Source organism: Humulus lupulus, chromosome 4, assembly GCF_963169125.1.
Source record: "Humulus lupulus chromosome 4, drHumLupu1.1, whole genome shotgun sequence".
In the NCBI taxonomy this organism is placed as follows: Eukaryota; Viridiplantae; Streptophyta; class Magnoliopsida; order Rosales; family Cannabaceae; genus Humulus; species Humulus lupulus.
This window is the reverse complement of record NC_084796.1, coordinates 1,539,820-1,666,941: the sequence shown is the minus strand read 5'-3', so window position 1 is coordinate 1,666,941 and position 127,122 is coordinate 1,539,820. Positions and strand designations below refer to the sequence as shown.

Sequence of the window (127,122 nt, the reverse complement as noted above, 5' to 3'; positions counted from 1 at the left end):
CAATATTAATAAATTTACCCAAATATTCTCTTTTATTCTCTAAATCTCATATCTCTGTAAATTTTCCAAAATTGACCTAGTCAACTTTTAAAAATCCTAATTGATAATTAAATCAATTAATTGAGACATTCTAGATGATTTACTCAAAGGTGATGCGGGGACCATGGATCCATGAAATCAAGCTCCAACAAGTTACCGTGAATTTATTTACGAATAATTTCACTACCTTATTAATTCCTCGTGACTCCACTATAGACTCGGAATTGAACTCTTGAATTCATAGAACGTATTTTCAAAACCATAAATACGTTATCCATTGTTATAACCATTACAATCAGTCAATCCTCTATCGATGACTTACTAACGAGCTGGGTGCAAATTACCGTTTTACCCCTCATCAGTATTTTATCATTAACTCCCACTAAGTTCCTTATAAATGATATTTCCGTGAACTTAATCACAGAAATGAGATCTCAATCATTTAACCTTTTGAACAAAGCAATTAAGGAAATCATCTTTTCACTTCTCATACAGAAGTTATAGATTTCGTATCTATGAATAATACTCCCACTCAATTACACTAATAAATCTCCAAGATGTAAGTATAGGCTAGACCGTAGGGTAAGCTGGTAACGAACAAGTCAAAAGATTTAAATAATATAATTAGCAGAATATTATCACTCAGAATTAAGATCGGCTTAATATATGGTCAACGTTGTGACATTGATTAGATTTGATAACAACGATACTTATTTATCAATCAATAATCAATATCGGTCCTAGTCCGATGTAACTAAATACATCCGATCTTATCTACTTGGTCGATGCCTTGGACAAGACATCACACCCTGAATGTGTAAGTAGATCATATCGTAGATTGCCTAATCAGTGAAAATCCAATGCACTGATCTAATCTTAGGACTCGTTCTTTTGAACATATAATTACAACTATAATCCACTGTGACCTAGTCACTATAATTGTAACTATCCATATGTTCGGAATTTTATAAATGTTTGTGTTGACGCGGTTCTTCGGCAACAAATAATTAAGAGAAGAAGAGAAAGAGATTAGTACTTAAAAGTAGAACCGTCACAGATATGAAATCTTTGTGGAAAGAACTAGGTGACTCTAAACACGTTTTTAAGTGGTTCGAAGGTTAAAATCCTTCTACTCCACTAGTCAATATTATTGATCTTTTCTGGGTAATTGGTTTACAAAGTATATAGTTCTTACAAGACTATTTTTCCAACCCCCATCAACTCCCAGGGTATCCATATTTATAGGAGAAGGCACCTGGAAGTTGGTAGGGAGGTCATCTCGCGACCTTACCATTTGTCATATCAAGTCTGTGATATTCATGATTAATTCCTAAACCTGACACACAAGTGTGGTCTAATCAGTATGGAAGGAGATAATGGGCCGCACGGCCCAACTCATCCGTGGGTGTCTGAATACGCACGTTCCTGCTGCGTGTCCGAGAAGTCAGGGGGATATCGGACACGTGATGGCAGGATTATGCACGTTTATCTTGCGTGTTGACTTCCCATAGGGTCAGAGCTTCCTGAGAAGCTCATCACTGGAGCAATCCATAACCCGAGCTTATCCGTCCGTGGTCGCCGGATGTTATTCCCAGCTCCTGGTGCAACAAGTGCGAGCTGGAAAGGGCCCGTCCTGGAAATAGAGCCTCTGGCCTGTGGGAACCTCGGACTAAATTATGTTTAGTCCGAGGCTCGTCCTGCTAAACAGCCCGTGGGAAAACCAGGGCGTACATCTGCCCCCCAAGCTCCTGCTCGTGGTTCATGACGTCAGATATGGGAGACCACAGTAGGGGCTTTTAAACTTCTCCCACAACCCTTCGTATTCCATGCTTTTCGCAGGCGTCTGATACGTGGAACGTCGTGGGTGGCGACGGTACACTCTACGAGAACCGCATTAAATGGCCTAGCCTACTGTCCAGCCGTCGTTTCACATTTCGAGTGGAGGGTCTCCCAAGGGCCTTTTACACGTGATCCTTCCCGTGTATAAAAAGGGGTGGTCATCCTACGCACGGGCCACCTTACCATTCAAAACCTCTCAAATTTCCTTCTTTTCTCTGACCTTCCGAAGAACAAAACCCTCATTTCCATTGCTCTCATCTTCTTCGTTCACGAAGCTTAGGCGTCCGAGTTCCTTCAAAACTTTGGAGACCACTGTGCCAACGAAGCTCCTACCAGCGCAGCGACCTCGCTCACCATCTAACCATATACTGTAAGTCTTCTGCCCCTGATTATTTTTTAGAGCATGCCACTGTAGCTTAGGTAAAAAAAATTTACTGTAGCCACATGCAGAGGTTTTCTGGGTCGCGCGGATATGGAGGGTGACAGCCCTTCTTAGATTAGGGCCCCTTGCCATGGGACATCGCCTTAGAATACGGTTTTCATGGTTCTTTCTTAAGAACAATCTCTGGGTAGGATCCTTAGGAATTTTGGGTGCAAAAACCGGGTAGCTTAGGGAATACGCCTTAAAAGCGGTTTTGCCATGCCTTGCCTGTTGAAACTTTCCCCCCAAGGCAATTTTTTACTCTGAGTCCTCTGACACACGAATTCCGAGTAATCTGGGATCTGTTGAGGGCATAGGCGCGTGTTCCTTGGAACGCGTGGCACCACTCTCCACGGGCTGGGCTTACCCCAGCTCGTGTACTTAATACTTGCTTCACTCTCCTGCTTGGGTCGCCTTTTCTAAAGTGTTTTCTTTTGTTCGATAGGCGACCAGATGGCTCCAAAGAGAAATCTGCCACAGAAGAACGTGGGAAGTTCGGCCTCCCAGCAGGATAAAGGAAAGGCGGTGGTGACCAGCTCGCCAATTCCTCACTTTGGGCCGGCGGTGGAGAAGCAAGCCGAGGTGGCTCCTGACGCGTTTTTCGAGGCGGAGAGAATCGTCTCGAAGATAACCAGCCAGGCAAAGATCACCAAAATCTTCCTTAACCACAACATTCCTCTGGGGAAGACCTCCGTGATCGCCCGACCTGCTGCGGATGGGGAGCGGAGCTGCACGCCGCTCGACGAGTCGTTCGCGGCCTGGAGCGGGGAACACTTCAAGGCAGGGGCCTTCCTCCCCCTGGATCAGTATTTTGCTGATTTTCTGAACTATGTGGGGTTGGCCCCATTTCAGCTCCCCCCCAACTCATACCGTCTGCTGGCGGGACTGAGGTATTTGTTCCAAAAGCATGAGTGGGAGGTCCCCACTCCTGCTGATATTCTATATTTCTTCTGCCTCAAAGCCAGCCCGGACCAGCGGGGGCGAGGCGACGGGTTCTATTACTTAACCCGCTTCCCTAACACAGCAGCAGTGATCGAGCTGCCGAGCCATCCAAACGACTTCAAAGACCAGTTTTTTATGTCGACTAGGTTCCGAAACTGCGATCATCACTATTTCAACCGTCCTCGTAAGTGATCCTCGATTTAGCTCGCCTTTTAAAGGTTATCTTATTTTAGCTCGCCCCTTATTCCACTTCTGATTTCAACCAACCTTGCAGCCATTTACGCGAGGACCGGAAAGTCTGTGACCCTCGGGGGTCAATACGATACACTGGCGAACTTGCCCCCCAGTGAGAAAGACTACCGCGCGCTCGTAACGGACGAGACGATGGTATTTTGCAAGCTGATTTTCCCAAATCAGACTTTGAATTTGAAAAGGCCCGGGGGCTTCCCCCAGCCCGTGACAACAGACCGATCGTCGCGGAGGAGGTCGCAGACGACGAAGGCGAGGAAGAAGGTGAGGAAGTTCCTCTGGTGATGAACAGGAAGAGGACCTTGGAGGTCGCCCAGGGGATGAGCGAGGAGAGGGCCCAATCCGGAGCAGCCGCGGGTCCTTCCGGTCAAGGTAACTCTTACTTATTTAAGAACGTAGATAGGGCCACTGCAGACCCCCGGCTGGTTAGGTTCAACCCTAGGCAGCTCGTCCATCGTCACCCAAGGAATCCGCATCTGGACACGCTCCTGCTCCACTGCGTTGACCAGCTCGTGCTGGACAACCAAGAGAGTCGGCCTAAGGGTACCGTAGTAGTAGATAATACCCTAGCCTTTAGATCGGTCATTTTTTAGGAGTACGGGACCAATTTACGCACGTGGCCTGCGCTCCAGAGGGGCATCTATGCTCCGGGGATTAGGCAGTACGTAGAAGAGTCCAGCCCCGATTCAGAACCGGACCTAGAACCTTCGCCAGTTCGCGAGATAATCGTCCTAGGCTCTTCCAGCTCGGGGGTAGGGTTCCCTTAGTATTTGCTTTCTTATTGCCCTTGGACCTTTTGTCTTTATTTCTGCATGATTGCTAATAACCATGTTTTTTGTTCTTGGCAGAAGATATGTCTCAGCCCGGGAATAGTCTGCGGGGCGTTGTGTTCGGTGGGAATCCCCCAGCAGGGCCGAGGTTAAAGAGGCTTCGCGAGTCCAAGAGCTCGGCCGGGGCCTCCACCAAATCCCCGGCTAAGGAGAAGGAGAAAGCCCCGCCATCCCAGGTCGCGGGGGCGAACCTCCCTGTCGCCAGGACAGGACACATGCACCCGCCACCCCAACGATCTCCACTGGCTGCCCAGGACGGGGTAATAGAGGTCGGGAATCTGGCCGCGGCAGCCCCGGACGTGCGTATCCCGGTCGACCCCCGGGCTCTGGAGAAGATGCCCGAAGCATTCCGGGGTACGGTGTATGAGTCGGCTAGCTACGCCGTCAGCCACTATTACAATATCAGGGAGAAGGAGCTCCGGGCCATCGAAACAACGAGCCCGGTCCGAGTTATAGAGTCTGCGATGGACATGACCTTAACGGTAAAGTGCCCCCTTCTTTTAAGGCTTTAACACTCACACGCCGCCTTTTTACTTCCAGTTTGCTAATTTATCATTCTTTTCTTGCAGGGCATGGCTGCCGCCTATAGAGGCATTGTTAGGACCAAGGCCCAGCTCGAGGGTTTGGAAGCTGATCGCCAGACCGCCCTCCAGGAGTCTCAGGAGGCGAGAGACGCTCTGGCGGCCTCTAAAGCCGAGCTAGAGAAGATCCGCACTGAGAACCTAGAGCTTAAAAACTCCCTGGCCGCGTCCGAGCTAGAGAAGATCCGCTCCGAGAACCAGGAGCTTAAAAACTCCCTGGCCGCATCGCGGACAGATCTTGAGGCGGCGAAGGCCGAAGCCCAGGCCTCCCTGAAAGACGAGCGGGTCGTGTCGGAGCAGTCCTTACAAGACCTGTTCTATCACTGCTGGTCCCACAATCCGGACGCGGACTTTTCTTTCATGCCGCCGCACCTCTGGGCATTCTTGTTGCCGCGGCTTCAAGCTCGCCTGAATAAGGAGGTTCCTCCATCGGAGACTGGAGAGGCCTCTGCCGCGGCGGAGCAGGATGAGACCGCGACCTCCAAAGGGCCAACTGATGGGGCTTAGGACACTTCTTGTTTAAGTATTTTGAACTCTTTCTATTGTAATTTTCTTTTTATGTGAGGCGTTTCCGCCTCGAGACAATTTGTTCAGCCAGCTTTACATATATATTTTTATGCATTTGGTCAGAATTCATCTCTTTATTTTTATGAACTTAGTTCGAGTTAACTTTATCCGTATCCCGGGCTCTTTAAAGAAGATCCGCGTTCAACAAATTTTTGTTAACTTCTAAGTTTTATGACCTGGTTAAGACCAGGAACTTATTTTGAAAAAACTTAGTTCGCGTCAACTTTTATCCGTATCCCGGGCTCTTTAAAGAAGAACCGCGGTCAACAAATTTTTGTTAACTTCTAAGTTTTATGACCTGGTTAAGACCAGGAACTTATTTTGAAAAAACTTAGTTCGCGTCAACTTTTATCCGTATCCCGGGCTCTTTAAAGAAGAACCGCGGTCAACAAATTTTTGTTAACTTCTAAGTTTTATGACCTGGTTAAGACCAGGAACTTATTTTGAAAAAACTTAGTTCGAGTCAACTTTTATCCGTATCCCGGGCTCTTTAAAGGAGAACCGCGGTCAACAAATTTTTGTTAACTTCTAAGTTTTATGACCTGGTTAAGACCAGGAACTTATTTTGAAAAAACTTAGTTCGCGTCAACTTTTATCCGTATCCCGGGCTCTTTAAAGAAGAACCGCGGTCAACAAATTTTTGTTAACTTCTAAGTTTTATGACCTGGTTAAGACCAGGATAGGACTTAGCTTGTGATAACTCTTATCCGTAGATAAAAATTAACACCTAAGTCGTTAAGGAGACCTGGATATATCCGGGTACCATATGCCCCCCAAGTAACTGGGAAAGGGTCTTTCGTTGTTATGTCATACATCCAGGTCGGCCTGATGTCAATCATCCCAAAGGGCGCAACAATGGCCTGATGACTCCCATTGTTGAGTACCTCGTCGAGGGCAAGTTACCCGAAGGGCGCAACGACGCACGACGAGTCCTTTATCAAGCTCCGAGGTATACGCTAGTCGAGGGGGTGTTGTACCGACGTGGGCATTCCTTACCCCTCCTCCGGTGCGTTCTTCCAAGTGAAGCGAAGGCCGTCCTGCAAGAAGTTCATGACGGATTCTGCGGAGATCACACTGGGGGGCAAAGCCTGGCCTTGAAGATCCTTCGGCAGGGTTATTACTGGCCGACTCTGTCCAAAGACTCGATCTCATATGTAAAAAAGTGCGACAAGTGTCAGCGGTTCGCTGCGGTTGCACGAGCTCCTCCGACCGAGCTAAAAATGATCTCGTCTCCCTGGCCCTTCGCCATTTGGGGGATAGATCTAATAGGCGCCCTGCCCACCGGAAAGGGCGGGGTCCGTTACGCCGTGGTAGCCATTGACTACTTCACCAAGTGGGCCGAAGCAGAGCCGTTGGCGACAATAACATCGAAAAAGGTGCTAGACTTCGTGGTTAAAAGCATCATATGTCGATTTGGCCTACCTAAAAAGATCGTCTCCGACAATGGTACTCAATTTGACAGCGATCTGTTCACAGAATTTTGTGAGAAGCACGGAATTGTGAAAAGCTTCTCGTCCGTGGCCTATCCCCAGGCGAACGGCCAGGTCGAGGCTGTCAATAAAACTCTGAAGGCGAGCCTCAAGAAGAGGCTAGATGAGGCAAAGGGGATCTAGCCAGAACAGCTCCCCCAAGTTCTGTGGGCCTATAGGACCTCACATCGGACTCCCACGGGCCACACTCCTTTCTCCCTAACCTTTGGAAGTGAAGCAGTCCTCCCCGTGGAGGTGAGGGTCCTGTCGCACAGGATCCGGTCCTACGGCCAAGACGAGAATCACGAGCTCCTATGCCACTCCTTAGATTTAGTGGATGAAAGGCGAGAGGATTCACAACTCCAGCTCGCCCATTATCAACAGAAAAGCACTCGCTACTTCAACACTAAGGTCAAAAGACGTGCCTTTAGCGTCGGCGATTTGGTCTTGAGGAGAGTTTTCCTGGCCGGGAAAGATCCCAAAGATGGGGTTTTGGGACCAAGCTGGGAAGGACCATACCAGGTCATCGAAGTCATCAAAGAGGGAGCTTATAAGTTAGCTCGACTTGGTGGAGGGGCGGTCCCGCGGACTTGGAATGCTATCCACCTAAAGAAATATTATCAATGAACATTTGTAAGGCCTAGAAGGTCACCTTCCATGTATAAATAAAAATCAAATGTTTCTCGTTATTTGCAAGTGTAATTTTAAAGTAACAACGAAAGACCCTTTCCCAGTTACTTGGGGGGCATATGGTACCCGGATATATCCAGGTCTCCTTAACGACTTAGGTGTTAATTTTTATCTACGGATAAGAGTTATCACAAGCTAAGTCCTATCCTGGTCTTAACCAGGTCATAAAACTTAGAAGTTAACAAAAATTTGTTGACCGCGGTTCTTCTTTAAAGAGCCCGGGATACGGATAAAAGTTGACGCGAACTAAGTTTTTTCAAAATAAGTTCCTGGTCTTAACCAGGTCATAAAACTTAGAAGTTAACAAAAATTTGTTGACCGCGGTTCTCCTTTAAAGAGCCCGGGATACGGATAAAAGTTGACTCGAACTAAGTTTTTTCAAAATAAGTTCCTGGTCTTAACCAGGTCATAAAACTTAGAAGTTAACAAAAATTTGTTGACCGCGGTTCTTCTTTAAAGAGCCCGGGATACGGATAAAAGTTGACGCGAACTAAGTTTTTTCAAAATAAGTTCCTGGTCTTAACCAGGTCATAAAACTTAGAAGTTAACAAAAATTTGTTGACCGCGGTTCTTCTTTAAAGAGCCCGGGATACGGATAAAAGTTGACGCGAACTAAGTTTTTTCAAAATAAGTTCCTGGTCTTAACCAGGTCATAAAACTTAGAAGTTAACAAAAATTTGTTGAACGCGGATCTTCTTTAAAGAGCCCGGGATACGGATAAAGTTAACTCGAACTAAGTTCATAAAAATAAAGAGATGAATTCTGACCAAATGCATAAAAATATATATGTAAAGCTGGCTGAACAAATTGTCTCGAGGCGGAAACGCCTCACATAAAAAGAAAATTACAATAGAAAGAGTTCAAAATACTTAAACAAGAAGTGTCCTAAGCCCCATCAGTTGGCCCTTTGGAGGTCGCGGTCTCATCCTGCTCCGCCGCGGCAGAGGCCTCTCCAGTCTCCGATGGAGGAACCTCCTTATTCAGGCGAGCTTGAAGCCGCGGCAACAAGAATGCCCAGAGGTCCGGCGGCATGAAAGAAAAGTCCGCGTCCGGATTGTGGGACCAGCAGTGATAGAACAGGTCTTGTAAGGACTGCTCCGACACGACCCGCTCGTCTTTCAGGGAGGCCTGGGCTTCGGCCTTCGCCGCCTCAAGATCTGTCCGCGATGCGGCCAGGGAGTTTTTAAGCTCCTGGTTCTCGGAGCGGATCTTCTCTAGCTCGAACGCGGCCAGGGAGTTTTTAAGCTCTAGGTTCTCAGTGCGGATCTTCTCTAGCTCGGCTTTAGAGGCCGCCAGAGCGTCTCTCGCCTCCTGAGACTCCTGGAGGGCGGTCTGGCGATCAGCTTCCAAACCCTCGAGCTGGGCCTTGGTCCTAACAATGCCTCTATAGGCGGCAGCCATGCCCTGCAAGAAAAGAATGATAAATTAGCAAACTGGAAGTAAAAAGGCGGCGTGTGAGTGTTAAAGCCTTAAAAGAAGGGGGCACTTTACCGTTAAGGTCATGTCCATCGCAGACTCTATAACTCGGACCGGGCTCGTTGTTTCGATGGCCCGGAGCTCCTTCTCCCTGATATTGTAATAGTGGCTGACGGCGTAGCTAGCCGACTCATACACCGTACCCCGGAATGCTTCGGGCATCTTCTCCAGAGCCCGGGGGTCGACCGGGATACGCACGTCCGGGGCTGCCGCGGCCAGATTCCCGACCTCTATTACCCCGTCCTGGGCGGCCAGTGGAGATCGTTGGGGTGGCGGGTGCATGTGTCCTGTCCTGGCGACAGGGAGGTTCGCCCCCGCGACCTGGGATGGCGGGGCTTTCTCCTTCTCCTTAGCCGGGGATTTGGTGGAGGCCCCGGCCGAGCTCTTGGACTCGCGAAGCCTCTTTAACCTCGGCCCTGCTGGGGGATTCCCACCGAACACAACGCCCCGCAGACTATTCCCGGGCTGAGACATATCTTCTGCCAAGAACAAAAAACATGGTTATTAGCAATCATGCAGAAATAAAGACAAAAGGTCCAAGGGCAATAAGAAAGCAAATACTAAGGGAACCCTACCCCCGAGCTGGAAGAGCCTAGGACGATTATCTCGCGAACTGGCGAAGGTTCTAGGTCCGGTTCTGAATCGGGGCTGGACTCTTCTACGTACTGCCTAATCCCCGGAGCATAGATGCCCCTCTGGAGCGCAGGCCACGTGCGTAAATTGGTCCCGTACTCCTAAAAAATGACCGATCTAAAGGCTAGGGTATTATCTACTACTACGGTACCCTTAGGCCGACTCTCTTGGTTGTCCAGCACGAGCTGGTCAACGCAGTGGAGCAGGAGCGTGTCCAGATGCGGATTCCTTGGGTGACGATGGACGAGCTGCCTAGGGTTGAACCTAACCAGCCGGGGGTCTGCAGTGGCCCTATCTACGTTCTTAAATAAGTAAGAGTTACCTTGACCGGAAGGACCCGCGGCTGCTCCGGATTGGGCCCTCTCCTCGCTCATCCCCTGGGCGACCTCCAAGGTCCTCTTCCTGTTCATCACCAGAGGAACTTCCTCACCTTCTTCCTCGCCTTCGTCGTCTGCGACCTCCTCCGCGACGATCGGTCTGTTGTCACGGGCTGGGGGAAGCCCCCGGGCCTTTTCAAATTCAAAGTCTGATTTGGGAAAATCAGCTTGCAAAATACCATCGTCTCGTCCGTTACGAGCGCGCGGTAGTCTTTCTCACTGGGGGGCAAGTTCGCCAGTGTATCGTATTGACCCCCGAGGGTCACAGACTTTCCGGTCCTCGCGTAAATGGCTGCAAGGTTGGTTGAAATCAGAAGTGGAATAAGGGGCGAGCTAAAATAAGATAACCTTTAAAAGGCGAGCTAAATCGAGGATCACTTACGAGGACGGTTGAAATAGTGATGATCGCAGTTTCGGAACCCAGTCGACATAAAAAACTGGTCTTTGAAGTCGTTTGGATGGCTCGGCAGCTCGATCACTGCTGCTGTGTTAGGGAAGCGGGTTAAGTAATAGAACCCGTCGCCTCGCCCCCGCTGGTCCGGGCTGGCTTTGAGGCAGAAGAAATATAGAATATCAGCAGGAGTGGGGACCTCCCACTCATGCTTTTGGAACAAATACCTCAGTCCCGCCAGCAGACGGTATGAGTTGGGGGGGAGCTGAAATGGGGCCAACCCTGCCTTGAAGTGTTCCCCGCTCCAGGCCGCGAACGACTCGTCGAGCGGCGTGCAGCTCCGCTCCCCATCCGCAGCAGGTCGGGCGATCACGGAGGTCTTCCCCAGAGGAATGTTGTGGTTAAGGAAGATTTTGGTGATCTTTGCCTGGCTGGTTATCTTCGAGACGATTCTCTCCGCCTCGAAAAACGCGTCAGGAGCCACCTCGGCTTGCTTCTCCACCGCCGGCCCAAAGTGAGGAATTGGCGAGCTGGTCACCACCGCCTTTCCTTTATCCTGCTGGGAGGCCGAACTTCCCACGTTCTTCTGTGGCAGATTTCTCTTTGGAGCCATCTGGTCGCCTATCGAACAAAAGAAAACACTTTAGAAAAGGCGACCCAAGCAGGAGAGTGAAGCAAGTATTAAGTACACGAGCTGGGGTAAGCCCAGCCCGTGGAGAGTGGTGCCACGCGTTCCAAGGAACACGCGCCTATGCCCTCAACAGATCCCAGATTACTCGGAATTCGTGTGTCAGAGGACTCAGAGTAAAAAATTGCCTTAGGGGGAAAGTTTCAACAGGCAAGGCATGGCAAAACCGCTTTTAAGGCGTATTCCCTAAGCTACCCGGTTTTTGCACCCAAAATTCCTAAGGATCCTACCCAGAGATTGTTCTTAAGAAAGAACCATGAAAACCGTATTCTAAGGCGATGTCCCATGGCAAGGGGGCCCTAATCTAAGAAGGGCTGTCACCCTCCATATCCGCGCGACCCAGAAAACCTCTGCATGTGGCTACAGTAAATTTTTTTTACCTAAGCTACAGTGGCATGCTCTAAAAAATAATCAGGGGCAGAAGACTTACAGTATATGGTTAGATGGTGAGCGAGGTCGCTGCGCTGGTAGGAGCTTCGTTGGCACAGTGGTCTCCAAAGTTTTGAAGGAACTCGGACGCCTAAGCTTCGTGAACGAAGAAGATGAGAGCAATGGAAATGAGGGTTTTGTTCTTCGGAAGGTCAGAGAAAAGAAGGAAATTTGAGAGGTTTTGAATGGTAAGGTGGCCCGTGCGTAGGATGACCACCCCTTTTTATACACGGGAAGGATCACGTGTAAAAGGCCCTTGGGAGACCCTCCACTCGAAATGTGAAACGACGGCTGGACAGTAGGCTAGGCCATTTAATGCGGTTCTCGTAGAGTGTACCGTCGCCACCCACGACGTTCCACGTATCAGACGCCTGCGAAAAGCATGGAATACGAAGGGTTGTGGGAGAAGTTTAAAAGCCCCTACTGTGGTCTCCCATATCTGACGTCATGAACCACGAGCAGGAGCTTGGGGGGCAGATGTACGCCCTGGTTTTCCCACGGGCTGTTTAGCAGGACGAGCCTCGGACTAAACATAATTTAGTCCGAGGTTCCCACAGGCCAGAGGCTCTATTTCCAGGACGGGCCCTTTCCAGCTCGCACTTGTTGCACCAGGAGCTGGGAATAACATCCGGCGACCACGGACGGATAAGCTCGGGTTATGGATTGCTCCAGTGACGAGCTTCTCAGGAAGCTCTGACCCTATGGGAAGTCAACACGCAAGATAAACGTGCATAATCCTGCCATCACGTGTCCGATATCCCCCTGACTTCTCGGACACGCAGCAGGAACGTGCGTATTCAGACACCCACGGATGAGTTGGGCCGTGCGGCCCATTATCTCCTTCCATACTGATTAGACCACACTTGTGTGTCAGGTTTAAGAATTAATCATGAATATCACAGACTTGATATGACAAATGGTAAGGTCGCGAGATGACCTCCCTACCAACTTCCAGGTGCCTTCTCCTATAAATATGGATACCCTGGGAGTTGATGGGGGTTGGAAAAATAGTCTTGTAAGAACTATATACTTTGTAAACCAATTACCCAGAAAAGATCAATAATATTGACTAGTGGAGTAGAAGGATTTTAACCTTCGAACCACTTAAAAACGTGTTTAGAGTCACCTAGTTCTTTCCACAAAGATTTCATATCTGTGACGGTTCTACTTTTAAGTACTAATCTCTTTCTCTTCTTCTCTTAATTATTTGTTGCCGAAGAACCGCGTCAACACAAACATTTATAAAATTCCGAACATATGGATAGTTACAATTATAGTGACTAAGTCACAGTGGATTATAGTTGTAATTATATGTTCAAAAGAACGAGTCCTAAGATTAGATCAGTGCATTGGATTTTCACTGATTAGGCAATCTACGATATGATCTACTTACACATTCAGGGTGTGATGTCTTGTCCAAGGCATCGACCAAGTAGATAAGATCGGATGTATTTAGTTACATCGGACTAGGACCGATATTGATTATTGATTGATAAATAAGTATCGTTGTTATCAAATCTAATCAATGTCACAACGTTGACCATATATTAAGCCGATCTTAATTCTGAGTGATAATATTCTGCTAATTATATTATTTAAATCTTTTGACTTGTTCGTTACCAGCTTACCCTACGGTCTAGCCTATACTTACATCTTGGAGATTTATTAGTGTAATTGAGTGGGAGTATTATTCATAGATACGAAATCTATAACTTCTGTATGAGAAGTGAAAAGATGATTTCCTTAATTGCTTTGTTCAAAAGGTTAAATGATTGAGATCTCATTTCTGTGATTAAGTTCACGGAAATATCATTTATAAGGAACTTAGTGGGAGTTAAGGATAAAATACTGATGAGGGGTAAAACGGTAATTTGCACCCAGCTCGTTAGTAAGTCATCGATAGAGGATTGACTGATTGTAATGATTATAACAATGGATAACGTATTTATGGTTTTGAAAATACGTTCTATGAATTCAAGAGTTCAATTCCGAGTCTATAGTGGAGTCACGAGGAATTAATAAGGTAGTGAAATTATTCGTAAATAAATTCACGGTAACTTGTTGGAGCTTGATTTCATGGATCCATGGTCCCCGCATCACCTTTGAGTAAATCATCTAGAATGTCTCAATTAATTGATTTAATTATCAATTAGGATTTTTAAAAGTTGACTAGGTCAATTTTGGAAAATTTACAGAGATATGAGATTTAGAGAATAAAAGAGAATATTTGGGTAAATTTATTAATATTGATAAATTGGTATCAATATAAATAAATAATATTAAATCAAGTTTCAAATTATAATTAGTTAATTTGAATAAGGATTTAATTAATTAATTAAAAATTAAATAAATAAAAGGTTTTGAATTTAGGCCCAGTTGGGATTTAAATTCAAAATAAAGAGATTGGGCCCAAGTTCATTTATGGTAGCCCAAGGCTTTTAGTTTTGTTTATTATTTTTAATTAATTTAAATTTAAATAAATCCCATTAAGTTGCCTATATAAGGAATATGATATCTAGGGTTTTTAGAAGCAAGTCAGTCTCAGTTGATTTGGGTAAGTGAAAACCTAGACACTCTAATCCTTTCTTAGCCACAATCTCTTCTTATTTTCTAGATCTCTATCTCATGTGTTGAGAGCCAGCCCACACTAGTTCTAGATTAATCAAAGGCTTGGTGAGGAAGACTGTGTTGTTGATCTTGTTCAATCTCTTGATAATACTCTGCTACAGAATGGAATCACGGGTTAGAGAGATTGAAGGATGGAGTTGTTCCAGTTCCGCTGCGTAATGTAAGTTTTTACTTTACTTTGTATTTGTATCAATTTCATAGGAGCATGTTCTAGGAATTTGCATGTTTGTTTGATAATATGTAAATTGCATGAAAATAAATAAAGATCCTGCAATTAGTTTTTCCTACAATTGGCCTCAGAGCCACAGGTTGCTAGTTTATTTTCATGAATGAACATGTATGAAATTGATTGATATGTTAGGTGTTAATTGGATGGTACATGTTATTGGTGTATGTATGTATGTTTTCTTATGTAAATTTAGCAATAATTTGGTTGTGTTTTGGCTTGTTATGGATTTAAAAACTGCACAGAATTTTTTTTTGGACTGATTTTTGCAGTGTGTGTGCTGGGCACGCATGGAGCCGCGCGGCGGGATCCGGCCGTACGGCGTCGGTGCCGAAACCCGCGCGCGACATTTTTTCGCAAAAAAAAAAAAAAAAATTTTTTTTTTTAAAAATTGGATATTTTGTGCAGTTAGGTTTAATATATTTAAAATTGATTATCTGATAATTTTATAGATATTTTTTTTCTTTTTAAAATATTTTGAATTTGTTGATAATCATGATATTTTAAGATATTTTTTTTTATTTTGTTATAAATAAAATATTAAAATTAGTTATCTGATTTTTCAATATATTTTTATTGTTTAAAATATTTATAATTGGTTATCAGATAATACTAGATATTTTAAATTTGGTTAAAAGATATTTTGATATTTTAAAATTTGTTAAAATATTTAAAAATAAAATATCTTATCATTCCTAACAACTTAACATGGTTAAATTAATTATTTGAAATTGAATTTTGTTTGATAAATTCTATTTTAATTAATTTAATATTTTGTAACTTGTTTAATTAATTATATTGAATTTTGTCCGATGAATTCTATGTTAATTAATTATGGTATTTTACAAAATAGTGTATTGTTGTGGTATATTTGCATAATTTAATAATACATGCTTATAGAATAATATGTTAGGCCCATCCAATTATTAACATATCAAGCATCATTATTAAGTTATTTTTTGCATTTGGGCTTTAAATATAAGTATAATGATGGCCCATTTTTTGCGTTTAAAAAAATGTGGGAAAACTCAAATAAAACTTTCATAAAATGTTAGGTTTTATTTGGGCCCAATTGAACATGTAAAGTTTAAATTCCTCTCTTGTGGGTGGTTCCACTTGTGAAGGCCCATTTGCTTTGCATTACTAGATTGGGCCTAATCAATTGAATAACAATTAATAAAACAAAGGTTCAAATTCCTGTCTTTTTGGGCTTTGTGTGGAAGTTAGGGAGCCTTAGTAGTGGGTCCGACATACTGAACCCAGCTCTCCTCCATGCAAGCTCGAATTGTTAAGGCTCATTTACCTAAGTTGGACTTAATTGTATTAGGTTATTCTTTTTAGTTGGACCTAATAATTGATTAAAAACATATTAATTCTAATTTTTTGATTAATTTTCAATGGTAATTTTAGAATTAATGGAAAAATTATAAACTATGGTTTGTTGATTATTTTAATAATTTGGCGAACCTTAGTTGGTTTATTGATTATTTTGATAATTTGGAAAGCCTAAGTTTATATTTTTTTTCAAAAAGAATAAAATACTAAAATATTTAATAATGAGTTTTAAAATTTTTCAATTCGATCTCCACCGTTGATTTAACAAGGTTAGAGTTCAGTGGGGCCTCATGACGCTTTGATTTCGTCTCCCTACGGAAGGTGTTCACTGGACTTCTTAACATGGTTAAATTTCTTGGGATAGATGGTTATAGATGGACTTTCTATAGACTCATCCCTACGGTGACTATAGGAATTAAGTCTATAATAATCGAAACCGTGGGTCAAACTCATAAAGTAAGAAATATTTGTGACTCGCCTACCGGGACACATGAGTTTCTGTTACTTTGATCGGATGGAATAGGTAGTTAATAAAAGTCTATGACGTTTTATTAATTGAGATGTTTCTCTATTTAACTACGTGAATATTTGTGACTCTCGCCTACCGGGACACATGGGTTCATGGCTAGCTAAAGTACCTAAGAAATAGAAGATAAGTGTTTTAGTATTTTGCTTATCTCAAAACATTTTGTATGTTATGCTATTTCTAAAATATTTAATGAATAAATGTTTGTCAAGCAATGCGTTGATTTCTACTTAGTTGATAATAGAAGCTCTAGGCTTCCCACCTCATACTCTCTCTGATCTCTAAAATGTTACTCTATGGTGAGAACCTCACGAAATGTTTGTCCAACATCAACATGGTGTTGATTTTAGACAACATCGAGTTCGTGATAATCAAAGATATTTCTATTTTTCCCATGCAACGATCACCGAATCCTTCAAAGAGGATTGTTGATGGTAGTTCGAGCAAATGAAAGAATACTAATAATACTAAACAAGCTCAAGGAGAAGCTGCTTTGAGCTTCTTCTTCGAAGAGCAAGAGAGAAAGAAATTCATACAAAAAGAACAAGAAGTCAACTGGCAAGGCATCAAATGCTGCAAAGTATCTTGGAGCAAGGCCTGATTATAAGTACACAAAAATGGTAGCGTTTCCAATTGCAAGGAGACTGGGAATTGGAACAAGATTGCCCGGAACTCAAGGCATATGGAACCCAAAATAATTAAATTTGTCTTGGATGCATATGATTTTAGAGGATGATACTTCGAATTTGGATCGCTGAATCACAATCTACTAACACATGTATATACCTTTTTTTACACTTTTAGCATTGGGAAAGCCATGAAGGATAAAAAGCCACGGCTTGGTATCCATCAAGGGTTGTTCGTATCAAACAAGGCAAAATGATAAGTTTGAATGAATTTTAGAAATAAATATATTGTTTTAAGACAATGCTTATTTTATTCTGATTTTCAATGGAAATTTTAATTTAAGTTTTTCTTATTACATCAACAACAATTTGTAGTTACTTTCACAAGTAATAAAATCCTATTTCTTTAAATGGATGTGAATTGTGGGGTGGATGTATGGAAAACAGGCTATACCTATTGCAACTAGACGAACCCTATGTTAAAAATAATGAGTTGTTTAAGACAGCTAATTCTAGGACTGTTAAACGACAAAAGGTCAATAACGTTAGAAATGATGTACCTTTGGCATTTTCGCTTTGGTCATATTTGTTATGATAGGATTCAAAGACTAACAAAGGCTGGGCCTTTGAGGGAACTCACCTAGGGTGACCTACCTGTTTGTGAATCTAGTCTCGAGGGCAAAATGACAAAGCGTCCATTTTCTGTGATAGGAGAAAGGGCCAAAGAACCACTAGGGCTAGTATGTTCAAATGTCTGGGGACATATGAATGTTCAAGCGAGGGGTGGTCATGTTATATAGCTTTAATGGTAATAATGGAATTATGTTTGTAATTATATTAGTCCATATAAAATTATGCCCAATAGACCCAATATACCCCTTAGGGTAAGAAGACATACGAGACATATATATAGAACATATATGTTGTTGGGTGGAGATAGGCATGTGGTTTTGGTAAGGGTTGCTCTCCATAAGTTCTCTCTTGTATTGTGATGGACCCAAAACGGGTATGTTTAAAAATTTATATATCGCAAGCGCACGAATCGTCCATATAGAATAGTGATCGTAAGCAAGGATGTCGAACCCAAAGGAGTTGTCTAAAATCGAAAATGAAACTATTTTAAATCAAAAGTAATAAATTCTAACCTAGTTCCAAAGATTGATAAGTTTTAATATTATGAACATAAAATAAAAGATTGAAAAATAAAGCTATTTAAGATAATGAAAATAAACCAATAATGAGTTGAAAATAAGTGTTAAAAGAAAAGATTATTAAGATACTATAATCCACAAAATGTAAGTTTAATAATATTTATTAGTATATTGATTCCCAAGTTTTAGTGATAGTTAAAATAATTTAAACTATCATTTTCAAAAAATATTTATAATTTTAAGCACAATTTTCTTATAAAAAGATAGGATTTTTCTTCACTTTTCAAAATTATAATTTCAAAGCATTTAGTGTAAATCAATCTAATGAAATAACAAATAAATCAATGAACATTATTTATAAGGCAAAACATAATATTTTTGTTCTAAGCATGGATGTGTACAATTTAATGACACATCTTACACAAAGAATATTATGTTTATGCACTAATGAAGAACAAAGTGTAAATATGTTCTAACAATCTAAAATACAAGATATTTAAGATGAAAGAAATATATGTAGAAGAAAAATCCATAAACTTTGTTGTATTACAAGGGAAATCAACATACAACATAAATATTACCTAGTTACAAGTTGCTTCATCATGATCTTAATAATCTTATGAAAAAGATTAGAAGCACATAACTAGAGTAGAAATTACAAAATAAAAGACATACATACTTGCAAAATGCTCTTGAAAAACCCAAATGGAAGATAGAATGGTAGAGAGAAAAATGAGAGAAAAAGATGGTAACCAAAAACATTAAGCACACCCAAAATGGTCTTCAAAACCCTTATTTATAGCCAAAATGAGATTATTAAAATAATCAATTTAAATTAAGTAAATTGATTAAATTAATAATAATATGGTAAATAGGGGTAAATTGTAGGAGTGATGATGATTTTGGGGTAAAAAGTGTGTAGAAAATGGGTAAAAAGTTGGCCATTTTGTCATAGGGGACAAAATGTAAAATGATGGGCTCAAGAGGTGTTATATGGCAGCAAGAGGCGGCTGGGGCGTTTTGGGGCCTGCTGGGCGAGCTGGGTATCTGGGCCGGTTGACAGGCCCATGGTGGCTTGTTGGCAAAAAGAGAAGGAAGGCCCACGTTTGGACTTGGCTTCATATATGCGGCTGGGCATTGGAAGGTTGATGAGGGAGTGTGATGATGGCTGGGGGGTTAGTGCTTGGAGGAGCTTGCTGCTGGGTCACGTGGAGATGGCTGAAGGAAATGTTGAAGGAGGGAAGGCTGCAGCTTGACACGTGGCGGCAGTGGGAGAGAGGCTTCGTGGGCCTGGGCTTGGTAGACTTCCTTGGGCCTAAGAAAAATACCATTTTTCTTGCTATTTTCTTTCAAAACTACCACCTTTCTTTTGATTTCCTTGCTTCTTAAGAGGCACAAATGAAATAAATTTCCTACAAAATAAAGTATAAACTAAATTAAAATTAAATATTTTCATTAATAAAATATATCATATAACTCCCATGAAAACATTAATTAAAATTTAATTTACATAACATTTAATTTCAATAAAATCAAATTTTTAACATTCAAACTAACAATGCTAATTTTAACTAATTCAATTACAACATAACACAATACAATAACTATAAAAACATATAAAAATCTAGAAAACTACAATAAGACTAATAAATTAAAAATTACATAAAAATTTAATAAGTTAATTAAAAACTCAAGAACTAAGCAACAATTAGCCTATAAAATATGGTAAAATAACTCTATTTTGTAGAGTTATCATATTGCTATTTTCTAATCATCTTTGTGTAGATCGTGAGAAATTCAAAGATGAACATTGGAGACTGAATGTCAGGTATGTTTTAAATCTATATATTCAATTCAATGCTCTAAATAAAATGTGTTCTTGGATTGTTGTATAAGCATATAATGTTGTTTTGAATCTGATTTATGGATTTGATGCTCATAATATTGTTTACAATTTAACATATTATACTAATGAAATGTCTATGGATATTATAGTTGCGTATTCATTAGTTATTATTCCACTTTACTTAATAGCTCTACCCTTTGATTAGCATTGTAATGCACTCAAAAGTATAAATAAAAATATATTCTCTTGTTTTTCATAATTGTTGTAATGTATTTGTAAAAAGAAATGAGAGTTACAAAAATGCACAAAATCAAATCCAACCCAACTCCATTTATCCCACCATTATGCTGTCAAGCTACAGTACCTCACCAAATATGTTGGGGTACTGTAGCATCGGCAAAAATAAAAAGTTGTACTATTTTGCTTTTTATATTAGTATTTAATAATAAATATATATTTATATTATTTTATATATAAGGCAAAATAATAATATAATAAAAATATATTTTTTGGTGTAATTTTTAATATTGTGGTTGGAATAAAAAAAAATATGGTACTAAGATTCCTTAGATCTGATGTTAGTGCAACACTATACAGTATTATGGGTCGCAACACTATACTGTATTATGGGTCGTGGATGGACTAAAATAATATATGCCCATTGAGTATATATTACCATTGAGTACACGCCTACCGCTAGCATGTTGGCAGATCCACTTACAAAAGGCTTACCTATATGTGTGTTTGCAAAACACATTACCCGTATGGGATTACTAGGGGCCTAGATTACTGAGTTCAGTGGGAGCTATTTTATGTATTGAACATGCTAGTATTTTGTGTGGAATGCTTATGACTTGTATTTATGAAACATGCATAATGATATTTGAAGTCACTTCTTATTATTGTTGTCATATATATGAATATATATTGTTGTTTGACGAAGTGATAGGTACAAAAGAGACAAATGCGCATAGTCTCAAGTTGATGTACCACATGCATGCTTGGTTTAATGATTGTTATTGTATTTGAATGTCTTCAAGACCGAATCATAAATAATATATGTATCTTATCGATATGATATTATATATGATTTATTAGACTGTCTTTTGTGATGGACAATATTATGGTGGTTTGATTATATTGTCCAAGTGGGAGAATGTTATAATTTTATATGGACTAATATAATTACAAACATAATTCCATTATCACAATCATTTTATAAAGTGCCTACGAATAGTTAAAGACGATAATGAGATGATTAATATTAATCTAATTGCAATTGAGGCACATGGTAGCACCCTAAAGACTATAGGTTAACCCATTAAATCATAGTCCACCATATCTAGTAATATATGCCCAATAGGCCCAATATACCCCTTAGGGTAAGAAGACATACGAGACATATATATATATAGAACATATATGTTGTTGGGTGGAGATAGGCATGTGGTTTTGGTAAGGGTTGCTCTCCATAAGTTCTCTCTTGTATTGCTATTTTCTAATCATCTTTGTGTAGATCGTGAGAGATTCAAAGATGAACATTGGAGACTGAATGTCAGGTATGTTTTAAATCTATATATTCAATTCAATGCTTTAAATAAAATGTGTTCTTGGATTGTTGTATAAGCATATAATGTTGTTTTGAATCTGATTTATGGATTTGATGCTCATAATATTGTTTACAATTTAACATATTATACTAATGAAATGTCTATGGATATTATAGTTGTGTATTCATTAGTTATTCTTCCACTTTACTTAATAGCTCTAGCCTTTGATTAGCATTGTAATGCACTCAAAAGTATAAATAAAAATATATTCTCTTGTTTTTCATAATTGTTGTAATGTATTTGTAAAAAGAAATGAGAGTTACAAAAATGCACAAAATCAAATCCAACTCAACTCCATTTATCCCACCATTATGCTGTCAAGCTACAGTACCTCACCAAATATGGTGGGGTACTGTAGCATCGGCAAAAATAAAAAGTTGTACTATTTTGCTTTTTATATTAGTATTTAATAATAAATATATATTTATATAATTTTATATATAAGGCAAAATAATAATATAATAAAAATATATTTTTTGGTGTAATTTTTAATATTGTGGTTGGAATAAAAAAAAATATGGTACTAAGATTCCTTAGATCTGATGTTAGTGCAACACTATACAGTATTATGGGTCGCAACACTATACTGTATTATGGGTCGTGGATGGACTTAGGATATAGCTTTAATTACAACATTCATATACTACCATACTGAAAAGTCTATTGACTGACATCCATATCAAAAATTATTTCCTAAATTATGGATGAATAATGAATCACATTTATTATTTTATATCTATATATATCTACCCTAATAATTATAGAATGAATATAAATTACAATATATATATATTCAATAACATATATTAAAATAAGATAGGGAATTTACTCATTTAGTGCCTTATGTTTTTGCAAAGTATCATTTTGGTACTTTCTGTTTTCAATAATGCTCATATGGTACTTTGTATTTTAAAATTATACATATTTGATACCCTAGACTCATATTTGATAGATAAAATTTTGTCAATATGATCAAACTGTCATCAGTTATATGAATTAAGTAATTAAATTTAAATTTTGAACTTATATAATTGACAGCAGTTTGATTAAATTGGTAAAATTTTATTAATTAAATTTGAGTTTAGGGTACCAAATATGCACGATTTTAAAATACAGGGTACCATATGAGCATTATTGAAAATAGAGAGTACCAAAATAATACTTTGCAAAAACACAGGTACCAAATAGTTACCTACCCAAAAGATATTCCTTATTGGGAAAATCACATTTTTTATTAAAAAAAATCCTTATTACACAATTAAGGCAAGTTTTTTTTTTCTATTTCTATAATTTTAGTACTTTTATATAAATAATTTTTTTGGAGCAATTATAATTTCATTGATTATATATTTTATTTACATTAAATTGGTTACATTTTTTTAACAGTTATGTGTAATTTAAATTTGGAGGTCAATTTATTTAAAAATATAAAGTTTTTATTTTTTTAACTTCCCCACCATTATTACTCAATTTTAAATTCAAATAAGGGATATAATAATATTACAAAAAATAAAAAAAAATCAACAAAATCCATATTTTTCTCCCTCACTCTCCCACATCCCATCTCTTTGTATCGTTGAGTGTGTAATGAAGTTTTGTTTATGAGATAAGTATAATAGATTGGAGAATTCTCCGGTGCACCCCTTAATATTTTTGGTTCGAAAAGTATTTTCGGTGAATTTTTTTTATGACTGTATATTATAGTTATTTATAACATCTTGCAAATTTTCAGAAAATTCTAAATAATTTACAGTACCAAAAATTAGGTTCAAAACAAGTTATTGAACGCGTAACTAATTTTTTTATGTGCATAGAAGATAACATGTTTAAACTTTATTTTCGGCACTATAAATTATTCGTAATTTTTTGAAAATTTACAGAATGCTCTAAATAACTATAATGTATACGATCATAAAAAAAGATTCATCAGAAATACTTTCCGAGCCAAAAACACTCGAGGATGCGCTGGTGTGTTTATTTTAAGGGGTTCACCCGAGAATTTATCTAATAGATTTATATATTTTCATTTATTTTTTATAGTCCTTTATTAAACCAAACAATGGAATGAGAAGAACTTTAATTCCATTCCCATTCCCATTCAACCAAAACAAACATGTCATTAGCCATTTATGGCGCAAATTTCCCCACCCATAAATTAATGTTATAGCTTTTGACCATTTCTCTTGGAATTTCTCTGCCCACGTGGGTTTGATTGACTTTTATAAGCCATCTCAAGTTTAGACACTAGATGCACTATATTATTATTATTATTATTATTATTATTATATTTTGAGTATATACATTTTTAAATTCTGAATTTTGACTTATTACTTATTTGAATTTTGTGTTTTGATAAATTATTTTTTAGATTCTGTGTTTTGTAAAATAATTCAAAGAGGCCCCCCTAAATCTGATTTTGATGAACATAAAATTGAGTATAATAATACAATTCTTAGGCAAAATGACTGTATTTTTGTTATGAGTTGTCAGTTTGATGAATTATTTGTGATTTTAGTTTAAAAAACTTTGATCAAAATCGAGTTAGGGATCTATTTGAACTATTTTAGAAAATAGAGGGTCCAAAAAATAATTTGTCAAAACACAAAGTTGAAACTAGGGGTGAGCACGGTGTGGTTTGAGCGGTTTGAACACTTTTTAATACACCACACCACAAGTGCGGTTTAGTAACTAGAATACACCATGCGGTGTGATTTGGTTGCACCAAACCGACCAAACCAAACCATTTTTTGCGGTGTGGTTTGGGCGGTTTTCCACGGTTTGTGTTAAAAAATGTCATAACAAAATTTAAATTTTAAAAAAAATACTAAATCCTTAGTTCATAACAAATCCTTAATAAGTTCTAAACAACATCACAAGTTATCAATTAAGTTCAGTGAAACACAAAAAAAATATACAAGTCTCCCATATTGGGTAACTATAAAAAATGGTATATATGTAAAGTTTAATTTTTTTTAATATATTTGTAAGTATGCGGTGCGGTGCGGTGTAAACCAAAATTTCACACCGCCAAACCACGCACCGCACCGCACCGCACAGTTTAGCTCAAATACAAACCATTACACTTTTGACACCGCGATTTGCGGTGTAGTATGATGCGGTGCGGTCGGTCACCGCGGTTTGTTGGTTTAGATGCTCACCCCTAGTTGAAACAGATAACGAGTCAAAAAAATATAAACCCTTATATTTTTATGAGATCAAATATTATTTTTTATCACATAATTTCAATCAACAACAAAATAATATTTAATCCATCCACTTATTTAAAATAAAACATGTAAATTTATGATAAAAACAATTTCATTACCTCTTCCAAACTAAACACCTTACAACAATGATAAAGACATAATTTTTTTTTATTTAAAAAGTAAAAAAATAGAATTATGTAATGTTGTGTTATTGTAATGTCCGCCATGATCCATAGTCTTATTTCTAATGCAAAAACACACGTGTCTCACACACACACAACGACATCAAAACAAGAAAGAATAAACGGAAGATACTTTTACTAGCGAAAAAAATAATTTTAATTAAGTGTTACAAATTTAATAATTTATATATTTTTGTTGATGAATTAAATAAATTTTTCTAACACAAATTAAATAAATATAGGGATATTATTATTATTATTATTGGAAATTTTTATGGTAGGAGTTTCGAAAAGAGTTTTATTGGTGTGATTCTTTTGTATTTTCAAGCCGTAAAAAGTTTTCGACGCGATTATTTTATAACCGTGTATATTGTAGTTATTTAAAGCATCATAGAAATTTTGCAGAAAATTTTCGAATAATTTACAATGCCAAAAATTAGTTTAAAAATAGATTATTGCACGCGTAACTAATTTTATTTTTTTATGCGGGTAGAAAATAACATGTTTAAACCTAATTTTCGACACTATAAATTATTTGAAATTTTCTAAAAATTTGCACAATAATCTAAATAACACTACTATATTATATATTATTATAAAAAAAATTGTGTCAAAAATTATTCCCAAATTACGAATTAAGAACACAAAAGAATCCCACTTGTAGTCTCTCCTCGAAGACCCTACCATAGAATCTTCCATTTCGTATGTAAATAATAAATATCTATTTAATTTAATTTGATTTTCAATAAGAAAAAAATACAGAAAGAGAGGGAGAGAGTTTGAGGGAGAAAAGAGACCCAAATAAAAGAAGAAGGCCAGTAGAGAGGAGGAAGCTTGGTCTTCCCCGGAGTTGGGAGGAGAGGACGAACCACCAATGTGGAAGCTTAAGATCGCCGAGGGCGGAGCCAATCCATGGCTACGCTCTCTCAACAACCACGTCGGCAGGCAGTTCTGGGAGTTCGATCCCTCCCTCGGCGATTCCCAAGACCTCGAGGCCATCGAAACTGCTCGCCAAGTCTTCCACGCCGATCGCTTTCACAAGAAGCACAGCTCCGATCTACTCATGCGCATTCAGGTAAACGCCATTGATCGCTCTCACCACCACTAGCTCAACCATTTTCAGAATTCGAGTCTCACTCGCACTCGAAATGCTCTCTTGTTTTTGTAGCTTTCGAAGGAGAATCCGCGCGCGCAAGAGATGCCTCCACAGGTCAAAGTGAAAGACACCGAAGAGGTTACTGATGAGATGGTGGCTGACACCTTGGTTAGGTCTTTGAATTTCTATTCCACCATACAAGCTCACGATGGCCATTGGCCTGGTGACTATGGCGGTCCTATGTTTCTTTTGCCTGGTTTGGTACGTTATCTTCTTCGATTTCAATTTCAATTTCAACTTCAACTTCAAATTCAAATTCAAATTCAAATTCAACGTCATTATAATATATTATTGAATTTCATTTCTTGACTGTTTGTTTGACTGAGTCAGATAATTGCTTTGTCTATCACTGGTGCACTTAATGCCGTCTTATCCGAAGAGCATAAGAAAGAGATGTGCCGTTACCTGTACAATCATCAGGCAAGTTGAATCTCATTTCATAATCATATCACTTTCGTTAGGATCTGCAAGCAACCCCACTTAACTAACTCATTTTGTCTGCGATTAGTTTTCTAATGATCCAATTGACTCGATATGGTTGGCGGACAAGATTAGAGCATAAATATTTAATTTCTAACTAGCCAATTCACCATCTATTAATATATAAACAATTTTTATTATATAATTTGCAAGAAACTTGTAAAATTAGTTTTATTCTGCATACTATTTCATATGCCTACCATTTAATGTATGGATATATCAAACTATTACAAGTAAAAATACGGATTTGGATTGGATGATGGATATAAAAAAAAACATTGAATTTGAACTAATGAACACGTCAATTCTTTAGCTTTCCTGCCCTTTCCCATAGTTTTCTGTACAAAGGCCTAAAATTTTGTTAATTTACATGAAATTACAGAACAAGGATGGTGGTTGGGGTTTGCACATTGAAGGGTCAAGCACTATGTTTGGTTCCGTTTTGAGCTATGTTACTTTGAGATTGCTTGGTGAAGAACCTAATGATGGACAAGGGGCGATGGAGAGTGGGCATAAATGGATTCTGGACCATGGTGGTGCTACTGCAATTACATCATGGGGGAAAATGTGGTTATCAGTTGAGAATTGACCTCTAACCCTTTTTGACTTGAATGTGTAGCTTGATCTAAACAGTGTTCTGTTTATTTGGAAGTCAAGCGTTTTCATTTAAATCTATCACAATTCTTATGTGATGATAGGTACTTGGTGTCTTTGAATGGTCTGGCAATAATCCCCTGCCTCCAGAGATATGGCTTCTTCCGTACATCCTTCCTATTCATCCAGGTCCTATATCTTCCGATGTCAAATTCTGGCCTGAGCATTCTTAAAATTCTCCTATGGTTAAAAATATCTTCACTCTTTTCCATATAGTCTGAACTTGTTGTATAAGAACAATACCATTACTCACGGTCATACTCATCAATCTAATGAATTAATATATAACTTCAAAGTTTGGACTTATGATATTATAAAGCTTGTCTTTTCGTATCCATACTGAAATTCAATTAACCGAAATGTTAAATAAACTCGTGTAATAATTTTTGTTGCAATTAATTTTTTTTTGGGGTCTTTTCCCATGTTGCGGAATTTGGTGTTACATGGTGATGCTGACTTCAGTTCAGTTAAAATGTTGAGTGACAATTATCTTTTTCTTGTTTGTGGAATGGCTTTTTTTCCTAATCCTGCCAAAATAAAAATACTTAAAATTTTATTTTCCTAGTACAGGAAGAATGTGGTGTCACTGTCGGATGGTATACTTACCAATGTCTTTCTTATATGGGAAGAGGTTTGTTGGTCCAATCACACCAACAGTTTTGTCTCTGAGGAAGGAGCTCTTCACTGTTCCCTATCATGAAATAGATTGGAACGAGGCGCGAAATTTATGTGCAAAGGTTAGTCAGAAGGATATTGTGTTTCCAATCTAGTTGCATCTAACTAGGGATATGCCATTTATGCCCTTATTTGTATCTTAGTGCAAAGTCTTCAACATTCAGGACATATTGGTAACACATTTGATTGAGTCTTGATCATAGTAAATAGAAAAATAAAAAATATATATTTATTTATGTATATATAAATATTACTTTTGAATTTGATACATTAACCACAGCAAACGTTTTCTCTTGCATACACAGCAACAATATGAGTTAACCAGAAAAATGCATATCCGGTTCTAATGACCAAAAGGATTTCATGGTTGTTGTAAAGTACCAATTTTAGTTCCGAATTAGTTATAGAAAAACTTCTTTCCTCTCTCTTATCAAAATATGACATGTTTGTTTTCACAGGAAGATTTGTATTACCCACATCCACTAGTTCAAGATATCCTCTGGGCGACTCTTCACAAGGCTGTTGAACCAGTTCTGATGAATTGGCCAGGAAAAAAATTGAGAGAAAAGTCTCTCCGCTCAGCAATGGAGCATATACACTATGAAGATGAGAACACTCGTTATATTTGCATTGGACCTGTGAATAAGGTATTGATGTTTTCAAATAGTGATCTTTATTCAGTTGAAACTTACTTTTGTGAAGAGGGGAACACATAAAACCTCATACTTAAATCTATGAAGGATTACAGCTATGACTGTGATTTACAGGTATTAAACATGCTTTGCTGTTGGGTTGAAGATCCAAATTCAGAGGCTTTCAAGTTGCACCTTCCAAGAATCAATGATTATCTATGGATTGCTGAAGATGGCATGAAAATGCAGGTCCAAATGTTTCATTTTTTCTTAGCATTGATATTTTTGTTGTTCTTTTTCCTTTTGGTTTGGTGAATCCATATTTGTGTTGAGTATTAAACAGCTTTTAGCTGTAAAGAAGCAAGGAACATAGGAAGAGATTTAACTTTTAGATAGGAGATTGCTTCTGTAGCTATTTTAAGTCATAACATGGTACCTGCACAATGTTTGCTGTAGAACTTTACACCTTTTAAGTAAAATGATATTTGTTTGTTTTATTCTCACAACTTCTGAGAAGCCAATACTTGTGACGATAAGTTGGCCTCTTTAGGTGTTTGTAATAGGATTATTATGTAATAGAGTTAGACTCAGCATTCCTATTACAAACCGCCGAAAGAGATTGCTAAACTTACTACAGGTTTTTGTGATTTAGGATGTTTTTAATTTCACTTTCTTTCTAATAATATTTCCTCTTTGTGGTGCATTTAAAAGAAAAAAAAATTCTATGTGGAACACATTTGATAATTGCTTCAATTATGACAAATTTTGCGACTAACAGTTTTAAGTGCTATGTTAACTTCCTATACATAAATGAATTTATGGCAGGGGTATAATGGAAGTCAATTATGGGACACTAGTTTTGCTGCTCAGGCAATTATGTCAACCGATCTTGTCAAAGAATACAGCACAACTTTAAGAAAGGCACATGAGTTCATTAAAACCTCACAGGTCAATGCAGCTCTGTGGTCTTAATTCAACTAATGCTTCTATGTCCAATTTGATGCCTTCCTCACATTTCCTTGGTTGACTAGTTAGTAATATCTTTTTATAGGTTTTAGAAGACTGCCCAGGTGATCTTGATAATTGGTATCGCCACATTTCAAAGGGTGCTTGGCCTTTCTCCACTCGTGATCATGGTTGGCCCATCTCGGATTGTACAGCAGAAGGATTAAAAGTACTTGCATACAACAACGTTCAATGTTTTTCATTTATTTTATTTACTGGTTAATAATTTTTATGTCTCTTTTCTCAGGCTACTCTTCTATTATCAAAACTTCCCTCAGATATTGTTGGTGAACCATTAGAGCCAAATCGTATATATGATGCTGTCAATGTCATTCTCTCATTACAGGTTGGTTATTCAAGATTTTCACTATTATCTTGCTAGATTTTCTTATTGTTTCAATTAGTAATGAGTCTCATTTGAGATGATTGTAAAGGATGCTATAATGTACTAGGAGAATTTGTTTTTCATAGTGATGAACAGTAGTGGCACATTTAGAGATACTTTTTAATTATCTTGTAATCTGAGACTGAAGAGCAAGTAATAAATCCCGCAACAATTTCTGTATCAAATGTCTACTTTAAATGGGAGTGTGGGTACCTAATATGTCTGAATGTCAGTGGAATCATGATGCTCTAAGAATTAAGCTCTGTAAATGTATTAAAAGGGACAGATTTTAGCAGACAGTTCTGTTCTTTCTCTTACACTATCTTCATATTAATAGTTAAGATTCCTGTTTTTTATGCTTTGAAAGAAGAAATATCATATTCATGATCGGATCTTTTTTTTTTCTTTTTTGGAATTACAATGTTGCAGAATGGAGATGGTGGCTTTGCAACATATGAACTCACTAGATCCTACCATTGGTTGGAGGTACATGTGTATTATGTTGTTCAAATCCGAAGTTAAATGTTTTGTTCCTCATGACATATAAGCTCTCTATTAACTCATGTTGATCGGATATTGTTTAATATCTGCATCTGCATGATAATTCAGAATCATTCATTTGATGTTATATTGCTCTTATGTGTGGAACACATCTTTATTTTTGGACTTTTGAAATGCATATTTCCCCCCAAAAAAAAAACACATATGTACAAGAAGATGCCTTTGTGAGCTCCTTTGCCATCTTCTGTGAAACATAGATGATCTAACTTAATCTTTTTGTTGTTTCTTTTGTATTTCAGCTGATCAACCCTGCTGAAACCTTTGGTGACATTGTCATTGATTATCCGTAAGAGCCAAAAGAAAACCTTCTACTATATCAGTTTTTTTTTCATTCTCTTTGATTTTAGGTTCACAATTATAACTATGATGTCTCTTTAGATATGTGGAATGCACCTCGGCTGCTATTCAAGCTCTGACATCATTTAGAAAGTTGTACCCTGGTCACCGACAAGAAGAAATAGAGCATTGTATCAAGAAAGCGACTGCATACATTGAAAAGATTCAAGCTTCAGATGGTTCATGGTTTGTCCTATGTTTATCAGTTTATAAGCTCTGACTTTTTTTTTCCCTCCCAATAAATCAGTTTTGTGCACTACTTGAATGTAAAACTTGTTGGCTCCTCTTGCGTTAACTCCTCTTAACAGTTGGAGTATGCTTTTAATTTTTGGAGTTGCTCAACAGGTATGGTTCATGGGGTGTTTGTTTTACTTACGCTACATGGTTTGGGGTCAAAGGGCTGGTGGCTGCTGGAAAGAACTACAGTAATTGCTCTGGCGTTCGCAAAGCGTGCAACTTTTTGCTATCGAAACAGGTTGAGTCTGGTGGGTGGGGAGAGAGCTATTTGTCATGCCAAGACAAGGTTAATTTCTTTTAAGAATTACATGTTCCATGTGTTTTTGTGCGATGCTTGACATCTAGTCTAAGCTTAGCCTGATTTGGGTTCAGAAATTACAAATGGTCGAGTTATTCATATTTTGATTATTTCTCATCTTTTGTTTTTTGGCATATAGATATATTTCTCACTTCTCTTATTAAGAAATGCACAATATAATTATCTGTTTCCAAGAGGTGAGGTTTAAACTTTAAAACTATGTCAAAGCATTTGTCACCGCATAATTTCTTAAACATATAGTAGTGAAAGGGAAATGGGTCAGGATAATAAATTGAGCTTAAATAGGTTTGGTTGATTTTGTTATTTCATTCTCTCAGCGATAACCTCTTGTGGATTTTCCATACAGGTCTACTCAAATCTTGAGGGAAATAGGTCACATTTGGTCAACACTGGATGGGCTATGATGGCTCTCATTGATGCTGGGCAGGTACGTATTAGAATTTGATGAGTCAAATCAATCTGAATCGTTTCAAATCTTCTGATGTTGTTAAAAACAGTTGTGTACAGATAAAGAAAAAAAATGGTATCTAAGTGTAATGCTTGTGTGTATGCAGGCTGAGAGAGACGCTGCACCCTTGCACCGTGCAGCTAGATATTTGATAAACTCTCAAATGGAGAACGGAGATTTTCCTCAACAGGTAATTCATATAACTATTTATGTACTTTCTCTCTACATGTATGAAAATTCATGGTTGAAGAAATGATGAGCATGTTGAATGACTGGTTTTGATGGCAGGAAATAATGGGTGTGTTCAATAGGAATTGTATGATCACTTATGCGGCATACAGAAACATATTCCCTATATGGGCTTTGGGAGAATACCGCTGTCGGGTGTTGAAACAGGCTCCATCATGAGCTTGCTCTATGACCTCATTTGGTGGTTCCTTTCCTTTATTCAAATCTCACTAGTTTCTTATTTCTCCATGTTATCATGTTTCTTATTTTCTTTTTCTTGCCCAAATATCATTTTGTACCTTTGGCAAGCCTAATAAGCAGTCAATATAATAACAGATCTATGACTTAAAACACATAAAAAGAAGGGTTTACCCCTAATAATGGAGTCATTTTACACTTTGTTAATTATCAATTTATTATCTTATTATTTAATGAAGGGTTAAGTTGAATTATCAGCCTATTTACACGAAAAATGGTGGTGAAACATTTATATTTTGGTTGTGAACCATGCTTTTTTTTTGGATGTGATAAAGTCAAGAGGCTGTGGAAAGCCTTGGGAGTGGGTGGTGATTAAGAACTGTTTAAGAGGGTCTTGTGCTGATTTATTATTGCATTTATATGTCTCTTTCTCAAATATTCTCTTTGAATCAGTGTGTGAGGATATTGGAATAGTTGTCCCTGTGAGAAACTGCCTGTTATGTATTTTTTTTTGGCTGTATTTCTACGTCCGATTTCTTTGGATGGGTCGGGCAAGCGTCACAGTGTTGTTGTTGTTGCCCTCCAATATTGTTTGTGCTCGAGTTGAACACAGATACTTCCATGGTGGCGGGGAGAGATTTTGTTATTATCAAAGACTCTGCAAGTTCATGATTATCGTGGGGTGGATTTGTTATTTGAAGTCAGATTATTTGGGAATTTTGTATCTGAACTTGAAGAGTTTTCAATTTGCTGTGAAAGTTCACCTTATTATAAATGACCTGTCTATCTTTTTACTTTGGTAAATAAAAAATATCAAAATTTTCATAAATCAGCCAAAGCTTCTTAATCTTCTTGTTGTCTTTCTTGGATCAAGGGGTCTTGGATTTTTATGTACGTACGTATATGAAGGCTTGTTGAAAGAGTTTACATAAAATTTTATGGTTTCGAACCCTTTTGTGTTATGGATTTGTTATTTGAAGTCTTAAATCGACCCTTCATTTTGAATGTCTTCTATTCGACTTTCAGGAAAGAGTTTTATAGTTGATAACATTTTGGACAATCCAAATAGTATTTGTGTTTACATTTTTGAATTTGGGAAGCTTTGACATAATTTCAAAATATCATTTATTTTGAAAGGATAAAATACATTAAACAAAGAAAGCTGCAAAAGATGAGGCATATCGGCTGAAACCGTTAAAGATACACTAGAGGAAAGTCTTCTATCTAATAATGAGCTGGGACATGGGACATGGGACATGGGACATTTTCTGATCTAGAAATTAGGTAAAGTAAAAAAGAGAATACCATCCAAAATATTGTCGAGAACAGTTAAAAATATTAGACAAATAGAAGAATTTGAATTGCATGGCCAAATGGAAGAGAGTTCATTTTGTAATTGTTCATAACCGCCACCAAATAAACTCTAGTTTTTGAATGAGTGGTCATATTGATTATTGAGTAGGTGGCAAAATAAACTCTTCTATGTGGTTATGGTCCAAATAATCCAAACAATGTCTTGCTTTGCATATCATCTTTTTATATCCTTTCTATTATTTATATATATATAGTTTATACTTTTTTAGACTATGTGTTTTGCCTTATTATATGTTTTGACCTTGCGTTTTAATAAATTATTTTTTAGGTTTTATGTTTTGTAAAATGGTTCAAATAGGTTCCTAAACCTGATTTTGATGAACAAAAAATTGAATATAACAACACAGTTCTTAGACAAAATGACTATATTTTTGTTCTGAGTTGTTAGTTTGATGAATTATTTGTAATTTTAGTTCAAAAAACTTTGATCAAAATCGGATTTAGAGGTCTATTTAAACTATTTTAGAAAACGCAGAGTCCAAAAAGTAATTTTATAAAATATAGAATTCAAACAGTTAATGAGCCAAAACACAGATCTAAAAAGACATAAACCCATATATATATAACTATAATTTTTATTATTATTATTTTGATATTTAGTATATATAATTAAATAAATGATTAGGTAAACATATGAATAGGCAAAAAAATGTGGCTTGTCTTGCATTGAAATTCAAATGAGTGGAAGTATAAAAGTAGTAAGTCATAAGTACTCAAAAGAGTTTCTTTTATTGTTTTATGAGAACTCAAAAGAGTTAAACTTAAAGAGCCAAAACAAGGATGTGTAAAAGGTATTAAAAATTGAAATTGTTTGCAAAATGTCACTTTATTAAAAAAGATAAGAAAAGGGTACACTATGAATAGGAATATGAATTTAATGTAATATCACTCATTCCATGTCCATGCATATAAATCTAGAGTACAAACTCTGTCCTATTTTGAAAAATTGATTCAATAATAATAAAGATGTGTTTTTTATGGATTAGGAGTATGAAATAATGAGTGAAAAGAAGGAAAGGTTGTAACTTGTGACTTGTACAGTTCAAGACACGTGGCACCATGGCAGAGCTCCACTTAGATAAGTGGTCCCACCACCAACGCTCCTTCTCATCCTCCTAAATTCGAATCCCAGCACAAAGCGCGAAATTTGAAGCAAAAAATAAATAAATAAATTACTAAAAAAGAAAGAAAAAAAAAGCTCTCTTTTCGAACTCAGAGACCAATAGTCACTCACAAACAAGTCTTTACTATTATTATATTATTTGTTTGAATTCTGCGTTAATCTCCAAGTCTTCTTCTTCTTCTTCTTCTTTCTCTGTTACAGAGAAGGAGAGTTTCAGAGATGAAGAAAGGTGGTCATGGTGGTAGGAGAAATGCACAGCAAGTGCTTTTCGATCTCAAACACAGAGTGGTTGTTGCACTGAACAAGGTTGGTGATAGAGATACTTACCAGCTTGGAGTAGATGAGCTTGAGAAGATTGCTCACTCTCTAACCCCAGATGGGATTCTCCCATTTCTCTCTTGTATTCTCGACACTGACTCCGAACACAAGACTGCTCTTCGTAAAGAATGTGTTCGACTCATGGGGAGCTTGCTCAGATACCATCCTCCCCAACTCATTGCACCCCATCTTTCCAAAATGGTCACTACCCTTCTCAAGAGGCTCAAGGACCCTGATTCTGTCGTCAGAGATGCCTGTGTTCAGACGGTTGCTCTCATGGCCTCCAAATTTAGTGACATCGATAGTGATGGTGATGCTGCGGTTGATGTGGATGGGAGACTCTTTGTCACTCTCGTTAGGCCGCTTTTTGAAGCTCTTGGGGAGCAGAATAGACAGGTGCAATGTGGGAGTGCATTGTGCTTGGCTGCAGTCATTGACAACACTCATAATCCACCACTTTCGCTTCTGCAGAGGATGTTGCTTCGAACCACTAAGATGCTCAAGAATCCTCATTTTCTGGCTAAACCAGCCATTATTGAGTTGAATAGGAGCATTATTCTGGTGAGTTGTTGTTGTATCTTGCTTGTGAATATTGTTAATTTTGATTGGTCTCTATTTTTAACAAATATGTTGATTCTATGGTTTGGTTTGATTAGATCTGTATATGTATATATGTGCTCAGGCTGGAGGTGCCCCAACACAGAACATATTAGTAACTGCAATGGGTAGCATTCAAGAATCTCTTAAAAGCAATGATTGGTCCACAAGAAAAGCTGCCTCTTTAGCACTAGCAGAGATAGCTTCAAGTGGAGCTTCTTTCTTGGGATCCCTTAAGCCTTCGTGTGTTCGATCCTTGGAGTCATGTCGGTTTGATAAGGTTAAGCCTGTTAGGGACACTGTGTTGCATGCCCTTCAGTGCTGGAAAACTCTTCCAGGATCTCATACTTCTCAACCTTCTGAAACTGGTTCTTCTATTAAAGGTCTGTAATTGTCTTCATTACTCAATGTTTTTTTTTTTATTTCTATTTAACTCTTTCAGTCTTATAATGGGTTGTATGCTTTTTGTACAGAAAATTACTGTGGAGATGACTACAGTGATCTAACAAGTGGTGGAGAATTGGGATGGAAAGATGTTGCATCTAAGAAAGTAAACAGTTCAGGTTCAAGCTCTACCAAGGCCAGGATTCCTTTGTCTGTTAGAAAAAAATGTAATCAAACTTATGTTCAAAGCTCCCTCAAATCCAACATCAACAATGATGATGATGATGATGATTGGCGTATTGAAATTGCTGTTCCAAAGACAACAAAGCAGCAGCAGCAGCATACTAATTCTTTGGCGGATCTTAACAATGAAGAATCCGAGGGTAGCTCTGTTACTAAGACTTATGAGAGAATGAGTACTGATGTTACAAGCTTGCAGGATATTGGATATGAATATGTTCACATGGATGACAAACAGGAAGAGTGCTCCTCTTCAATCTCCAATCTTCTTACTCATGACTTTGAAACCAAAATTGTTGAAGTTTGTCATGAAGGTGGTGGCTTGCCAAAGGCCAAGCCAACAGAAAGAAATCAGCAATTTTCACCTGAAAACATTGGTTGTGATGAGGAACAGATGTATTCTACCAAGATTCGGGATCGTGCAAGTCTCGATTCGACTGTGACAGAGTCTGCTCCAGGTTCACATTGTTGTTTGCAAATGGAAAATGAAATGAAATGTATTCGAAACCAACTTGTGCAGATTGAAGACAAACAATCAAGTTTAATGGATCTCTTACAGGTATAAGTTAAATGAATTACAAATCTTTTATATGTTCATTGACTCTATTCAAATCACCTAGAAATGAACAATGTACTACATGTTTGTGTGAACCATATCATTCTATGGTTCATTAAGCCTGAAGATTCTTATTTTGAGTAGTGCCATGCCATCCATAACATTTTCATTGCATCAGCTAGGAAGAAATGAACTATGTGTGTCTTGTCATGTGACCAATGATTCCATGCTTTGTTTTCCTCTATCATAATAAACAAAAGCCTAGAATTTGGTACCTATAGAGAACACTATATTGTTTTTCTCTCATACATCCTCCTAGTAATGGTTTCTTAACCCAACTATTTAAATTTTTACTCAGGTGTTTTCAACTGGAATAATGGATAGTTTGTCCATGTTACAATCAAGAGTGGTTGGTTTGGAAAATGTAGTGGATAGGCTAGCTCAAAATATTGTACAACGGGAAAGGGAGGAACTTTCCAGTCTAGCAAACTCCAAGCTGACCAAGCAAAGCCATGTCTTGCATTCTCCGAGGCTCTCTACATGCACTCCTAGGCCATCAGTAGATATTCAAAGTAGACAGCCTTCGTTGCTGTCTGCGAAAAGTAACGAAAATTGGGGCGAAAATGTATTCGAAAGCAACCTTAGAAACACTTCAACTAAACGGGGCTCGGAGTTGTGGTCTAATAATACTAAGGTAAATGTCATTAGGAATGCTACTGGCATGGACACCCAGAAATGTGTTAGGCAGGGGACAGGGAGAATGGGATATGGTCAAGCAAGAATTGATCCTATTTTCGGTTCAGCTTCTAGTGTTACAGCCAGAAGAAATGGTTTGGAAAATAAAAATAGCCTCTGGAAACGTGTGAAAGGTTTTCTGTGTGAAGGGGACCTTGAGTCTGCATATGAGGAAGCTCTTTCTTCTCGGGACGAGCAAGTTGTAATGGAGCTTTTCGACATAACTGGTCCTGTTCTGGAATGTTTATCCTCAAAAATGGTCGACGATGTTCTCAGTACTTTGGGATCATATCTCCAAGAACAGAAGTTTACAACTACCTTAGTTCCTTGGTTGCAGCAGGCAAGTCTGTTCTACAATTACAATGAGTTTAATTGTTGAGTTTGCTTTGTATAGTCTTTTGGGGATGCTTGAAAGTCTAGTAGAGATTCTTTTCTAGCTCTCTTTAATCTTAGTCTTCATGCATTAACAGTTTAACACTTTGTTTGTAGGTTGTTGACTTGAGTACTGCTCATGGACCAAATTACCTTGTGTCAACGGTAAAAGCTAGACAAAAGTTGTTATCTGCTGTTCAGGAGGCTCTAAGAATGGAATTCTCTAATCCTTTGGAGAAAAGATCCATAAACCAGATAGCAGCTAAGCTGCACCACGTATGGGGTAAGGTTCTTGTGTTAATAATATCAGCAGTAATTATGGTTAGATTTTGGTTTTGAATGGTAGAACTGATGCAGCATATGGCTACTAGGGTTGAGCATAAAATCCGAAAAACTTAAAAAAACCGAGTACATCGACTTTTCGAACATCGAAAAAACCAAAACTAATTAAACCGAACACCAAAAAAACAGTTAATGGCGTAAACTGGCACTGTTCGGTCGGTTTGAAAAATCCATGTGGACCGATCGGTTTGAACCGAAATCGACCGAACTTATAAATATGTACAGGTTATGTTATGCATATGAACTTTTAATTATATTTTCAAACTTTTCAATTTGTGAATGTAACTATATTCTATGTATTTATGTTTTAAAAAAGCACCAAAATAGATTCCAACAATTTAAAATTTTTAGTTTTTTTTTTTAACTAAAACGTTCTAAAAATTATGGAATTTAAAAAAAAAAAAATTAAACCGACCAAACCGCTGTCCAAAACGGTCAGTTTTTGTTATTTAATTAGTTTGGTCGGTCGGTTTTTGGATTGCACCAATCCGGACCGAAAACCAAATTTTGGATTTAATAATATGAGAAAACCGCCTAAACCAACCGATGCTCGGCCCTATGGCTAGTGAGTAGTATATCTATGTATTAACTAACTCTTGGCTTCATCATTATAAGTACATTATCTTACTACTATTCATTCTGAGCTTCTCTTTATTTTGTAGGAAAATGCTCTTGAAAGATTGGAAAATCTCAAGGCTATGATGTTGAACTAGCTTTGCTTCTTCTTCCGCCGGAGTCCACCGGAGATGTTACATGTTGGGGCCAGCCAGGTGTTGTGGTCAAATCAATCTGAAGTGTGAAAAAAGTGAAGCAAGTTGATGTGCAAATCCATATTTTTCACACTTAATTCAGGGGGTTCTGCTGAGACACAAGCTGTAATGTCATGACAACCTCTTTTGTAATTTTGTGGATTAAAGAATCAGTTTCTGTGTTGATTTCATGTCATGTTGAGGTTGTTTATTGTTATGATTATTAATTTGTCTAAACAAAGATGGGGGAGAGCATTATTAAGACCTCTTTAATTTCATTCATTGTGCCTTTGTTTAAGGCATAATGAGCTTCATAAAGAGTTGTACCATTTCCTCCACTTTCAAGCAATTCTTCTTCCTTGAGATTTCAACCATTTGACTCATTTGGCATTTTAGTTTTTGAGCCACTAAAATACCAGTCATATTAATGGGTGACGGTTTGCTGATACAAGAAGGGAGTTCTGTAAAAGCAACAGGACGAATTGCTCAGATACCGCTAAGTGAGGTTTTTTTGGGTCGTGTTATAAATGCACTGGCTAAACCTATTGATGGTCGAGGTGAAATTTTAGTTTCTGAATCTCATTTAATTGAATCTCCTGCTCTGGGTATTATTTCGAGACGTTCCGTATATGAGCCTCTTCAAATAGGATTTATTGTTAAAGATCAAAACATTACACCAACTGACGTGACAGTTTTATTTAACCATTTAGTTGAAATATTACGTCAGTTGATGTAATATTTTGGTGTACATATTATTGTTCTATAATAATAAGAATATTAATAAACGAGGACATATCTTTTATACAAGGTTTTTTTTTTTTTTTTGACAAAATAAATATAAATGGATACTTTTAATTACATACAAATTGACAAGCTTTTCTTGATTTTTTTTTTTTTTTGAGTTTGCTTGGGGAGCACCCAATATTTATATAGGTGCTTGTGCCCACATGCAATTCACACAAGTAATATGAATATGATATTTTAATTAATTTTGATGATGAAAAAGGAAACAAGTAAACTTGTCATTAATTATCATTCATTTACATTATTTTGCCCTATCAATATATTATTGGATTACCGGGGCTCTAAAAAATCCTATATAATATAACTAATTAATGAATAATATATTGTATTGTGCTCTCTTCAAGCCTCTTCCCCTCTTTCCTACTCGGTATCTTCGTCAAAGTAAGTATATACTTTATTTTATGAGAATTACTAAGGAGTACTATTGGTGCCCAATAACACAAGGATGTGACATATCGTTATTGGTGCAATTTAATATCGGTTCTCACATATTTGAATTTAATAAGTATTATAGGGTATTGCTAACCAACCAACCATATAAGGTGTCACACTTTAAGGTGATATAATAACACTCTTATTTTATTGAACGATTGTTTCTCCTTGCAGATCAGTTTGGGGTTATTTATATATATTTTGTGTCGATATTTTATTGTTCAATCTAATATAATTCTTCATCTTAGTTCAGAATCTCTGGTAATTAGAGATTGTTGGGGAAGATTGAGGAGATTTTAAACAATCCCAAATCGCAGATCAGTTCACATATAAGTAAGTCACTCATAGTGAGTTCCCTCGGTGGTCCAGCCTTAGTCAGTATTTGAATCCTATCAAAACTAATATGACCAAGGAAAATATGCCAAAGGTAAATCATGTTGTTATTGACATCTTGTCATTTAGTAATGAAAAAAGCTATGAAATCCTTTAAGCAACCAAATAAAAGTAGAAAGAGTCTTTAACCAAGTAACTCCCAGCCAAATAGTAGAATGACCAAAAATAAATAAAGTGCTGGATCATCTATGGGGCTCCAAGAAGCAATTCTAAACAACATCTTAGAAAATTACCACTTTAATTTCATTTATTATGCCTTTGTTTAAGGCTTGTTCTACAAAACAACTAGCTTAAAAGAATCTTAAATTCTCATTTAGAGAAGAAAAAAAAACTTAGCAAACATACAACAACAAATGGATAGAGCAGCTGAGAAGGGATCTTATACAGTTCAACCTTCTATCCCTATATTTGGTACAATCAATCAACTCAACTCAACTCAACTCAACGTCTTGTGGAAGCTGATTTCTCATCGTCCACCATAGGAGGCTGGTTATGACGCTCGAAAAAGTCACTTGGAGGCTCACTCTTGCTCCTTCCATTTCCTGGCTTGCTCCTGGGATAGGCCTCAGCTGCCTTTACACCGTTGCTTCTGTACACGCTTTTCTTATCTTCAAAAGATGAAGGGGCAGCAGCGTTGGGAGCTTCGTAAAGAGTTATACCGCTTCCTCCACTTTGAAGCAATTCCTCTTCCTGATTCTCCTCGTTTGTCTGAAAAGTCTCTAGGATTTCAACCACTTGACTCATGAGAGGCCTGCCTTTCGGGTTCTGACTAAGGCATTGGTATGCCAAATGGGCCACCTTCATTGCAGTTTTGGCTGAGTACTGCCCTTCTATCCTGGGGTCTAAAATCCGCAGAAGCTTCTTGTTATGGTTTAAAAGTGGACGTGCCCACTCGACAAGGTTGTGTTCTCGGCTTGGTCTGCTCTTGTCCATCGCTCTCCTTCCAATAAGCATCTCAAGTAGCACCACTCCAAATCCATAAATATCGCTCCGTGCTGTTAGATGTCCTGTTTACAATCAACTCACCTACTTAGTTTTTGAGCCACTAAAATACCAAAATCATTTGAAAGGATACTACTAAATGAAAAACAAAGGAATCAAGTAGATTACTATACCCTTGTAAATATCAATGCATATATAATAATCAACTTTCTACCAAACAATAATATGTGTTCAACTCTTCAAAGAAGCAGAAGTGAAAGCTTTATCTTTTCAAGATTGGTTGAGGGATTAGTAGTCCCAACTTCCAACTCCCTGTATTTGATTTCTCTTTACTAATCTAATGAAAATTTCTGTTTATTAAAGCAAAAGAAAAAGTGTACAGACTTTAAAAAGTGATAAAGGGATTAATTTTATTTATAATAAAACATCTTTTCCATACTCCAATCAACAAAGGGGTAGAAGAAGTTGACTAAAACATATCTGATTGATAACAAATCCATTCAACTCACCTGTCATTACATACTCAGGAGCAGCATATCCATATGTACCCATCACCCGTGTCGAAACATGGGTTTGATCTCCCATAGGCCCTTCCTTTGCAAGACCAAAGTCCGAAAGTTTAGCATTGAAGCCCTGCAAGTTTTTCATCAACCGTCACTTTCAGCACATGATTCGTTCTTGTTTTGAGTTAGATAGAAACTTTAGTATAGTACTCCCAAATTGCAAAAAGAATCATGAGAAAAGTACATTTGAGTCGAATACAATGCAAATATTATAACTAACCGCGTCTAACAAGATGTTTGAGGTCTTGAAATCGCGGTATATGATAGGTCTTTCTGCACCATGAAGAAAAGCAAGTCCCTTTGCAGCATCTAAAGCAATCTTCATTCTCCTTGCCCAAGTCAGCGTGCATCCCACTCCTATGATCCAAAACAAGTACAAAATCAAATAAGACACAAATAGAAACCAGATTCCTTTAAACATGTAATGAGAACCATGATACATATCTCACTCTTCCAAATAAATATAAATATATATATATATATATTTATGAAACATCCTTGGAATTGGGTGGATGCTGAACCCTCAAGTATGGTCTCTAAATTGCATAACACACAAACTTACTGCGGAAAAGATGTTTTTCTAGGCTGCCACTTGCCATGTATTCATACACCAAAAGCCTATGCTCATCCTCACAGCAGTATCCAATAAGCTTTACAAGATTATCATGTCTGAGCTGTCCAAGGTAGTTAACCTCAGCCTGCAACTCAAGAAAAAAAGGACAACAAACAATGAAATCAAAGAAATACAAAACAGTACCTTCCCAACTCCTAAAAATTCAAAAGCATCCAGGCACAGGCACAGGCACAGAAGATAAATGAAATGAAAGAAAGAAAGAAAGAAAGAGTGAAATTGATATATACCAGCCATTCTCTGTCACCTTGGTAGCCTTCTCTATTAAGTTCCTTAATGGCAACTTGAATGGTAGTGTAATCAGAGCGCACAGACTCATCAATAAGTCCTTTATAAACCACTCCAAATCCACCCTCACCCAGAACCAAATCAGGGCGGAATCTCTTTGTGGCTAGCCTCATCTCCTCATATGTAAAGATGTCAACATTGCTGTATCCAGGATTCTGGCGCAGATCTTTCACATCCCTGGGAGCCAAGGGAGTGCTGCTTCTGCTTCTGCTTCTTTCTGACTCAGAAGGGGTACTCACAGATGCTGCAAGTCCTACTTCAATATGTATATTTTTTTGCATAAGAAAACAAAAATGGAAAAGTCATTTTTTCAAAACTCTCTAATCTATCATAGTCTTTTGTAACTGCAAGAAAGAAGCATAATACTTCAAAAGGTGAGGGCTTTAATGGAATTTTTTTTCGGTTATGGGATCAAATATTGTAAATAAATAAATAAAAGCAATAACTTTGGTGTTAAGCAATATCTCTCTAATGTTATAGTCTATTGTAAATGCAAGAGAGAAGCAGACTGGTTGAGAAGGTGGGGGCTTTAATGCTAATTTTTTCAATTATGGGATCAAAAGTGCTGTATTTAATGCTAATTAAAAGCAGTAACTTTTGCTGTTTTCTTAGTGGTTGGAAATGAAGTGATCAAGGAAACAAAATAAAGGGCAGTTATATTCGATCAAACCCAGAAAGAAAACACAAGTTTGAGTGTAAAAAATGTACAAACAAAGCTTCTTCTTCTTCTTCTTCTTCTTAAACAAAATGATGAAAATGTGATTTACCAGGAATCTTCTTAATGGAGTGGTGAGGATCATCTTCAATACTGAAACAAATCCCCATGAGATTTTCAACTCAAAAGATGTCACATTTCATAGCCTCCGATCGAGAATGGCTTTCATTCGCTGGATTTCGATCTGGGTCACTGGCAAACCACAAGATTGGAGAGAGAGAGAGAGAGGGAGACGAAGGGAGAGAAAGACAGAGACAGAGGAAGCAGAGTTGAAGATGGGGTGGGTCAGACCAAAGAAATGGTTTGGGCTTTGTTTGCTTTCAGGCCCTTTTTGTCCAAAACATCACTTTTTTTTTGTTCTATTTTTAGAATTATTTATTTTAGTGACTTGTTAGAATTTTAACAATTATGACATTTTCTTTTGACCATGTTAAACAGATAGTGATGGTTGAGTCAAAAATGTTTGTTCTCTCAATCTATTGTACATCTTCTCCAATTAATCATTTAGCCTTAAGAGAAAAAGGTCTCATAATATAATCTTTGTTGGAGAAAAAGAAGGTGATGGGTTAGTGAATGGTGCTTAGTTTTCATAAACTAATTGACTTAATTAGCTATGTATAGATTAACAAGTTTTCATCAACTAACCTAACCATAATAAGTATTAAATCTTAATGACTTAATTTGCTATAGACATTGCAAAGGTTTGTTTGGTTTGGTTTGGTTTGGTTGGTGCATGGTAATGTGGAAAGTGGAAAGTGGTGCATGGTAAGAAGCATGAGGTTCCATCTCAAAACCAATTGGTGATGAGTGGAGTAACTCATACTCTTATAAATGGTGTGATGATCCCACTTACTTTCCATGTGGGATTCTATTCTCTAACATCCCCCCTCAAGATGGTGGCTACTTTTGCTCACCAATCTTGGACGGCTCGATCGCAAGTGGCTCGTTGGCTCTTTTGGCTCTCTATCCCCGAATCACAAATGGTTTTGGATTTGGATCGGACATACTCGTTAGAGTTTTCTTTGACTCTGATACCATGTTATAATGTGGAAAGTGGTGCATGGTAAGAAGCATGAGGTTCCATCTCAAAACCAATTGGTGATGAGTGGAGTAACTCATACTCTTATAAATAGTATGATGTTCCTACTTACTTTCCATGTGGGATTCTATTCTCTAACAGGAAACATATTTTTTTATGATTACACTAACGGATCGAAAACTACACTACTTGATGATGACGATAATAATAATAAATTTAGTGTTATTAATTTATTAGTATATTATTAATTATGATTTGAAAAAACTATAGGTTAAAGTCAAGTAATAAAACATGTAAGCAATACTCCCATAAAGTTTATAGAATGAACGATATGAGAGTAATGATTTAAATTATTTGATAAGAATGACAAAGAAACTACTGAAATACCTCTCAAAATTCTATCTTCTTCAATGAGGAAATACATTTACAAATTGCTCGCCGAGGAAAGAGGCTTTCGTTCTCGTGGAGCATGGAAGCTAATACAACTCGATGACAAGTTTGGGTTGTTTCACCGCAACACCAGTTGCGCTGTTCTCGAACCTTTGTGCTGCTCCTGATGGTTGGACACAGGTGGCGATGCAGCGGGTGGGGCGTGGTAGCCTTGTGATGGGTGTGGATTTGGTTTGTGTTAGGCCAATGCGAGGCGCCATTTTTGTTGAGCAAGACATCACAAGACTACCCGAATGCAAGCTGAACATCAAAGAGGTGCATGATCTAGGGCAAAGGTGGAAAGAGTAAGATGCATGGCAAAAGGAAGCTCAAAAAAGGGCCAAAGGATTTCAATTTTAATAATTTCAAAAGATGTGTCCTTGGAATAAATTTAATTGTCTCCAACTCAAAATGAAGATGTGAAAAGTACAAGGAAAGGGCTCAAGAGCATCAAAGCACTTGATATATGTTCTTAGGCAAATTTATACAACATGGAATAATACAAAAATACAAATATGAGACCTCCTAAACTCACAAGCATTTGACTAACATAAATTAATTTCAAATATTGACAAACACAAAATAAAATAGATCAAAATTCTAACATTAACACTTATTGGAGCTTCGGTGCTAGGTTTTAGATTATGTTCGCCAAGAACTTCGAACTTCAAGTGTATTGAAAAAAACGATGTCTGAATTCCAAAATAACTTGAGTTTTGCAAATTCTTCATTCTCAATACATTTGACTCTTAACAAACTCTGTGTTTGATCTTTTTATTCTTTAAGCTTTATATTAATTTAACAAATGATGAAAAAGTCAGTTAAAAAAGATAGTTTGTAATCTAAACAGATATCATTTTAAAAAAAAAAAAACATCATTGATAATGTTTTTGTTTAATTTTTCCTCTAATTTGTTTATGTCATTATATTATACATAATATTGTTTATTTATTTAAAATTTAAATGATAATTATAAAAAATAATTAATAATTTTTCTAAATAAATTTAAGAATGCACGTTACTTGCACCGACTATAATACGTATTGTTAGTTTAAGGGAAAATATCAGTTTAGTCTCTGTATTTTGTTGAAATACTCGATCGATCTCTATGTTGTTAAATGACAATTCAGACTATTTATTTTGCAAAATGTATCTAAATAATACCCTAACCCTAATTTTGGCAAAATATTTTTTCAATATGACTAAAATAATTATATTTTTTTTATAATTTAGTTAACTAAAAACGAAAAATAAAACAAAGAAATATATTTTAATGATGAAAATAATTATAAAAATATTTTTCAATTAATTAAAAAAAAAAAACATGATATAAATTTCAAATTCTCTAATTAACTAATTAAAACGTGAGGACATTCTTAATAAAAAAAATCAAAATTTAAACTAATCCTAAATTTTAATTAAAAAACAAAACACAAACTAAAACAAAATTAAATCAATCCTAATCCCAAAAATGAAAACATGATCCAAACTATTTTTTCCCTTATCATCATCTTCTTCAGCCTCCCATCAACCCCATCCATCATCGCCCTGTCCCCAACCATCTTTACCCACTCTGCCCACTTCTTTTTTTATGTATTTATTTATTTGTCTATCAACGAGACTTTCAGTGCATATTGTACAAATCGATTGTTTAGCATTTGTGTCTGCTTTCACTAAGCGACATACATTTTACAATGACCTTGAGTTCTTGTAAGAGGATATAGCAAGTATGTTATCCATATTTTCATGAGTATCCTTAATATATGTTCGTCGTTCGGCCAATATGACTGCTCATGGATTAGTTGTGCACACTCTTAAAATTGACAGACAACTTGACGTTATACCTGATTTTTTTTTGGATATTTAGTCTTTTTAGGTTGTATAACATTATATTTTTTTTAATGAAGTTTTTCATTGCCACAAAAAAAATCTAAATATATAAACAAAATCACAAAACACAGATCAAGCCCTAAAAGCAACTCAAAGCAAATCATCAAACCATACAAAATCTAAATAGAAGCACACTATATGGATGAGCCAAAATTATTAAATCTCTACAAAAGTAGAGCATAAAAGCATTGCCTAACACTCTAGTCACTTTCTCAATAGAGCAAAGCTTGAAGACCAATGCCAGAAACCCCTTGACTCCCAAATCTAAGATCCTTATGCGCTAAGGACATCAGATCTCGCACCACAAAAAGGAGTCAAAGACAGATCCAGGTGAGATCGAGCTTCCTATCAACAAAATTTACTCGTTGAGCCTCCATCAGCTAGATTCAGCGAGCCTCTTGTCAACTATATCCTCGCCCATTAACGAATGGAAACGATGGAGGCATCGACGTCCGACCCATAAACAAGGATGATGGAGACAACTAGAGTGTTGAGCGACGATCAAGGCAACCATGACCATAGATGGGTGATGTTTATGATGAAGAAGAAGAAGAATGAATAAGAATGAAACGAAAAAGAAAATGGAAAAGTATGATTTATTTTATTAATTAAAATTTGGTTTATTATTATTTTGATTTTTGATTATAATTATGATTTTTTAATTAAAACAAGTTTAAAATTTTAATGAATTTAAATATATTTTAATAATTTCCAAACAAATATATATTTTTTAAAAATTATTTCTATTATTAAAATGTATTTTTTTTTATTTTTTAAATTAAATAATTTATAAAATTAAAAATATTTATTCATATTTAAAAATATTTTGATCAAAATTAAATTTAAATTTAAGATAACACTATTTTAAATAAATTTGTAAAATACATAATTCAAATTTTCATTGAATAAAATACAAAATCTAGTTGATTATTATTGAAAAATACAACTATAGACTAGTATTGCATGGTAAAAAAAAAACTAAATTAATGAAATATAATTTTTTTCGAAAGGGATAAATATTTTTATTAAGAGATATAAAAATTTAATTTAATTTAATATATATATATTTTTATAAATGAAATGTTAATATGTATATATATTTTCCCGGTGTCCCAATCCAATAACGTAATTTGGAAAAAGGAATAAACACAAGTTAGGGTTTTTCAGTCTCATAAGCATAGAACCAAACCCTAGGATTACAGCTATGGTTACCGCCGGATTCGAGGTGGGAGTGGTTCCCTTTAACCCAGATGGCTGGGGTCCGATGGAATCAACCTCCACAGCCGCCGTCGGCTCCAACCTCCCTCTCAACGTTCCTTTTGCCCCATTCTCTCGCTCTGACAAGCTCGGCCGAATCGCCGATTGGACCAGAAACTTCAACAATCAGTCCAGGCCCAAGAATCCCTCCGATTCCGCCTTTGATTTCTCCAACGACGATTCCTTCCCCGGATCTGCCGATGACGACTCCTCATTCAGATTGGTCGACGGCAAACCTCCACCGCGCCCCAAATTCGGACCCAAATGGAGGTACCAGCAGCAGAGACAGCTCCCTCAGCGACGCGACGAGGAGGTCGAGGCCCGGAAGCGCGAGGCCGAGAAGGAGCGCGCCCGACGTGACCGTCACTACAACAATAACCGGTCCAATGTCAACCAGTTTAGGCGTGAGGCGGCCGTGTTCAAATCCTCAGTGGATATTCAGCCGGAGTGGAATATGCTTGATCAGATCCCATTCTCAACTTTCTCCAAGCTCTCCTTCAATGTTCCCGAGCCAGAGGACCTCCTCCTCTGTGGCGGCCTCGAATTCTATGACCGGTCATTCGATCGGACCGCGCCGAAGAATGAGCGGCGGCTTGAGCGGTTCAAGAACCGCAATTTCTTCAAAGTCACTACTACTGATGACCCAATTATCCGAAGGCTTGCTAATGAGGATAAAGCCACTGTCTTTGCCACTGACACTATATTATCCTCTCTTATGTGCGCGCCCAGGTCTGTGTATTCCTGGGATATTGTGATCCAGCGAGTTGGGAACAAGCTATTTTTCGATAAAAGAGATGGGTCGCAGTTGGATTTGCTTTCGGTTCACGAGACCTCTCAGGAGCCTTTGCCCGAGGCCAAGGATGATATCAATTCTGCCTATTCTTTGAGTGTTGAGGCTGCTTATATCAACCAGAATTTCTCGCAACAAGTCTTGGTTAGGGACGGTAATAAGGTGACCTTCGATGAGCCTAATCCTTTTGCTAATGAAGGAGAGGAGGTAGCTTCGGTGGCTTATAGATACAGAAGGTGGAAGCTTGATGAGAACATGTATCTTGTTGCTCGATGCGAGGTTCAGAGTGTTGTTGAGGTCAACAAGCAGAGATCTTTCCTGACCTTGAATGCTCTCAATGAATTTGATCATAAGTACTCCGGCGATTGGAGGCAAAAGTTGGAGAGTCAGAGGGGTGCGGTTTTGGCTACTGAGCTTAAGAACAACGCTAATAAGTTGGCTAAATGGACCGCGCAAGCCCTTTTGGCTAGCGCAGATTTGATGAAGTTGGGATATGTTTCGAGGGTTCATCCTCGTGACCATTTCAATCATGTGATTTTGGCTGTTGTTGGATACAAACCAAGAGAGTTTGCAGCTCAGATCAACCTCAACACTTCAAATATGTGGGGCATTGTGAAATCTATTGTGGACTTGTGCATGAAATTGAAAGAGGGCAAGTATGTTCTGGTGAAGGATCCTTCTAAACCTCAAGTTAGAATTTATGAAGTGCCTTCTGATGCTTTTGAGAATGATTACGTTGAAGAACCACTGCCCGAGGATGAGCAAGTGCAGCCCCTGGCCGAGAATGCTGATGGTGAGGCAAATGATGCTGCAGTTGATGTGGAAGATAAGCCAATTGAAGCTGAAGCTTGATTTGGTTAGGTAGTTTTTCTATCACTACTACTGCTTACTTTATTTTTATTGACTCGTGTCACTAGTTCTGTGTTGATGTCATATTTTTGTGACAAAAGCTTATAATGATTTCTGTTTTGCTAGTTTACTTTTCATATGTGCTAAGCTTTTGTACATGTTTGATCTAGATAAACAATGTGTCAGTATTGGTTTTGGCTGTATAGATTTGTAAGGAAATAGAAGTTACTAGACTCTAGTAATCAATCAGCACACTTGTCTTTAGAAAGTTTTTTGCATATGACATAGAAATGTGATGGCAAAGATATAATATATGTTTTATACACAATCACACTTAAAGTGGTACTGCTCTGTGCTGATCCTCATTCTTGCAGGGATTAATAATTGAGCACTGCTATTTCATTGTTAACTGGATTGGATTCCTGAAGTGGGAGTTGTGCTAGTGGATTTTTCCAAATCTTTTAACTTGTTTAAAGTTGTAGCCTTCCGTTCATTGTTAACTGGATTCAACTCATCATGTTAGATTTTGTCAGGGGATTCTTCAAGTCTGTTAACTTGATTGAATAGTAGTCTTTCTTTCATTGTTAACTGTATTCTATTCCTCATTTTGAATTTTGCTAGCTGATTCTTCAATCCTTCAGCTTTGATTAATGCAGTATTCTTTCTTTCATAATCAACTGGATTTGATTAGTCATGTATGGTTTTGTTAGTGGAATCTTCAAGTCTTTAAACCTGATTAAAGTAGTAGCCCTTCTTTCATTTCTAGACAAATTGAGTTAAGAGTTTTTTTTTATCTTAATTTTGGTATCCTTGTTTTGTTTTAGCTTCAAATTGTTCAATTATAAGCTGCTGATGATAGCACACAAATGATTATTCTTTGTTTTCAGAGAACAGAGGTGCAAGGATGGAGCAGGACAGCAGCAGCAGAAGCAGCATAGCTATGTTTCTGATAACAAAACCTTCATTTTTGTTTATTTATTTTCTTTGTTTTCGAAAACCCTGTAATAGATCTCAAAGAGCACACACTTCGTAGTTGGAAGTTGTCTACTTTATTATTTCTATAGACTTGTGTTCTTCGTGTCATACTATACATACTATTGTGGTGAGTGTGGCCCAAGTTTTTGACCAGTTCTGCTGTGTTGAGTGTGGTGATTTCTCTCTTTATTTCCAGTTTACTTTTCGTATATGCTAAACTTTGACATGGTTAATATTGACAAGATAAACCATGTGTTAATATTTGTTTTGGCTTACATAGATTGTTGGTAGGGAAATAGAAGTTATTGACTTTAGTAATCATTGAAATCAGTACACCAGTCTTTAGATATTTTTTTTGATTGTTGAAATACATGACATAAAACTGTCTGTGTTAGTAAAGATACGATGTAATCCTCGTTCTTGCTTAACTAGATTGTTGGACTTTGTTAACCTTTCTTTCATTGTTAAGACTTCGATTTGTCATGTTAACAAGATATTTGAAAATCCAAGAGTGACTATTTAAGTCTTAGCTCTCGGTGTTTACAACTCGCGAACAATTTTTGGCGCAATTTTTTTTATGAATGTGTATATTGTAGCTATTTAGAGCATCTTGTAAATTTTCAAAAATTCTGAATAATTTACGGTAACGAAAATTAGGTTCAAACATGTTGCACGTGTGACTAATTATTTTTATGCGCGTGGAAAACATGTTTGAACTTAGTTTTCAGTATTCTAAACTATTCGAAATTTTCTGAAAATTTGCAGGATGCTCTAAATAGCTACAATATACACGGTCATAAAAAAAAGTCGCGTCGAAAACTGTTCACGAGTCGAGAAACACTGAGAGCCCTACCAGCAGTGCTTAAAGTGAACCCCATATAGAAGAATTGTTCTATATATATATAAGACAATTCTCGCTTCACTTGTAAGCCTTACCGGTGGGGCTCTCAGTATTCTCGTTCTTTGAACTTTTTTGGCATGATTTTTTTTATGACTATGTATATTGTAACTATTTAGAGCATTATCGCGATTTTTAGAAAATTCTGAATAGTTTACAGTACCGAAAAATAGGTGCAAATATGTTGTATGTGTGATTATTTTTTTTTATGTCCGTAGAAAACATGTTTGAATCTACTTTTTAGTACTATAAATTATTTGGAATTTTCTAAAAATTTACAAGATGTTCTAAACAACTACAATATACACGGTTATAAAAAAAATTGCGTCGAAAACTGTTCACGAGTCGAGAACAGTGAACTTAAAAGTGAAGCCCTTGTCATATCTTTTCTATATAAAAAAATGTGTAAATAACGGAAATTCTTGGTTTTAACGTTTTTTTAATTTTTTCCAGTTAACTTTAATAGAATATTATTATATTTAACAGAATATTATTATATTTAACAGTAAATTGTAAATATGACTTAAACTTAAATAAATTAAAATAAGATATTTTTGAGATATTTTACAATAATATTTATTTAAAAATAATAAAATTATATATTTTATAACTTAAATAAAATTTAATCAAACTTAATATTATATTAAACATATAATATATAATCATTTGTTGTCACTGCTAAATTAAAAAATTAGAACAAACATAAACTTAAACAAAAATAAATAAATAAATTAATTAAAATAAGATATTTTATGATAATTTAAATAGTTAAATCATATTTATTTAAAAATAATAAAAACATGCATATTATATTTTTTATCTTATAAATTTGTGTGATAGTTTGTTTTTATCAAGTGATTAGAGCTTTTTTTCTTCATCAAATTCACCAAAAGATATTGCGAGATATATTAGAATCTAAAAATAGTTGATGCATATATACTACTGTCGACACTATGACTTTTTCTATTATTATTTTATTTCTATTATCAATTTCTTTTTATATATTATTCTATCTATATATATATATATATATAAAAGAGGGCTTCAAGGATATTATGTGGCACTCTAAAATCTCTTCAAATCACTCTTTCTATTTTCTCATTTAATCTATTTTTTTTTATTCATTTTCTATTTTCTAAAATATCTTAACAATTGAAAATATCAATATATATACATATTAATTTGATTAAAAATTTATTTAGTTTAAATATCTTAACTACTTATTTATTGAAAAATACTAAAAAAATTAATTAAAAATTACGTAATAATTTTCGATTATCTATGTATCTATTTTTCTTATTATATTATAATTATGTTTTTTTATTCCAAAGTGAATAGTTTTACAAAATATTTATATCTATATATAAATGAGAAGGTGGCATCCTATATTTTTTACAATCTCTTTTTACTATTTTGTGAGAATTTTATATTGTGTCAAAAAAAAAAATATACATACATATATACGTACATCAACCCTTCAACAAATGTAACAGAATTAACCAAATTAATACACATACTTATAAATACATTGATTCTAATATAGTCATATGTATGAGTAGTTATCCAATAATAATAGCATGAAAGAAATATCAATGAGAATGATCACATATGGTTTAACTAAACAGTTATCACAATTAGATTTTATTATATTATTATATCATTTTATAATTAACATTTTACAATCTAAAGTATCTAATTTTTTATTTTATTTAATATTTTATTAATTTTTTGAGTTTTAATCCATAAAAGTATGTCGTTACAAAATAATATGTTGCTTTTGCAGGCAGTTCTCTTCCTTAGAAAGAGAACTACCTTGATATTGGTAAGAACATATAATACCTGAATATTAATGAGAATTAAAATTTATTATCGGGTGTTGAATCGCTTGATGCTATCATTTTTATTTAAAATTCTAATTATTATTATTTTCACTAAAGAAAGTAAACTCTGAGTATATCAATTTACACTGTATATATGAATTTTAAAGAACCCACGTACCAAATTTTCAATTTTTCTTTTCGCTATGTAATTCAGTAAATATTAAATCTATATATTTATATCTATATCTATATCTATATATATAAAGGAGGGTTTCGATGAGATTATGTGAGACTCTAAAATTTATTCAAAGCATTCTTTCTATTTTCTCATTTAATCTAATTTTTATTCATTTTCTATTTTCTAAAATATCTTAACAATTAAAAATATTAATATATATACATATTAATTTAATTAAAAATTTAATTTGCTTAAATATCTTAACTACTTAATCATTGAAAAATACTAAAAAAAATTAATTAAAAATTACATAATAGTTTTCAGGTTCTCTATATATCTATTTTTCTGATTATATTATAATTATGTTTTTTATTCAAAAGTGAATAGTTTTACAAAATATTATAATTATTATCATCAATCATCAATATTTATAATTGTATTTTTCTCTTATTTGATATTTTACTAAGCTTGTGAAAATAAGATATTACTAATGGCATTCTTTGGATTTGTGATTTGTTTTCACTATAATAAATAAATATTTTATAGATTGTAATTTTAGTGGACATTCCCGCAGCAACAAAAGATGCGGAGGTTGATGTGAAACACGAAAAATTATTTTTAAAAATAAGGAACACATTATGAATGAAAAATAATATTACTAAAAATAAAATAATGCACAACAACAAAAATAATAAATGTTTATTTAAATTATTTATGTTTTTTTTAATTTAAATGTAATAGTTTTACAAAAATATATATTAATAACATGTATAATTTAATTTAAATTTGATTTATTTCAACGATGTATATTTTGAATTTAAATTTGATTAGATATTTCATTACAACAACTATTTAATTAAATTATAAATATAAGTAAACAATATTTTTTTCTCATTTTTTATATTACTTTTTTAATTTATAGCTATTAATTTATTAAGAATTTTTTTTATCTATTTTGTCTGTTCTCTTTTTTCTCATTTTTATTTTAATAAAAATTATAATAGATAAAAATATCTACATATAATAATAATAATAATAAAATCTATCTATTTATATTTTAACTTTTTGACAAAATACAGGATCCAAATGTTAACTTTTAACAATAAAATATTCAAACGGGTAATCAACCAAATTATACGTGGTTCCTATTTTTTAATTTTTGACAAAACACAAGGTCCACAAGTTAATTTAAAAAAAAAATTAATGGTCAAAATTGGTAAACAACTAAAGTACAAGTTTCAAAATGGTGTGAACCCTTATAGAAAATATAAATTATATATATTTATATAATTTACTTTTTATAAATAACTTTTAACCTTTTGAATAAATATATGATCCATAGGTTAATTTTTAAAAATAAACAATCAAAATGAGTAATCGGCCAAAATATAGCGTTCAAATAATAGATTTATCTATTTCTATTTTAATATTTTGACAAAACTTGAGGTCTACAAGTTAATTTGTAAAAATAAAAGTTCTAATGGGTGATCGACTAAAATATAAGGTTCAAAATAGTGTGAACCCTTACAGAAAACAAAAATTATATAAATATATAATTTAATTTTCATAAGAAGTTTGAACATTTTAAAAAAATACATGGTCCAAAGGTTCATTTTAAAAAACATAGGGTCAAAACGGGTAATGAGCAAAAATACAGTGTTCAAATAATCAATTTATCAATTCCAATTTTTATTATTTTGACAAAACACGAGATCTAAAAGTTAATTTTTAAAAATAAAGACTTCAAACAGATAATTGACCAAAATAAATCTTACACAAAATATAAATTTTCTTATACATAATTTAGACTTTTTATAAAAAGAACTACGCAAATCGTATAATAATAATAAATAAAAGTAAATGTACAACAAGCTTTTTGAACTTTGTTTTCAGTACTTTAAAATTTGTCTGAATTTTTCAAAAATCTACCGGAGGTTTGCTATACAATAACAGTGAACACCATCATGAAATAAAAAATTATGGTCAAGATATCTTCACGTGTCTATATAAAGAACATGTTGTACGAGTATGGTCAAAATGAATCACCACCCCACAGTCTCCCAAAAAATATTTTAAAATATATATATTTTAATAATGACAAAAGACTGCGCGGAGCGCAGTTATATTTTCTAGTTTTATATATATGTCATGTAATCATGTAAATATATATCTATGTCAACGTTATATTTAGATGTCATATACGTAAATATTATTAATATAAATATTTATATATAATATAGAACTATAATTCATTCGATTATAAAAATATATATATATTTTAAAATAGATAGTGAACTAATTTTTATTAAAATTATATACAATATTTATAACTTTAAAACTAAACAAACGTACATTGCACATTGATTTTACCTAGTATATATATATATATATGTTTCTAAGAGTAATAATATAATTGCTTATTCAACATAGGAATAGTTCAATGTGTAGTGAGTTCCTCATGAAGACTCGTGTGAAGTCACCATCTTCCATTTGCATGTTTAATTTGCATGCTCAAATTAATAATAATAATCATTAATTTGATATTAACAATAATTAACTAGCTAGCTTTGGCTATAGCTATAGCTATAGAGAAATTATAAGAAATTACCTAAAATAAAGACATCAAGAAGTTAATGTCCTTATTTTTAAAATTGTAAATAAATGACCATTTTACATTATTGATTACCTAAATTATCTTTTTTTATAATTTATTTATTTAGGATTGTATGACTTTAATATAGTGGTATATGTATATTAGTTTTGTTTAATTAGTTTTTATTTTAAAGTTATATTGATTTTTTAAGTTTTTTATAGGTTGTTGGTATATTATTTTTCAAGTGTATATATTTTTTGTGGTAGGGTATATATATATATATATTTTTTTTTTGAAGATTTATAGCAAGGATATATTAGTAATTTTATTACTAAAATTGTAAAAAAAAAAAACTAATAAAAAAAAATATATATTTGAATCATAAGAGAGGAGGGTTATATTGTTAAATTGTTCGGTGAAGAAGGCGTCCGCCGCGCGAGCTGGTGGAGCACACCACGCCAGAGGAGCACTCTCTCCATTCCGTTTAGTCGCTGGAGCACACTGGGACGAGTCACGCCGGTACAATTCACGGTGCTCTATCTCTCTCCCTCACGCGAGTCATGGCGGTATCTTCCCAGCTGAAAACTTATTGCTCCCACCAATCTCGTTTTTCTTGATTCTATTTGATTAATTTTCTGGGTTTTGTTTATCTTATAGCGTTGTGGGGTTGAACTTTGATTTTGTTGTCCTAAACTTAACAAAGCACTCCTCCTCCTCCTCTGTGACAGTAATTTGGCGCCAAAGAAGAGAAGATCTTCGTTGGTTGTTTTAAAAGAAACATCTTTGTTGGTTGGGATTGGGACACTGCTGGGCTGGGCAAAGGGGCTATTTTCTTCTATATTTGTGCAATTTGTCTCTTTCTCTCTATCTCTATACATAAACAAAGCTGTGAAAGTTGCAGCTTCTCCTAATCCATGCAAAGGTCAGATTTCTCTCTTTCTCATTCTCCCCATAAATATATATATATATATATATATATATATATAGCTTTAATTACTTTTTATTACACATAAAGTAAAAAAAATAGACTTATTCATTTGTTTATGCAACACAGCTTAGTTGCTAATATAACTAAACTAGAGATATCTAAACCAAAAAGATAAGTTTTATGCTTTTTGAGATAATATGTAAAGCCTGAAGCACATGAGTAAATTCAGTATGGTGATTTTTTGTGTTTAAGACCTAGTTTTTTTGCAGAGGCTTATCTTCTCTAACTGATGATAGAGTTGACTCTGCATTTGTGATATTAGATTGACGATTTGGGAATAAAAATTATGTGTGACTGATTTTTACTTAGGGGAGTTGCCCCCTCTGTGATAGCCCTTGCTTAGTTTAATGGCATTTTCATTTGGCGAAACACACACACACACACACACAATTGTGGTGGAAAAAAATAATGCATAGCCAACGAGAGCTCTTATTCCCAAATTGGGCATTGTGCAAAACTTGGAGTAGAAATATATGATTTTGACCCCTTTCACCTAACATTTCTGCTTCAGTTTTTTTTGGAGAAATGTTTTGTTTGAGTCATGCAAGCATTTCTAATAAGAAATATGCTTCAGTGAAGTGTTGTGAGGTTATAATATATGTTCTCCCACTCTCTCTGTGTTTTCTATAAATAAATGATGATCCGTGAGTTTCACTCATTAATAGTTTTTACAATCATATATATATATATAATGAAAATGATGGAGCATATAAGTTTTTCTTAACATATTGGGACGATGAACTCCATGCAATTTCTCTTATGTGGAGAATGTTTTTTTCATGAATTTGGAATAGGACTCTTTCTTTCTTCTGCTCTCCTATGATGCTTTAGCTGTTCATGTTCTCTACCTATTTTTTCTTTTTTTTTAAAAAAAAAATCTAAGAGTTTACTGCTATAGGTACTTTATTTTTATTCTTACTGTTGTTTATGTTTGATGCTAAATAATGCAATAACCTATTTGTTCATAAGAATATGCATTGAGCTTAAGTTTTTGCACCTCACTTAAAATTTAAAGGGTCTCATGAGAGTAGTAGTGTTTGGTATTAGACCTTTCATAGATAATTTGATTCTTTTTTTTTTCCATATAGATTAGACATGCTTATTTATGCATATTATTGTTCAGCAAACACTTCGTCTGTTTCGATTTCACTATCAATGGAGCGGTGATTCACACTATATTGATACACCTGATTATAGGTGTAATTATGAATACCACAGTAAGTAGCTAGCCTTATGATTGTTGAACCATGCTAATTTTTGAACAATTTAAATTGCATTTGTTGCCAATTGCTTACGTGACCAGACTGTGGTATAGAGTTTTGTGAACCTTTCATTGAAATTGTTATTGTTTTCTATTGTTGGGGGGTTATTTCTTAGTAATTTAAGCAGTTTACTGCGTGGGCCTTTTCTATAGTGGCTCTGGTGAAAGTAAATCTGAGACTCATAAGAAAGTACTAGAACACTTAAACACTATCTTTCTAAGTTTGATGAGTAAAAGTAGTAGTATACACTCCTTTTTGTCAATGGTATTTTTTCTTAAGTTGCCGGTGTATTTATATAATGGTTTCTTTTAAGTAGCAGTACATACTCCTTAATTAGGTATATTGATATAATAATTTCGTGTCCCTTTTCATTGATAGATTTCCCAACATAATTTATTGATAGGTTCCCTAACACTTTTTTTTTTATATGAATCTTTTGTCAATCTAATTTCTTTCTTTTTGATTTTTTTCGGAATTCTGCTAGTTTTTTTATTGAGAGTTACAATGCTTGTTCATCACCTTTCCCTAGTATATATTTTTCTTTTAATTTGGATCACAAGGGATCTTAAGGAAATAGCTCTCCAAGCTAGACATGTAGAATATATTCACAAGTCATTCTGTTTTACCTGTAGCAGATCTAGTATATATTAACTATTAATGAATTTCCTTTAAAGATATATGTTATGCCTTGTTTAGCATAATACGTTGTGGTTGTGAGAAAAACTAGCAACTAATTTGGTCTATATTAACTAGTACTTATTGCAAAAGATAGATTTTCCAACATAATTTATTGATATGTTGCATAATACAGAGCAGTCCTAATTTGGGGCGCCTCGCCCGCTTCTTTGTCAATAACATAATTGAAAACAGTTCATTGTTGATTCTAATCGAATTTGTGTTCAAACAGTTCATTAGATAATTTACATTACATTTTTTTTTTTAGAAAAAAGGAAAACTGATTTGTTTTCCCTTGTGTTACTATGCACCTCAACAACGCATTATAAAGAACGATCTACCACCTCCAATCCGCCACCGTTTGTCGTCGCGCACACCCAAGAACGGCGCCGTCGACACTTCATCTGTAAGAGTATTCTTTCTCTGTCTCTACCTGTATATATATGTATCTGTATGTATATGTACATGAATCCTGTTCTTTCTTCTCCTGTATTTGGTTACTATGCTCTTTTCAAAAATTGTGTGCATATAAACTGTTTGATTAAATTCCTCAATAACCTGTATTTGTTTTAAAAAAACAATTATTTGTTCATAGTGTGATTAGGCTTACTTAACATTACAAATCCAAAGACACCCAATGATTTGTGGGTAATTCCATTTTCTTGTGTGTGTACAGCTTGCTAAATCAAATTTACATGCTGATATGCTTATTCAAGGTCTTGTCTATGTTATGTGCTGTTTTCTATGATTTATTGTCTTTCTTATAACAGAACTATATTAAAATAAATATCAGGATGTTATTGTTTAAAACAGTTTTATTGGTTGCTGTCACCTCAGTTTCAGTTAAGTTACTTCAATGTTATAATGCAGACTAATTATTCAATGAAATTCCATCTTGTATTTTAAATTATTATGTTATAGTATTTATCATGTTATGTATTCAAAAGAAACCAACTTATCAAGCATTGTTGTTTTTCCTTTTCCCTCGTGCTCACTCCATTGTTTAAATTTTAGATACAAATAATAATTCTTTTATTATTTAAATTGGATGCTCTATTGCCTTGCCGAATTCAAAATGAACCCTTCTTTTCGATAGGGAAGAATGAATCTAAATTGGCTATTTTCACATTGCCAGATGTGTCAGGCATATCTAAAGAATTCCTGCTATTTGGGATTGGAATAGGTTTAATGGGTCCAAGATGGAAAGGAAAGGGGTCAGAAGCCAAAGCTCTTGCTGACCCCATGTCGAAAATAGTGTTACAACTTCAATCTTCTCTAATCAAATCAGAGGCTCAAGGATTACTTTGTGGCTGCAATGTTTTTCTTGGTGCAGAAGCACAAGAAGCCGATCTCCTTACTCGCTCTTGCTTTGGTGTAGCCATTACTACAGCTGAAAAAGAAAAGCAATGGTTTCAGCTGGGCATGGAAGAGGCCTTTTACCTTCACTATTCTCTCAAGTGCCTCATGATAGTTGACGAAAACAAACGCTTGATGAATGGTGAAGAGCTATGGCTATACATGAAATCCAAGAAAGAGACTTTCCCTGATTTTTACAAAGCTTATTCTCATCTTCGAATGAAGAATTGGGTTGTGATGTCTGGGGTTAGGTACGGCGTGGACTTTGTCGCCTACCGTCACCATCCAGCTCTGATTCATTCTGAGTTTGCTGTGCTTGTTTTATCGCCAGAAGAAGAAAAAGGTTGCGGGGATGGAAACTCGAGGTTGAGGACGTGGTCTGATATTCATTGCACCACTCGGCTTTGTAGTGGCGTTGTCAAGACATTGTTAGTCCTTAATGTCAGTAGAAATGGTGCTGCTGATGCTATCTCTTCATCATGCGTGGAAAAATTCACTGTTTTTGAGTACACAATCACAAGATGGCTTCCAGAAAGATGCCGTGAAGTTCACATGGTAGTTAAAAATGAAGATGAAACCAAGTAAGAGTTGTTATTACTCTTTTGTCTTTGATTTGCTGAGGTTTATAAAGATATACGGGTTTATATCTTTTTGGATCCTGTGTTTTTTCTTATTACCTGTTTGGATTCTGTGTTTTGACAAATTACTTTTTGGATCCTGTGTTTTGTAAAATAGTTAAAATAGAATCCTAAATCCGATTTTGGTCAATGTTTTCTTAACTAAAATTATAAATAATTTACCAAACTAACAATTCAGAACAAAAATAAAACATTCTGCTTAAAAACTGTGTTGTTATATTCAATTTTTTCTTCATCAAAATTGAGCTTAGGGTTCTATTTTAACCATTTTACAAAATATAAGGTCCAAAAAATAATTTGTCAAAATACAGGGTCCGAACAGGTAATGAGACAAAATACAGGATCTAAAAAGGTATAAATCTGAGATATATTTGACTTTTTTCTTTTCACATGTTTATTACTCAGTTGCTCATTCTTTGCTTATGGAAATAATTTCAGTATTCAGGTCCCTTCTAAAGTTTTAGAGACACCACATGTTGAGGAAGCCCATCATATTTAACACAAATGTAAGTTTGTGAACATAATTTACACTTTCAGGAATATTCGTTTCTGTTTTAGTAAACTGTAATTGACTGATTTATACTCCATAAATGACCTGTCCTGCTCTCAAATTAAACCAAAATTCAGATTCTCTCATTTTTCTGTCCAATATTTTACTTTTTAATGAACTCTTATATATATAAAGAAAAATTGACATGGGACAAACTTAAAAGCCAGTATCGTACAAAGATTTGAATTTTCAAAACACTAATTGACATTTTTAGGCTCTTTCTGTTGTTACGGATTTTTCAAACCCAGAATTTGCATGAATGATGCAAATTTGGCTCTTTTACTGGGTTTTCTTAATTTCGAGTATCATATCGTGTAGACCAAGAAACTGGGTATAGAATTAGGGTTTTCAAATTGCATGTTTCCAAAAAATATTACTTTTTGAGTAACCGTCAACTTTTTTCCCTAAAAATCTTAGATTTTCCAAAATAAATTCGTCTTTCCCTCTTTATGTGGAATACACGCTCCAATCCCGATCTCATTCTTTTTATCGAGCTCGTTCCATAGCCTCGATCATTCGAGCTTAGGCCATCTTGATTTTCATTCTTAATCTTTTGTTCGTCTGACCTTCATCCTTTTGTTCTCTTGCTAGATGCTGCAGAACTCGGAAGTTTGGATGTATATCTGTACATTAATTTTGCTGAAATTTCCACTTGGATTCTCTTCAATCTTATAAATTACCAAATTGATCAATTCCATTATGTTACATATTAACTACACCATCTATATATATATCTAACCTCTATTATGCATTACATTCATATATATTTATATATATTCATATTCACCTGTGATGCCTTGTAGATGTAGCGAATCATCGTATAAATCTTAATAATAATAATGATTAATTAAACATTTTGACTATATTAGATAAAGTGCACACATATATATATATATATATATATATACATACGTGTGATATGAATTTTTTATTCTTTGAGATAAGTTGTTTGCTATAGTTGTATATAACGTGCAAGATTCATATGATATTTATTAGGCACACCAACTTCTTCTGTTAATAGTATTGTTAAGGGGCACTAGCACCAAGTGAAATGTCATAGTGATGTTGGTCCTATTCAATATTTATCTCGTATATTTTAATTTAATACTTAATAGTAAAAACTGATAAATACTGACATTACATGTGCTACTGAGCATCAAATAACAACACTATTAAATTAATGAGAATTGCTAAGAAACATCAATAGTGTCCAACACTAAAAGGAGGTGACATACTATTATTGGTGCAATTTAATATTGAATCTCACACATTTTAATTTAATAAGTATTATGAGATATCGCTAATCTTAAGGTGCAAAATAACAACACTCTAAATTAATACATGAATGTATGCTATATATAGTAAGTAGTTGTATTTAATATATTGATTATAATGGTTTTTAAGGCATGTAGGTAGGGATATACATTTTTCCCATGGGGACAGGGCTCATCTAAATGGGGAACGGGACGGAGACGAGGTTAATTTTCAATCTCCGAATGTTATCTGAATTATAATAATAAAAAATAATTATAATAGATTTCTTGGTTGAATTTTCAAATTGTTTTTTTTCTCTTTTAAAATGTATAAAATCACGTCATACATAGTTATAATTAAAAAAGTGCAACTAGTTACAATATTTTTCAGTTTGAGAGTTGTAATAAGTTACAAGTCTGGAATTAAAAAAAAAGTTTATGTAGACTTGTGACCGGATACACTTTTCTTATTATAACTACATAACATATATATAAATTTAGCAAAAGACATGCATTATATATATATATATATGAAAACAAAAATATATGGTGGCTATGTTAATTGTTGTCCATATTTTCTCACTGCCGACACGTGGCAATCCTCGATGGCTACCTATGATGTATGCGGACATCCTCGGGGTATGTTACTTCCCGAGGTCTGTAGTCGGAGAAAAGGTCCTCCTAGGTTAGGATGTGTCCAAGGAGGATAGTAGGTGCCTTGATGAGTTACTCGTCGAGTTTCGCTCTCAGAGACGGAGTTTCTCCAGCTCGGACAGTTAAGGCCAGGAGTGTTATGTCTCGATCGCCTCCAGGCCCGAGGTTCTAGTTATCAGATCTAGGAGGTGGAGCAATGTGTCAAGGGGGAGCGGGTTCTCAGAGTCAAAAGATTGTATGACAACCTTTGTGGGTGATCCATCAACAGTGTTGTCAATGTACGACTCGACAATTCGCATGCCCGTTGCGACGCCTGACACGGAGATATGTACAACATGCCCTGACAGTCCCAGTGACATGTTTCCCATAAAGTGGTTACCTTTCTGCAGTGGGCCTTGCAAGTCTCGCTTGGGCCATAGCCTTTATTCATTGCAACTTAATGCATTTAAGTGTATTAATTCCCCCAATTATGAGAAGAATGTGCATTAGTTGTTTATGATTAACATTAATGACTCCGGCCACTATAAATAGGGTTGAGAGTCTCATTGTAAAGAGTTTGGTTTTTTAGCTGAGAAAAATATTTATACTCAGAGTAATCTAAACGCTGCATGAGAAGACACTGTAGAAGCTTGCAACCACAAGCTTGCAATCTCCTTAATACTAAAGACTCGTGGACTAGGATTATTTTATAACCTAAACCACGTAAAAACCTGTGTTCATATAGCTATTTCTTTTAACCTCTTTTATAAACGCTGATAGTGAAAAAGGTAGTCAACACTAATAAATTAGTCTCTTGTTTTAGTTCAAATAAGAAATATATATGGTGATTTTATTTTCGTGTGTTGTTATTTAGCACCTTAAGTTTGATCAAGATCGTGTTGAGATAATATTTTTTACCATAAATTTGATCAAGATTGTATTGAGATAATATTTTTTACCGTTTTACCATACAAGAGGGCTTTTTTATAACTTCTTAAAACTTATATCTATTTTGATATATTGATAAAATATAGGAACAATAAATTCATCAATCATATGTGTATGACTGGGCTAGCTTTGAATATTTACTATAAGGATGATATAATTTAATATTGAAAATATAAATTTAAATTTAAATTAAATCATAATTGATAAAAACATGTCAAATTTAATGTATAAATATTGATAAATGAAAATGACATAAGGATATATCTACAATATATATCTATATAATATTGAATATATACAAATTTATTTTGGCAGTCTAAATCGATAATTAATTTTATCAAGAATTTTTAGAAAGTATTAAATACCATATGTATAAATATATTTAGTATTAAGATATTTATCTCTACATGGAGCCATATTTTCTAAATGTTGAATAAAAAAAGTATTATAACTTATTATAATGTAGAATTTATTCTTATTTATAACTAATCTCAAATTATAAATAAAATATTTTATGACTATATATATATAGGACAATTTTTCTATAAGTGCTTCACTTTAAGCCCTACCGGTAGGGCTCTCAGTATTTCTCGACCCGTGAACAGTTTTCGACGCGACCTTTTTTTATGACCGTGTATATTATAGCTATTTAGAGCATCCTGTAAATTTTTAGAAAATTCTAAATAATTTACAGTACCGAAAACTAGGTTTAAACATGTTATTTTCCACGCGCATAAAAAAAAAAAAATTATAATTTATTACAATGTATATTTTATTTTTATTTATAACTAATCTCAAATTGTGATTAAGATATTTTATGATTATATATATATTATTCAAATGGAGATTTTATTAAACAGCGATAATTAATGAATTTTTATTTTATGATTAATGAATAAAATTTACAGTCAAAGAGTCTGAGTTGTGCGTTTTCCAACTCTGCCAGCCAGACCGGCGCCTCCTGAATTAGAAATGTTGGGTGCCATCCAGTCATTTATCTGTGATTTGACTTTGACCATTCATATTTTTCTACATGTCTATTTCACAGTAAGATCATCTTATAATTATTAAAATACATATTATATATTAATTTATATATTGATTATATATAAATTATAATGATATTTCTACCGTGCATACATAATGTGTTTTCGGCTTCTAAATAGTTTTTCGCATGATTTTTTTTTTATAATCGTGTTTATTGTAGTTACTTAGAGTATTTTACAAATTTTCAACTCGTATTCATGATCGTGTGTCTATTTTACAATAAGAACATCTTATAATTATGAAAATACATATTATATATTAATTTATATATTGATTATATATAATGGATACTTCTATAGTGCATATCTTATGGGTTTTCAACTCGGGAATAGTTTTTGGCTCGATTTTTTTTATAACCGTGCTTATTGTAGTTATTTAGAGCATCTTGCAAATTTTCAAGAAATTTTGAATAATTTACAATGCTGAAAACTAGGTTCAAACAGGTTGTTGCACCCGTGATTAATTTTTTTTATGCGAGTGGAAAACAGCGTATTTGAACTTAGTTTTCAGAATTGTAAATTATTTAGAGTTTCCTGAAAAATTTGCAGGATATTCTAAATAACTACAATATACACAATCATAAAAAAAATTATGCCAAAAACTATTCACAACTTAAAAAACACAAAAGATATACACCCATACATACCTTTATAATTATGCTATATATATATGAGTGACAAAAAATATATCACGTAAATACTTTGTCATGCATGCATGGTTGTGTATTTATAATATTTTAAATAAAGACATTAAATTATAAAATGTAAAAGGGAATTTCCTCATTTGCTATCCTGTATTTTTACAAAATATCATTTTGGTACTCTCTGTTTTCAATAATGCTCATATGATATCCAGTATTTTAAAATCATACATATTTGGTACCTTAGACTTGGACTTGATAGATAAAAGTTTGTCAATGTGACAAAACTGACATCAGTTATATATAATTAAATAATTAATTATAAATTAGAAACTGAGAGTGTTTTGATTAAATTTGTAAATTTTTATTAATTAAATTTGAGTTTAGGGTATCAAATATGTACGATTTTATAATACATGATAGTAAATATGTACAATTTCAGAATACAAAATATCGAATGAGCATTATTGTAAACGCATGGTACAAAAATGATATTTTACAAAAAATACTGTATACCAAATGATGACCTACCCAATAGTTAATGTACCATGGTAAATAAATAGGTTAGCTTGGAAATGTTATATATGAAAACTAAAACAACAAAATGGTATATATATGAAAATTTTCGTAGACTACAGTACTGCATTGTCCGCAGCCAACTAAGACAAATGAGGATATATTTTGTTTTTTAATATAAAAAAGTCAATAATATATATATATATATATTGAAATTGTGATCATTTGATTCAATCATGATATATCATTAGAGCATTTTCATCAAAAATCAATAATCTTCTTACTTATTTGACAAAATTAAGAGTGTTTATATATGAATGCATCTCTCTCCTTTCTAACAAAAATTAAACACATATAAAAGGGTATATTTTTTTGTACCCTGCGTTTTGTCATATTATCTGTTTTGATTCTGTATTTTGACAAATTACTTTTTGGACCATATGTTTTGGAAAATAGTTCAAATAGAACCTAAACCCGATTCGGGTCAAAATTTTGTCAACTGAAATAAAAAATAATTTACCAAACTAACAATTCAGAACAAAAATAAAATCATTCTGCCTAAAAAACGGTGTTGTTGTATTCAATTTTTTCTTCATCAAATTTAGTTTAGGGGTCTATTTGAATCATTTTACAAATTATAAGGTCTAAAAATGATTTTTTTTAAAAACATAGAGTCCAAACAGGTAATCAGAAAAAATACATGATCTAAAAAAATATAAAAACTCTATATAAAATTATACATCTTTTTTCTGTCCTACCATTTAAAAATTTGACAAATTATATCATTTACTTATGAAAATATAAATTTGAATAATTATGTGATAAAATACGAGTTTAAGGAAATAACTTATTATTTATCATATTTTAAATATTAATCTTCTCTTTCCTTATTATTACATGTCTTTTATGCATACAATTTGACAAAACATTATTTATGTATGCAAATGTGTATTTAAATAAAGAGTAATGTGTGCACTTAAAATATATACCCAAATATTATACACACTAATGTGACAGTTTAATCTAACTAATTACATTTATTAAAATTTGAATTTACTATTTTAAAAAGTAATAACATATCACTGTGTATACATATTTTAAGTGCACATGAGATTTCTAAAAAAAATATTACGTATATATATATACATATTTTATATTTAAGAGTTAGAGCTACATAGGAGGTGAGGGGCGCCTTGGCTCCCTCAAAATTTTGGGGAAAAAGAAATTATATAGTAATTTTTAATTAATCTACTTAATTTTTTTAGAAATTACATATTTGGCCCCTTTAAATATTTTTTTTATTGTTTGGCCTCTGAAACATGTTTATGCTTCAATCCATATATATATATATATATTAGGAAGTAAAAGCAACATACAATACATATTTAATTAAGAAAATATATTAATTTATTTTTATTATAATTTTTTAATTGTCATATAGGACATAAAGAAAATAGTACTTGTTGTAAATAATGAATTTCTCTTCTTAATTTTGTTCATAAAAATATTTACATAAATATTGATAATAAGTATATATATAGGAAAATTTTTCTACAGTAGTTTCACTTTAAGCCTTATTGGTGGAGCTCTCAGTGTTTCTCAACCCGTGAATAATTTTCGACGCGATTTTTTTTATGACCGTATATATTGTAGCTATTTAGAGCATCCTGCAAATTTTCAGAAAATTCTGAATAGTTTACAGTACCGAAAATTAGGTTCAAACATGTTGCTTTCCACGCTCATAAAAAAAATTAGTCATGCATGCAACAATATGTTTGAAACTAGTTTTTCGGTACTGTAAATTATTTGGAATTTTCTGAAAATTTGCAGGATGCTCTAAATAGCTACAATATACACAATCATAAAAAAAATCGATCCGAAAATAATTTACGGGTCAAGAACACTAAAAACCTCACTGGTAGAGCTTAAAGTGAAGTCCGATACAAAAAATTTCCCCAGTATATACGGTAATGAAAAAGTGTGTTGCTTGAAACTCGTTTTGAGGTTGATTAGTGTATTGACTATATATATATATATAATGTTTCATGGTCAAGTTGAATGTCATGACCCTTCAAAAAGATAAAAATGATAATTGGGTTATATTGACCTCTTTTATAAAGGAAAGTAAACGTATGAAAGTTAAGAAGTGAGTCATATATATATATATATATATATATATATATATAGTCAAAATTGGAAGATATATAATTTGGCCAATTAACCCAACCGCAATTAAAGTAGCAATAAGTCAACTTTACTCTTTTTATATATGAAACCATCGAAAAAAAACCATAATAATTTATACCCAAAAGCTTATGTAAATATGATACGTTCACATTTGCTATATAATTTGTAGACGACTAGTATTTTGGATACGAAAACTGCAAGAAATTACATGACAAGACTATATATATAGCTAGCTATTTAGTGTCCCCGCTCCACTTATATATAAATATATATATATATATATATATGTGTTAGATATAAATTAGGTAGGTGTGTAATTATGACTAATATATAATATTATACATGAGGATATATGTTTGGTAGGTGTGTATTCTACAAGGAGGAGTGATAACTGAACTATTATAGTCTCATTCATCCATATATAACATTAGGATATTATTTAATTTTTATATTTTAATATATTTTGAAATCATTAGTAGAATTCACGTACCATTTGTTGATTTAAGATAATACAAAATAGAGTGTAATATAAAGTATATTTAGCATTAAGGGTATACATGGGTCGAGTTTTTAGATTTTGGGTGCATCGGATTCGGGTTTTGCGGATTTCGGGTGGGAAAATAGGGTACCGAACCCGCTCTAAAGTTTTCAGTTTTTGGGGTGATTTCAGGTGAGATTGGTCCAAAAATGGGCTTTGGGCCGAAAATGGGCATTGGTAAAAAAAATTCAAAAATACTATTTTTTTTAACTTTGTTGTTAGTTTGGTAATATTGATTTTTTACAAATTGGGCCCTGGTAAATTTTTTAGAAAAAAATATTAACTATTTTTAAAATTAAATTTTTTTAATTGGGATCGGGTTGCACCCGAACCCGTGTGTCTTAGTTCCAAAACTCGAACCCGACTCGAAGTATGTCGTGTTCGGACCAGATTTCACCCGAATTCGACAGATTTTACAAAAAATCGAGTTTTTTGGTTGCGGATCAAACATGTTTGCGAATTTTTCAGGTGAAATATCCACCCCTATGTAGCATTTTTCTTCAACAAATCATCACATCACTAGTTTTCTTTGGTTTTGGTAATATATATAATAATAGTATGAGACTTATATATATATTATTAAAAGTTAATTAAGTTAGCTATACTTACACAAATATATAAACTACTTTAAAGAAAATCATTTATGTATAGCGGTCAACCTAATTAAATCTTCGATCTGATCATGTTATTGCTTTCGAACTAAAATTATACATTAATTCCAAACTCCAATGAAAATATATAGAGAGATATTCATCAAAATTAAATAATCAAGGCTAATTTTTATTGATGATTAATTATAACGATATTTATTAATCAATTATAACACATGTGAGTTCACGTCCATATATATTTAATAATTTTAATTAATATTATATATTCATCAGTTATCTATCTATATATATATATATATATATACACAATTAATCATGCCAATTTAATTCTAATTTTAAATTAATATATTCCATCATCATTCAAAATCTGTTGTAGCAAGCCCACCGTATTATTATTATTTTTTGAAAGAATATTATTATTATTATTATTATTATTAGAATGGTCTTGTTATGCATACATATAAATATGATATTAATTCAAAGTTGATAGACTCTTTAAGTCATATATATATATATATTATTTTCAGTCTTCACATGATTATATAACTATTCTATGTTTTACACCTCTCTTAACTCTTTAGTGGGACCCTCCAAAGAGAAATCTAAACAAAATAAGAAGAGGGTCAATTAAAATATATACCACTACATAATTTTTTATTTTTATTTTTTAAATAAATATTTACGACGAAATTATTTAAATTATTACATTTGTAGCACTTAAGTATTATTTTTTTACCGGCAAAAATACCTTCTGTCTATATTTTGTTACAGTTGTTTATTTTACTGCTAAGTCTACTATGTGATATTAAATTTGATTATAACTTAAGTATTTTTATCGTATATATCTATTAACTTAGGTACTTTTATTATAAATATTAATTTAATTTACTATTTTCGTTAATATGTCACAGACACAATTTACAATTAGAACAGACAATTGTAATAAAACATAGACGAAAATTAATTTTATCCGAAAAAAATAATTTAAATAATTAAGTGCTTACATTTAAGATAAATAATTTTTTTTAGTAAATAAAAAAGGTGGGTTTTTGCGTGGAAGAAGGAGAGGAAAATATTAAAAAAGACGTGAGAAATCGTTGAAACTAAAATTAATAAAGCTGCTTTTGTTTGACTTTGTCGCTTTGCTTGCACGACATCACTTTTTTAAATAATTAATTTCAACAACGTATTATGTAGCTAATTACAATTAAAAAAACTTTAATTATAAGTTGTAATTACTAATTAAATTTTTTATATTTAACCATTTATAGATCCAATAAAGATATTGAGGGACTGGAAGATATCAATATATCTTCATCAGATTTCATATCAAAATAAACACATATAAAATTCAATAAACATGCATTGACTTAATCTAATTATGTGAACATACAATTATATATTGTTTGCACCAATTCGGTATATATATATATTTTTTTAATGAACATGAATATTATAATTATTTAGAATATTTGTAAATATTTAGAAAATTTTGAATAATTTTAACTACCGAAAAACAATATTAATATATTGTTTTTCACGCATATAAACAAAATAATCACGCATATAAAATTTGTTTTCTGTATTAGAAATTATTCGAAATTTTTTAAAAATTTATAAAATACTTTAAATAACTCTAATATATACTATTATAAAATAAATTTTGCCAAAATTATTTTTGTGAGTTGCTGCGTAGAAATACCCTCTCTATTTATGTTGTGTTTATATATTTGTCACATGTGGAAAGATTAGGGTAGGCTAGTAGGCAATATATTATTAGTCATATAAACATAATAAAAATTAATATTGTGTTATTTTACCAACCAATTAATAATATATATTATTTAAGTGGCTGGGCAGGCCAGGGTACTATAAGTCAAGAAAAAGGATCCAAAAAAAAACTAGATTATATTTTTATGGAGAGATTCTCTGCTTGCTTAATTTGACTTTTTTTTTAGTACACCTATTACAAACTCATCTATGCATATGTTTACTTTGAGTGTGTCTTTGCCTATAAATATAGGCCAAGTTTAACTCAAAATCATTCATCTCATTTCGTACTTTATGTTAACAACTATATATATATATATAAGTGAGACAAAAGAGAGGTATCATATCAAATAATCAACAAAACAAATTATGGAGCACTTGTTCCTCTCCCTCCTACTAGGGCTCATGACTTTGGTCTCAGTGGGATTCTTTGTCCTGTTCTACAAGCACAAATCCCTCTTCGTCGGCACCAATCTGCCTCCAGGCAAGACTGGTTATCCAATCCTGGGAGAAACTTTCGAGTTTCTCTCTACAGGATGGAAAGGTCATCCGGAGAAGTTCATCTTCGACCGAATGACCAAATTCTCCTCGGACATCTTCAAGACCTCTTTGCTCGGTGAGCCGGCCGCGGTTTTCTGTGGCTCGACCTGCAACAAGTTCCTCTTCTCGAACGAGAACAAGCTCGTCACTGCTTGGTGGCCGAGCTCCGTCAACAAAGTCTTCCCCAACTCCTCCGAGGATACCTCTTCTCAGGAGGAGGCGAAGAAGATGCGAAAGCTACTCCCTCAGTTCATGAAGCCCGAGGCCCTCCGCGGCTACATCGGCCTCATGGACGAGATAGCTCAGCGCCATTTCGCAGCGGATTGGGACAACAACGCGGAGATTCTCACCTTCAGTCTGGCCAAGAGATACACCTTCTGGCTGGCTGCGAGGGTGTTCGTCAGCCTCGACGACCCCAAGGAGATCCGTAAGTTCGAGGACCCATTTCAGTTGCTCGCTTCCGGAATCATCTCCATGCCCATCGACCTCCCCGGAACCCCATTCCACCGCGCCATTAAAGCCTCCGCTTATATCAGGAAGGAGCTCGTTAAGATCATCAAGCAGAGAAAGGTTGACTTGGCCGAGAACAAGGCCAGCCCTTCCCAGGACATCTTGTCTCACATGCTCCTCACCTGTACCGAAGATGGCGTTTACATGGGCGAGTTGGACATTGCCAACAAGATTCTTGGACTGCTCATCGGCGGCCACGACACCGCCAGCGCCGCCTGTACCTTTATCGTCAAGTACTTGGCTGAGCTTCCACACGTGTACGAGGCCGTCTATGCAGGTTAGTATATATATATATATATGTGTGTGTGGACTTGAGTCAATCAAAACTTTTCACAGGGAAAACCCTTTTACTTGTTTGATTCTAATCGATCGGCCATGTTGAACAGAACAAATGGAGATCGCAAAGTCAAAGATGGAAGGAGAGGCGTTGAACTGGGATGACTTGCAGAAGATGAAGTACTCGTGGAATGTGGCCCAGGAAGTGCTCCGCCTGGCTCCGCCGCTCCAGGGCGCTTTCCGGGAAGCCATGACCGACTTCGTGTTCAACGGCTTCACCATCCCAAAGGGTTGGAAGCTGTACTGGAGTGCCAACTCAACGCACAAGAACCCGGATTACTTCCCGGAGCCGGCGAAGTTCGACCCGAGCCGGTTCGAGGGGAACGGACCAGCCCCGTACACGTTCGTGCCGTTCGGAGGTGGGCCGAGGATGTGCCCGGGAAAAGAGTACGCGAGGCTGGAGATTCTGGTGTTCATGCACCACTTGGTGAAGCGTTACAGGTGGGAGAAGGTCCTTCCCGACGAGAAGATCGTCGTGGATCCCATGCCCATACCCGCCAAGGGCCTACCCGTACGCCTCATTCCCCATCCTCATCACCACCTTTGAACTTTGACTTTGATCACTTTTAATTACCACTGCCTTTTTCTTCCCTAATTTTCTTTGTTCTTTTTTTCTTTTTTATACTTGATTTTGAGTGGTGTTAGTGTATCATATCATACATTATTGTCTTTGTAATCTTGTAATCTGTAAAATTTTAATAAATTTTCAAAATTAATATGTATTGATATTATGTAGCTATATTTAATTTGTATTAAAATATTGGAAATTTACCATTTATATATTTTTTTAAATAATGTGTTTTGTCTCGTTATCGGTTTTAGATCATGTGTTTGGATCATATATTTTGATAAATTATTTTTTGGACCCTGTATTTTATAAAATTGTTCAAATAGGCCCTAAACCTGATTTTGATAAACAAAAAATTGAATATAACAACACAGTTCTTAGGCAGAATAACTGTATTTTTGTTCTGAGTTGTTAGTTTGATTAATTATTTGTGGTTTTAGTTCAAAAACTTTGATCAAAATCAGGTTTATGAGTCTATTTTAACTATTTTAGAAAATACAGGGTCTAAAAAGTAATTTATTAAAATACAGGATCTAAATATGTAATAAGGTCAAATACGAGGTATAAAAAAGTATAAACCCGAGAATTAATATTGATATTTGCTTAAATATTTTATCTAGAACACAAAAATTAATCACGAGTGCTTTAATATAAAGTTTTCAGAAGGCTATAAGTAAAAAGAATGGAAAATAGAGACGATTTCGGGCCGTGGAAAGTGACAGCAGTGTTGGTTGAGAAAGAGATATATTGAGATGAGACATTTTGTCTTAATTTATATATATTGAAGCTCGCCAATGCTTACTAATTAAACCCATCTTTCTCACTCTCTTTCTATTTGGATTTTTATTTTATATTATATTATTTGTTTCAAACTACAATCCATAATTAGTTTATTAACCAGAGTTTCAACATGTATTTTTTTTTTAATTTTTAAAGTAGTTATTTCAAACTGCATAGTTAAAAAAAAATTGGAACTAGTCTATGATGATTAAACAATGAAGAATAAGGTTACATATTTCAATTGATTAATTTAATTATTTTAATGAGCAATGATGGAGCTAGAGCTAAGAGTTAGGGGGCCAAAATTTTATTAAATTATTACATCCGGACAGGACTAAAATTAAATTAATCATGTTCTATTATTATATTTTGTCTCTTCATTAGGTTAATTTTTTGCTCTAATCAATATGATCAAATATCTTTGATATGAATTTTGAGTTTAAATTTGGGTGGACAATCATCAACATTAGTCCTAATTAACTCTTAATTACTTATTTTTCTAACGATTAATTTTTTGCTTGTAAAAAAAAAGGAGCGGAACAATTAATGAATCTATATTCTCACATGTATCCTGTAAAGCAGTTTCCCTAATCACTGCGACCCCAAAAACCTCATAAGAGGAATAGTGCGAGAAATTTAAGGATCGAAAAGAATCCCGACGGGTCGAGATTTATGATCGGACGGGGTGACCTTGATATAAACTAGGCGAAAACAGGGCGGGTCGAGATCACGACCCGACTCGGTTGTTGTTATTGTTTTTTTTTTTTGTAATTAAATAATTTTTTTAAAAAACAAATTACTATCATTATTTAGGGTGATTTACGATTAAAATATATTTATATATAATAAGACAAAGTATATTGAAGAGAAATAGATGAAAAAATTTATATTTTGCTTTAAAGTATATTAAATTTCATTTTTATTTTAGTAGGCAATGTAATTTATAAAAATTTATTGGGCACCTCATTTCTGTCTGGCATGGAATATTTTTTTGTTATTTTTTTATATTGCAACATTTAAAAAAAATAGTTTTTTTTTTTATTTAAGAAAAAAAAAATCTTACTGGGTCTGAACTGCTCCCAACATATCCGGATTGGGGGCCGCCCCGTCAATTGGTTATTGCTTTAGGTGTACGGCTAAAGGGTTTTTTTTTCCCATTTATCTTAATTAATTAATTGCTTAAATTAATCCTAAGTGAGTCTATAAAAGCATAGTTAACTTTAGGATTTTCTCTAAGCGAATTAAATTGGTAAGTTTAATTTAGAGAAATAACTCTAGGTTAGAAGCCTTCTTAGCCTCTTATATTGATCTCTATTCTTCTTTTTGTAACATCGCATGTGTTGAGAACTGCCCACACTAATTCTAGGTGATCAAGAAATTGGTATCGAAAATTGTATGTGCTGTTGATTTAGTTCAATCTCTTGATAATATTCTGCTACCGAAATGAATCAATAGTTACAGAAATTGAAAAAATGAGTTGTTCCAGTTTCACTGCGTATATGTAAGTTCTAATAGCTTTACTTTATTTTAACATTAACATGTTCTAGGGATTCGTGTGTGTTGTTTTGATAATACGAAAATTCGCATGAAAATAAATAATATCTTTAAATGTATTTCTAACCCCATAACACTACACTAGCTTTTATATATTTTTTTAATAACGTTATACCGTGTCAGTCTCTCTATATTTTTTTTGATCTTGACTCGTCGATGAAAATGGATAGAATTGCCCATCAATAAAAGTTACTAGGAAAAGTGGTAATAAGTGGCGTGTACGTTGTTAATAATTATTTATTGGAATTCAGATTGTTAGAGCAGAAAAGATGAAATAATGAAGTTTTTTTTATATAAATATATCTATCTTTCTATTTAAAGATATCATTAATATATGTACGAAAGGATTTATAAATTAGAGAAGTCAAACAATAATAAGAAAATAATACCTCAGTTTACAGTTATTCAGCCCTAAATATTGGTAATAACTTATCTCAAGGTTGTTTTTTAAGAAAGCTTTCAATTCAAGATTAGATGAGTGTGCATGAAAAAGAGATGGCCCAATGAATCATTTATTTATATATATGACCTTTTTTTTTTTTTTGCCACTTAACTATTTGTATGGGAAATTCATTTTGTTAATGTTCTATGTTTTTTTTTCTTTCAAATTGTTATCCATGTTTTCCCGTCGGGACATGTGGTATGACGCAATGAGTCTGTGGGCCCCCTTAAAGAGATCTGGGCACATTCTGAGCCCGATGAATAGGGAAGAAGAAAGTCTTGATAGCCCAATCGTCAATGAGCCCACCAACGTTCGGTGAACGCGACCATAACAAGGGAACTGGGACCAGGATGTTGGCTCAACTCATCTTCCCGATCCCAACCCACCCGTATCCTCCGGGATGCCAATAGAGGTGGCAGACTCACTAGTATGGGAATAGACCTTGTTAAGAATGAACCCAAGCCTTGGTGAATGAACCAGGACTCGGTAAGTAAACCGGGATATTAGTAAAGGAACCTGGACCAGACGTTCGGATAGGGCAAGTTTGATCTTCCCTGATGCTGACATGTCCCCACGAAACACGGAAGTTGGTCTTTACTAACCTGCAAATGAGGTTACGCACGGAACGTACGCTACTCCTAGGAAATAATACTACTACTACTCTGACAGATTCTGTCCCCAGGATCCCCTTAGAAGCCCATATGGACCAGTCTGAAATTATGTACCATTGGCAGCTTGTAAGGCTTGACCATGGCTAAGCCGGCCCAATGGGCCCTAATTACTATGTTTTATTAAGCAACATTTTTTGTATTATGACTCCATTAGCGAGTAAACCATGATTACATCCATATTGGGCCCGGATTAGTCCAGCCCAAGCTCATTGCACTTGACTGCCTATAAATAGGACCAGCTGTGCACTGTAGCGGGGATCCCAAATTTTCTCTTGTAAGCAATTACTCTGCTAAAACTTGCAGAAAATTCCATTGTCAAAAGTTCACTAAAATCTAATACAATAGACTTGTGAACTAATGCTTATTAACGCCCCAACCACGTAAAAAATTTGTTTGTTTATCTTTGATCCTTTCTTTCTAGCTCTGATTTCTTAATATATTTCCAGTTTTCGAAAAACTCGGTAAACACAAATATATGACTTATAATTTCTCATATAAATGTATAATTTATAAAATATGCCATAATTTTTTGCATAATTAAGTTGTATTATTTTTTACTGTGGTTTTATAATTATAATTTTGTTGTTTTAACTTAACATTTATTTTAAAACATTTTACTAGACCATTTTTCAAGCTTTTATATTAATGTATACTCACTTTTTTTATTTTAAATTTCACATAAATAATTATTTAATAATAAAAGTGTTTTTATATTAAGTTTTTATTTTAAATTTGGAAGAAAAAAGTAATTTTTGATAATTTTTTATTTATTTTGAAGCTATATTAGTTTCACTCAAGCCAATATTAGTAAGTATTATCACTATTTCACTTTCGTCGGTTAGTATTCTATTGTACTAGGAAAAAAAACAATATCAATAGTAGTAGTATATGTATAAAAATTAATAATAAGTATAATTACATAATAATATGAGTGTAATTAAATAATGATTTTCTTATTATTTTGTATGTTAATGGATTATAATAAGTATTGATTTTGCTTTTTTTTTTCGTCAATTAATATTATATAAATAAAATAAGTACATATTTTGTCTTCCTTTTCTTTCCATTTATTAGTTATATGAATATAATAAGTATAATTACGTAGTAATAATTGAAATATGATTGTAATTAAATAATGAGTTTTTTATTATTTTGTACATTATTAGATTATAATTATTTTGATCATGTAAATGTATTGTATACAAATATCCATAGATATAGCTTCTGAAATCTCAAGTCAAATATTAGACAAGAAAACATTACTTTAAATTTAGTATGAAACAATACACAGAGTTGTATATATAAAAATATATTCAAAGAAATCTATTTATTCATAAATAATAAATGTACATCAACTTGTTTCAAGTTGTATTTGTGTATAAGTATGCACAAAACTTGTATTAAAATAAGAAAACAAAGAAAAAAAACTGTTATCACCCTCCAAAACTGTAACAAATTAGTGTCATATTTGTAATTAGTTACCCACTTTAAAATATTAACCAAGTAAAATAAAAATATTGAGTAATGATATGTGTACACACAAATACTACACACACTTATGGGCAACTCACTTTTACTTAGTGGGACCCATCTTTAATAAATATGATTCTGTTGACGCGGTTTTTCGCCAACAGATAATTATACGAATAAATAGGATGGATTAGTGCTAATTGATAAACCATAATATGAAAATGATAGTATTCTAGGATGTGAGAATTAATTGCAAGGAAACAATAGTCACTCCCTTTTTAGGTGGTTCGGAGGTTAAAATCTTGATATCTCCTCACTATTTCTTACAAAGTGTTTGTTTTACAAGAATAAGCCAACCCCTTGCACTATCTAGGATTTCAGTATTTATAGAAGATTGATCTCTGAGTAGGTATTGGGGTCATCTCGTGACCTCTTCATCCATCAAATCATTTATGTGACATTGATGATTAATTCCTAAACCTTGCAGTGAAGTGTGGTCTAATCAATATGTAAGTATAGATAATGGACTGCATGGCCCCAATCAGGCGTGGGACGTTTGAACACGCACGTTTATACTGCGTGTCCAAGAATTCAGGAATAGAATAGACACTTGACGTTTGGGATATGCACGTTTATATTGCGTGGTTGACTTTACAAGGATTCGGGGGTGTCAGGCCTCTAATGCACTACGAGCTTAAGGTGGTGCTAGCTCGTGGCTCTCACCATGTCGACACAATGACTCCAAGGAACAACTAAATGATTAACTAGCTCGGGTTGGTTAAATTAGGGGATGGTAACAAACAGCTCCGGATGGACGATTGACACGTGGCAGACCGAGTTAGGCCCTTTTCTAGCTTGCCGAAGTGTGCAGATATTCAGGGCGTACAGATTGGTTAAAGTAATTTGCCACATAAGTGTGTGTAATGTTTGTGTGTAATTTGTGTGTGCACATATCATTACTCAAAAATATTTATGTAAAAATTTATCTTTGTACTAGTTTCCTTAGTTTTACATTTGTAACCAGTTACAATATTTATCAGTTTGAGAATGGTAACCAGTTACAAGTATGTAACAAAAAAAATTTCGCAAACTTGGAACCAATTACAATTTCTCAGTTTTAGAATGGTAACTGGTTACAAGTCTGGAACCAAATAGAAAAAAAAAAATCACAGATATAGAATCAGTTACAACTCTCCAAACGAGAATAGTTGTAACCAGTTATAGCTTTTTCATTGTAATCAGTTATTATGGCGCGATTTCAAGATTTATGAGAAAAAATATACAATTTCAAATTAAAATTCTAACTAGAAATCAAGTGTTAGTTTTGATTATTTTAATGGAATTATAGATTGATTATTATTGAGATTGGGTAAAATATAAGTGCATGTTGAAAACAATCGACTTATTGAGTTACCAAATAACGTTTTTTTATATTCTATTTAAAAGTTACAAGATAGTATCATATTACAAATTTTTAAAGTAGCTTTAATAGGTTTGTCAGATAGTTTTCAAGGTAGCGAAAATGTATCTTAAACATTACACAACTAAATAAGTTACCAAAAAGTAATAATAGTAATACGTCACTAAATATTAGTTATAATAATAAACTTCCAAGTAGTAACGACAATGATAAACTTCCAAATATTACCGTAATAATAAGCTAGCATAATTTCTAGAAATTATGTTATCGGTATTCAATATGTATATTAAATAGTTTAAAAGACAACTAGTAGGCAACCTAAAATATCAACAAATATTTTTAGTTGATCATACTTCACATTTTTTTGGGAGATCTGTTATGAAAATGTTATATTTTTTTTTAAATGTTTTTTACTTTCTCAAAAAGTGGATAATTATTTAATAAATTGGATATAAGAAAGTAGCTAATTATTTGTAAATTGGTTATAGAAAAATTAGGTATTGATATATTTATTTTTCCCTCACTTATTTATGTAATTAATTTTGATATTAATGTAATTGATGAATTTTTTTTATTAGTGTAGTGATTTGTACATTCTAAAATACATATTATTAATAGTTATTTTTTTTTATTATTTCCTTGTTCTATTGTATGATAACATCGAGAAACATAACATACATTTCATCCAATTAATTTTGATTTATTTAGTTTGGTTGTATGAGCGGTTTGATCAGCATTGTTTGTTTTTTTCTTCTTTTTATTGTTCTTTGTTTTGTAATTGTATTATTAATGGTTATATTTGGATATTTTACACATACATAGACATTGTTTGCTAAGGGTAAGTGACATCAAATATGTGAATGAGATTGATAATGAGCTAAAATTATAATTGCCCATGAATTAAGTAATTTAACTGTTGGAGTAATCCTTATATAATTGGCAAATGACGTGTGTTGTTAAGAGATCATTAAACAACTTTTCTCTTCTGTTACGTTTTTTGTCTTGTCAGTTATAACAGATTTTTAGTCAGTTAAAACAGAATTGATTTTTCTTTCAACACGTGAAAGAACTGGAGGTGCAGCTATATATATCCAGGGGTTTCATTAGTTGAAGGAGAGAAGAAATTCAGAGGTTTTGAGAGGCTTAGAAAAGAGAGAAGAGAGAACAAGGGTTAATTTTCTTTGTATATTGTTGAGTGTGTGAGAGTACACTGTAGTGTAAACTAAGTGCTCATTTTTTAGTTGTACAGAGTGTTCAAAAACCTTTGGAGAGGAAGAAGGGTTGCTTTGTATTGTAACATTGATTCATTATAGTGGAGAAGTGCTCGGACTGGATGTAGGCCTTATTTTAAGGCTGAACCAATATAAATCTCTCTGTGTGATTTCTTTTCTTCCCCCTTTCTTATTGTTGTTCTCTAAGTATTTGTGTTTTAATATACTTTTCTGTGTATATTTGTTCTTGGTTTGTTTTGCAGGTGAATCTTGGAGCCTTGTGGTCGTGGATTGCTTTACCACGACATTAACATACATGAATAAAAATGGAACAATATATTTTAACATACATGAAAGTACATTTAATGAATATATATATATATACACGCATGCTCAAATCCATCATTACCACAAGACAACTACTAATGAATATATACAATAGATCCACACATGATGATTAGTATTGGTTGGATGTTGTTTGTGAGTCAAGTAAAGTAAGCGTAGTAGCTTAGCAAGGTTCCATTTTCCAATCATATATATATATATATAATATGTATATGAAGATGTTTTGGTGGTATATTTATGATGTTAGAGTTAGCGGTGGTGGAGCTCAAGCTGCGTATACACTGCAAAGCCTGCGAGAAGGATGTTCGCAAAGCCCTATGCAAGATCAAAGGTAACCTCTCTAACTCTAATCCATTCACATATATAAATATACAGGACCGACCCAAAAAAAAAAGTGGGCCTAAGACGGTTTTAATAAATTTGAAAAAACTGGACCCTTTTGTATATGTAATTTTAAATAAAATTAAACCAATATTTAGTAATTTTAAAAAATGAGCCCTGGGTAAGGGTGGGCCTAGCCCGCCTATGCCCAGGACCGGCCCTGTAAATATATATATATATGATTATCAATTATGTTATATACACGGGAAATACTTTGTAAGTTGTGTTTTATCGAAATACAGATTTGGTACTTTGTGTTTTCAATAATATTTATCTGTTATCTTATAATATAAAATCGTACATATTTAGTATCTGGATTTAAATTTAAACAACAAAATTTTATCAATATTACCAAATCATACTCAATTATATGTAATTAATCAATTAAATTTAAATTTGAAACCCATATAATTAATGACAATTTGGTCCTATCGAAAATGTTTTATTATTTAAATTTGAGTCCAGCATACTAAATATATATGATTTTAAATTAGATGTGGCTACTAAGTTTATATTTCGATAAAACATAGGTACTTGTGTAAATGATATATTTTTTAAAGTCATTTTACACTCTAGTCTAATTTTATTAGTTTTTTGCAAAATGATCTCTTATAATTTAGAAAGCCAGTCGAAAATTTAAACATGTGGTCGAAAAATTCAAACAAACAGCCACTCAAAAATTTTAAACCGTCGTCGAAAAATTTAGACAGTGGCCGAAAAATTTAAAAATTTAGACAACTGATCAAATTTTAGACAAATGTCATTTTGCAAAAATATGTTAAAAGTAAAAAAAAATATAGTTTTCATTCACCAATTTCTCTTGTATTATAGGTACTTGTGTATATATAGTTATGTATTATGAATAGATATGATATTGAATGAGAATGAGTATATGGACTTGGACAGGGGTACGGTGCGTGGACATAGATGTGGCATTGAACAAGATCACAGTTCTGGGGTATATGGATCAAAAGCACATTCTCAAAGCTCTGCGCAAGACTGGAAGGAGACCCTTTCTATGGCCGCCCAGGCCACCTCCTACTCCGACTCCTACTACTACGCCTTATTCTCCCTTTCGTTGCTTTCTTCCCACTTGTCGTCTTGGCTTCTCGGACTAAATCAAATCAATCTCCTCTTGCAGCCATGACCCACTTTTTCTATCACTCTAATATCACTCTTAACTTACACAAATGTTGTCATATCAAACACCTCCTCTCCCGCTGCTTTCACCATTCCCAGTTCCCAAACACCTTTGATGTCACTGTTCTTCCCTCGCTTATCAAGGCCTCGCAGTCACAGCAGTATGCTCTTCAGCTTCACTGCCTTGCCCTCAAGTCAGGCTCCTCTTCAGACGCAGTTGTTTCCAATTCTCTCATTTCCGTGTACGCCAAATCTTCCAATCTTCGGGCAGCGCGGCAGGTGTTTGATACAATGCCTTACAGAGATACCATCACATGGAATTCCATCATTAATTGTTATATACAAAATGGGCATCCTTCCGAAGCCTTGCAAATGCTGAAGCAAATGTATTTCTATGGTTTTGTGCCCAAGCCGGAGTTGCTTGCCTGCATTGTATCGGTTTGTGCTCGGTCACGACGGTTGAGACTTGGAAGGGAAATTCATGCTCTTGTTGTCACTGACGGAAGGATTCAGGAGGAGTCTGTGTTCTTGTCGACAGCTCTGCTTGATTTGTATTTCAAGTGTCACTGCTCCACCATGGCTTTACATGTTTTTGATAGAATGGCTGTGAAGAATGAAGTTTCTTGGTCCTCTATGATTTCGGGATGTGCTGCCGCTCATAACTATGATATGGCAATGTACTGCTTCAGAGCAATGCAGGTTGAAGGGGTGAAACCAAACCGAGTAACGCTTATAGCCATTTTACCAGTTTGTGCCCACTTAGGCTGCATAAAACATGGGAAAGAGATTCATGGATATGCGGTTCGTCGTGGATTTCATTCAGATCCTCACTGCTCAGCAGCTCTCATGCACATGTATTGCACGAGCAAAGAAACATCCCCTGCTGCCAAACTCATTTTTGAGAGATCAACTGTTAGAGATGTTGTAATGTGGAGTTCAATCATCGCCAGCTATGCTCGGCACGGTAATAAAGCCAAGGCTATAAAGCTCTTCAACCTGATGCAGGAAGAGGGAATCGAACCAAACTCCATAACTCTATTGGCAGTAATTTCCGCCTGCACTTCTCTAGACCTCGCTGGTGGAATCCATTGCTATACCTTAAAATCTGGGGTAACCTTTGACATTTCCATAGGGAATGCTCTTATAAACATGTATGCAAAGTGCGGTTGTGTAGAGGCTGCTCGTCGAGTTTTCATGGAGATACCAATTAAAGACTCCATTTCATGGAGCACACTAATAGATGGTTATGGGGTTCACGGGCGTGGTGAACAAGCTCTTGAATTGTTTCATGAAATGGAAAAGGCAGGGGTGGAGGCAGACCAAGTGACTTTCCTTTCGGTTTTATCTGCTTGCAACCACGCCGGCCTTGTCGAAGAGGGACAGGAGATCTTCCATCGTTTGATGAAAGGTAGTGATGAAATACCATTGACAATGGAGCACTATGCTTGCTACATTGATCTTCTTGGGAGGGCAGGGAAGATTGAAGATGCTTGTAAGGTTGTGAGAGCAATACCAGTGGAAGCAAGTCCCAGAATTTGGACTTCTTTGATATCATGCTGTAAACTCCATGGAAGAATGGAAGTAGCAGAGGTGTTAGCACAGCAGTTGGTTGAATCAGAGCCTGAGAATGCTGCTAACCACACTTTGCTGAGTATGGTTTATGCTGAAACCGGCAATTGGCGCGGCGTGGAAGAGGTGAGAAGAGCCATGCAAGTGAAAAGACTACAGAAATGCCAAGGCTTGAGTCAAATTCAGCTTGAAAATTAGAACTTTCCATTGTGACAAGGTGTAATATATTGTCTTATCTTGTCATTTCATTGATTCATGAAATGACAATGTGTAACCACAACACTGACCAAATCTCAAATACTAAATTAACAAGCTTTTTCTGTTACAGATGATTGTTTATCCACACAGATCAGCTTTGACAAAGACAAAATATTAATCTGTCTCCAATTTGTTATATATATCTTGTAAATTTAGAGTAAGTGCTATGATTAAGCTTGAAAAGAAAAGCTTGTCAACACTGATCAAATCCCTAAATACTAAAGTACCAAACTTTTCTAATATATCTCCACTTTTATTATTGGCCCTTATAAATGATTTTTTTTTTACTACTTATTAGATGTATAATTCAACTTGAAAAGAACTTGTTCTTAACCTAGATACAATTGTGATATAATTTGGTCAAAATGGTGCACGTGATTTTTTTATTTTTAAAAAAAAAATTAGAGAAATCTTTATCCAAATTTCAAATTGCTATAAAATTAGTAAAAAACAAAACCATAAAATACAAAGGTTTTGGTAAAATATAAGCTAAAACTTAAAATTGAAATAAATAAACAAAAAAAAAATATTTTTTTAATGAAAATATAATAAATAAATAAATCCATACACAAAACATTTCTTAATCATCATCTAAGTTTGAGGATTGATTCTAGGTACTTTTATTCAACATTGATCATATTTTAATGTAAAGGTTGATTTGTTTATGAATTAAAAAAAACTGGATATTTTTTTAAAAAAATTAGCATGGATTTTTTTTAATTTAATAATAATAATAAAAAAAAGGGAGTGTTTTGCAGTTGAAATATATAATATAGAAGATATTATATAATATATTAAAATTTGAGAGAGGGAGAAAGAAACAGATAAACCCACGATGCAATTTGTCTGGTAAATGCCAAAGCTTCGAAATTGCAGTGGAGAGAGCTGAGATTTAAGATGTGGAATGACCTCTTCCATGGTGTTATGCCAAAGCTTTAACCTTTTCACCTCCAAACACTCTTCTTCTTCTTCTTCATCCTTTTCTTCTTCTTCTTCCTCGAAGACTTTGAGTTTGGTGGTTGGTTTGGATAAGCGTTGGAGCAAGAGTCGCGGTGGGTTTGCTGCAAATGCAAAGGCCAGGAGGAAGAAGAAGAGCTGGTGGTACAGATTCTTCTTGGACGACGATGGCAATTGGCTTGGTCTGAAGGAGGACGATATGCTGGACCTCGAAGAAGAAGTAAAGGAAGAATCAGAATCAGAAGCAGAAGAAGATGTTGAGGTTGAAGTTGATGATGGTTCTAAATTTGAGGCCTGGAAGAGGAGAGCGGAGGCCATAGTTGAGCTGCGTGAAGCCCAGGAAGACAGGAGGAATGAGGAGTCTCGTAGCTGGGAGGATTGGCTTGCCACTGATGGGGAGAAGGGTCATCAAGATTTGGATTGGGACTACAACAATGGTGGAGCTGGAGCAGGAGCAGGAGCAGGAGCAGGAGCTTCTCCTCCTTCTGGGAAATCCATGGATGAGGAGGAGAAGGTGTTTCCTGAAATGGGTTTGGTTAGGTCTGTTAGGAATTGGCTTGCTGGTGATGAGGATGATTTGCTGTATGAAGATCGAGTCTTCCGCTATGCTTCCATTAATTCAGTAAATCACTGTTCTTTCTCTTATACATTTATTGTTATTATTATGAATTGCTAATATGATGATGATGTGATTGTTATTATAGGCTAAGTTTTTGGCAGTGTTGATCATTGTGCCTTGGGCATTGGATTTTGTGTTGCATGACTATGTTCTTATGCCATTTTTAGAGAGGTATGTATGTATGTGTGTATGATAATATGAAGCTAATATCTCCTAAGCTTAAAGCTAATAATAATGGTGGTTAGTATGTAATGGAATGGAATGTATGTGTGTGGTTTGGAAATTTGAATGGGGCAGATATGTGGAGAAAGTGCCACTGGCTGCTCAAATGCTTGATGTGAGAAGAAACCAGAAGCTTGAAATAGTGGAAGAGCTCAAAATGGAGAAAGCCAGGTTGCAGCTGGAGGTTGAAATTGGCAAGTCTCCTCCTCTATCTGATGATCACCTTTGGTGGGAGTTAAGGGACAAAGCGTAAGCATAAGCTACTTGGTCTGTTGTTTCTGTATTCAATTCTAAGTATATATATATATATATATATATATATATTAAGGGTATTAAGATACATTTGCATATCATCAAATATATATATGTATGTGTAGATTAGAGTTGAGGGAAGAGAGGAGGTTAGAAAACCGTGGAGCATTTGCCAACATTTGGTCAGACATGGCGTTTGGGATATCAGTGTTCATTCTTTTGTACTTCAATCAGAGTCAAGTGAGTTTTGGTCACTTAGCTCCATTTTCTTGATTCACATTCTATTTCTTGTTCAAATTCAATGTTACTTGATTGATTGATTGATTGATTGATGACTATTATGTCTGCATTGCAGGTAGCTTTGCTCAAATTTACAGGTTATAAAATTATAAACAATATATCAGATACTGGCAAGGCATTTCTAATTATACTTATCACAGATATTTTTTTGGGGTAAATAACATACATACATACATACATAAATTTCTCTGCTTTGCTTTGATGCTTTATGTATTGAGTAATGATATGTGCACCCAAAGTATACACCCAAATATTACACACATTGATAATGTGGCAGTTTAGCCTAACGAATTATATTTATTAAAACTGAGACCTACTGTTTTAAAAAGCAGTGAAACGTCACTGTATGTAATGTTTGGGTGTACAAATCATTACTCTTATGTATTAATATAATAATATATGGTGCAGGTATCACTCAGAGTCTGGTTGGCAAACATTGGTAGAGATTATAGTAGAACATTATGGAGTGGAGGTGGATCAGGCTACCATAACCATTTTTATCTGCTTGGTTCCTGTTGTCATTGATGCCTGTGTCAAACTATGGGTACCCTTTTCATCTTCATCTTCATCTTCTTCATCTTCAACTTCATCTTCTTCATCTTCATCTTCATCTTCTTCATCTTCAACTTCATCTTCTTCATCTTCATCTTCTTCTTCTTAATTGTAATGAATTGAATTGTGATTGGTGTTGTTGTTGTTGTTGTTATTGTACAGTTGTTCAAGTTCCTTCCAAGATTATCTCCCAAGGTTTCCAACTTATTCAGGGAAATGAAGCGTCACTAAGACAACAACAGATGCAAAGTTGGGTTGGTTTGGTTTGGTTTGGAGTTGGACTCAACTCACCACTACCACAACAACTACTACTACTTCCACTCTTTGTAACATTTATTAGTTTACAATGTATACATAGTCAAAAGCAATGTGGCTTCTTCCTCCTCTTTACACTCTATTCTTATTATTTTTTCTATTTGATCATCTTTGGGGGAGATTTTTTTTATTGACAGAAATAAATAAAAATGAAGCACATTTTTTTTTTCTTCAGTGGATTTTCAGTGAAACATGGTAATAAAAGTAAAAGGAAAAGAAAGAAAAGTAAAAATGGCATATTGGCATGGGATTGGTAACCATTACCATTATCATCATATATATAAACTCCTATGAACAATGGTCATTTCTTTATAAAAATAAGACCAAAGTCCCAACCTTTACCATATAAATATATATAAAGTTTTTTTTTTTCATTTAGGAAATAAAAATAGGAAAGCCCAAATTGTAATAAAACAATTGTATAAGCAAAGTCAACAGTCAATGAGACATTTGGTGTCAGTTATCAACCAATGATCTGAAAATGTGTTATAATAATGATAAAAAAAAAAAAAAATTCTTTTTTTTTAAATAATTATTATTAAAATAAAGTTTAAATATTAAGATGCATACAAATATATGTAATGTAATGCCTAAAACCCTCTCTTTTGAGAACCAGACGCAGAAATAGAGCAAGACCCAGAAGAATCATAACGCAAACCCCTTTCATTCTCATTCCCATTTCCCTTTATTTTATTTTCATCAATTATTCTTCTTTCAATTCTCCCCTTTTCCAATCCAAATTTTCTGGGTTTTGCTCATTCAATTCGTTTGTGGAATTAGATCTTAGAGTGATGGACAAGGCTCGCCACGACCGAGATCGAGTTGTCTGCTCTTCCTCTGGTATGTATAATGTATTTTCTCCATATTCATCCGAGCTTTTCCTTCTTGCTTTTCTGAAATCCCCCTTTCTTTTTTTCTTCTTTTTTTTTTTCGTTTTTTTTTGGTATTGTAAAGTTCGTAGCTTCAAACTTTAATTTCATGGATTGTTTGACAACTATTATTTTGGGTCAATGCCTGCGGAGCTCAAAGCCTAGGATTTAGCATTTTAAGTGTCAAATGCAGCATGTATTTGCTTGCATTATAATTTGAAATTCAAGATTTCTAGGGTTTGTGTGGGTTCTCCCTTCGATTGGAGAGGAAAAAGTTTAGTTGGATTCCCTTCTTTTATCATTTAAAGAATCTATAATCGAGTACTCCTGGCCTTCTCTTAGTTCTTCCCAAAAGCATACAACTTTACTGGTTGGTATCGTTGGTTCTTTCTTGGGCGTGGCTTTGTATATGCTGCAACAAAGCTTTTGGTTGGGTTTGGTTATATTGACAAGATTGTTAACTCTCTTTTGGTAATTATAGATGGACTTTGTATGAGCAAAAACTAGATTAGAGGTAGATTGCAGAGGCAGATTTAAACTCTGACCAAGTTTTATTGTTGAGTCCTGACAGATAGCATGTATCAAGTCTATGAACTGACCTGAAAATAATCTGAAACTTTCTGGGAATGTTATCATGTTGTTTCCATAGGTGATAGGTTAACACTTCTGTGTGGATTAATAATACAATGAAAGAATGATAGAAATTTTCAACAAAAATAAGAAAGGGTTTCCAAGCAATCTTAGACCCTAAATATTTGAAAAATGATGACTATAATCACTCTCATCCAACTTGAATGTCCTTCTTATGGTGTCATTTCTTTTGGTGTTTTCAGTCTTTATGTTGCCACTCAAAATTTCTAGTTCTTGATGCAGGTGAGAGACCTGATAAGCCAGATGTTTTGACTGAGCAGGTAATAGCTAGTGCAAATATCTGTGGAACTTTGTTTCAGTTTGGTTTGTCTTTGTCTTGGTTTTTCTTTTTTTCCTGTAAATAGGATAATAAATCTTCTCACTAGCACTTCATTTTCGGTTTTATCATCAGCCACTTCCACCCAAAGATGAAAGGATTGTTTCTGCGAATACTTCTCCTCCTGAGGCACTCATTATAGGGCACTCAAGCAATGTCACAGGACAACGTGATTCTCTGGATGCAGGTGGAGGAGACTATGGCACTTTCCACCATTATAAAGCTTATGTTTCTTCTAATGAACAGAACATTTCATATGCGGGTTAGTTTCTTGAGCCTCTGCTGCTTCTATTGTTATGTTTGTGAATATTTGATAACAAAAGGAGGCTCAAGCCTTTTTGGGTAATTGAAGGAATTATTTTTTAAATTATTGTCGTTTACAATTTCAAGTATGACATGTTCAAAGTTCTGTTTGAGTTTAAATTTGTAAGAATATGTAAGATATTGATTTTTCATGTCTCTTTTAGTTCCAATGCGTCTTTTCACAATCATATCATACCCTATTGATGGCTACATTTATCTAAACTTTAGGTGGTTCAGGTTATGGTAGCAGCACTGGCTCTTGGAATGCATATTCACAATATGTTAATAGTGATGGCTTGCATGTTTTATCGCCGGTGAGTAGTAATTTTTTAAATTATGGTATGTTTAGGATTTGTTTTCAGTCTAAGTTTATATTTCTATTTTTTTTTCTCTCATTGTGTAATAGGTTGTCTACAATGACAATTCATCTCTTGTGTTCCATTCTGGTTATGGCTTCAATCCTGAAATTGCATATGGACAATATTCTCCAGTTGCTACACCTATGCCCCTTATGGTAGATGGTCAACTATTCTCTCCGCAGCAGCTTCCTTTCTCTCCATCCTATTTTCATCAAACAGCGCCAAATCTGCCTCATATGTCTTCGGCTCTTCAAGTTTCTCCAACTGAGTTGATGACACCAGAAAGTAGTACTATTGATAACATGTTTTTTGGGCCAGGATCAGGTTACCTAGTCAATTTTGGATCATTAGGCGGAGGTAACCTTTCTGGAAATGTTAATAATAGTCCGGTAACATCGCCAACAGTTTATCACCAACCAATGGGCATTCTTGGGTCATACGAGAACAATTTTGGGCAGGTTTGTTTTAATCAATATTATTTTAATTTGAATATTGTCATTCTTCATGGTCTTTTTGGATGATACAAAATTATTTGTTTTAAGTGTGAGTATATGATAACGAATAGAAAATTTTATGACGAAAAAAATAAAAAAGTTTCGAACTTGGGGATTGCAAATAGAAAGAAAATGATAAGTAGATTGTTTGTAACTTTAATATAGACAAATGATCTATCCCTATATAGGTCTTATAAAGAAAAAAAGTCATCTTGCATGTTTTGAAATTGGTCGAAAGAAAGTTACTGCTACTCTTAGCTAATAGTGTGCCATTATTTTGTGTGTTGAGTCTTTTCACTCATTCTGTAGGCCAACACCCTCCCTGTAAACCCAAGGGTTAGTGCCTTGAACTATGCTTAAATGTGGAAAATTACACCATCCCTTTCCCTAGTAAAACTATTTTTTACACCTTATATGCTATTGCCATTATGAATATGGTCATGGATAACCTTTTCTTTCATATAAATATTTTTGCTTACAAGACATGGTCTTTTTTTCAGCAGATTTCTCAACAACAGAGACCAACCCATGGGTATGGTTTGGCGCCTGGTTCTCATTATCATCACGGTAGTTCATATCAGAGCTCTGGCTATGGAGGTGCTTCATTTCCTTACTCAGTTACTAATGATCTGAATCAACTAACTCTTGACAAAGGCAGAAGAAGAGAGAGAGACCAAGACTCAATTAGTGTTTCTATTGATTCCCGGGACATCTTTAATGACCGTAATCGGGGGCCAAGGGCATCAAAGCAGAAGGGAAAGAGTGGCACTGAACAAGGTTCTTCTTCTGGTGCTAACAACAACAACTTATCTGCCTCTGGAATTCTTCTTGATTCATATAACCGGTTGGATTTTGTCACCGATTATGAGAATGCAAAATTCTTTATCATCAAGTCTTTCAGTGAAGACAATGTTCACAAGAGTATTAAATACAATGTTTGGGCTAGTACACCACATGGAAACAAGAAACTTGATGTTGCTTATCATGAAGCAAGGGATATAAAATCACACTGCCCAGTCTTCCTGTTTTTCTCGGTATGTTCCTTTGACTGCTCAAAGTATTTCCCTTGTGTATGTATGTATATATATAAATGTATGTATGTATATATTGAGGCAATGCAGGAATTAAAATATGTAGTTGGTTTGCTCTGAGATTTAGTAGTTTTTGAAGGACAAATTCTCTTAAGAACTCGGCACCAAATGCATTTGCATTTTGGAAATACACAGAACGCACACTCGTTTTGCGCTAATTAGAAAGTTTTAGTTGAATTGAACTGCCTTTGTTATACAACTGCATGAATTAAAAGGTTTTCATATACTTGGATTAGTTTTTTGCTCTCTAAATGTGTGCATTTATACTTTCTGAGCATCTTTTTTTTAACTGAAAACTATGTTCGTACTAGTATGCTACATGATATGATACAACAAATACTTAAATAAGAAACCTTTTCTCTTTGGGAAAGGCAGTTTCATTATTTTTGGTGCTGTGGCATGTTATTAATTTTCTTGTAAATCTTATTAGACGTTGATTGTATCAACAGGTTAACGCAAGTGGACAGTTCTGTGGGGTAGCAGAAATGGTTGGAGCTGTTGATTTTGAGAGGGATGCGGATTACTGGCAGCAAGATAGATGGAGTGGACAATTCCCAGTTCAATGGCATATTGTTAAGGATGTTCCCAACATTCGATTCCGCCATATTCTACTTGACAACAATGATAACAAGCCTGTTACTCACAGTAGAGATTCTCAGGAGGTAACAATTAAATATACTATATCCCTCTTCAGGTTTTATCTTATTAATTCTCTTCCATGTATGCATGATTGCATGAGATTGACATATTCTTAACTGTTCTAACATAACAAAATGTATGTATCGACCCTGGTCCTTGGATGATCTGACTATATCCATGTTCAACTAACTTTTGGGGGTCTGACCTGAAGTGTTTAGAAAAAGTCTCCTGAGTTGCAAAAAGTTGTATCTTACAGTTATCAGATGAATGAATTTATATGACTTTGTACCTTGGCTTTTATGCATTTATTACAGTCATATGGCTTTGGCCATTTTATTTATTGTATATGTAATAGATTTCTTACATTCTATTTCTTACTGCTAAAAAAACCAGGTAGGATTCAAACAGGGTATTGAGATGTTGAAAATTTTCAAGGATCATGATGCACGAACATCTCTCCTAGATGATTTTTACTTTTATGATGATCGGGAAAAAGTCTCGAGGGAAAGGAAGGCCAGACACCAAGCTTGCTCAACTTCAGACGGTGCTGATTCGTTTAATGATAGTTTTGTTCATGACGTGTCAACTGCTTTTTCTCAAGCACTGAATCTGAGAGAGAGTGCCAACCAGGCAGCAGCATCCGAAGTTGGTGCTAGTACAAGAAAAGATGTTTCAGAATCTTTCGGTCATGATTCTCTAAACCAGTTGTCTGGCGTCTTATCACAAGGTTTGGGAAAGGAGGAGGGTGACAAAGAAGTACTAGCATCTGGTTCAGGTGGTGATGAATCCATTGACAAGGAAGCAACTGTTAAGTAAGCTAGTTTCTAGCTGCGTTTAGACATATCCTTCGGGGTCTTCGCATTGACTTAGTGGACTTCTCTTACCTTTTTTTTTCTTTTTTTTCTTCACTTGCTGACCACATTGGGATGGTATTTTGGGCGTCTCGCGTGGTTCAGTGCAGTTAGGTACTACGCCGGGTCCTGCTCCTCAAGGAGAGGGAGGGTGTTTGATATCTTACATACTCATCTTTGTTTTTGATTTTTCGTTAAATTGTTTTTTTTTTTTGTTTCTCAAGGTAGACGGTTTTAGGCGTTGCTGAAGTAGTTGAATGGGTGAGGAGAGGACTCTGTGTACTATGCTGATGCCTAATACCTAAAGTAGTAGTGTCTGTCGAATTCTTTGCTGGTTTTCTTCGGGCGGCGAGGACTTGTAAAGTTACCTGGGAGAAGGGCAAATCAATAAAGAAATTCAAAATGTCTAAAGAAATTTCAAAATTTTGCCATTTGTGTAGTGCTGTTAATTTGTTGTATTTACAGCAGCATCAGCTTATTATTACATGTTACATACATGCACAGCTTAATACATTGCAGGTAGCATACTAGCACCAATCACAGGTGTGGCCAAGGTGATCATTTTCTGAGAAAGTAGCCAAAAATGACAGCATAAGGGGTGCAACCTGTGTAGTCTAGTCTGGAGTAGCTTGAAATTGAAGGCCTTTGTGTCTAAAGTATCATCAGTCAGCATTTGCTCTGATTGAGCTATACAGCTCAATATATTTCCCAGCTGTGTTGTTCCAGCTATTGTCAATTTCCATAATCTTCCTCACAATGCTGTTCCATTTATCAGGATCTGTAACAAAAAAGGGGAAGTAATAGTGTAATTGGTTGGGAGTACTGACAAATTTAACATTCAGTTTGAGTATCAATAGGAAAAGCCACTCAACTATTTGTGGGAGTATAGTTAGCTTAGCTAGCTTAGTTAGTTACTCAAGCTGAATTGTCAACTAAACTATATAGCTATGGATATTACTAAGAGGTGGAAGTGGAAGATAACCAACTTACTGTCTTTAAAGTAGGAAAATGCACGATCCAAGGCCCCATCTAGAGATGCTTCATCGATTCCCTCAAAAACAAACCTGAACAAAATCAACTGGTTATATGCTTTGCAATAACAAAACTCATCTCAGAGCCTGTAACCAAACCACATAGGAGCACATGTAAATTTATTGGTTTACAAGGTAAGCCAAACTTAACATTGATTTAAGAGACTATGGAAACTAATGACTATTAGAAGCCAAATCTCAAGGGCAAGGCATACTGTGAGCTAATGATTGCTAAAAGATATTATCATAGCAATAGTATTAGTACTACCACGTTGGTACATTCACACTTTAGAAAGACTATATTAACACAGTGAAAATAAATTACCCATTGGCCATCTCTTGGTTTAGCTGATTGTCCATGTCAAAGACTGTATCAGCTAGACCACCGGTCTTTCTAACCACAGGTACCTGAAAAAATCAATAAACAAAATAAGATTGAAATAGGATCAAACAAAGTGACCATTTTAGTCCCTATTCTTATTAAAATTCTGAAGAAAATCTGTATTCACTTGAATGAAATCGCATTTGCATTCGCATTCGACGAGTAGTGAAATAAACATAACAATGGAATGGATGCTCATCATCCAATCCAAAGGAATTACATACTGCTCCATAACGCATGCCAATCATTTGTGCAAGTCCACACGGTTCGTACATGGAAGGAACGAACACCATGTCTGCTGCAGCATAAAGCATATGAGACAGCTCCTCGCTGCATAACAAACAAACAAGCAAACGAAACAGAATCAAGATGTTGTTGACAAACAATAAAGCTCCTCTAAAGGAGGAATGTACTCTACTACAGGCAAGTAGGATTCTAATTTTGAACAAGAACAAAGATTTTGATCACATATTCAAGTTCAACAAACAAAAAAATATAGTTTCCAATGATGACATAGAAAGACCACTTACCTATACATCAATAAGATTCGAATGCTAGGACCCTGATTATGCTGCAACATGGGAGAAAAAGTATGGGTGTCCGTCAGTTTGGCTGGAACATAAAATTGACAACAATCCTAAGACTAATACTTAAGTTTCTTACAGGGATCAATGTCTCATAAAAACTTCATCTTTTCTTATTCTTTCTAAAGACTTCAACTGTTGAAAACCTATCATTTCATGTGTTCCAATAAAAGCTTAAGACCCTTCTCAACTTAGTAATTTTATATCATTTTATTAGCCATTCTATGAAATTACCTTATCTTACACTAATTTTGTTCTGTAATATGCACCAAGTATTGCTACTTCAAAATTTTATAACATCAGTAGCAGATGGAACATGGGACGGCAGAGATTAGGGAGTTGCGCGCACACATAGCAAAAAGATGGTGGATGCAATCATTGGATATAAACATGAAAGATGTTCTCATAACCTGGATTTATTTGCAAGGATAACTTTTATTTAACACTTCAGCCAGAAGAAAGTGTGAAAAAGAAGAAAAGAAAAATAATTTGACACATTAAACTGATTGAAGATCATGATATGGTTTTTCTTTCATTGAATAAATGGAATCCTAACTCGAACCAAAAGAGAGGAAGCGGAAATCTGTTACCAAATTTGCAAGTCCTTCAAATTCTCTTTGAATGTTACCATCTGGAGCTTTTCCCAGTATAATCATTTGTCCACCCTAGAAATGACTCAATAATTAAGAGAAATATCAGACTATTCAGAACCTTATGCTGAAATTCGCATCTATTGTATGGTCAGGCAGTAAAATCTAGAATTTGAAGTGCCAATACTGTAAACAATACTGTGCAGTTGAATAATATAATCAGTATGTACTTGAGAAATGGAAAGTCCATGTTTTAGTGCAAAAATGTTAGTCTTGGTATATACACAACATTCTTCATTAACAGACTTACAAGTTCCTCAACGCGCTTCATTGCGTGAATAATTAAGTGAAGGCCTTTTTGTGCGACGAGTCGTGTGATACAAACAACCAATGGCACCGTGGTTTGCACATCCAGTACACTCTCACTAGAGGCCAAACCAAGGCCTCTCTGGACAAAGTACTTGCATAACATTTTCCCCTCAAGATTCTGACCTACAAGATAAGAAAATGAGAGATTAAATCTGCAAACTATTAAGTACTGGTAACAAGTAATGATAAGCCTTAAGGAGATTTCTTTTTTTTTTTAAGAAAAGAAACAACTTTGTATTAATATGTTAAATACTACAAAGGAAGAGACCAGAAGTCAATGTAACATCTTATCTCACTAAACAACAGTTTATTTATAAAGCCAAAACGATCAATGACACAATAAGGTAGGAACAAAGATTATAGCACTAACATACATATTCCATCGTCTCTAATACATTAAATTAAAGAGCATGAGCTCTATTTTAGAACTTATTAAGTACTAAGTATATGTTGATACATAGTCAATTCACTAAAAGTACAGAACATACTCTTTTGTTAGAACTTAAATTTAGTACCTATTTAGTACATGTTGATCCACATCTAATTTTTCTTTAACTTCTAACTCAGTTTTCATGTTATGATGTAGTATTATAAAGAGAGAGAAAGGTTAAAGTGCAAATGTTCCTGATGATATCAAATTGCTAATTTTATAAAAGAGACATAAATTCACCATGGAACTTAGCAGGCAAGAAAACATCCAAGGCAGGGTTCCATATTGCAGTGTCAATCCCATTTAATATACCAAAGTACCTAAAATACATGATAAAAAGGATTATTGAATGGAAAAGTAATATAAAAGTTTGTACAAATATAATCACAAAATCATACGTTAGGTTACCAATTTTTCTGAAAAATTAAGTCATTAAGAGATGGGACATATTTAATTTTGAATAGCTATTTCTTCAAAAATCTTAGATTATTATGAGAGACAACATTAGATTTTACACTGTACCACTACCTACAGGTAACACTTGTAATGAAAAGCCCAAAACATTGCTAAAAGCCTAAAACCCACTAAACTAGTAGAGTTCACTTTTCTTTATCTCTCAATAGATGGGATAGGTTGGAGAGAGTGCTTCACATGTAAGAATATAATCACTGGATTCTACTACGTCGTTTAGAGAATAATTGCATGTTTTTCTTCAATGTGCAATGGAATCAAAGTTGTGGAATATTTTAAGGAAGGATAGCTCTTTCAGTATTTCCCATTTTGTGATGGGATGCAATCCTAGAAGGAAAATCATTTGGAGTAATGTTCGCTCTGGCTTAGGTGCTACGAAGTGTTCCTTTCGATTATGACTAAACTTCGTTTTTCTTGATGAAACAAATCTAAGGAGCTGAGGAGCACAAGGATGTTCCATTCTCTTTCATTTTGTTAGATTGGCAAATTTCATTCTAACTTTCTAAGAATTTAACTTTGTTTTGTTTCTTGAGGAATCCTTACCATCTACCATTTTTCATTGTTGTGTTTTTCCCTCACATTTAAATCTATTTTATGTTTCATTACTGAATACTGTAAATACATTGGAGAAAATGTTTACATGACATGGTCTGTAGGGAAATTTTTTTATAAAGGTCCATAAAATGAGATGAACCAACTACCAAGTACAACCACATATATAGAGAGCAACGAGTAACTTACTTATGCCGATTGCTCACTAAAGTGCTTGAAAGCCATCCTGAGCACATCGTTTCCTTAAGATATGTTGGGGAGACTGTGCTGAAAATGAAAAGAACAAAAAATGGCTTGTTGATGATGCAATGCATGGTATGGACTGTGTTTGCAGACATGAAACAGCATATATGCTCCTGTCCACTGGTTTACTTAATAATAAGTGCACAATTACACACTAAATACAATCAATGAAGTTTCTATGTCTTCCTAAATTTGATATACAAAATGTCAGTGTCAAGTCAACTAGAGTCTTTTGTACTCTAGTCTTGTGGAGGGCTCAAATTCAAGCTATCAACAGACTTTCAATAATCTAAGTATATTCCACAGCCATAATTTATAGCAACTATGAGTATTCAAATCAATAATTCATCGTTTTAATAAACTGTTAAGTCTATACTTTTTAATTTATCATTATGTTAAACTAGCAATCTTAAAGTTGATGGTCATTTCTGCTTGAAAAGACATTTGGAGAGCTGAGACAGATGTGCCTACACTCACCCTGTTTCTGTAGCATAGTAATCCTTTAACCACTTTGGTGGTACTAATTTTTCAAACTTATTCATGAGATGAGTTTGAAATATCAACTGCTCAAATAATTTTAGATATTCCAAAATATCACATAGGCAGAAATTAAATATGCACTAGCAGGTTAATGGTTATGGATACACATATAATACAAGTACTTGCAAGTCAACAAAGTGCTGCAACTTACACAACCGCATTGCTGTAGACTATTCCACCTTTCAATAAGCTCAATCTCTCAGGATTATGGCCAATAGTTCGTTCATCAACTGCCTGCCATGTTGAGAAGAGAAACACTGAGATTTATCTAAAAATAAGTTTTTCCTCTAATTCTGGCTTTAGTTCTTCACATATAAACATAAATTATTTTCTTATTAATCTGTAAGACATCTCTGGAATCACCCACAGAAAAAAATTATTCATCTCAAACAGATAAAAGCTCACCTTGTCAATAGTTGCATATAGAGAACCATCGAGACCAGACTTGCTAAGTTGCTGTTCGCTGCCAATATAACATAACATGCATGCAAAGGACTTGAATGGACATCAGTGAACTCATAGAGTAGTTTTAACAGTAGATTTGTCTTTTATTATTGAATCTCATAAAACTCCGGCGAGGATCGTTCACATTGATTTAGATCATTTATGAGATATTTATGTTTGAGTTTTATGATAAATTTTATGGTATGTTTGAGTTTTATGACATTTCTTATTCTATATTTGAGTTTTATAAGACACATTCATCTTACGCCTCGCCTCACAAAAACAAAACGCCTTGAGGCATAAAAGCGGTGTTTTAAACATTGATTGATGTATCAGAATACTGACATGAATTTTCATGCATAATGATTGATCATGTTTATGTCAAAGCCCCTTTAAAGGATAACTTTCATGTATAATGATCATAGGAGAAAAGCATAACCCAATATCTATAACCAAGCCATTCTCTAGATCAAACATGTACTTACCTACACTCTCCAAAATGCTCCATGTTATGGATGGTTAGGACTATTCTTGGTTTCTACAAAGTAGAAAGTGAATAAGAACATGTTTTATCAACGATAAGAAAGAAGAATTTTTTCCAAACAAAACAATAGTGACAAATAAAGTGGATACCTTTAGAGAAAGATTATGATACATATCCCAATAAAGCAAGGGCAAAGCAGATGTCTGCCACTCATGGACATGAATAATATCTGGTTGGGTTCCAGTCACCTGAGATGAATTATGCTAAAGATTAAGCCTATGCAATTGAGAACGTTAAAACAAGAAAGAAGAAGAAGAAACCTGCATCCATTCAAGACAAGCACGGCTAAAGAAGACATAAGCGTCGAGCTCATTATAGGAGCCACCGTACACATGTTTGCCCTTGAAGAAATGGTTGGAGGGTTGAATGAAAATAACAGGGATAGATGAAACCAGTCCTCGATAGGCTTCGGTTGAGATCCAAACTCCATCATGGTAGGAGCTAAAGGTGGTGATTAAAGCCAAGTCAGTGATTTGTTGCCTTGGGATACACTCATAGAAAGGGAGCATTATATCGACGGTGTGGCCACGGGACAAGGAGGCACGAGCAAGTCCAGTGACGACATCGCCAAGGCCACCCACTTTGGCTATGGGTGCCATTTCAGCCGTGACGTGAGTGATGTGCATGAGCTGATGAGGATGATCATGGTTGACCACATCAACAGCAGCACCCACATGATCCAGAGAAGGAAACTCCTTGCTCCAAAATGGAATCTCATCGGTGGGAGAGGGCCAAGCAAGTTGTGGTTTGTTGGGTTTGTAGGCATTTAGGATTAGAGTGGAGGTGGAGGAAAAAGATGCCATTTTTCTGTGCTTAAGATTGAACAAAAAGCTTGCCTTTGGCTTTGGCTTGGGCTTGGGAATGAATGCACAACCCTGTGTGTTGTGCACTCTGAAAAACCTTCCTTCTTCTGCAATTGCCATTGCCATTGCCATCCCAGCAATAACCAGATTCAGAAGAGAGTGGTATTCGATTACCAAAGCTGCTACTGCTGCTGCTGCTTTAAGGGAATTTCATGCCAAACCCTTTTTCCATCAGATTTGTCTTTTTCTCATTGTACAATCACACACTAGTTTGTGAGCCCTAGAAGGAAGCAGCACACTTGGTAGTAGTGATGATAATTAATAAATATGATTGAAATTTGGAGTGAAGCCACTTCTTTTTTTTCAAGATTTTCAAGTTGCTAGTTTAGTATTCTTTCTTCTTCATTTGATTCATTGAATGATTGAAAAGTAGAGTAGTAGACAAGAAGGTACTACTGATTACTGAGTGTTGAGTCACTTTCCTCATAATTGAATTGAATTGAATAGAATATTGCCTGTTGATAAGATGGCACTTATGACATATAATATATAGCAGCAGCAGCAGCCAGCAGTGGTCTAGGACTATAGGAGTGTCATACATAGATAGCCAAAGCCTCACCTAACCAGAACCAATTGATTTTGGTTAAGTCAAAACATTTAATTTCCAAACAATTAACACAAAACACAACTCGCATGCAGTTATATCTATCTGTATACTTGCTGTATAAAAATTGACATATCATAGATCATATATATATATATATATAGATAGATATAGTCTTCCCCCCAAAAGAAAAAAAAAAAAGTACAACAATTGCGTGCTTGACATATATTTGGTGGAAGGAGAACCCAACATCTTGCGTTTTGTCAAATACAACAGAACTAAACAAGGGAGGTGTTAATACATAGCAAGAGACAACAGAAACCCCAAAACAGAACTAAACAAGGACATGTGTATATGTGTATGTATACATACACACACACACACACATCCTATCTTACTAACTCAGCAGCAGCAACCGAATCTATTAATAACAGAAGAAGAACCCCCAAAACCAAATATTCTTTTCATCACTTTTCCTTTTTCTATCTTAACCAAAGATAATAATTAACCTGATAAATACACAAAAGCTACAACAATATAATGACCTTCTCTTGCCTCTCTTTTTTTTTTATCATTTTTTCCAAGTTTCTTCTTTTTTCTCTTTCTTTTTCTTGTAACGTTTCTCTTTTTCCCCATTTTCTCCTGAGGGTCAGTCTGCTGTCATCGGTTGGGTCATGCAACACCTGAAACGAGCCTTGCGCACGGTTGTCATGATCTCTGTCTCCGCATTTTCAAGCATTTTCACCACATCGGTGAAGGGTGGCCTCACATCAGGATTGGCATCCCAGCATCGAGTCATTATCTCACCCAGAACAGGTAAGCAATCGATTGGAACAATAGGACGGACACCCTTGTTAACAACTGCAAATGCTGCCTGCACTGCTGTCATGTTCTGAAATGGGAGCATCCCGGTGATAAGCTCCCAAAGAACTATTCCAAAGCTGTAAACATCCACTTTCTGCGTGTAAGGCCTATGCTGGATCATCTCACTGCAGAGCCAGATTATTCAAAAAAAAAAGGGGGAAAACAATCACCATATTGGAAAAATAAGTCGACGGATAGAAAATAAAATTAAAAAAATCAAACTTTATCGGAAAAGTCATTGCACAAAAAAGTTTCACCACCAAATCTTCTGAAGTGTGATCTTATGTGAAATATATAAGAAAAATTGAGACATAAACTCCTGCACAATGTGATTCAGATACATTTTTGTTGTAATGGTAGTCATAATTCCATGCAACTAGGAACATAACCGCACTAGTAGCTGTCGTAAAGATTGAAACCATCAAACAGTAGGAGACTGAACTAGTACATCTACCAAACTCAAAGACTTGCTCAACCATGACTATATAATTAAATAATTGGGGTACCCCTAGAAAGTGGAGCATATACTATCCACAAAACAATCACAAGATAAGACAAAAGAAGTCAAGACATTTCTGCTGTCATAATATGAAAGGATAATTATGTATAGAAAGAAAGATTAGATCATATCAGATGACAATTATGTATTAATCACGAAAGTTGTAGTCACTAGAAACCAGTGGCCTTATTCCAAAAGCAGATGAAATATTTTAATTCCTTTTTTAATTATTTTTTAAATAAAAAAACGGGGGGCCTATTAACATGCGCTCTTGTGCATGATCTTCACTTCAGACATCAACGAACATTTTTTTTTCACCAAAAATGAGATCGTCGTACCAGGATGAATATGAGCTACAGGATATCAAAAAATAACACAAAACGATATGAACTCACGGGTTAAACTTTCCAAGTAGCACATATTGGACCATCTCAAATTCAAAGATTATATAGAAAAGGAAATACATCACCTTTCAGCTGTCTCGACAAACGGAATTTAAAAGATGGCAAAGAGAAAGAGATCCTAGATGCTAGTATGTATAAAAATCAATAACCCCAAGGACAAAGTTAAATATCAAAAAAAGAATAAATATGAACACCTTTCCCTAGAATTAGAAGGAAGGTTATATATCTAGCTATTTTAAAAAGCTGCAAGGAAAGTGTACTATGAAAACTCATTTAAGAGAATCATACTGAGGCTATTCATAAATATGATTACTGGAACAAATTATCATTCCAAACTAGACGTAGTTCAAAAACCAAAACCAGCTTCAGTGAGTGTCTGGCAAAAGCAACTATATGAAACAAACTATGACATATAAAGACTGACAATGATCAAAAGCTACTCACATGCAAATGCTTATTAAGAACTAAAAGCAAACAATAAAGTAAAAAACATCACACACAAACAAAAAAGACTGTAAGAGCAAAACGATGAGGTCCATAAAATGGACTTTCCAAAAAAGAAAAATATAGCAAATTATCTTCCAGCTAAAGAGTTAAAAATCTTACGGAGCCATCCAGCGATATGTTCCTGTTTCTGGTGTCATCCCTTCTGTCTGCACCTCAATCCGAGCAACCCCAAAATCAGCAATCTTTATGGATTTGTCAGAGAAAATCAGAAGATTATCTGACTTGAGGTCTCGGTGGATCAACCCGAGCTCGTGAACATATGCCATTCCCCTAGCAACGTCCAAAGCTTGCTTGACTGCTAATTTCAAGGGAACCGAGCGACTTTGGCGCTTCATTAAGAATTGCCGAACAGAACCACCCTTAGCATATTCAGTGACAATGCACCAGACCATTGGTTTGCGGCAAGCCCCAATAAACCGAACAATGTTGGGATGCTTCAGTGTGGCCAGCATCTTAACCTCCTGCTGGAACTGTTGCTCCATTAGCTGAGCCTTTTCGGGGTCGTTTTCTGGCCTCTCCAAGATCTTGATGGCAACATCCTCACCCTTGTAAGTTCCTCTATATAGTTTTCCAAAAGCCCCTTGGGCGAAGGCCTCTCCCATATTTAGCTTCCTCAAATCAATGGTCCAGTTCTCATAGTTTTCAAGACCCTCTGTCATGGAATTGCTGTCCATTAGAGCTCGAGCAAGGGCATCATCACTCAGAACATGCATAACTCTTCCTCTGCGGTTAACACTCTGTTGGACGGAGCAATTGTCATTTGCACGTCGTCTTAGGCCTTGGTGGTTCAAGATGCGAGTGTGAGAATCGTTTGTATTAGAACCCACACTGCTGTTATCTATAGACATAGCAACAGATCCTCCGTCGTTGCTAGTTTGCAAGCTCCCAAAACTGTCAACAGACATGTTGGTCCCTTCATCGAGCTTATAATAAAACCCTTGGGACAAATCACAGTAGTTGTTGTCCTGGTTACTCATCCCTATAATTCCAGGAAACCTTTGACCATTCTCCAACATTTTTTTCTTCTGATATATATTTGTATATATAGTTTATATAAACAAAACAAAAACCAAAAGCCCTTCAAGAGAATCCTTATTTCTTCAGCATCACAGGCTTGTAGTTCAATCAAACCCCCAAACTCTGCCAAAATAAATCCACAAAGCAATTATTTCCTTTCTATTTTTAGACAAATTTCCTAAAAATGCAAATTTTATTATTTTTCCCTTTAATAAAACAAAAATAGAATAACCCCAACAATAAAAATTAAAACAAAAATAACTCCTGATAGAAAACCTAACGAACAAATATTACTCTAAATTCTTTTTTTTTCCTTTTTTAATTACTATTTAAAAAATAAATAAAAAGTAAGAAAGCCTAAGTTATCCGAAAACAAATTAGAAAACCAAATCTGCATCAATAAATTGCTGAGTATGAGAAATAAAAATAGAAAGTAAACAAAGAAGACGAGATTAAAGCAAAAAGGATCCGAGAGATGAAAATGAATAAAACGGACCTTGATGGAGATGGATTCGGCGCGCGATTCCGATTGCCGAGTCGTCAGAATCCGTCGAACGCAGCAGCTGAAGAGATCGAGCTCCAAGGCTAGAGATTTAAACGATTTCTTCCTCTTCTTCTTCTTCTTCGTCCCCTTAGTCTTCTAAGTCTCCTGGTCTTCGTTTACACATTTTCATCTCCTTTCTATTTTTCTTTTTTCTTTATTTATTTTTATATTAATATATAATATACATTTTTTCGCCTTTTTATTTTTCTCGTTTCGTATATTTTGTTTTTGTTTTGGATTTTTGTAATGGCGAGGAGGAATCATCCGGTGCGACGCAGCGAGCAGAGTTACGGTGCGCCCCTTGCGTTATATCCACGTGACCTCCACACCCTTTCGTCTTTGAAATTTTGGAATAAGAAAAAGCAGAGCTTGCGTGTCGAGCATCATCCAATCAGAATGTGCCACGTCATCAATAAGGGTAGTAGTAGTGCTTGAGCACATTTTGATTCTATTTTATTTGGGCATAGAAATAGAGAGAGAGAGAGAGAGAGAGCCAACCAGCAGCTCCAGTTGACTGCACTAGTCAATACTATTGGGCTTGGTCTTTTTGCTTTGTTTTTCACATAATAATAATAATAATAATAATAATAATAATAAGAAGAAGAAGATATATTTTTGGTGAAAAATATTAAATCTTTCTAATGAACGCGTGATTGGAAATAAATGTGTAATTAATATGTTATGTAAATAATAGGGTAATAATTATTATGAGTAATGATATGTGCACCAAAAATATATACTCAAATATTACACACAGTAATATAGTAATTTAGTATAATCAATCACATTTGTTAAAACTGGAACTATAATTAGTAATTACTAAGTATAATTAAAACTAATTCTTATGGGCTATAAGAATTATAAAATGTAATTAGGATCAAAATTAAATAATTATTCTGAATTACACTCATTTCTAAATACAGAGTAGTTTTCCAAACGCACCCTAAATTAATTTTTTTAAGGTAATGATACTAAATTTTTACTAATAATTATACTTCAATATCAAATCAATTTTTTTTTATTAATTCTAAATTTTTGTTAATAATTGCAGTTATGTACCAAATCATTTTTTTAATATAGTAATAATGTCAAATCTTTCTTAATATTACACTTATTTAAAGTAGTATTACTATAAAAAAAAAAATTAATATTTACGTGAGTATCAAAGCATTTTTAATAGAGTGTCAAAAATGTGGTGCATTATTATATTTAGCATATTTTAGTAAAATCATCACTCCAATAGTGTTCTAAAAAGTGTATCAAATTTGGTCCATGATATATCTTGTGCCAAAATATAGCATGGATCAAATTTGATACAACAATAAATGTTCATTTTTTATTTAATATATCGTCACTAATTTATTAATTAACAATTAATAATAACCATATTATTTTTTAGTTTATCTTTTTTATAATATAAAATGAAAAAAAAAATTGTATATTATCAATAAATATTAAATGAATTGTTGACTTTTTAAAGCTAATTTGCATCTTGTGCATTGAGGCACAATTGCAATAATTGAGCCAATATAGCATAGAATCATTTTTTTTACAAAATTTGACACAAAATTTATATCTTGCATAAAAAATGGACTTAGAAAATATTAATTTAATTTAGTATTTAAGTTCAACTATTATCAAAGATTTAGTATTATTTCTACAAAAAAAACTAATTAGGCTTTTAAATGCAATTATTATGAAAGGTTTGATATTTTTGTCACAAATAATCTTAATAACAAAATTAAATCAAAATAATAATTATTATATGTTTGACCATTTTCTCCTCATAACAAAATTTAATTTTAATTATTAATTCAAAACCCATTTGAGAGAAATTCCAAATTTCTCAAGCAAGTGGGTAGTGAGAGGTAGGGTCATGGAGTGTGAAGACTCAAGAATGTTAATTAAGCAATAATCTAATATATCTATATATATATATTTATATATATATTCATTTTAATCATTATTAGTTTCATGGAGTGTATTTATCATATTATAATTAATGAGAAAATTATATAGAGGGTGATGTTGGGTAGTCAAGTCATCATAATTGAGTCATAATATCACATGTTTATTTACAAAAAGAAAAGTGAGTTAAAAGTTGTGTGAATAAAAATTGAATTGAGAGGAAGATGATTTTTCTTGTGTGAAGTCATTAATTAATTAAAACCCACCAAAGCAAAGGAACCCTACAAAACAAAACAAAAATATACAAGTGGGCAACAGCAAAGCAAAATACCAATTACTCCCACCAAGTAATTACTTCTTCTTTTTTTGTCTTTTGTAAAGGAAGGGCATAAGTGTAAAAAAGTATACAATAAAGGGGCATTATATTTATGCCCAAAAATTTAATTAAGATATTCTATTTTTATTTTATTTTAAAAGTACATATAAATAATACATATTTTAAATATTTAAATAAAAAATAAAACTTGTTAAACTAAGAGTTTTTTTCTAAAAAATTATACATTATAAAAAAAAATTATGAAAACAAGATAAAATAAAAATATTAAAATTAACAAAAAAAAAAGAACTTAAAGAATGTGAAAAAAATTATTGAGAAAAAAGTGTAAAAAATAATATTTTTTAATTACTCGGGTGTGCATAATTTTTTTTGGAGTGCAAATAAATATAAATATAAGGAAAGAGGATGAGATGAGGTGTGAGAGGTTGACAATTGAGAGTAAATTTGATCACATATTATTATTTATTTATTTAATTTTGGGGTTTAATTATAAATTGAAATAATGAGTGGAGAGAATTTAAGTAGTGAAGTGAGTAGTCGGTAGAGGAAATGGGATGCGCAGTAGCAGGAGTCACAGGCTTGTTGGTATCACCATCGTCGTCGTCGTGTGCAGTAGTGAGCCGCGGTGGCCGTGGTGGCCGTGGCCGTGTGACCATGTCTGTGGCCACTGAGAAACTCGGAATCAAAATTGAGAAGAATCCTCCTGAGTCGAAGCTTACACAGATGGGAGTCAGAAATTGGCCCAAGTAAGTACACCATGAATTAATAATAATTTTCAAAATCAAAGATGGGGTTGTTTGTAATGATATACATATATATATGTATATATGGACATAGATGGGGTTGCCCTCCGAGCAAGTTTCCATGGACGTACGAAGCAAAAGAGACATGTTATCTGGTGCAAGGGAAGGTGAAGGTGACGCCCGAGGGAGCCGAGGAGGCTGTGGAGATCGAGGCTGGTGACTTGGTGGAGTTTCCCAAAGGCATGAGCTGCACTTGGGATGTCTCTCTCGCTGTCGACAAGCACTATAACTTTGCTTAACCACCACCTTCTTCAATTCCCTTGCCCTAATTTCCTACTACTACTACATTCCATGTTTATCTATTTCTAGTTTTACATGAGATATTTGTAGTTCTTGTTTGGTCTTATAGTTCTAAAATATATATAGGATAATCTTGTACAGGACTTCACTTTAAACTTTACTAGTGGGTTCTTTAGTGTTCTTGATTCGTTAACAGTTTTTTGTATTTTTTTTATGACTGTATATATTGTAGTTGTTTACAGCATCATGCAAATTTTCAGAAAATTCTGAAGAGTTTCAAGTACCGAAAACTATGTTCAAGCATGTTGTTTTTTACGCGTATAAAAAAAATTAGTCACGCATGCAACAACATGTTTGAACTTAGTTTTAGTATTGTAAACTATTCAAAATTTTCTAAAAATTTGCAGAATGCTCTAAATAGCTACAATATATACAATCATAAAACAATTCACACTGAAAATTGTTCATGGGTCGAGAATAGTCTCACGGTCAAATTTAAAATGAAGTCCTAAAAAAAAAAAAGACTTTCTACATTTATTACTAAATTAAAGTATTGTAGTCCATAACTAAGGAAATATTGTGGTGAATACAATATTTGTTTTATTTTACTTTCATATATCTACCCAAAATATCAAAATATATATATATATATATCTACCCAAAATAAAGTAATTTTGATTTAATTTATTTTAAGTAAATCTACTATTTAACAGCTGCCATTAATGGTTATGTTAGTTGAGTCATTTTCTTTTGACTTGAGTTGGTCAGCTGCTTTTAAATAACAAATCATATATTTCATTTTGTAACATTAGATTAGTCTTTACATTCAAGGAAAGATATCAACTTAACATTAGATTAGTGGATGTGACTCGACTCAATTTTCTCAATTGTAAGTGAAATTATTTTTAATTAATCAATAAAATATCTCTATTCAATATTAATTAAACAATAATTTATTAAGCAATGTGGTCCTTTTAATGAAATTCATAGAAATCATAGAATTTCTCAATCTCACACTTTTCTTATTTCATACACTTCTAGGTCCAATTCAAGAATACATTTCTCAAGTGTAAAATCATAAATCGCAATTCAATTCAATGGTGATCAAACATTAAACAAAAAAATGCATGAATAAATTAGAGAAACTTCATGAGAATAATATCAAAACTTTATTTCAATAACTTAAAATAGTTTCATCAATACTCTAGAAAATATGTTTAGTTCTTGATCACAAACATTAAACTAGGGGTGTTCATTAGTCGGTTTGGTCGGCTTATAACATATTTTAATCAACCCAGTGTAAAAATCGGGTTGCAAAAATCCAACTCTAACTCGTTCAATTAAGAAAGAAAAAAAGTTTAATATGTCCAATGTTTTAGGCGGTTTGGTCGGGTTAACCCACCCAAACCAATCTTAAGTTTTTTTTTAAATGTTCAAATAATTAGATTCAACAAACTAAAAGTATATCATACATCTTCCAAACTTAGAGATGTATGTATAAATGAAAAAAAAAACTCTTAATCGGTTTATTCGAGTTATATTGGGCGGGTTATATTCGGGTTATATGGTATAATTTCCCAATATAATAATAGAGTTGAATTTTTGTCGGGTTACATTTTTTGTCAGTTTTTTTCGATTTGGTTTGGGCGGTTTATTTGGATTGGGCGGTTTGCAAAAACTTTTGCACAACCCTACATTAAATCAATAACATTCATGTTCATAACTAATTAAGCTAAAAAAAAGCAAGAGAAGAAAAACTACTTTAGATGTTCAATTTGGCTTCAATCATTTTTCTCCTTGTTCTCCAATGTATTCTCTGCCTCCCGTTGTGATATAATTTGATCAATAATGTGCAAGTATACATAGTCAAAAAACAAATAATAAATGATAAGTTGTATTGTCTCCACAAGGATTGAATTAGCAAATAATTGTGCGCAAATCAATTATCAAACAATTTAATAGTGGTGAAAAATAAATTAAAAATACTTGAAATAAACTAAGATGGCAATATAAAAGCAAGAGAAATTCAATTGGGTGAGATGAGCTTGAATCATTAAATTTTTCTATGTCAAGTGACCTGTGCATTTTGCTTGTTAGAATGTGGAAAGTGATCTAGAAGTAGAATGATGTGCATGATAAGAAACATGTGGTTCCATCTCAAAACCAATTGGTAATGAGAGAAGTAACTCATGCTCTTATGTATTGTTGAATGTACCCACAACTTTCTATGTGTGATATTTTTCTCTAACATTGTTGTTGCAAAATTCTCAGAGTTAACAAAAATTCAAAATAAGTTCATAGAACTTTCCCAAATACTATGATATTAATTTTTTTTCACCTAATTAAACATATTCCTATGCCTGTCAAGTTTAAGAACTCAATTTTAAGCTTCAATTCACAATTGTTACACAAGACAAATAACATATTCCAATGCTATTCACAAAACATAATCTAACAAGATTATCTACTTGTGCATTCAAGTTCATCCATTATATTTAAAACTTCACATCACAAATATAACTAATCGTCTTGATATTGATGGCCAAACAACAACAAGAATTCATCATTAAGCACACTTGAATAAACAATGAGTATTTTTGCTAAAAATAAAATGCTAGAAATTTAAATTTAAAACTAAGACATAGAGTTCATCAATAATTTAAGCCTCAAAAGATTTAGTTCATGACTAAATTCAAGAGCACAAATCCAGAATCAAAAGAGTCCATGTGTATTTAAATAAAAAAAGCTAAAAAAATTACAAACTTAAATGAGATTAAAGAGGAGAAAACAAGCAAAAAATGATGAATCAATAATCTTGTCTTCCTATTCTTCATTTTCTTCCTTGGATTCTCCTCTTCAAGCTTCAAATTTCTTCTACTTCTTCTTTTTCTTCATTTCTCTTATTACTCTATCTACAATTGCAACTCTAGGATTCTCCCACTAAAATGGTGGCTTCCTTTCTTTTTACTGATGTTAGGGTACCAATCTTTCCCTAATTAGAAGACACATGTCATTTGTCTCTATTTTTTGCCCACTTTTTTTGTCTCCATTTTTTATTTTCTACAAAATGCTCCAAAATGCAACTCAATGTCTCTAATTTATGCCGCCTCATTACTCTTTGCCAACTCAATTAATAACATGTCAAGGGTCTCTTCTTCATATGCTGAAACCCTTTACTTGAATCCTGATGAAAATGTTTCAACAAAATTTCCTTTGCTGTAGCAAAATCTGAAATTTCAGCACAAACAAAACAACTTAGAAACCAATTTTTTTTTCATCTTTTTCCTTGGATAATTCATGCATAAATTCATTATTTTCTTACTTTCAGCTCTTAAAAAGTAACAAGGCACCATAAACTCACAACAACACAAAAATGAAAATAAATTTACTAAAAATAATTGCAAAAAACAAACATCACTCTTCCTAAGTCTACATTTATAAGCTTAAAAGTATAAAAATAACTATTTATTCAAGAGTTATAACCTCCAAGAAGTTCCAAAAGTGCCTCCAAGACATTCCAAAAGTTTCTTTAATGAAACCATAAGCTTATATTTATAGCCCGCAAGAAATTACCCTGAAAATTGAATTTAAAATTGATTAAAAAGTAGAATCTACTTGCAAGGCGCAATGGCATCTGAAGCTCTAACTCGATATGAAATTTTAAGTTATGGTAACAGTCTAGGCGCAATGGCGCTTCTCGGGTCAGTTTCTAGTAGACTTGATTTTTTTAGCTCGTTTCACTCCTTGGTTTTGACACTGCTCAATAAAGCATGCATAACTTTTTCATCCAAACTCCAAATACAACAATTCAAAAAGTTATGAAAATCCGAAAAAAAATATCCACAACTTATATTTCTAAGAGTTTTTCCATAATATAAATGAATAATGATCAAAATTTAGTTTGAAGTTCTAAGTTGGCTACAAAATCATCAATTAAGCTTATTCCTATACATTCAAGAGAATACATCAAATCCACATAAAAACTTGAAGTAAGCACACCAAATCAAGATAAAAGAGACATAAATTAGTGTATAAAATAGACACTCATCAACTACCTTACCTTATGAGTCGACATATGTGTTAAATGTCTAATTACTTGATGTTGAACTTGAACTTGAATAATGTTTTTGTGATTGTATAATTCTTGTAAAAGAATTATCTCTCAATCTTCTTACCCTAGCAGAAACCCTAGTTTTTTTTCTTCCTCTTCCTTTCGATCGGAGGAGTTGTTGGCACCTTGGTGGTGTTTGTGCTCTGGGCGAAAGTGAAATACTATTCACATAGCAAGTTAAGGTTGGTTTGCTTTTGGCAGGTGGCTTCGATGAATGGATTCCTTGGCGTGGTGGTGCTCTAGGCAGCATCTTGGACTGAGGCTCCAATTCTCACTCTTGTCAATGTAGGCTTCATCTTTTTTGTTGGTGGAGATGGGTGCTGGGCTCAACTCCCTTTTGGCGATGACAAGTTGTAGGGTTTTAGGACTAGTTTTCATGGCTTTGTTAAGTTTGGATCTTGGTTTGAATCCCTCACGACGATGGTGTTCTTGGAGCCTTTGAGCTTGGTACGACGAAGGGGTTCTCCTCTCACTGTTCATGCTATATGGATTAGTGAGGAGTGGTTTTATGCTCCTATTGGGTTTTCTCTACCTTAATTCGTATTGTTTCTATTTATTTGAGATATTTTCTTAGTTAGACTAGTTTGACTGTGTTTATATTTTATTTTAAGTTTTTTCCTTTCATATTGTACCCTTGGGTGAGATTGGTAGTAATAAATACCACAGATTTGTTTCATCACCTACTATCTCGGATAGTTTGACTCGTGTTAAATGATCACAACTTAGTGTGTTTGCCTTTGAAAGCGAATCTATTTCATTTATTGTCGTTTGCTCGCCCTATGAGAGAGTAATTTACTATTTTGACCCATTGGTGGGTTGTCCTTTAAAAAAGATACTCATTTTAAAAAAATATATTATTTAATTTCATTTAAAAAAAATTGGAAAGAGAAGGGCCAATAGTGTGGTTACATGTGAAATCCAGGTGGCACATTGAGGTGTCCTAAAAATGAAAGCTTTACAAGGGAAGAAAAGAGTGTTATTGTTCCATAGACATGAAAATGAGAAGACTTGTTGTAGGGTTTTAGGACTAGTTTTCATGGCTTTGTTAATTTTGGATCTTGGTTTGAATCCCTCACGACGATGGTGTTCTTGGAGCCTTCGAGCCTGGTATAACGAAGGGGTTCTCCTCTCACTGTTCATGCTATAGTAAGGAGTGGTTTTATGCTGCTATTGGATTTTCTCTACCTTATTTCATATTGTTTCTATTTATTTGAGATCTTTTCTTAGTTAGACTAGTTTAATTGTGTTTCTATTTTGTTTTATTGTTTTTTCCTTTCATATTGTACCCTTTTGTGGGATTGGTAGTAATAAATACCATAGATTTATTTCATTGCCTACTATCTCGGATTGTTTGACTCGTGTTAAATGACCAGAATTTAGCGTACTCGCTTTTAAAAGCGAATCTACTTTTTTTTATTGTCGTTTGCTCGCCCTATAAAAGAGAAATTTACCATTTTGACTCATTGGTGGGTTTTCCTTTAAAAAAGATACTCATTTTTTTCTAAATATTATTTACTTTCATTTAAAAAAAATTGGAAAGAGAAGGGCCAATAGTGTGGTTACATGTCAGATCCACGTGGCACATTGAGGGTGTCCTAAAAATGAAAGCTTCACAAGGGAAGAGAAGAGTGTTATTGCAATTCCATAGACATGAAAATGAGAAGAGTGATTGTGGAGACTGGTTTGGACTCCATATCCATGGATTCCATAGACGGACGAAGAAGACGAAGACCAAGATCTATTGCATCTCCCTTGTTCCTCTTATTATCTCTCTTACTGGTCAGTACTTGCTCCATTCTCCCTTCCTTCCTTACCCTATTTCACTCTCTATTATCACTGACAATTGGAATAACCTCAGTTGTTGCCGATCAACTCCGATGGATCTTCGTCTCCCGGTGGAAGAGCTCGACCTCAAACTCGCACCTCTTCAGTTTTCTCCTTGTTTAATCTCAAAGAGAAGAGCAAATTCTGGAGCGAGTCTGTTATTCGTTCCGGTGGTATGTTGTATATACCTACTTCGTTCTCTAATCTAATCTCCGCAATATCAATATCAATATCAATTTCAATTACAATTTCATTCAATCCTCTTCCTTTTTTCTCAGAATTTGATGATTTGGAATCTCCCACCTCTAAACTGGGTCTTCTCAATTACACCAAGGCAGGTAAATGAAATTCTACAAACTGCACCAATCCTCACTTTTCTTTAAAATGTTAAATGAGATTTGAATCTTAATTCGTATTTCATTTCAGGTAACATTGCCAATTATCTGAAGCTACTCGAAGTTGACTCTATCTACCTTCAAGTTCCAGTCAATTTCATCTTCATAGGCTTTGAAGGCAAAGGAAACCAAGGTATATCTTTCACTTTCTCTTTTCTCTTCACTCCCATCACTCTATTTTTTCCTTAACTCTTCTCTTCTCTTCAAAGAATTTAAGCTTGAATCCGAAGAACTTGAGCGCTGGTTCACAAAAATTGATCACGTCTTTGAACATGCTCGGATTCCCCAAATTGGACAAGTCTTGGACCCATTTTACAAGACTAGCGTTGAAAAAGAGCTGCGCCACCATCTTCCTATCGTCAGTCACGTAAATTACAAGTAATCAATTCTCTTTCCCACTTTTATTAGTTGGAATCAATGGAAGTTTACTTTTCTACATGTAAAAATACTCAGCTCATCATTGTGCCTTTGCAGCTTTTCCGTCCATGCAATACTGATGGGAGAAAAGGTTACCTCCATATTTGAGCAAGCATTACGTGTTTTAGCTCGCGATGATGATGTCTCTGCTGCTAACAAGTATGCTGCATTATTCACAAAATTTCATATTTTTGCAGTTTTCCATTTTCTAATTTCATTTAGCTCTTCTTTTCTGTAACATCTGGTTCTTGATATTTATAATTTATTACCCATAACACAGCTCAATCCTTGCTCCTTAAAGTTGCCCTGAAATTCCAGTGAAGTAATAAAAATATGAACTTGGCAAGAATTGAAGTACATTTTGTTGAGTAGAAGTAGAATTGTGTTCTTTATATCTTTGCTTCTATAGGAAAGAATATAAGATTTCGGATTTATTTATTTGTTACATTTCTTTTTAATATGTACACAAAGCAATCCTAATTTAGACTGCAAGATACTTGTTTGGTTTAGTCACTACCTTTTTTTTTTTTGATAAGAAACGAACATTGTAATAATGAGTAGAAATGTGGAACAGAAAACCACACAACAAACAAATTAGAAAGTTATCTCCATATTACTTATTTTTTTCTGTCTTTTCCAGGGATAATGTGGATTCTTTTTATCAAGTGGATTTGGATGCTATGGAAGTCCTTTTCAGTAGCCTTATTGAATTTCTTCGACTTGAAGATACATATAATGTTTTCATTCTGAATCCAAAGCGTGATGTAAAAAGACCTAAATATGGATACAGGTGCGTACTTTTGTCTGAATGACTGGTAGCATTGGAAATGCCTGGCAAGCTAAAAGATTTTTAAGCTGTTAGAGATATGACAGTTTAGCCATATTGCAAAGGAGCAACTTTGCTAGATATTTTAAGCTGCTTGCATTATGTCACAGCTCACCAAAACTCAAGTATTTCTGGCTTAAGCTATTATTTTTTCCTCACTGTGTGTGTCTTTAATTATTTAACGGAAATTTCAATATTTCATCATGAATTTAACTTCTTGAGTTACTGTTTATGAATATTCTGCAGAAGAGGTTTATCAGATTCAGAATTAAATTTTCTTAAAGAGGTATGCTTATTTTATTATTGAATTCTGTGTTCTTTTCACTGTTTGTTTAATAAGTATTCTGCATCTTAGGATGATTATTGTTTACTATTTTGTTTGTTAATACATAGTAGATACCAAGTCTTTTATTATTCTGATTGTTTTATGTTGTATAGAACAAGAATTTTGTTGGGCTGTGGGATAAAAAAACCAATGAATCTTTTAAGATGTGATATTTCAGAGGAGGAAATAAGGAATTACTTTTTTTTTTTCTTTTTTCTATCACTAAGGATTTGGGAACTGTTAGACTAGACCAATTTTTTTTAAAAAATAAAATAAAAATTATATCGTTTTTTCTGGGGATTTCTTCACTCCCTTTGTTATGTTGCCTATTAATATATATATATATATTTATATATTTGAAACAGTTAGCCTATTATTATTATTTATAAAACTATTACTTATTGTATTTTTTGTGTTGTTGAACAGAACAAGTCTTTGCAAACAACTTAGATTATGCTTCTTTTGATTTCATGTTGCCTTTTTAATGTTGAAATGAATACGTACTGATAGGTTTATTTTGTATAGAACAAGACTTTACAAACAATGATTCGTCAGTCAGGAGGCACTCCTGAAGCTGTTCTTGGTATGTTTTCCTCTTTCATTAGCTGTATTTCATGAGGAAATTTGTATTCTTGTTTGTTTTTGATTTACCTCGAGGAGATCTTTCAAGAGTATTTTATTCACTTCCAGTTTCCTTTGGAGACAAAAAATGTGACCTCTGAATTTGGAGAATTCTAATTTCTAAATATAAAATGTTCACAGCCTTGGATAAGATTAAGAAGCCTTTGTACGAAAAACATCCCGGGGTAGAGTTCTCCTTGAGGATAGCTGAAGACAGTGATACGGTTAGTACGTCTTACCTTTCTTATGTGGATAATAGTGGATGATGAGCCTTGTTTGAAACAACTGTCTCAAACATGTTTACACTGATACAGAGTCAAATGTGCAATGATGTTTAAATACAGTGAAAGAAATATTTGTTAAGGAAATAATTTAACATGCGTCGTATGTCTTTTTAGATGAGACAAGACAAGGCTCCAAACTGGTTTACTCACTTCCATTATTTGGAAGGGAGATACATTCATAAAGCTCCTTTTAATGCCTCTACTTATTTACATGATGAGAACTATAAAGATTGCCGGCAGCTTCGTTTTGATAAAAAAAAAAAAAAAAAACTAGGAAGATGACCATCTTGTATAATCTCTTGTTTGAGTGTAGAAGTTGTGTGTGCTACTGTTATAGTTTATTTAATTTGTTTCTACCAAACATTGGACATTTGCTAGCACATAAATCATTTACTTAATAGGAAGTATAAGAGCATCAATTTTATTGGTTTTCTAATGTAACTAAAAAGGTTATATTCAATCCTCATTTCTAGGTAGAGTGGTACAATATGTGCCTGGAAGCACTGAATAACATTGAGAAGTTAACTCAAGGGAAGGATACTGCCGCTACCATTCAGACCAAAGTGTTGCAGGTATATATTTCTTGTTTACTAGATAGAAGATTCAGATATATCAAGTGAAATTAATGTTTTCAACAAACATAATTAGTTTTTCTGTTGTTATTATTTACTTTTTTATTTTTCCCCCTTTTTCTTTTTTTCAAAATCCAAGTTATTGAAAGGGAAGAATGAAGATATGAAGCTTGTTTTTGAAAAGGAATTAAGATCTGGAGATTTCAGTGTTCAAGCAGAATGTCTTACAGATACGTGGATTGGAAAAGACAGGTAAGAGTTCTTTCTTTTATGCACAAAAATTGATGTCACAGATACTATAGTACCATTGATGCTTATATGTTCTATTTCCAGATGGGCATTTATTGATTTGAGTGCGGGTCCTTTCTCATGGGGACCAGCAGTTGGTGGAGAAGGTGTGCGGACAGAACTGAGTTTACCAAATGTAGAAAAAACAATTGGCTCAGTTTCAGGTACTCTTGTTGCTCTCTGTCTATGATTTGGTTATTTTTTCTAAAAAACTAAGTCCATTGAACTGTACTGTCATTTCCTCAGTTGTGATGCTGTGATCTGTTAAAATGTTTGAAAGATAATTGGATGACATTGGCTCAGATCCATACATGTTTGAAGTAAATTACATTTTGAAAAATAAAAGTTGCTGAAGATTCTAATTAATGAGATGGACACCGTTGCACTTGCATTCTATTGTACATGTTTCATTAGAGTAATATTTTTTTTACTCTATAGAGTTTTGTAAGTTCCTTTTACATTTTTCTAATGATTGTGATCCTGATTGTTATTGTGCAGAGCTTACAGAAGATGAAGCTGAAGATCGCTTGCAAGATGCTATTCAGGAAAAGTTTGCTGTTTTTGGGGATGTATGTGCTTTTCATGATAAAATGCATTAGTTAAAATATTTCTGTTTGTCATATTTCACTCGATTGTGGAATTCATTTTCTCCTTTCTCTGTAACATTTGAAAAGGAGTAAAGGAAAATCGAGTCTTGCTATATAAATAAATATCTTTTTCTGAGGTTAGCATCGATTATGACAACAATGATTACTCAGTATCTCTTATTTCATTAGTAGGATATGAAAGGAGAAAAAGAGATTAAAACATGTTAAATATTGTATTGATATATATATATATATAAAATAGAGAATCCAGTAGTAAAAAATAATTCATTTCTTATTTCATTTATTTTACTGATGTAAATTGGTTCATTTATTTTATTTTACATAGTTAGGTGCTGCCATTTCTTATTTCATTTATTTTATTGATGTAAATTGGATTTTAATCGGTATATTTATTGAGCACCGAAATAGAGAATCCAGTAGTAGCAAAATAATTTTAACAACAAAAATGCAGAGGAAGAAAGTATATGAATGTGATTTTCAAATAAATTTACTTGTTAATTTTTTTTGGGGTTGAATAGTGTTGTTTAGGGGAGGTTACCGTCTACGAGGATTTCTCGGTTTAATTTAATTTCATTGTCTAATTGCAGAAAGATCATCAAGCGATTGATATTCTTCTGGCTGAGATTGATATATATGAACTTTTTTCTTTCAAACATTGCAAGGGGAGGAGAGTTAAGCTGGCTCTTTGTGAAGGTAATCCTTTTCTTTCTTTCTTTCTTATTTAATTGCATGCTTTGTTAGTAAGTATTAAATATGTTTGTTTCTATGTTGCCAAGAGATGGGTTGTTTAGCATTAGCCATCAGCTTTGGATCTTTGTTAGGGGGAAGATGTTATCTTGGATTAGCCATCATTTTTATTTACTTATCTTTTTTTTTTGGTGGGAAGCAATAAATCATGCTTCTTCTCTCTGTCTGCCTGTCTTTCTCATTATTATTTTTTTGGTCTTGTGCTTATTATTCCTTGGTTTCGATGCCTTTGATCATGTTGGGTCCATAGTTATATCAGGATTATGTTCTTTGTGATTGTTATTTACCTTAATGCTACAAATTTTTCAACCTTTGTTATTCATTGGTTTTAGAGCTTGATGAGAGAATGCGGGATTTGAAAAATGAGCTACAGTCATTTGAAGGTGAAGAATATGATGAAGCCCATAAAAGAAAAGCCGTAGAGGCACTGAAACGAATGGAGAAATGGAATTTGTTCAGTGATACTCATGAGGTTTGTGATTGGTGTAATGATAATTTGCATGCCTTGTCTGCCATTTCTACGTTTACAAGAACATGCTTCTTAATAATATTATTAGTTCTCTTATGTTTATTAATTTTGTTATTTGTTTTGTTTTGTTTTATTGTGTGTGTTTGTGTTGATTATTTGATCATGTGCAGGAGCACCAAAATTACACAGTGGCTCGAGATACTTTTCTAGCAGATTTGGGTGCAACATTATGGGGGTCGATGCGACACATCATATCACCTTCCATGGCTGAGGGGGCATTTCATTATTATGAAAAGATATCTTTTCAGTTGTTTTTCATCACACAGGAGGTATGCAATAATATATTTGATAGAGAATCTTCAGCACGCAACTGGGTTGTAATTTTAATTATTTTTATTATAATTCGTGCCATATTACCAAGTACATACTGCTAATTCGTGCAGAGAGTCAAACGTTTTGAACAATTACCAGTGGATCTTGACGCTCTAAAGATTGGGCTCCAATCTTTGTTGCTACCTTCTCAGAAGTTTTCTTTCAGTCCTCACATGTATGAACCAGTATTGTTTTTTATTTGGTTGATTAATGTCAAATATTGGATACTTAAATGCTGTAACATTACATGTATTCATGTTATGTTAGGTTACCACTTTCAGACGATCCTGCTTTGGCAATGGCATTTTCTGTGGCACGGCGAGCAGCAGCTGTCCCACTATTGCTTGTTAATGGAACTTATAGGAAAAATATTCACACATATCTTGATTCCTCCATTCTGCAGTATCAACTACAGAGGTTGCATGATCATGGCTCTCTCAAAGGTTCTTTGCTGCCTTTGCCCTTATTTTTTTTGGCACCCTATCTATTTTTGTGTGAACTTTATTTCATTTGGCAGACCAACATCAAGAGAACTTATTGTATTGATGCCTAGCAATTACCAGTGAACTGTTTTTTTTTATCCTGTCCGAGTATTTTGAATAAAAAACCATTTGTGTATATTTGGTTTCATTCATATAAATGTAATAACTTTGAATCATTAGATTTAGGCACACATGGGGATATGAGATTGGTAATGCAATGGTTGGCTGGTTGCTATTTCTAGTATTTTTATTATTATTACAGATGAATTTAGATGTTTGAAGTTCAGGTTTTCTTTTTGCATAGTGTGGTAACACTCGTACACTTTCTGGACTATGCAGGTACACATGCCCATAGCAGGTCCACACTGGAGGTTCCAGTGTTTTGGTTCATTCATGGTGAGCCATTGTTTGTTGACAAACATTATCAGGCTAAGGCACTTTCAGACATGATTATTGTTGCTCAGTCAGAGACCTCAACCTGGGAAAGCCATCTACAGTGCAATGGACGTTCACTTTTGTTGGATCTAAGGTAAGCATTTTAATCATCTGTTTCATTTATAAATTTCAGCCTTTTCTTTTCTTGCTGTGGGGGTGTTGGATGCAACTGAACCATTTTCAATGCTTTTTATTTCATTAGGTCAGCTATGTTTTCCAGAAGCTAATTGCATATTGTTGATGGGTTATATTATCTATTTTGGTCTGGACCTTTTAATCAGGAATGGTCTTTTGATTATTGGTGGAATATCTTTGCAAACATATTTAATTTATGTGTTTCACTCTCTTTGAAATTGGCGTTTCGAAAGTAACATGTGTTTGATGTTGCCTTTGGGATGTTATATCTTTTTGTAACACTTGCTAAGCACTTGGGAAAAGCATCTCCAATTATGCATTGATTTTTTTTTACTGCCCCCATACATAGGAGGCCAATAAAAGCTGCACTGGCTGCTGCTTCTGAACATGTGGCTGGTCTTATACCTCTACATCTTGTTTACAGTCAAGCCCATGAAACTGCAATGGAGGTAAGTAACCTAGAATCTGAATTTCCCTATTTTGAGCATTTTTCAGTTATTCTTGATTTATGAGCTTCCCGTGTGCAGATTTGTAATTGATATAAAAACCATTTTTCTTTTGGAATTTTGATTTGAGAATTAACTTTTGGTTATTTTCCAAACAATGGTCGGGGGTGTCCCCCCCCCTCTTTTTTCTTTTTCCCAATAGTAACTTTAGATTGCTAGGTCATTCCAAGTTCCATCTGCTATGTTTTCTCGTATATGTTGGTTCTTGTAATTTGTTTTTCCGTCACTGTGTTTTCTTTTAAACGCGACTCACAACTCCACACGTCAAAACATATAGAAGCATGTACATGCACAAACTTAGAAACACTCACCCTGTAACATTCATTTTTGTCCGCAGAAAATATTTTGCATGTGTATATGGAGTTTTGTATCATGTGTATGCATCTTTTTTGTGATATTATATGGAATACCATCTGGCATATCGACAGGACTGGATGTGGTCGGTGGGATGCAATCCTTACTCCATCACTTCTCAAGGTTGGCACATTTCGCAGTTTCAGTCTGATACAATTGCTCGTAGTTACATCATAACAACTCTCGAAGAGTCTATAGAAATGGTCAATTCAGCCATCCATCTTCTTATCATGGAGCGTACAAGTATCCTTGCCCATAATGTGACTTATTCAATTATATCGATTTTATGCACTCAATTCCATGCAGCAGGGCACATAGATGGTGTAATTGCTCATGAAAGTTATTTCAATTTGTTTTAGTTTTACTTTATTAGGATGCATATAATTGGTGAAGTTGATAAGTCTTCTGTCTTCCACTTTTGACCTCTTTGATTCGCACATACACCTCTGCATAGCATATTTTGTGAATTAGCTGTATTTTTTTTCCTTTCTGTGATTTTACATATTGTTGGAAGACTTAACTGAGCCAGCGGAAAAAACCTTCAAACTCTTCAAGTCTCAAGAGCGCGAGCTAGTTAACAAGTACAATTATGTTGTTAGCCTATGGAGAAGAGTGAGTGATCTTGTTCTTTTGCCTTGAATTCTTTTCCTATTCTAATTTTGTAAGAGAAGTTGATTTAGTCGGAACTGTTTCAACTGCCAATTTGATATTGTGGTTTTTTTTCTTCAGATTTCAACTGTTTCCGGAGAATTGCATTATGGGGATGCCATAAGACTGTTACATGCTCTGGAAGACTCATCCAAAGGGTTAGTTATCAGTAGTTGTGGTTGTTCATCAATAAAGTAAATATAAAACTTAACTTTGAGAAATCTCCAGAGAGAGGGAGATTTATATTTAATTATTATGGTTTGGTTGGGTTTTTTGCATGCAGATTCTATAGTCAAGTAAATGCAACGATAGCCCTTCTCCACCCAATTCACTGTACAAGAGAGAGAAAAGTGGATGTGGTGTTTGATATGACTACAATTCCTGCTTTTCTAGTTGTGTTGGGAGTCCTGTATATTGTGTTAAGGCCAAGACGACCGAAGCCAAAAATCAATTGATTGATCGGTTTTAATCGAAGGACATAGTTAGTTGCAGATGGTTTTTTCTCGAGATACATACATCGGAGATGAAATATCCATAGCTTGTCTTCGGCTGGATTCTGTTTCATCAGTAGCTGCGGCCTGCAAGAGTAGTGGTGTTTGCAGAGGTGGAGCATTGCCCAAATTATTGTCACTTCTTCGCAATGCCAGCGAAAAAACTAACATTTTTGTTCTGTTAGAACTCTTACCATGCAACCAACGACATACATACCGTTGTGTAATCACTATACTAATCAACAACACCACTCGAGTTGCCCGAGTGTTTTACATGGATTTTGTCTAGCTGTACTACTACAGCCTTCTCATCAGTTGAGTACAGTCTACTATGCTTTCTTATTACTTGAGTTTGAAGAAATTAACAAAGGACAAAACCCAAAAATAATTATGAAATTTATGCATCCCAAGCCAAGACATATAATTTTTGTACAACAAAATAAATAGTAACACTCCACGTGAGGGGTAAAAATGGGAAAACCAATAGCTTGTTTGTTTCTTAACCTTAACTAGCCTAGTGATTCTCTCTCTTTTGTTTTTTAAAGGATAGGATAGGTTCTTCATAAACAGTGAACCAACACCAACCTCCCTTGATCCTAATACATACTTATTATTAGCCTATATTAGGGGTATAGAGCTAGGGAATAGTAGAGGTAGAGCTAGGGCTAGAGGCAGAGAGCGTGTCCTGCAAATCCTGGCCCTTGGTCTCATATGGAAACAGTATGACAGAGAGAGCAGAGATAAGTAAAACTATCTCAAACAGAACAACGGCAGCCGTTTGGTGGCAGCCAGCCACGAGTCCCACTGCTACCATAGGGCACACTATTCCTCCTATTCTTCCCATTGCGCTCGCTACTCCACTCCCAGTTGCCCTCATCGGAGTTGGGTACAACTACACACACACACACATCACATGTATCATAATGAAATGATCAGTAGTTAAGAAAGAAAGAACTAGTAATAATAATAATAATAATAAGAAGAAGAAGAAGAAGAAGATGATGGTGGTGGTGGTGGTGAAGATACCTCTGGAGCATATATACAGGCAACTGTGAAGGTCCCTAGGGTGCACATACGAGCACCAAACAACAACCCAGTTGTTGATGAAGTCGTAGAGTTGAAGTTGAAGTTGAACGCCAGTGGTAAGAGGAAAACACAAGCCATCAGGAACATGATAATCATAGAGAGCTTTCGTCCAACTCTGTCTACAATGAAGGCTGACAGTACAATCCCTGGAACTTCAGCTAAACTGGTGATGAACACATCGACGTACAGACTAGAAGAACCACCACCACCACCACCACCGGTTTCTCTTTCTGAATTCCAGTCCAAGTAATGGTGGCATTTGGTTTGGCCGGCACTTAGCTCCGATGTCAGCAATATAATGCCATAGTATGAAAATGAGTTTCCAAAGTACAAGACCCAGAGCAGGATTGTGGTTCGAATATACTTTGGGGAGAAAATCAGAGACAAGGAGGACGACAAGGGTTGTGAAGATTGTGGTCTGTTTTTGAGTAATGGGGTGGTGTTGGAATTTGAATAATCAACTTTGTTTTCACTTTCACTTTCATCTTCATTCTCACTGACTGTGTGTTGTGGTAAGTCGGCGACCAGGGTTCCAGGAGGGAGTTTTGCTTGGTTGACCAAAGCTATATTCTCCATTATATGCTGTGCATCAGCAAGTCTGTGATTGGCACACAAGTACCTTGGAGACTCTGGAATGAGCGGGTAGAACAGGACCAATCCGAACGATGGTATGGAAGATAGGGCAAGAAGCCATCTCCAATTCAGCGTCGGCATCACAATCTGTAAGATGAGCAATTCAATTTGATGGGTTAATCAGCAATGAAAAAGAAAGATAGGTAGGAAAGAAGGAAGACGATCTCAATTCATCGATCTCATTCTCACCCAAGCAAGCGCAGCCTCAAAAATGGTGCCGAAAGTCCAGAAAGTGCAGAAGACGACCATCCATTTGCCTCGATCGGAAACGGGAACGAACTCCAAGAACCAGCAGGAGAAGACGGGGCCACCGCCCAAGCCGACGCCGACGAGAGCGCGGAGAATCAAGAGAGCCGTGTAATTGGGAGAGAAGGAGCTGAAGAAGGAAGCGAGAGTGATGAGGAGCGAAATGCCGAGAAAAGAAGGCCTCCTTCCGAAGTGGTCTGAAACGAGACCCCAGACGGAGGCTCCGAAGAGCATTCCGGCGAAGACGACGGTGGAGAGAAGGGTCTGCTGAGAGGTTGAAAGGGACCATTGGGATTGGAGAGCTGGACCTATGAATGAGAGGAGCATCAGTTCGGAGGCGTCGGCGAAGTAGCCGAGGCCTGCGTAGCAGAGCATCCTTGTTTGGAACTTCCCGAACCCCACTGCCGAAAGACCTTCGTCCACCGTGTAGCCATGGCCATAGCCACTGACGTCTTCTTCTTTGGTGTGATCAGAGTCAGCCATGGCCATTCCCGTTCCTATTTCGAAACGAAACCCCTAAGCTAAGGTAAGCTAAGCTAAGCAAATTTGACTAACTAATTAACTAACTTTACGTACTTACTGACAATATCAGCCATTTTACTTGCTTTCAAAACGACGTCGTGGCGTGGAGTTTGTGTTGACTTTCACTTTGACCTTTATCGTATAAAGCCCAATAAGCCAAATAAGTTCGGGCCCAAATGACATAAACATATGAAAAATAATAGGGAGGTTTTAAAAAATATGGTTTTTATATAATTATAGTGTAAAAATAGGAGGATTATATTTTTACTAATTTGTATGAAAAAATTTATTAAAGAAAAACTAAAGTACGAGAAATACAATTACTAGCTAACTAAATATGAAAGGTAAATTTAAAACCAAAACACATCTGTCAAATAGGTGTACTATTGTAAAATTAGAATTCAACTCTTCTCTCTCTCAAACCCCATCAATACAAACTCATTCTCTCTCCAAAACCAAGCCACGCCATTCCCTCTAGCTCCGGTGATCCTAACCGAACCCAACCGTTCAAGAGCCCAGCTCTGCTTGAGCCCCACCATTCGAACCCAGTTCCAATCGTTTGAGACCCCAGCTCTGCCTGAGCCCCACCATTCGAACCCAGTTCTAATCGTTTGAGACCCCAACTCCGCTTGAGCCCCAACCGTTCGAGACCCCAGCTTCGTTTGAGAGCCCCATTTGAGCGCGACATCACCATCTCCACGACAAACCACATCCAGCTCCGCCCGTGGTGTCGATGCGCACCCAGATCCAAAACGATGGAGCTCGTGTGCAGGGGATAGGGGGTTCTGGTAGTGGTCGGAGGCGAGGGTGGAATGTGGTTTGTGCTCGAAGGTGATGCATGGAGGTAGATTAGACACGAACCCTGTTGGGG

At 34.6% G+C, this 127,122-nt stretch overlaps 14 protein-coding genes across 29 annotated transcripts; 10 read left to right on the top strand and 4 right to left on the bottom strand.

The window, feature by feature from the left end:
• The first annotated feature begins 25,708 nt into the window (after nucleotides 1-25,708).
• Nucleotides 25,709-32,478, top strand: LOC133829579 (cycloartenol synthase 2). Its single transcript, XM_062259296.1, has 18 exons — nucleotides 25,709-26,032; nucleotides 26,126-26,314; nucleotides 26,444-26,533; nucleotides 26,976-27,170; nucleotides 27,292-27,376; nucleotides 27,818-27,984; nucleotides 28,381-28,569; nucleotides 28,690-28,803; nucleotides 29,380-29,502; nucleotides 29,606-29,728; nucleotides 29,807-29,905; nucleotides 30,374-30,430; nucleotides 30,745-30,791; nucleotides 30,884-31,027; nucleotides 31,187-31,364; nucleotides 31,744-31,824; nucleotides 31,952-32,035; nucleotides 32,134-32,478. The coding sequence occupies exons 1-18, from the start codon at nucleotides 25,832-25,834 to the stop codon at nucleotides 32,251-32,253; spliced, it is 2,286 nt and encodes a 761-aa protein (XP_062115280.1). The 5' UTR covers nucleotides 25,709-25,831; the 3' UTR covers nucleotides 32,254-32,478.
• Nucleotides 32,479-34,614: 2,136 nt separating this feature from the next.
• On the top strand, nucleotides 34,615-39,455 carry LOC133829578 (TORTIFOLIA1-like protein 2). The gene is made up of 6 exons (XM_062259295.1): nucleotides 34,615-35,647; nucleotides 35,769-36,066; nucleotides 36,157-36,866; nucleotides 37,222-37,938; nucleotides 38,088-38,253; nucleotides 38,975-39,455. Exons 1-6 carry the CDS (start codon nucleotides 34,988-34,990, stop codon nucleotides 38,986-38,988), a joined length of 2,565 nt encoding a protein of 854 aa, XP_062115279.1. The 5' UTR covers nucleotides 34,615-34,987; the 3' UTR covers nucleotides 38,989-39,455.
• A 1,454-nt stretch (nucleotides 39,456-40,909) lies between these two features.
• Nucleotides 40,910-44,094, bottom strand: LOC133829580 (probable serine/threonine-protein kinase PBL17). Of its 2 annotated transcripts, none has more exons than XM_062259297.1 (6): nucleotides 43,882-44,094; nucleotides 43,057-43,370; nucleotides 42,758-42,893; nucleotides 42,416-42,552; nucleotides 42,142-42,265; nucleotides 40,910-41,697 (listed from the first exon to the last, which is right to left on the bottom strand). In XM_062259297.1, the coding sequence occupies exons 1-6, from the start codon at nucleotides 43,937-43,939 to the stop codon at nucleotides 41,132-41,134; spliced, it is 1,335 nt and encodes a 444-aa protein (XP_062115281.1). In that variant the 5' UTR covers nucleotides 43,940-44,094; the 3' UTR covers nucleotides 40,910-41,131. The 2 variants fall into 2 exon arrangements, with proteins under 2 accessions (XP_062115281.1, XP_062115282.1); XM_062259298.1 differs by having other exon boundaries at nucleotides 43,057-43,367.
• Nucleotides 44,095-48,307: 4,213 nt separating this feature from the next.
• On the top strand, nucleotides 48,308-51,211 carry LOC133829577 (eukaryotic translation initiation factor 3 subunit D-like). Its single transcript, XM_062259294.1, has 2 exons — nucleotides 48,308-50,095; nucleotides 50,971-51,211. Exon 1 carries the CDS (start codon nucleotides 48,392-48,394, stop codon nucleotides 50,084-50,086), a length of 1,695 nt encoding a protein of 564 aa, XP_062115278.1. The 5' UTR covers nucleotides 48,308-48,391; the 3' UTR covers nucleotides 50,087-50,095; nucleotides 50,971-51,211.
• Nucleotides 51,212-56,941: 5,730 nt separating this feature from the next.
• LOC133829576 (tRNA-splicing endonuclease subunit Sen2-1-like) lies at nucleotides 56,942-64,632 on the top strand. 9 transcript variants are annotated; one of them, XM_062259289.1, is made up of 6 exons: nucleotides 56,943-57,113; nucleotides 57,276-57,469; nucleotides 59,804-59,878; nucleotides 60,608-61,409; nucleotides 61,905-61,972; nucleotides 63,429-64,632. In XM_062259289.1, the coding sequence occupies exons 4-5, from the start codon at nucleotides 60,661-60,663 to the stop codon at nucleotides 61,963-61,965; spliced, it is 810 nt and encodes a 269-aa protein (XP_062115273.1). In that variant the 5' UTR covers nucleotides 56,943-57,113; nucleotides 57,276-57,469; nucleotides 59,804-59,878; nucleotides 60,608-60,660; the 3' UTR covers nucleotides 61,966-61,972; nucleotides 63,429-64,632. The 9 variants fall into 9 exon arrangements, with proteins under 9 accessions (XP_062115276.1, XP_062115277.1, XP_062115273.1 ...); XM_062259288.1 differs by having other exon boundaries at nucleotides 63,421-64,632; XM_062259290.1 differs by lacking the exon at nucleotides 63,429-64,632 and adding an exon at nucleotides 62,617-62,761.
• Nucleotides 64,633-72,464: 7,832 nt separating this feature from the next.
• Nucleotides 72,465-74,267, top strand: LOC133829575 (beta-amyrin 28-monooxygenase-like). The gene is made up of 2 exons (XM_062259284.1): nucleotides 72,465-73,486; nucleotides 73,596-74,267. Exons 1-2 carry the CDS (start codon nucleotides 72,529-72,531, stop codon nucleotides 74,090-74,092), a joined length of 1,455 nt encoding a protein of 484 aa, XP_062115268.1. The 5' UTR covers nucleotides 72,465-72,528; the 3' UTR covers nucleotides 74,093-74,267.
• A 7,976-nt stretch (nucleotides 74,268-82,243) lies between these two features.
• On the top strand, nucleotides 82,244-85,490 carry LOC133829574 (pentatricopeptide repeat-containing protein At4g31070, mitochondrial). The gene is made up of 2 exons (XM_062259283.1): nucleotides 82,244-82,337; nucleotides 83,294-85,490. The coding sequence occupies exon 2, from the start codon at nucleotides 83,531-83,533 to the stop codon at nucleotides 85,292-85,294; it is 1,764 nt and encodes a 587-aa protein (XP_062115267.1). The 5' UTR covers nucleotides 82,244-82,337; nucleotides 83,294-83,530; the 3' UTR covers nucleotides 85,295-85,490.
• A 664-nt stretch (nucleotides 85,491-86,154) lies between these two features.
• Nucleotides 86,155-88,741, top strand: LOC133829573 (chloroplast envelope membrane protein-like). Of its 2 annotated transcripts, none has more exons than XR_009891833.1 (7): nucleotides 86,155-86,933; nucleotides 87,016-87,101; nucleotides 87,228-87,401; nucleotides 87,530-87,644; nucleotides 87,760-87,781; nucleotides 88,113-88,248; nucleotides 88,419-88,741. XR_009891833.1 is itself a non-coding variant. In XM_062259282.1 (7 exons), exons 1-7 carry the CDS (start codon nucleotides 86,259-86,261, stop codon nucleotides 88,485-88,487), a joined length of 1,353 nt encoding a protein of 450 aa, XP_062115266.1. In that variant the 5' UTR covers nucleotides 86,155-86,258; the 3' UTR covers nucleotides 88,488-88,741. The 2 variants fall into 2 exon arrangements, 1 of the variants encoding a protein (XP_062115266.1); XM_062259282.1 differs by having other exon boundaries at nucleotides 87,760-87,857.
• A 414-nt stretch (nucleotides 88,742-89,155) lies between these two features.
• Nucleotides 89,156-94,570, top strand: LOC133829570 (YTH domain-containing protein ECT4-like). Of its 6 annotated transcripts, none has more exons than XM_062259275.1 (9): nucleotides 89,156-89,411; nucleotides 90,302-90,351; nucleotides 90,483-90,669; nucleotides 90,939-91,024; nucleotides 91,117-91,527; nucleotides 92,064-92,597; nucleotides 93,104-93,316; nucleotides 93,687-94,105; nucleotides 94,369-94,570. In XM_062259275.1, the coding sequence occupies exons 1-9, from the start codon at nucleotides 89,363-89,365 to the stop codon at nucleotides 94,370-94,372; spliced, it is 1,953 nt and encodes a 650-aa protein (XP_062115259.1). In that variant the 5' UTR covers nucleotides 89,156-89,362; the 3' UTR covers nucleotides 94,373-94,570. The 6 variants fall into 6 exon arrangements, 5 of the variants coding, with proteins under 5 accessions (XP_062115259.1, XP_062115261.1, XP_062115260.1 ...); XR_009891832.1 differs by having other exon boundaries at nucleotides 89,157-89,411; nucleotides 93,687-94,258; XM_062259277.1 differs by having other exon boundaries at nucleotides 90,948-91,024; nucleotides 93,687-94,570.
• Nucleotides 94,548-101,494, bottom strand: LOC133829571 (uncharacterized). Its single transcript, XM_062259280.1, has 14 exons — nucleotides 100,585-101,494; nucleotides 100,414-100,512; nucleotides 100,266-100,318; nucleotides 99,742-99,799; nucleotides 99,488-99,570; nucleotides 98,743-98,820; nucleotides 97,771-97,850; nucleotides 97,042-97,223; nucleotides 96,732-96,806; nucleotides 96,088-96,128; nucleotides 95,782-95,887; nucleotides 95,501-95,583; nucleotides 95,135-95,208; nucleotides 94,548-94,922 (listed from the first exon to the last, which is right to left on the bottom strand). Exons 1-14 carry the CDS (start codon nucleotides 101,257-101,259, stop codon nucleotides 94,807-94,809), a joined length of 1,803 nt encoding a protein of 600 aa, XP_062115264.1. The 5' UTR covers nucleotides 101,260-101,494; the 3' UTR covers nucleotides 94,548-94,806.
• A 439-nt stretch (nucleotides 101,495-101,933) lies between these two features.
• LOC133829572 (serine/threonine-protein kinase STY13-like) lies at nucleotides 101,934-105,728 on the bottom strand. Its single transcript, XM_062259281.1, has 3 exons — nucleotides 105,519-105,728; nucleotides 104,105-105,145; nucleotides 101,934-102,720 (listed from the first exon to the last, which is right to left on the bottom strand). Exons 2-3 carry the CDS (start codon nucleotides 105,019-105,021, stop codon nucleotides 102,381-102,383), a joined length of 1,257 nt encoding a protein of 418 aa, XP_062115265.1. The 5' UTR covers nucleotides 105,022-105,145; nucleotides 105,519-105,728; the 3' UTR covers nucleotides 101,934-102,380.
• A 2,587-nt stretch (nucleotides 105,729-108,315) lies between these two features.
• On the top strand, nucleotides 108,316-109,462 carry LOC133829569 (uncharacterized). Its single transcript, XM_062259273.1, has 2 exons — nucleotides 108,316-108,557; nucleotides 108,649-109,462. The coding sequence occupies exons 1-2, from the start codon at nucleotides 108,361-108,363 to the stop codon at nucleotides 108,851-108,853; spliced, it is 402 nt and encodes a 133-aa protein (XP_062115257.1). The 5' UTR covers nucleotides 108,316-108,360; the 3' UTR covers nucleotides 108,854-109,462.
• A 5,135-nt stretch (nucleotides 109,463-114,597) lies between these two features.
• LOC133829565 (uncharacterized) lies at nucleotides 114,598-124,075 on the top strand. Its single transcript, XM_062259271.1, has 25 exons — nucleotides 114,598-114,744; nucleotides 114,824-114,962; nucleotides 115,068-115,127; nucleotides 115,216-115,317; nucleotides 115,394-115,562; nucleotides 115,659-115,760; nucleotides 116,242-116,391; nucleotides 116,674-116,713; nucleotides 117,278-117,335; nucleotides 117,515-117,597; nucleotides 118,131-118,229; nucleotides 118,369-118,481; nucleotides 118,563-118,681; nucleotides 119,016-119,086; nucleotides 119,713-119,818; nucleotides 120,205-120,344; nucleotides 120,512-120,670; nucleotides 120,785-120,888; nucleotides 120,981-121,156; nucleotides 121,535-121,724; nucleotides 122,115-122,214; nucleotides 122,700-122,868; nucleotides 123,155-123,237; nucleotides 123,355-123,431; nucleotides 123,557-124,075. Exons 1-25 carry the CDS (start codon nucleotides 114,616-114,618, stop codon nucleotides 123,726-123,728), a joined length of 2,910 nt encoding a protein of 969 aa, XP_062115255.1. The 5' UTR covers nucleotides 114,598-114,615; the 3' UTR covers nucleotides 123,729-124,075.
• A 63-nt stretch (nucleotides 124,076-124,138) lies between these two features.
• On the bottom strand, nucleotides 124,139-126,274 carry LOC133829568 (organic cation/carnitine transporter 7-like). Its single transcript, XM_062259272.1, has 3 exons — nucleotides 125,673-126,274; nucleotides 124,791-125,570; nucleotides 124,139-124,656 (listed from the first exon to the last, which is right to left on the bottom strand). Exons 1-3 carry the CDS (start codon nucleotides 126,216-126,218, stop codon nucleotides 124,402-124,404), a joined length of 1,581 nt encoding a protein of 526 aa, XP_062115256.1. The 5' UTR covers nucleotides 126,219-126,274; the 3' UTR covers nucleotides 124,139-124,401.
• Nucleotides 126,275-127,122: the final 848 nt, after the last annotated feature.

Bases quoted from the DNA above. Each gene is read 5' to 3' on its own strand.
- LOC133829579 (XM_062259296.1), top strand. From the start codon at position 25,832: ATGTGGAAGCTTAAGATCGCCGAGGGCGGAGCCAATCCATGGCTACGC. The intron at 26,534-26,975 runs GCAAGTTGAATC...ATGAAATTACAG, and splicing joins GTTACCTGTACAATCATCAG to AACAAGGATGGTGGTTGGGG. The intron at 30,792-30,883 runs GTAAGAGCCAAA...ATGTCTCTTTAG, and splicing joins GACATTGTCATTGATTATCC to ATATGTGGAATGCACCTCGG.
- LOC133829578 (XM_062259295.1), top strand. From the start codon at position 34,988: ATGAAGAAAGGTGGTCATGGTGGTAGGAGAAATGCACAGCAAGTGCTT. The intron at 36,067-36,156 runs GTCTGTAATTGT...CTTTTTGTACAG, and splicing joins AACTGGTTCTTCTATTAAAG to AAAATTACTGTGGAGATGAC. The intron at 36,867-37,221 runs GTATAAGTTAAA...ATTTTTACTCAG, and splicing joins GTTTAATGGATCTCTTACAG to GTGTTTTCAACTGGAATAAT.
- LOC133829580 (XM_062259297.1), bottom strand. From the start codon at position 43,939: ATGGGGATTTGTTTCAGTATTGAAGATGATCCTCACCACTCCATTAAG. The intron at 43,371-43,881 runs GTAAATCACATT...TACATATTGAAG, and splicing joins CTCCATTAAGAAGATTCCTG to TAGGACTTGCAGCATCTGTG. The intron at 42,553-42,757 runs GTAAGTTTGTGT...TTTGGATCATAG, and splicing joins AGAAAAACATCTTTTCCGCA to GAGTGGGATGCACGCTGACT.
- LOC133829577 (XM_062259294.1), top strand. From the start codon at position 48,392: ATGGTTACCGCCGGATTCGAGGTGGGAGTGGTTCCCTTTAACCCAGAT.
- LOC133829576 (XM_062259289.1), top strand. From the start codon at position 60,661: ATGGGTCCAAGATGGAAAGGAAAGGGGTCAGAAGCCAAAGCTCTTGCT. The intron at 61,410-61,904 runs GTAAGAGTTGTT...AAATAATTTCAG, and splicing joins AAAAATGAAGATGAAACCAA to TATTCAGGTCCCTTCTAAAG.
- LOC133829575 (XM_062259284.1), top strand. From the start codon at position 72,529: ATGGAGCACTTGTTCCTCTCCCTCCTACTAGGGCTCATGACTTTGGTC. The intron at 73,487-73,595 runs GTTAGTATATAT...CATGTTGAACAG, and splicing joins GTACGAGGCCGTCTATGCAG to AACAAATGGAGATCGCAAAG.
- LOC133829574 (XM_062259283.1), top strand. From the start codon at position 83,531: ATGACCCACTTTTTCTATCACTCTAATATCACTCTTAACTTACACAAA.
- LOC133829573 (XM_062259282.1), top strand. From the start codon at position 86,259: ATGACCTCTTCCATGGTGTTATGCCAAAGCTTTAACCTTTTCACCTCC. The intron at 87,858-88,112 runs GTAAATAACATA...TATATGGTGCAG, and splicing joins ATCACAGATATTTTTTTGGG to GTATCACTCAGAGTCTGGTT. The intron at 88,249-88,418 runs GTACCCTTTTCA...GTTATTGTACAG, and splicing joins ATGCCTGTGTCAAACTATGG to TTGTTCAAGTTCCTTCCAAG.
- LOC133829570 (XM_062259275.1), top strand. From the start codon at position 89,363: ATGGACAAGGCTCGCCACGACCGAGATCGAGTTGTCTGCTCTTCCTCT. The intron at 89,412-90,301 runs GTATGTATAATG...CAAAATTTCTAG, and splicing joins AGTTGTCTGCTCTTCCTCTG to TTCTTGATGCAGGTGAGAGA. The intron at 90,670-90,938 runs GTTAGTTTCTTG...TCTAAACTTTAG, and splicing joins ACAGAACATTTCATATGCGG to GTGGTTCAGGTTATGGTAGC.
- LOC133829571 (XM_062259280.1), bottom strand. From the start codon at position 101,259: ATGGCAATGGCAATGGCAATTGCAGAAGAAGGAAGGTTTTTCAGAGTG. The intron at 100,319-100,413 runs GTATCCACTTTA...TCTACTTTGTAG, and splicing joins ATCATAATCTTTCTCTAAAG to AAACCAAGAATAGTCCTAAC. The intron at 97,224-97,770 runs GTGAATTTATGT...CTTATCTTGTAG, and splicing joins CTTGCCTGCTAAGTTCCATG to GTCAGAATCTTGAGGGGAAA.
- LOC133829572 (XM_062259281.1), bottom strand. From the start codon at position 105,021: ATGTTGGAGAATGGTCAAAGGTTTCCTGGAATTATAGGGATGAGTAAC. The intron at 102,721-104,104 runs GTAAGATTTTTA...CTGGCTCTGCAG, and splicing joins ACATATCGCTGGATGGCTCC to TGAGATGATCCAGCATAGGC.
- LOC133829569 (XM_062259273.1), top strand. From the start codon at position 108,361: ATGGGATGCGCAGTAGCAGGAGTCACAGGCTTGTTGGTATCACCATCG. The intron at 108,558-108,648 runs GTAAGTACACCA...ATATGGACATAG, and splicing joins GGAGTCAGAAATTGGCCCAA to ATGGGGTTGCCCTCCGAGCA.
- LOC133829565 (XM_062259271.1), top strand. From the start codon at position 114,616: ATGAAAATGAGAAGAGTGATTGTGGAGACTGGTTTGGACTCCATATCC. The intron at 115,318-115,393 runs GTATATCTTTCA...TTCTCTTCAAAG, and splicing joins TGAAGGCAAAGGAAACCAAG to AATTTAAGCTTGAATCCGAA. The intron at 119,087-119,712 runs GTATGTGCTTTT...GTCTAATTGCAG, and splicing joins AGTTTGCTGTTTTTGGGGAT to AAAGATCATCAAGCGATTGA.
- LOC133829568 (XM_062259272.1), bottom strand. From the start codon at position 126,218: ATGGCCATGGCTGACTCTGATCACACCAAAGAAGAAGACGTCAGTGGC. The intron at 125,571-125,672 runs GTGAGAATGAGA...CTCATCTTACAG, and splicing joins TTGAGGCTGCGCTTGCTTGG to ATTGTGATGCCGACGCTGAA. The intron at 124,657-124,790 runs GTATCTTCACCA...GTGTGTGTGTAG, and splicing joins CCTGTATATATGCTCCAGAG to TTGTACCCAACTCCGATGAG.